The 144179-nt window shown below is 37.4% G+C and overlaps 8 protein-coding genes, 3 long non-coding RNA genes and 1 other non-coding gene across 20 annotated transcripts in view; 7 read left to right on the top strand and 5 right to left on the bottom strand.

Annotated features, from left to right (window-relative positions):
- LOC107813417 (putative E3 ubiquitin-protein ligase SINAT1) overlaps positions 1-332 on the bottom strand; it is an 8182-nt gene extending 7850 nt beyond the window's left edge. The window contains exon 1 of one of the 3 annotated variants that reach the window (XM_016638690.2): positions 1-332. This exon is cut by the window's left edge and continues 389 nt beyond it. The gene's annotated coding sequence lies outside the window, so the exon portion shown is untranslated. The other 2 variants (XM_016638691.2, XM_016638692.2) reach the window with 2 other exon arrangements.
- Positions 333-69071: 68739 nt separating this feature from the next.
- Positions 69072-72063, top strand: LOC107830678 (uncharacterized). The gene is made up of 3 exons (XR_001658182.2): positions 69072-69221; positions 70111-70880; positions 71027-72063. It is a non-coding gene; the product is annotated as an uncharacterized LOC107830678 (long non-coding RNA).
- Positions 72064-72358: 295 nt separating this feature from the next.
- Positions 72359-77009, bottom strand: LOC107830679 (uncharacterized). The gene is made up of 6 exons (XM_016658306.2): positions 76844-77009; positions 76122-76318; positions 74717-74797; positions 73524-73760; positions 73204-73281; positions 72359-72906 (listed from the first exon to the last, which is right to left on the bottom strand). Exons 1-6 carry the CDS (start codon positions 76956-76958, stop codon positions 72619-72621), a joined length of 996 nt encoding a protein of 331 aa, XP_016513792.1. The 5' UTR covers positions 76959-77009; the 3' UTR covers positions 72359-72618.
- Positions 77010-77976: 967 nt separating this feature from the next.
- Positions 77977-90886, bottom strand: LOC107830680 (histone-lysine N-methyltransferase ASHH3). 3 transcript variants are annotated; one of them, XM_016658308.2, is made up of 15 exons: positions 90732-90886; positions 89561-89669; positions 88764-88823; positions 87715-87844; positions 87394-87505; positions 84049-84148; positions 83239-83317; positions 82991-83162; positions 82797-82877; positions 82505-82682; positions 79680-79707; positions 79501-79591; positions 78909-78957; positions 78725-78806; positions 77977-78398 (listed from the first exon to the last, which is right to left on the bottom strand). In XM_016658308.2, exons 3-14 carry the CDS (start codon positions 88791-88793, stop codon positions 78729-78731), a joined length of 1128 nt encoding a protein of 375 aa, XP_016513794.1. In that variant the 5' UTR covers positions 88794-88823; positions 89561-89669; positions 90732-90886; the 3' UTR covers positions 77977-78398; positions 78725-78728. The 3 variants fall into 3 exon arrangements, with proteins under 3 accessions (XP_016513794.1, XP_016513793.1, XP_016513795.1); XM_016658307.2 differs by having other exon boundaries at positions 89598-89669; XM_016658309.2 differs by lacking the exon at positions 89561-89669 and having other exon boundaries at positions 90732-90855.
- Positions 90887-97909: 7023 nt separating this feature from the next.
- Positions 97910-104081, top strand: LOC107830682 (cysteine protease ATG4). 2 transcript variants are annotated; one of them, XM_016658311.2, is made up of 8 exons: positions 97910-98745; positions 98862-98947; positions 99419-99469; positions 99668-100047; positions 101813-101951; positions 103280-103335; positions 103421-103491; positions 103598-104081. In XM_016658311.2, exons 1-8 carry the CDS (start codon positions 98286-98288, stop codon positions 103816-103818), a joined length of 1464 nt encoding a protein of 487 aa, XP_016513797.1. In that variant the 5' UTR covers positions 97910-98285; the 3' UTR covers positions 103819-104081. The 2 variants fall into 2 exon arrangements, with proteins under 2 accessions (XP_016513797.1, XP_075078351.1); XM_075222250.1 differs by having other exon boundaries at positions 97918-98745; positions 99419-99553.
- Positions 104082-104705: 624 nt separating this feature from the next.
- LOC107830683 (inactive protein RESTRICTED TEV MOVEMENT 1) lies at positions 104706-106186 on the bottom strand. Its single transcript, XM_016658312.2, has 2 exons — positions 105916-106186; positions 104706-105114 (listed from the first exon to the last, which is right to left on the bottom strand). Exons 1-2 carry the CDS (start codon positions 106108-106110, stop codon positions 104794-104796), a joined length of 516 nt encoding a protein of 171 aa, XP_016513798.1. The 5' UTR covers positions 106111-106186; the 3' UTR covers positions 104706-104793.
- A 1160-nt stretch (positions 106187-107346) lies between these two features.
- LOC107830684 (inactive protein RESTRICTED TEV MOVEMENT 1-like) lies at positions 107347-110331 on the top strand. The gene is made up of 2 exons (XM_016658313.2): positions 107347-107630; positions 108399-110331. Exons 1-2 carry the CDS (start codon positions 107445-107447, stop codon positions 108714-108716), a joined length of 504 nt encoding a protein of 167 aa, XP_016513799.1. The 5' UTR covers positions 107347-107444; the 3' UTR covers positions 108717-110331.
- Positions 109515-112152, bottom strand: LOC107830685 (uncharacterized). Of its 3 annotated transcripts, none has more exons than XR_001658184.2 (4): positions 112028-112152; positions 110769-110880; positions 110470-110687; positions 109515-109731 (listed from the first exon to the last, which is right to left on the bottom strand). It is a non-coding gene; the product is annotated as an uncharacterized LOC107830685 (long non-coding RNA). The 3 variants fall into 3 exon arrangements; XR_001658185.2 differs by having other exon boundaries at positions 110769-110844; XR_001658186.2 differs by having other exon boundaries at positions 112023-112145.
- Positions 112153-125102: 12950 nt separating this feature from the next.
- LOC107830686 (putative ribonuclease P/MRP protein subunit POP5) lies at positions 125103-127469 on the top strand. Its single transcript, XM_016658314.2, has 4 exons — positions 125103-125257; positions 126345-126534; positions 126641-126778; positions 126943-127469. Exons 2-4 carry the CDS (start codon positions 126357-126359, stop codon positions 127089-127091), a joined length of 465 nt encoding a protein of 154 aa, XP_016513800.1. The 5' UTR covers positions 125103-125257; positions 126345-126356; the 3' UTR covers positions 127092-127469.
- Positions 127470-128233: 764 nt separating this feature from the next.
- Positions 128234-130141, top strand: LOC107830676 (uncharacterized). Its single transcript, XR_012695169.1, has 2 exons — positions 128234-128407; positions 129654-130141. It is a non-coding gene; the product is annotated as an uncharacterized LOC107830676 (long non-coding RNA).
- A 1070-nt stretch (positions 130142-131211) lies between these two features.
- Positions 131212-131284, top strand: TRNAA-AGC (transfer RNA alanine (anticodon AGC)). Its single transcript has one exon. It is a non-coding gene; the product is annotated as a tRNA-Ala (tRNA).
- Positions 131285-131392: 108 nt separating this feature from the next.
- Positions 131393-136931, top strand: LOC107830687 (formate--tetrahydrofolate ligase). Of its 2 annotated transcripts, none has more exons than XM_016658315.2 (5): positions 131393-131990; positions 132699-132848; positions 133520-134695; positions 135287-135433; positions 136391-136931. In XM_016658315.2, exons 1-5 carry the CDS (start codon positions 131835-131837, stop codon positions 136664-136666), a joined length of 1905 nt encoding a protein of 634 aa, XP_016513801.2. In that variant the 5' UTR covers positions 131393-131834; the 3' UTR covers positions 136667-136931. The 2 variants fall into 2 exon arrangements, with proteins under 2 accessions (XP_016513801.2, XP_016513802.2); XM_016658316.2 differs by having other exon boundaries at positions 131521-131990; positions 136267-136931.
- The last annotated feature ends 7248 nt before the right edge of the window (positions 136932-144179 follow it).

Here is a 144179-nt window from a genome sequence, read left to right as displayed (position 1 = left end):
ACTCCAATACTAAAATTATAAGAAAATAGTTGATACCACCTTATAATATACAATTTTTTTTGTGGCACACACCTGTGTGTGTACAAATAGACAAAAAATGAAGAGGGGTTAGGTGTTTTTGAAAGGGTCTGGTAAATTTAGTACAACACAGCAATTTTTGTGGAAAATTGTCTTAACAGATAACCATTAATGGTGGACTTTGAAGTTTGAAGTTGTGGGGTTGGCTTTTTCTGCAAAGGGGGTGGTTGGGGTCAGTTCTTTTTATTGGTTTTCTCGTAAGGATAGAAAAAAGAAAAAGGTGGCATTTCGCGTACGCAACGTTTGAAATTTTTTATTACTACTATGATTATATGATTCAAGATTTTGAAGGGTCTTATATTACTCTCTCCGCTTTTACTTGTCAGTTATAATAAAAATATATTTTTATTTTTACTCGTCACTTTATACGTATTAAGAAAATAATTTTTTGTTATACTTACAATATGTATTACTTATTTTAAATTATTTTTTCAAATTCAGTAAAATATACATCAATTAATATGAGTATCATGGTAAATTATGCACTTCATTTATTATTTTTTAAGAGTCGTGAAAAGTCAAAACGTGTCAAGTAAAAATAAACAGAGAAAATATTTTTCTTTAATATATTGTTCGTGTCAGCTTTGTTACCTTTTACTAACATAAGTATGGAAGATGTTTGTATTTATCGGATTCTTATTACTTTTCGTTCTGAATTTTGGAACTACGACTTCAAGTATTAATGACTCAGTTATAAATTTAATATTTATATATATTTCATTATTTTTTTTACAGGTTTCGACAATGATCAAAGCACCAAATATATTATTTAAACAAAAATTATTGGGTTCAGCCTAATTCGTAGTGCGGCATATGCCTTCGTCCCTGTTCTTCAGCATAAGTATTAAGTAACGTTGTCCGTTAAAACTTAGGCAGATCATAATTTCGTATAAAAGCTACCACCCTCCATCAACGTAAATACAAAATTATTTTGCTCATCAAGACTTGACAAATAAAAAAAAATCGTCTAATTTTTTTAGACTATGGTCTTCACATTTGTACACATCCATTAACTACTAACTATGCTCTTGAGTGCAAGGGTCTTATGTTATGTTTATATTATTGGTTTGTTACAGTTTGAAACATGAAAAATAATCATAGAATTTAGTGGTGGGCATTGTGCGTAAGCACTGAAGCCATGTGGAATCTGAAATCAATCAGCAATTATTAAAATAATTACAGGGATGATTACTATATAACTTTTATGATCTTGAAGATAGGCCATGCAAAGTTTTCTACTCAAAATATTTGTATACCTTTTGAGAAATAAATACTCTAAAAAGTTCATACAAAAGCTATTTACTAAATGCTTTTTTGTTCTGTGCAAAGTTTTTCTTGAAAAACTAATTTTATATCTCATATGTTTAAATTTTGATGGATAAAATTATTCCATACTTATATTGATGGAAAATAACATATATCTCGTAAAATAGTCAAAAACTCGAGATACGAAACATTACGATTATTTAAAAATATTTTTCTAGAAAACTTATGGTCATGAACCACATGTTTTCAAACTTGTGACCCCACGTGATCTATTGATTCCATTTCCAGCATATTTACTTTGAACAAGACCATACAAGGTTTTATGATCCAACAACTACCAATCTAGAGACTATCTTCGGCTGTTTAATGGTATTTAATGCTATGTTTCAATTTATTTGTCTCATTGTGCATTTCAAATAAATGTTCCCCAAAAATGAAATTTTCTTTCTTATTTTGTAATGTTATAATAGGTAAAGTTTAATTACATTAATGTAATAAAATAATATACTGTAGTAGCTTTGTGTATATTAAGTAAAATCTACAACAATTATGTAGTGACGTTATCAAAATAAATTTTCTAGGTAATTTATTATCTATCTATCTATATTTATATTCTATATATATTTATATCTATATTATATTAAAAGCACGAAGGTCCTATCAAAATATCGTTCGCCTTTTATATCCTTCAGAAATTAATTTCATATTAGACAAAATAATAATTTAATTATTTCTCTAATATCTAAGAATAGATATTTAATAATTCTCCTAATATTTAGTACTTCTTTCTATTCTTTTAGGTTCAGGAGACCTTTTTTCTCATAATTTGAAAACCTACTAAACTTTAAATTCAAAGGGAGACTTCTCTTCGTTCATTTTAGGTTTAGAAGTCGTTTTCTTTTCTATCATATTTTGGAACCTATTAAACTCTACAGGAACTGCAAGACATATCCGTAAATTATGAATTAATGTTGCAAATATGTATAAGTTGCAGATTGATGGCTTGACGCAATAGGTTAGTAGTATTTCATAAAAAATATAATTCCAGGATTTATTTTTTTAGATTAATTTACTTAGATAGCAGTTCTTTTTTAATTGCGGTTTATAATTTTCTAACACGATATTCTTCTTTTATGTTGTTGTTTAATCCATATCTATTAATAGAGTTTTAGAGAATTTTGTTGCAATAAAGGGAGCTGGAACAATGATTCCCTTATACTTTAAGATACGGATGTTGAAAAGCAAATATGGGTAGGAAGAAGCAAGCAGTTGATATAGTCCTTATGAAAAATAACTTGAAGGATTTCAAACTTTTGATACGATTCTGAACTATATTTTTTTTAACTTTTGGTAGGGTTTAGAACTACTTTAATTCGTTGGTGGCTATATATATTTAACCTTTTAGATTAGATTTCAATTACCACCCTTGATAGCCGGTCGAATGATTTATTTTTACTAAGGACAAGAGACAAGAAATTTTGATAAGAGACTAGAGATGAAAAGAAACTTGATAATTTTAATTAGTTAATTATAATTATCTTTTATAACACACAAAAACTCGTAAAATGTACATATAGATTAAAAAAAAACAATACTTTAAACACTACTGTGATGATTTATAAGAATATTCACATTATATTTGCATGAAATTTTAATACACACGAGAATTATATTACATGACGATACATTTCTTGTTGGATAAAATAATAATACACATTAATTTTCTACCTTAATTTTTTATGATAATCATTTTATTTATTTATGGTGAGGACGAGAGTAAAAGCACGAAGGGTGATTGATCACGCCCAACTCTAGTCCTAAAAAGGATAAGCGGTCGCTGCAAATATAATCCGGTCTAAAAGTCCGGAGTTGAATCGCACAGAGAATTAAGGCTTAGCTATAGTTGTTTAATATCACTAAGAAGACAAGTTTGAACAATTTTCTAAATTATAAAGATTGAAAATCATATTTCTAAGTAATTAACTAACAAATACTAGAAAGTGGTAAAATTATTAACTAACGAGAGAAAGGGTTGGAGACTAAATTAAGGAGGTCTAGAGTTATGATTTACCGAATTGTCGGAATCCTTCCCACTATGTTCCCTGCAATTTCGCCTATGTATTCTCTACTGATCATGAGCACTTTAGGTGCCGTAATTCTCTCTCGAGCAACTACAATTATTTACTAGGCATATTCTCTCGAACTACGCTAGTTGGCTTTATCTAGCCGCTTATTATGACCACGTCAAGGCTTTGTTATTTCTAAACCTACCTTTAAACCTGATGTATTGATTTCTCACATACGTTAGGAGTGACGTTGTTCAACAACCACCTAATTATGTATCCTTTCTCAAGCAACACATAATAAATAGGCACAGTCAATCGATGGCCATTCAATCAACTGAAATAAACACGTAGTTGAACAAATAGATAAATTCAAAGGCTAAATTATATTAAAACATAACAAGAATTCATCCTACAAAAGGTTCCATCAAAACCCTAGATAACAAATTAGCTATTCATAATAGTATGAATAACTACAATACTAAAATTCATAACCAATAATAGAAATAGGAAGAAGGAAATAAGAAACTTGTAGAAGAATTCCCCGCCTTGCTCCTACTGCGTTCTTGCCTCCTTAGGTCGAATCCTCAGTCTCATTAGCCTCCTTAGGTCTAAATTGTGTTAAAAATATGTCAAAAGTATGTCAAAGGTATGTCAAAGGTCTGTCCAAGGTCCTCAAAATATCATTTTTCCATGTATATATACCAAGTAGGGTCGGGCCCAAACAATTATACCTTCTCCTATGCGAAAAATGACACTTTTTCAGGTCAGGATGTCCGCGGCCGCGGATTTGGCCCAGTGTTCTGCCTCACATCCGCGGCTGCGGATACGACCGCGTTTTTCACCATGTTCTGTTTGGAATTTGGAAAAACGTAAAACATGAAAGTTGTAGCATTTGAATTAGATTTTCAGCCATATATTGTGGAGCCCAAATGGAGTTCTGAGCGAAAAGTTATGTGCATTTTACTATACAGTGCATAATATACCTACTCGATTCTTCATTCGTTCTTAACTATCATCCGTTGATCCCCGAACACGATTCCGGCTTAATTCCTTAGGATTTTACTCAGACTTCAAAACTCCAAATCATTTGAATTTATTCCATAACATCTACATAGCTCGGAATCAATCCTACAAGGCATAAAACACATAATTGGTGCAAAACACTATAAATTAAAGCTCAAACTCAATTAAAGTGCAGTAAATTAGAGTGTAATAAGCGACTAAAATACGTAATTATAGCCTATCATCAACACCCCACACTTAAACCATTGCTCGTCCTCGAGTAATCAAACTACACTTTATATAGACACGATCTTTTTAAATAATTCTCCTAACTCATCACACCAAGAATACTTAAAATAGATAAAGCACAGAAGCGTAACATTTTCACCTCAAGATTTGACTTACACGTACCATGCATTATTCACAACTCACCCACTTACTCTAACATAGAGTTCATTGACATTACCTTTCCTTCATGAATCAAGTTCCCTCACACAACAAAAGAGAGTAGTTCCACACAATAAAATTTAAGAACACTTAGGAACTCAAGATAGAAAGAATTCGCTCACTCTCAGAAATAACATTCATATGCCACAAAAGATGCACCATAGGCTTGCCCGTAGTGTACTACTTTACTAATCGAGCTCATTCAGTCTAGGATCAAGTATCACTTTATTTGGTTATAATGTAGGCTGCGGGACGGGTAGGATACATTTAGATATAAGAGTAACTACACCTCCCTAAGCACTTTAATACATATACTTTAACATTCAAACCCCATACTTATGTCAAACCAAACTCCGCCTTCATATCAATGTATATTACCCCTACCTCTTTAAGCACAATTACATCAAGAGTCACCATTTATCAAGGAATATTTTATTTTCATAACAATACAACTATTTTTTCCTTTTTTTTCTTTTTCAATTCAAGTGGCTCTTACTTTTTAAAAACAGTGCACCTTTCTCCTTATTTCATTAGTTCCACTCAAAAGCCAAACCATCCATCCCACACTTTAACTTTTACATAGTTCATAACAATTCAAGTACTCATGAGAGGTTAGAAGGTCCAAATAGATGGTTAATTCAAACAAATGGGTAAGGCTTGTAATGTGGTTGCCAAAGAAACAAGATTACAGGCTCAAATGGGTTAACTACGATATATAACAATTAGGCGGGTAAAATATATATATGGCTCAACAAAGAAACGCCTATATCACTTCCAAGACTGAACAAAACTACTATTTCGCTTTGCAAACACACGGGGCAAGTTCTAGACATCAAATGCAATGCACGGAATAACACCCAAACCTCACACACGCATGGCACATAACTCACTCAGGATTGGATTCATCAAGACACTCTAGTCAAAGCAGTTAAGCAAATTTAAAATCATACAATTTAAGATACTTATACAAGAGTCAAGAACTGAGCCTAAGCGTCACAACTAAAGTACTCACTATTCTCAAGGCATAACAAAGGCAAGAGATATTGCTTCAATTCAAAACACAACACAATAGCTCTTATTCCTAAAAAAATAAAACTAGCTACACCCGATTCAGACAAAACCCTTGGAAAAGAACCACGGCACAAAGAAAAACCAAGGGGGAATTACTACACTACCTACAAAAAAAATCTTTTTATCTTTTTTCTTTCGACTTAAATCCCTCAAGAAAAATATCTAATAGATCCATCGTCGGGAAAAGTCCAATCTTTTCTATTTTTGTAAAAAAAAAAAAAATTATTCAATTAAACTAACACAACTAAAATAGCATGGAAAGTCACCCAAACAATCTCCTCACCCTACACTTAAAATCGTGCATTGTCCCCAATGCACACCCATACATACAAGAGGGTAAAATAAACTCCCTGAAAGGACAAAGGCCGACGCACTAGCAGTTATAGGGTACTCAGACTTCTCCCAGGCCTGGTCCTTCATGTGGGTACCTCACACTTAGTTCCAACCATCTGGTTTGATGTTGCATTCTTCCAATGGCTTTGCATTCCATGCTCCTAAAAAATTAAAAATCGACACTACAAAAATAATACTATAATAAATAAATTAATAAATTAATAAATAAAGCTGGGTTGCCTCCCAACAAGCGCTTGATTTAACGTCGCGGCATGATAAAAACTACTTTTTGTCTCCACCTCGAGCTTATGAATTGAACCCCCAATTTGGCTTCAAGTTTTCGGTTATGCTCCAAGGGTGGTGGAACAAATCTAATTAGACTAAGCAACTATTGTACTATTCTACACTTCTTGGCTTTTAGATGAGGTATGTAATCCTGTCTTTCTAGCAAGAAATAATTTCAGAATGTAAACACCTTGTTCCTCATTCCTTGACTCCTCAATCGGCTTGGATGACTCTATTTCCATATCGTCATCCAAGCACAATGTGAAAAAATATTCGGAGTGAGGCCAAATGCGCACAAACACATGAGCTTCAGGACTTTCAACTTCCTCAACATCAATGATACTAGGGTCAACAAAATTTATATCCTCAAAGTCCTTAGCTGACTCTAGTCTCACTTCTTCAGCATCGATATCCTCAAATTGTAGTTGGCTAGGTGGTTGATGTTCTACTCTGACCTCCTCAATTAGCACCTCAAATTCACGCTCATCTTGGCTACTATCCACAAAATTGCCTTGCTGAGCATTAAAAGTTTCAACTAGTTGACTCACTTGTGCCTCCAAGTTGCGAATAGTAGCATCTCGCCTTTGTATGTGCAGTTGTTTCTTATTATTTTGTTCCACAAGGCACCTTAGCATCTCCTTGATCTCTTTCAGGTCATCATCCCTGGGTTCTTTGTTCCTATTAACTTCACAAAAAAAAGAAGAATCGTCAAAGTAAGGGGTTGGGGGAAGATAAGAAATATAAGCACAACCATGAAAGTGACCATCTTGACCACCACACATATCACATACATTCCACACATAAGATTGAGTTGGTGCACATAACTCCCTCTCGAGAATATTTTAAAAATTTTGCCATGGGTGGTTTTCTCCACAATATGCATAAGGAGGATTAAAAGTAGAATTACCAATATCAAAACTCTCATAATTTCAAGATGCCATATTTTTTTAAAAAAAAATTAAGAAGTAAAAATAAAAAATAAAAAAAATTCAAATACAGAAAAAAAAAAAAAAAGTTCAAACTTGAAACCTAGCAATATGTACACCTACAGCTACACTATTAGTTCCCCGACAACGGCGCCAAAATTTAATCACGCCCAACTCTAGTCCTAAAAAGGATAAGCGGTCGCTGCAAATATAATCCGGTCTAAAAGTTCGAAGTCGAATCCCACAGAGAACTAAGGCTTAGCTATAGTTGTTTAATATCACTAAGAAGACAAGTTTGAATAATTTTCTAAATTATAAAGATTGAGATTTATATTTCTAACTAATTAACTAACAAATACTAGAAAGTGGTAAAATTATCAACTAATGAGATAAAGGGTTGGAGACTAAATTAAGGAGGTCTAGAGTTATGATTTACCCAATTGTCGGAATCCTTCCTACTATGTTCCCTGCAATTTCGCTTATTTATTCTCTACTGATCATGAGCACTTTAGGTGTCGTAATTCTCTCTCGAGCAACTACAATAATTTACTAGGCATATTCTCTCGCTACAACAACGCTAAATGTTGAACGACCAAAATATCCCCAAAATATAGACGGACTTTTATAACCTTAAAAGGCTAAGTGTTATCTTTTAAAACAAACAAATAACGTACTGGATAAAATTATAATATTTAAAAATTATTCTAATATTCAGGACTTTGAATTCAACTCAAAAATTAAAATATTAAAAAGCTACGCACTGGGGTGATAGTTTTTAGAATTCAATTTAGTTAAGGACTCCTTCGTTATAGATAATTTGATCTCAACTAAAACATTTTTAATTTTAATTGCATAAGATATCAACACCAGAAAAGCTTTCTCCCCTAGCCCACGTGGCATATGCCCAAAACTGTTTGAGTCATTAATTATCAGGTAATTTAAGTCTACTTGAAAACCATTTAGGTTTGCATGTACAATTTGATTTCATCTAGAAAACACATTCCACGCAACTTTTATAAATAAACAATGACTCCCAAATTGCAGAACAAAAAATCCGTTGTGGTTTCTTCAACTATTTTGCCATTGTTTATCTTAAAAAGTAGGTATGTTTTCTTGCACTTCCCTTTTTTATTTTTATTAATTTTTAGAAATGTGTATTTCTAATTTTAGGTTATTATATTGATCAATATCAAGCAACAAGCTGTGATCAACTTTTTGAGGTATGTTTTTGTACTTCTTTTATGTGATGACCGATATGTTATTTTTAATTTTAACCTTCATTTATGTATTCCGAGATCTCGAATAGCTCCATTCAATCTTTTTCGATTTGCGTGTACAATCCGTATCTTTTTTCGAAAAATTTTATGTGAAAAAACAAAGAAAATGTGAAATTTTACGTTTAAAACTCATTTGAGTTGACTTCGGTCAATATTTTGAGCAAACGGATCCGAATCAGTATTTTGACTGTTCCAGTGGGTTTGTATCGTGATTTGGGGTTTGGGCGTATGTCCGAAATCAAATTTGGAAGTCCCTAGCTTGAATTATCGCCATTTGATGGAAATTATAAATTTAAAGGTTTAAAGAATTCTTAAATTTGGCCATAATTGGATTTTTGTTGATATCGGGTCCCGATTTGAATTCCGAGAGTTCGATCAGTTTTGTAACAATATTTATGACTTATGTATAAAATTTGAAGTTATTCCGAGGTGCGTATGCATGTTTTCCGTTAGTTTTTGAAAAACAAAAATAAAATAAAAGGTTTGATTTTATAAAGCTTGAATTTCTTAAGTTTGACCGGAGTTTGACTTTTGAGCAAATGACTCCGTAATGGAATTTTGATGATGTCAATAACTTCGTATGATGATTTTGGACTTAGAAGTGTGTCCAGATATTTATTTAGAAGTCCGTAATTGATTTTGGCTAGAAATGACGAAAGTTGGAAAATGGAAGATTTTTAGAAAATTTGACCAGGAGTTGACTTTATTGATATCGGGGTCGGAATTCAATTCTGAAAATTGAAACAACTTCATTATGTCATTTATGATTTGCATGCAAAATTTGAAGTTATTTCGGATTGATTTGATACGTTTCGGCACAAGATATAGAATTTGAAAAATTTCATAAACTCATAAGTTCGATTCGAGGTGCGATTCGCTATTTCGGTATTGTTTGATGTAATTTGAGGCCTTGACTAAGTCCATGATATGTTTTGAGACTTGTTGGTATGTCCGTACGGGGTACCGAGAGGCTCGGGTGAGTTTCAGAGTAGTTTCGGACCATTTCTAGGTCATTTTTAACTGCTGGTTTTTGGCTAAAGCATTGTGCATCGCAGAAATTTCTGATGCGCATGGCTGACTTTGGAAGCTTATATCTCGTAATCTGTAAGTAATTTGGAGATGATTCAAAAATAAAAGTTGTAGCCCTTTGAGTCCAGTTTCCAAAAATATAAATCATTTATCATTTGGACATTTGTACAGAAAGTTATGATCAATTAACTGAAGCCTGATGGTGCAATTGTTTTGCGTGGCAGTGTGCATCGCAGAAATTTCTATTGCACATGGCTGACTTTGGAAGCTTATATCTAGTAATCTATAAGGAATTTGGCAATGATCAAAAAATAAAAGTTGTATCTCTTTGTATCTAGTTTTCATAAATTTAAATCGTTTGGACATTGGAGTTGGGTACAAAAAGTTATGGTTGATACACTACATGCTATCTGGGAAGAATTTTTGAAAGAGTTTGGTGTTTTGAGCATAAGCATGTAATGATCCAAAGATCCATTTTTAGATCTAAAGATCTAAATTTGATTTCGAGACTTCCAAGAATTTGATAATGATTTATAGGAATGATCTGAAATATTTGGTCTAATTTCATCAAGTCGCGATTGGATTTTTAGCACGAAACATGAGTTAATTGTTTAAAGAGTGAAATTGGTATCATATTGAGCAAATGATCTCCGAATTGAGTTTCGATTGAACGAGTAGGTTTGTATTATTATTAGTGACTCATAGGAACAAGAATCATCGAATTCCGAGTTCGTATGATGGAGTTAAAGCCTTTTTAGTGAAATATTAAATTATTGGTGCAAGCAGGTTCTGGTGCGGACCTTTAGTGACGGGAAATGTGTTTTTATTGAGCAGTTTCATTTTCTTAGCTCATTTTAATATAAGGATGGGCGTCGGTCGGTTATTATAAAAGTAAAGTTCGGTTTATCGATTTTCGGTTTTGTAATATTAATAACCAAATCAAACCAAAGTATTTACGGTCCGGTGCGATTTTTTCAAAGTTCGGTTCGATTATTTCCAGTTTATTTTTTTGGTTATTAACGGTTGAAGATTTTTATATCTTGGATTTACTTCCAGTGGTCATAAAATGAGAGAAACTTTGTTCTAAATCAAGTCTGGCTTATATGGTTTGGACGCATTAATGTGGATTGAGTGCTTTCAGCTACTCTAATCTAGAGAATCCTGGAATAAACAAACACCAATCTAGATGTACTGGAACATAATTTTGTTGTTAATTATCGGATTCAATTCCTTTTAGAGCAGCCTACTACTACTGTTTCTAGTAGCAATATGAATAAAATAATAATTAACAAAATAACAATTAATTCACTAGCAGGATTTCACGTCCAAATAGAACACACACAGCAGCTACCGAAAATTGCTCAGAGATTAATGAAACGTCAAAATAACTTAGCAGAAAATTATAAAAATTCAAGTCCATATTCCTATTTAACAAAATAATGTAGCATAGAAAGGGATCAATAGAAGAAAGTTACATGCTGATTTTAACTTAGCAGAATAATCGACACAAGAAATTTCCACCAAAATCGAATGAGCTGAGGAATATAGGAAAGGAACTCAGAACTCAGAAGAAGTCGCAATAATCTCAGGAAGAAGGATGAGCGACGAGCTGAGGAAGAAGGCGTCACAGTCGAGCTGAGGAAGAAGGCAGCAGTCGCACAGAGGTACCCTAAATCTAATTTTTGATTTAGGTTTGGGAAATGGGAATATATCAGTAAGACTAAGTCTTAGGTAATTAGGTTTGGGTAAATTGGGTGGGCTTCAAATGGGTATTGGACTATTGGGTTTCAGCCTTCAGATGGGTAATAAGTTTTGGACTCTCAAAAGAACCCATATGTTCAAACCTATTTTTCTCAACTAATACCCAAAATTTTGGTTTTTCAGTTTAACCGAAAATCGAAATACTAAAACCGTAAACCGCACCAAAAAATCAAAATTTAATAATTTAAAAACTGTGCACCCACCGAATAACCAATTAAACCGAAACCGAAAAACTAAAATTCACGATTCGGCCGATTTTTTCGGTTCGGTCGTTATTATGCCCACTCCTATTTTAATATTTTTGGAGCTAGAAAACTCGAATTTGGGCTATTTTTGAGAGGACTTTTACCAAATGGATTGGAGTAAGTGTTTCCTACTCGGTTTTCATTATATTTCATGATTCCATGATTATTTTCATCTTTTATTAGTGAATCAATCGGAAGAAAATGGGATTTTTGCAAAATATTTCAAAAATAAAAATTTAAGATTTGGAGGTCGATTCATTATCGGAATTTGGTAAATTTGGTATGGTTGAACTCGTATCGAAATGAGTGTTCGAATTTTATAAAAATTCTATTGGGTTCCAAGAGGCGGGCCCCGCATTAACTTTTTAATGCAAAATTTTTAGTTGACGTTTTATTATCCGAAATTATTTTCGATGAATTTTAATGAAGTTATACAATCAATTTGGATAGATTTGAGCTGTCCGGAGGTCAATTCAAGCAAGAAGGCTATTTTGGAATATCGACATAACTTCAAAAAGGTAAGTATCTTGCCTAGCCTTGAGTGGGGGAATTACCCCTTATGCATCGAGTCTTTTTTGGAAATTGTGTGATTGAAAATCATGTACGCGAGGTGACGAGTACCTACTTGGTTTATATGTGCAATTTATACCGGTTAAAATTTGTAGACACCCTTATATATTAAATTAAAAAATTATTTGAACGTTGTAAATCCTTTATTTGTTATGCCTCGTTCCTTGTTTGTCGAGTTTGTATTTTATATGATAATTTATGGTGATTGCCACTTGGATTTTATATTAATTCTGTGTGTTTGTTGATTTGATATTTCTTGAAATTAATTTTATTATGGATTTTTCATATGCAAATAATTAATTAAATAAGCTTAAAAAGAGTTGTTAATATATTTATCAAAAAATTTGGATTAAAGAAAGTATTGTCCTATGCTGAGTTATTTTTCCATCTCTGTTGTTGTTTTTGAGGTTTTATATACGTTGTGTGGAACCTTGGACTAAAATTAATTGATTTTTGTTGTATCTTTAGAGTTGGTTGTGGCAGGTGGGCAAATTGTGATATGAATTGTTATATTGTGTTGTCGTTTAAACATTCTCCTTGATGTTATTTATGCTTCATACCTTGCTTGTTAATGATATACATGTGCTTGGTAAGGAAGAATGTAAAGCACGAAGGGTGATGTCGTGCCATTTGAGAGTATAAAGCACGAAGGGTGATGTCGTGCCATTTGAGAGTGTAAAGCACGAAGGGTGATGCCGTGCCATTTCAGTTATATTATCATGTGAGAAAAAGTATAAAGCGCGAAGGGTGATGCCGTGCCATTCTTAATATGCACGAAGAATAATGCCGTGTTATTTTGTTTATATTATCATGTGCGGATGAGAGTAAAAGCACGAAGGGTGATGGTGTGCCATTATTTTGATATTATCATACGTTCATGGCACGAAGGGTGTTTCCGTGCAGGCGAGGACAAGAGACATATATTATATTGTGATATTTTTTCGTTGTGTATACATTCATGCTTTTATCTTGAGCTGTTATTGTGCACCTATATTTTCTATGTGTCTTGTAGTCATTGTTGCTTCTTGTGTGCCTCCCACTTTATTTCTTTTATTGTTATTGACATTTCTCCCACATAATTGGTACTGTTATATGTATGCACGATGAGAAAGAGATAAATGCACGAAGGGTGTTGCCGTGCCAATTGATTTGATCTACATATATATATATATATATATATATATATATATATATATGATTTGATCTACATTTATATATATCGGGTGAGAATGAGACAAGTGCACGAAGGTATTACCGTGCCATTTGATGTGATATGTTGAATATATTTCTCACACCAGGAAAGTTAAATGAGGTGTCACATGGTGACTTTTACTTAAAAAAATTATATTGGAAAGATATTTATTTGAAAGAATTATATTCGTAAGATATTTATTTGAAGGAAGTATATTCGGGATATATTTAATTGTACGGATTACATTCTAAAGATTTTTATTTGGAAAACTCATAGATAAAAGATGTATATTTTGAAGGACTTGATTAATTGGATGTACTTGTGTTTATTATTCGTTTGAGCAATATTTATGGTGTTTATGTTGCCTTGTTGTTTATGTCACAAGTTGATTATTATTGCCATCACTGCTATTTATTTTTTATTATTTTTGTATGCTATATTGCACAGGTTATTTGACTAGTGAGTGTATTGACTGTACCTCATCACTACTCTACCGAGGTTAGTCTTAATACTTACTGGGTACCGACTATGGTGTACTCATACTACACTTCTACACATTTTTGTGTAGAGGCAGGTATTGGAGATATCATATTCGGGTAGAGATTAGAGTGTGATCGCAAGGATTCAAGGTAGGACTGCTTGGTCGTCGTAGTCCCTTGGAGTCTTTCCATTATATTGTACTATAAACTCTTATTCGAATAGTATTGTATATTCGATCCTTGAGATTATCGCATGTATTCAGTTAGAGTTCGTGACTCTGTATTACCAGTCTTGGGAGGTGTTATAATTGTTTCTGCTTTTGGTTTCGACACTGGTATTAAACTAGTGTTAAAAAAAGGCGACTAAGTGTCATCACGACGCCTGTGGTAGAATTTTGGGTCGTGACATTCTCCTTCTCTTTTGTGTGTTTATTTGCACCAACTTTCATATAACACATCTTACTATTGATTGTTTTAAGATAAACTATTGTATTCATTAAAATAATAAGTACAAAGTTAGTATTTTTTTACATCAAATTATTATATTAATTTATATTTATTACCTCAATTTATTATCTAACTATGATATTTATTACATTAATTATCTACTCCATGCTTCTATCTTTTCAAGTTTGACATGTTCACTAAAAGTTTTAATTGTTGCGGTCAAGACAACATAGTGATCAACTACTTTGATAGTACTTTAGTTTAATTGTTCATTTAATACAATTAGTTATCCTCTAGTTTTCTTGGATTTAATGTAGCGGTATGTTGATTGATTGATAATATAAAAAAGAAAATTGAAAAAGCTCGAAATTTGATTTCAAAAAGGAATTGTACAAATCAGAATTTCGATTTTGTGAAGGCATCATCCAAAGATTGTGCTAACTGCTATTTAAGAAAAATATATCACATATATTTTTTCTCCTAAATTCAACTGTTTCTATTTTCTCAATGCATTAATAGTATGTTATGTTGGTGATTTTGAAGAATTATGTGTTCTTTTAGATATGTTGATACTTTTCAAAGATCTGTTTTATTTCCTATGAGGATATTGACACGTTTGATATAGTTATGTTTTTAAAGTTGTGTATAAGCCAAAATCCGTTTCAGAATATTTAGCGTAATATGGCCTTAAAGAAAGTTATCGGTCGAGCTCGTTCAAGACGCAGCGAGGTCAATGACCGAGGTGCCGACATGAGTCGTGGTGAAGATATCGACGGTTATCACAATCAAGATATCAGCAAGGGTCAAGATCGAGATTGACTATTGATGATAAGACTTGCAATGGCTAATTTGTCAAGATAGGGTAATAAAAGGAAATGTTCTAATGAATATTCCCTGCATTTGTACTATTAGGGTTTCTTAGGAAAAAGGCCCCATATATATAGAAAGAAGAGGCAATGATAGGGGCATGTAATATTGACTCTCATAAGAACACTTAAAAGAAGACTCTATCTTGGGCAAAAACACAAAGGTTACCTTTACAAATATTCTTAGTGATATATTATTCCCCACCTTTCCATCAGATCCGAGGATTGTTCATGCGAATCCTGGATCTATCTATCGTTTATCATTGTCAGGCAAAATATTCATCACATCCATCCATTATTGGGTGAATCGTTTTCTTTATTTACTTAAATGTCATTTATTTGACATTTATTGTTAGCTATAATACCCTTAACGTCCTTGCTTTAAGAGTATTTTGCATTTATTGTCACCAACCATATACAAAATATGCCATATCTACTATATGTTTTTGTGCTTAATATCTAGAGTTATTATCCTTAGTTAGATTTAACTCCATACTACGTAAATTTAATAGTTTAACCGGAGATTATATTTTTGGTAAAATAATTTGGCGTCGTCTGTGGGAATTTTCTAACTAAGTCGTTTAGTTTCTTCAAGATCTACTACCGGCACTGGTAGCTGATGTAAAAAAAACGAAAAGAAGAACCTTTTTTTTTCTCTCTCTGCATGCACAGATCTAACATGGCAGGTAACAGAGAAGAAGAACGAGAATGATGAGTGACCTCCCAACCAACCTCATGGACATCATTCACGAAAGCTCTGAAGCAGTGGACGAGGACACAACGCCGAACACCTCCCCTAGCCGAGGTGGATCGCCCCTCCCAACTGCAGCATCATAAAGTCCCCCGGCAAGACAACCTCCACATCCATGGGAGAGGAGACATTGCCAGAGATAAAGAAACTCCTTGAGGCCTGACTGACTGATACACTAACCAGCGTCCTCCATAAACCCGCTCAGGACGCGGTTGTAGCAAATGCGAGAACCCGTGTTGCGCCACCAATAAACGAGCAACACGATCAGCCTCCCCCGCCCGCGATGACAGGTATCACTCACAATGTTGTTAACAATGCAGGCGATGATGCTCTCACAACCATTCTGAAAAGGATGGAAGAAATGGAAAATGAGAACAAGGCACTTCGGGGTCATATGAGAGAGAACCAAGAAAGAGTCGATAAAATACCGGGCGCTCCTAAGTTATTGCCGAAGAGATATACCGGTCGGTTCGTCAAGCAGCCATACAGTGATAGTGCTGCCCCACATTCCATACCAAAGACTTTCAAAATGCCGCCTTACCTGAAAATATACGATGGCACGACTGACCCCCGAGGATCATGTGACCCACTACGTCATCGCTGTGAAAGGCAATGACCTCGTCAAAGAACAAGTATCCTCCATTCTTCTGAAGAAATTCGGCAAAACACTCATGGGAGGGGCATTAACCTGGTACTCGTAACTGCCAGCTCGTTCCATCGAAACCTTCGAGGAAATGGACGATATGTTCGTGACGGCCCATGTCGAGGCCAAGAAGGCCGAGGCAAGAGTGAATGATATCTTTGCTATCAAACAGTCCCCAGGAGAAGGACTGAGGGACTTCCTCGCCCGCTTCAACTGAGTAAGAATGACTTTGCCCAATGTATCAGAGGGAATGGCGGTAGCCGCTTTTCAAAACGGGCTGTACAGAAATAGTTCAAGAGCAACAAGAGAATTATTAAGTCGGCTTATGAAGTACCCCCCAACAACTTGGGACGACATACTTAATGCATATTGTGCCGAAGTTCGAGCATACGAAGACGACATCAATGGGCCGACTCATCGACTTACCTTAGTACAAGCAGAACCCATAAAATATTGGAGAAGTGATATCAGAAGAGATCCAGCGGCCTCAAGGCCAAACCGGGAATGACATCTCCCATATGTCAGAACTACCGTTGTATCCTCACCTTGCCATGAAGATGGCCTGCCCCGATCAAGAACGGGGACTCACCGAAATGAAAGAGGTATGCCCCATTTACTATCTACTCACAAGTTTTGCATGTCACCTTCAGAGATCGTCTACGCCTTGGAGAAGCTCGGGCCCAAGGTTAAGTCGCCACAGAAGATGAGATCGAACCCGAATACCAGAAAATCAGATGCCCTCTGCGAGTTCCATCAAGAGTGAGGAAACAAAATCGAAGGCTGCATCGCCTTAAGATAGGGAGTCGTAAACATGCTGTGTCAGGCACACCTCAAAGAATTGCTGAGCGATCGGGGAAGGACCAACTTTTCCAGGGGACGCGAACATCAAGGGCCACCGAATCTGCCCTCGCCAGCCCACACCATCCACATGTTCATTGACGGTGGGGACGACGCTTCCGTCAATAGTGTGAAGTTCACCATGACCCACAAGCTCAAACGGTCGATCACCCATAAACTGTATGATGAACTCGAAGAAAGTATCATCTTCGATAAGTCAGATACCAACGGTTTGGCATTCCCTCACTATGATGCTTTTGTTATTACTTTACGAATTTTAAATACTGACATAAGACGAATCATGGTAGATGACGGGAGTTGCGTGTGTATTATCCATCCTCGAGTACTCACACTAATGAAACTCGAGGACAAGATAGTACCACGATGCATCACACTAACAGGCTTTAACAATGTAGTTGAACGAACATCTGACGAGATCACACTCCCCGTCCTGGCAGGTGGCGTCACTCTGGAGATTGGAGACCACGTTCCACATCATGGACCAGGATACGACATACAACGCCATAATAGGGAGACCGTGGATACACTCCATGAGAGCCATACCCTCCAGGTTGTACTAAGTCATCAAATTCCCAACTCCATGGGGCATATTCAGCATACGCGGGGAGCAACGCACATCCCAAGATTGCTACCGCATCGCCCTAGACTACACGGTTAGCCAACAAATGAGAGATAAAGAGAAACAAGCATAGCAATCAATAGGGTCAAGGTCAGTATGCGACGACATCAAGGACTTCATCAGAGACCCCGAGGTGGCCGAGGCCGCAGGGTCAACCATAGAGGACCTTGATCCCGTTAAGCTAGACGTTAATGACCACAGCAAAAAAGCTTACATCGACTGCAAACTCCAAGAACCGAGTAAGTTTCGTAAATTCCTAATTACTAACGCGGACCTGTTTGCTTTTAGCCATGCAGATATGCCAGGTATCCCAAAGGAGATCGCCACACACAAATTGAACGTCTATCAACTCTACCCCCGGTAAGGCAGGTTCGACGTAAGTTTAATTTCGCAATCAATGATGCAGTGCGTGAAAAGGTGGAGAAAATATTGGAAAATGGCTCCGTCAGAGAGTCGAAGTCCCCCCAATGGGTCGCCAACGTGGTCATGGTGAAAAAGAAGAATGGCAAGTGGCGGATGTGCGTAGATTTCATCGACCTGAACAAAGCTTGCCCCAAGGATTCGTTTCCACTACCTCATATCGACCAGCTCATCGATGTGACAACCGGACATGAGTTTCTGAGTTTCTTGGATGCCTACTCAGGCTACAACCAGATCCTTATAGAGGAAGAAGACTAGTAAAAGACCACCTTTATCACCCACCAGGGGATGTACTGCTACAAGGTCATGCCATTCGGATTGAAAAATGTGGGGGCAACTTACCAAAGGCTGGTGACGAAGATGTTCAAAGAACAACTCAGAAAAATGATGGAGGTATACATCCACGACATGCTGGTCAAATCCAAAAAGAAAAAAGATCACATTGACCATTTAAGAGAAGCCTTCGGCATACTCAGGCAATACGGAATGAAATTGAACCCCGATAAATGTGCATTCGGCATGGCCTCAGGGGAATTCTTGGGTTTCGTAGTGTTGCAGCGGGATATCAAGGTCAATCCCGATCAAATTAAGGGCATAGAAGGTATACCCGAGCGCTTGACCCCCAAAAAGAAAGTCCAGAAACTGACCGCCTATATCGTCACTCTGTCAAGGTTCATCTCGCGGTCCTCTGATAGGTGCCACAAGTTTTTCAGCATACTCAAAAGGCGAGTGGCCTCCAATGGACCCCTGAGTGCGTACAAGCACTGAAGGAGTTAAAGATGTACCTGTCCTTGCCACCGTTGCTCTAGAAACCGAAACCAGAACAGCCTCTCCTCGTCTATCTCGCCGTGTCCGATGTCACGACCCAAAATCCATAAAGGTCGTGATAGCGCCGGACTCCACTTTTAGGAAAGCCAACACTAAATAGTTAATTAAATTCTCATTTTAATATTTTTGAAACCGTAAATTTACTTCAATTTATCTAGAAAAAAATGAATTTACAGAATAAATAACAATGTTTTCTAATTCCAATAGTGAACATCCCATAAACATTCCAGAACCCGGTGTCACAAGTGCATGAGCCTTTTATAGAAATTTAAAATAACATACAATAACTGTCCGAAATGTAACTTGGATAGGAAAGAAAATACAATACTCTGAAGGAGACTCTGCTGGCTGTGGTGCGTCGCATAGAAAGCAGCTCACCTAAGTCCCCGCCATAATCGCTCCTCTACGCCCACAAGGCCGCTAAACATATGTGTACCTACACAAAAATATGCAACAAGTGTAGTATAAGTACGTAAATCAACGCATACCCAGTAAGTATCCCGCCTAACCTTGAAGAAGTAGTGACGAGGGGTCGACTTCGACACTTACTAGCGGTCCAATAATATCAGGTACAGTAAAGAAGTGAATAAATATGAGACAGAGTAAATATATGAAACAAACAAGTATAAAATACGTGGTACAATTTTCCTCTTTACAATTTACTCAAGCTCTCAACTGGCAAGTTCCCTCCGTAATCGGAGCATATATATTTAGATATAGGGGATTTCATCAAAAGGCTGTCATAATTCAAACCGGAGCATATATATAGAGATAGTGGATCTTATCAAAGAGGTTGTCATAATTCAAATCATGGAAAAACCTCAGATACACTGGCCTCTTGCCAAATATTACGCACGATTCCATGAGGATAATATATACAGGAAATGCCGAGGCGTACGACCCGATCCAACATAAAAGGTAAACTGTGCACTGTCGAGGGTCGAACGACGCGAACCATAGATGCATCTATTAACCTGCCGAGGCGAACGGCCCGCTCCCATGAGAGTGTGGTACATAAATCATGCCGAGGCGAACGACCCAATCCCATAAGAGTGGTAGAAGAAAATACCCCGCTCGCGAATCATACGTGCGACGCGGTCAAATATAAATTTAAGGAGATCTCCCCACTCGCGAATCATACTTGCAATGTGGTCAAATATAATTTAACATTAAAAATCCTATCTTTTTCTCGATTCTTTTCAAAATGAGGGAAATTCAGCTTGTAGCTTTTTAAGAAAATTATCCCGCTCACGAAACATACATGCGATGCGGTTACACATAGATTTCTTAAGCTATTATGGTATTCCTCAATCCTTTTCGAAATTTATGAAGTTCAAATGAAACCTTTTTAAATCTTAAGTTCTTCAATTTTAACTTCTTTCAAAACATTTAGTAAGCAAACTCAATCTCGCTCCCTCTCGAGGCAAACAATTAAACATAAATCAATAACAATATCAACAAGGAATGATGTGTGCCTAAAACTACCCAGACATAGGCATAACTAGTATCTACGTATGGACTCTCGTCACCTCATGCGTACGTAGCCCCCACAAATAAAAGCACACAATAATTTAGTTCACCTATGGGGTTAATTCCCTCTTACAAAGTTAGAAATGAGACTTGCCTCGCTCCGAAATTCCATAACCGGCTCCCAAAGCCTCCCTAATACCTCAAACCGATGCCCGTCGGTCCAAAGCTAGTCAAATAAGTTGCAACCCAATCAAAAAATACTCTAATATTCATAATTAAACAGTTTATAAAAATTTTCAACTTCGTTCGAAAAGTTGATAAAGCAACCCTCGGACTCACGTGCCCGGATTCCAAAATTGTTTGAAGATAACCATTACCCATAGCCTCACGAACTCAAATATATAATTCATTTCCAATTCCTTACCCAAATTCATGGTTACATTTCAAAAAATACCATTTCTAGGTTTTCTACCAAAATCCCACAATTTCTACTAATTTCCATGTCTAAATCCATATATAAACCATGTATTTAACTTGAAATAGGTGGGAATCACTTACCTTCACATAGATGATGAAGATGGAGCTCCAAAAATTGCCCCAAGACCGGCTCACATGGAGAAAATGAAGTGAAAATAAGCCAAGCCCTCATTTTTAAAGAACACACTGCCCATCCCCGTCCATCTCACCTGCGGTCAAGTAGCCGCACCTGCGGCTTCGCAGGTGCGAGAAACCTTCCGCTTCTGCGAGGCACTTTCCGCTTCTGTGCTTGTGCAGATGCGACCAAAAGCTGCGCACCTGCGGTCCTTCACTTGGCTAGCCTGCTCCGCACCTGCGACTCTAATGTCGCTTCTGCGCCCTCCGCACGTGCGGTCAAAACCTAGCAGGTGCGGGTACACAAGATATCAGCTGCCTCAACTCTTCTTCAAATTCCAAATTCGATCTGTTAACCACCCGGAATCCACCCCCCCCCCCCCCGGACCCCATCTAATCACACCAACCAGTTCCAAAACACATTACGAACTTAGTCGAGCCTTCAAATCACAAAAAACAATGTTGAATTCATGAATCGCACCCCATTCCAAGCTTAATGAACTTTAGAAATTTTAACTTTTGCATTCGATGCCGAAACATATCAAATCAGGTCCGATTGACCTCAAATTTTGCACACAAGTCATAATTGACATTATGGACCTACTCCAACTTTCGGAATCGGAATCCGACCCCGATATCAAAAAGTTCACTCCTGATCAAACTTCTCAAAACCCTTCAAATATCTAACTTTAGCCAAATGACTCCCAAATGACCTACGAACCTCCAAATCCACTTCCGGACACGCTCCCAATACCGGAATCACCATGCAGATCTATTCCAGACTCAGAATTCCAAACGGACATCGATAACATTGAAATGCACTTCAACCCAAATTTATGAAATTCTTCCAAAATGCCAATTTTCACACTAGGCGCCGAAACACTCCCGGGTCATCCAAAACCCGAGTCGGACATACGCCCAAGTTCGAATTCATCATACGAACCTGTTGGAACCTTCAAATCCCGATTCCGATATAGTTTACTCAAAAATCCAACCTTAGTCAACTTCTCCAACTTAAAGCTTCCGAATGAGAATTTTCTTTTCAAATCAACTCTGAACTTCCGAAATTTCAATTTCGACCACGCGTACCAGTCATAATACTTGAAGTGAAGTTGCCCATGGCCTCAAACTGCTGAACGGCGCTCTGGAGCTCAAAATGACCGGTCAGGTCGTTACATTCTCTCCCACTTAAACATACGTTCGTTCTCGAATGTGCTAAGAACTGCTCTGGGGTTATCCGAAATCATTGTTTAATGCCTCGTGCACTTACCCGTGCTGCCACAACTCAGTTGAGCACAATAGCTCGAGCCAATTCTGACATTCGGAATTTCTGCTAGGCTTGTTCCCATCTTACGAACACCGTATCAATCACTACACGATGCACCGATACATGATTGCATACCTTTGCTGAATTCACACTATGCACTGCATAACTCACATGACCATAATAACATCCCCTAATAACAATAGCCAAAATTCCACGAATATGATGCTCACAATGCACCTCATGACATATATAAGTCTTGTTCCAACTATTGCAATACCGCCACGACGGAAGAGATGTGTTGAAATTCATAACCAACTGCAGAGTCAACAAATCATTGAATCTCTCCCTTTGACTATAATCATCACCCTATTATGAACCAAATAATGGTATTTGCTCCTTAATATACTTCATATAATCTAATCGCACTGATCCCAGATCCAAAAATCTCGTCTCACCCAGTATAAGCTGCTCAGGCAACAAGCCACCCCAGACATGACCAAAAGTCTCATATAATGCCGCAATGTGCCACTAAGCTACAAACTCGAACGTGATACATAAGGAAAACGAATCTCTGGAAGGGACTACTCAACCCACACAACTAATTAGACAACCGAAAAGGTGTTATGAACCTTCCCTAGAAAATGGAAAACAAAACACTCGAAAATAGATATAGGGGACATTAATCAACATCCCATTGTTGCGGCGTGCAACCCGATCAAAATAATATACCCGGGGCGGCATGCCACCCGATCCAAACATAAAATCTACATAAAGAGATACTTACCGAGCTAGAATGCTCATTACTACAAAATACCTGAATATCGTCCACAAGCACGCTAAGAACATAATACCATCCCTGGGGAGACAGATAGCGCCATACGCTACAAAACTCAAGCACAACTAAGGTACAATATATGATTTGAATCTCGAGAGCCATCCTGCTCACATAACACCATCGCTATGCGGAACCTCAACACATAAAAAATTCACCAAGTCATTTCACAACTCATACGGCACAATATAGTATTACATGAAATAGCCGACGACGAAACAACATCCAACATCTGAATACTCCTCCATAAGGAGCGCTATGCTGAAATAAACACATCCGGCCTGATATAGAGCCCACATTCATATTTAAATCCATCCATAGACCTCAAGCCGATTTTGATCGCACCGTACTAGGCTAATAACCTTTCAAGGATCCATAATAACCCTTTTCCCCATAACACACAAGAACAACCATCATAACCGGAACAAATTTCCACAGTCCACAACTAAGTGAATCGAGCGCCCTCTAGGCATAAATTCTCGAATCAGCGATATTACCACAATCTTCATACTTGGTTTCAATCTTCACTCAATCAAGTGACTACACGCCACACTTATACCTTATTCCCGTGGGATACTCTCCCACGGCCTTCCGCACCAGGTAACAAGTCTGCACATCCATACCACCGACCGCACTAAAGCTGTAAAGCAAATCATGTATCCACAAATCAATACACAAGGCCTCTTACACATGACATCGACCTTAGGTGATGCCGAAAACAATACCATCTTATTTTAAACATCTAAATACTTTTTGCTGCTCATCCGAGCTCATGACATCCTTGTCAACACCGAACCGCAATCTCGAATTCTCAACTTTCGAATCCCATGCCACTTGATGCACTAAATCATGCCAATGCGCAAGAGTACAAGAATTTCATCATAACTCCTGAACCACTAATAGAGTAAAAACTTCATCATATAGAAACCTTCTACTTAACTCATTTCAAGAGAACCACTGCAACACGTGACTAAATTCTCATATCCGCAGAAAATACCAACCTCAAGTAGTGGTCTAAACCACCATAACTATTTCGGGATCCATCTACACATAATATGCCATAATACTTGAATTCCTCCAATGATATATCACAACCGGAAGATAACGTAGAACATTCCAAGCCCCTTTCATAATATGCTGCAAAAGCTCGATACTTAACCATACTACAAGCTCGAAATCCTTAGGCACTGCACTTTAACTTTTGAATCCACTAAGACCGTTATTGAGAATCACCCATTCCGACCTGGTCCCAAATATAATCAACTCCAAGGCTCTGCTAGCACATACACTCTCTCAATAAGCACCCTGCTGAATCACTTTCCTTGTAAATCACATCTACACGAAACATAAACTCTGAGCCTTCCCAAAGCCTGAACATGAATCGATAAGGCCAAATATAGCACACATTGATCAATTTCTCTGCTCGAATTACCGTTGATGTTCCCTTTCCTTAGTCGTAATAACCCATCAATATGCCGATAACCGGAAATCTCACAAGTAGACAACCATGCGATCCAACTGTAGGCGGTAGGACTCTCCCAGTTAGCTTGAAGCTACCATTGCATAACTCTAGAACCCGCTAAGATTCTTTCTTTATCGTTGACATGATCTTGCACAATCAACCCACCAAATTCCTCGAAACCTTTCTGTTAAACTCTTCATAGCCACTCTGAATCACTAGCCATATGTACATATTTGACCTCTTCCTGAATAGTCAGTAGAAATTCTTCATAGAAGCTTCATTAACACCACGCGGCCGCTAACCTTCTCACAAGAGACAACCCGCCTGTGGAAACTTCATGCCGACATCATCCAATGTCAATGCACTAGGTACAATTACTACGAATTCAGTAACCCATATGCTACTCTGCCACTCTCTCACTTTGGTCAAATTCTCTCCTTTAAGCAACTACCCGATTTCTACTTCTCAAACTTAGCCTTCTAGAAACTTAACCGCGACAAGACACTTCCCACACGTTCTTCCTCATCCTTCGCTGCCCAGTTGTTGCCTTAAATCAAAATCTACCTCTTTAGAACTTGAACCCATCGATCACTACCGACTTTAAACTTTCCGAAGATCATCTTCCTTGAGCCATCAATACTAGAAGTACCAATTTAATTCTGAAACTGCTACAGTCCGTTATCTCCAACAACCGCGTCTAAAGCACCATTTCACAGTACCCTGCCCCAAAGGCAAATTGAAGAAGGCCATAACATCGACGAACTTAACACATTCAATCAAGGACGACGACACCATACCTCGGATGAAGATTCCATAACACTAGAAAATATCAAGCCTCGTTACTTCATCAACCCAAATCTGGATATTCTTAGGCCAATTGCTTTTCCTTTGCCGGAAATAAAATACTGGATCTTTGAATCATGCACTAAGTAAACCTCCTTCCAAGTTATTCACTGCCTCGACACATAGGCAAGCATCCTACCATCACATAAATATTGTGCGAAAATAACTCCTGAGCACCATAACAACTTGTGCATAGCCTCAAAGCTCTCAGAAATATAGTTACTGAGCTGAAATGACAGAATATCCTTCCACAAGGCGACGACAATAGCCCAATCAACTACGCAGAGAGAAACATCCCACACCACATCTATAGTACCATTACAATTCCTCAATTCCCGATTTATAACCAGTGCTTCACGTCGCATAAGATTGAATGGGAAAGAAATAAAGCATAAGCCTCAAAGGAATCAAATCGCACGATGAGGAATCAATAAGGGAAGTGCTCCTAACAGTCCCATAGCCTCTCGAAGATAAGTACAGATATCTCCGTACCGATCCACAAGACTCTACTAGACTCGCTCATGACTCGTGAGACCTAAGTGAACCTAGTGCTATGATACCATGTTGTCACGACCCAAAATCCATAAAGGTCGTGATGGCGCCGGACTCCACTGTCAGGCAAGCCAACACTAAATAGTTAATTAAATTCTCATTTTAATATTTTTGAAATCATAAATTTACTTCACTTTATCTAGTAAAAAATGAATTTACAAAATAAATAACAATCTTTTCCAATTCCAATAGTGAACATCCCATAATCATCACAGAACCCGGTGTCGAAAGTGCATAAGCCTTTTATAGAAATTTAAAATAACATACAATAACTGTCTGCAATACAACTTGGAAAGGAAAGAAAATACAATACTTTGAAGGAGACTCTGCTGGCTGAGGTGTGTCGTATAGAAAGCAGCTCACCTAAGTCCCCGCCACAATCGCGCCTCTGCGCCCACAAGGCCGCTAAACATATGTGTACATGCACAAAAATGTGCAGCAAGTGTAGTATGAGTACGTAAATCAACGCGTACTGAGTAAGTATCCTGCCTAACCCCGAAGAAGTAGTGACGAGGGGTCGACTTCGACACTTACTAGTGTTCCAATAATATCAGGTACGGTAAAGAAGTAAATAAATACGAGATAGAGTAATTATATGAAACAAACAAGTATAAAATCTCTCTCTCTCTCTCTCTCTCTCTCTCTCTCTCTCTCTCTCTCTCTCTCTCTCTCTCTCTCTCTCTATATATATATATATATATATATATATATATATATATATATATATATATATATATATATATATATATATATATATATATATAGATAGATATATATGGGATTTCATCAAAGAGGTTGTCGTAATTCAAATCAGGGAAAAATCCTCAGATACACTGGCTTCTTGCCAAATATTACACATGATTCCATGAGGATAATATATATAGGAAGTGCCGAGGCATACGACCCGATCCAACATAAAAGTAAACTGTGCACTGCCAAGGGTCGAACGACGGGAACCATAGATGCATCTATTAACCTACCGAGGCGAACAGCCCGCTCCCATGAGAGTGTGGTACACAAATCCTACTGAGACGAACGGCCCGATTCCATAAGAGTGGTAGAAGGAAATACCCTGCTCGCGAATCATACGTGCGACGCGGTCAAATATAAATTTAAGGAGATCTCCCCGCTCGCGAATCATACTTGCGATGCGGTCAAATATAATTTAACATTAAAGATCCTATCTTTTTCTTGGTTCTTTTCAAAATGAGGGAAATTCAGCTTGTAGCTTTTTAAGGAAATTATCCTGCTCGCGAAACATACATGCGACGTAGTTACACATAGATTTCTTAGGACCCGTTTGGCCATGGGTTTTGCCAAAATAAATTTGAGATTTATTTGGAAAACACATGTTTGGCCATAAATTTTGCCCACATTTTGGCAAGATCCCAAATCCCAAATCCCTAAATCACCTCAATTGCTGATTTTGGGTCAAAACATGACCATTATATTTTTTAAAATTTTTAAATATTACCCCAAACTTTTATAGTTTGTAAAAGAGCCCACATTTAAATAATCACCTCAATTTCTGCTCTTGTTCCTGCTTCTTTCTTTGTATCTGCTCTCGAAAGAAACTGAGATTGATATCTACTCTGAGGAAGATGTGACTACCCACTTGCAATTTGTCTTGCAAAAACATGGTTTAGCTGACGAAAAATTTTCACCGGCAGTGCCTTTCTTGCTTAACCCCAGCTTTCACAAGATATTCGTTCATATGACCGAAAAAAATCAAGTCGAATGGTTTAACGACTTAAAGAAAAATTGAGCTAACTGTTATTTTCATTTTGTTATGTTGTACTCTAATGCATGAAACGTTGATGCTAATTATTTTAGTTGTACGTTGTGGTGTAGGCATGATTGTAATATGAGTAATGACTTCCTATGTGTAATATGAGTAATGACTTCCTATGTGTAATCTGACTAATGAAGGTTATGTATATACATGATAGCAAGTTTGTTTGTTTGGTACTATTGGGTATTTGTGATAGTTTTTGAAACTTGTGGGTATAAGTCATATTTTCAAACAAAAAGTGAAATATGTTTTGAAAAATCATGTCCAAACACATTTTCATATTCAAATCAAACTTCACCCAAATCAGAATTTTCAAAACAAATTTGGGAATCTATGGCCAAACGCTAGCTTAAGCTATTATGGTATTCCTCAGTCCTTTTTGAAATTTACGAAGTTCAAATGAAACCTTTTTAAATCTTAAGTTCTTCAATTTCAACTCGTTTCAAAACATTTAGTAAGCAAACTCAATCTCGCTCCCTCTCGAGGCAAACAATTAAACATAAATCAATAACAATATCAACAAGGCATGATGCGAGCCTAAAACTACCCAGACATAGGCATAGCTAGTAGCTACGTACGGACTCTCGTCACCTCGTGCATACGTAGCCCCCACAAATAGAAGCACACAATAATTTAGTTCACCTATGGGGTTAATTCCCTCTTACAAGGTTAGAAAGGAAACTTACCTCGCTCCGAAATTTCATAACTGGCTCCCGAAGCCTCCCTAACACCTCAAACCGATGCTCGTCGCTCCAAAGCTAGTCAAATAAGTTGCAACCCACGTGCCCGAATTCCGAAAATATTCGAAGATAACCATTACCCATAGCCTCACGAACTCAAATATATAATTCATTTCCAATTCCTTACCCAAATTCGTGGTTAAATTCCAAAAATACCAATTTCTAGGTTTTCTACCAAAACCCCATAATTTCTACTAATTTCCATGTCTAAATCCATATATAAACCATGTATTTAACTTTCAATAAGTGGGAATCACTTACCTTGACATAGATGATGAAGAAAGAGCTCCAAAAATCGCCCTAAGACCGGCTCCCATGGAGAAAATGAAGTGAAAATGAGCCATACCCTCATTTTTAAAGAACACACTGCCCATCCCCGTCCTTCGCTCCTGCGGTCAAGTAGCCGCACCTGCGGCTTCCCAGGTGCGAGAAACCTTCCGTTTTTGCGCCTGCTTCCGCTTCAGCGTGGCACTTTCCACTTCTGCGCTTGCGCAGATACGGCCAAAAGCTCTGCAGCTGCGACTCTAATGTAGCTTCTGCGCTCTCCGCACATGCGGTCAAAACCTCGCAGGTGCGGGTACACCATATATCAGCTGCCTCAAATCTTCTTCAAATTCTAAATTTGATCCGTTAACCACCCGGAATCCACCCGGGGCCCCCGGGACCCCATCCAATCACGCCAACAAGTTCCAAAACACATTACGAACTTAGTCGAGCCTTCAAATCATATCAAACAATGTTGAATTCATGAATCGCACCCCATTCCAAGCTTAATGTACTTTAGAAATTTCACCTTCTACATTCGATGCCGAAACATATCAAATCAGGTCCGATTGACCTCAAATTTTGCAAACAAGTTCTAATTGACAGTACGGACCTACTTCAACTTCCGGAATCGGAATCCGACCCCGATATCAAAAAGTCCACTCTTGGTCAAACTTCTCAAAAACCTTCAAATTTCTAACTTTAGCCAAATGACTCCAAAATGACCTATAGACCTCCAAATCCACTTCCAGACGCGCTCCCCATACCGGAATCACATGCGGAGCTATTCCCAGACTCGGAATTCCAAACGGATATCGATAACATTGAAATGTACTTCAACCCAAATTTTTGAAATTCTTCCAAAATGCCAACTTCCAAACTAGGTGCCGAAACGCTCCCGGGTCATCCAAAACCCGATCTGGACATACTCCCAAATCTGAATTCATCATACGAACCTATTGGAACCTTCAAATCCTGATTCCAAGATCGTTTACTCAAAAATCCAACCTTAGTCAACTTCTCCAACTTAAAGCTTCCAAAATGAGAATTTTCTTTTCAAATCAACTCTGAACTTCTGAAATTTCAATTCCGACCATGCGTACCAGTCATAATACCTGAAGTGAAGTTACTCATACGCGCTAGATCCCAAAATGACCGGTCGGGTCGTTACACCCGAAGTAGCTGTGAGCGCAGTCTTAGTCCAAGAAAATAAAAGTATGCAATCTCCCATCTATTACATTAGCAAGACACTAGTCGACATCGAGACGAGGTAGCCCCATCTTAAAAAGCTGGCTCTGGCCTTAGTTGTAGCTTCATGGAAGCTTAGACCGTATTTCCAATGCCACCCCATCTCGATCGTCACGGCTTTCCCCTTAAGAAGCATTTTACACAAACCCGAACCTTCTGGCATATTGGCCAAACGGGCCATCAAACTAAGGGAGCACGATATTACATATCGATAGCGATAAAGTCTCAGGTCTTCGCCGACTTTAGTACGCACATACTGCCCGAAGTCGAAAAGAAAGTCACCCACGCTTCTCCTCAAATACATGACCTATGGGTCCTATACACCAACGGAACATCTAACACGTCGGGGTCCGGTTTGGGACTCGTACTCGAAGTCCCAACAGGTGAAGTGATTCGCCAGTCCATAAGGTACCCGGACATAACTAACAACGAGGACGAATATGAGGCCGTAATTGCAGGACTAAAACTAGCACTCAAATACGGGGCAAAGTGGCTAAGGTTGCACTGCGATTCTCAGCTCGTGGTCAATCAAGTCACATGGACTTTCCAAATGAAGGAGCAAAGGTTACAAAAATACCAGACCGAAATCTACAAATAACTACCCGAGTTCGACGAATTCCAGCTCGACCACATTCCCCGAGCATAGAATATCAAGGCAGATGGCCTTGCCAAATTAGCAGCAGCCACCAAAAACATCACAAGAGGAGACCAAAATGTGATTCACCTCCTCAACTCGTCGATAGACCAAATTGAGGTAAGAACCATAAACCTAACTTGGGACTGGCGCAACCATATTATTACATATTTACAGGATGGCATACTCCCCAATGATAAAAAAAGAGGCCAAGAAGCTGCGAATGCAAGTGGCCAGGTACAACACCATTCACAACGACTTGTACAAAAGAACATATGGCGGCCCCCTAGCGAAATGCTTGGGTCCAAATCAGACGCGGCGCGCCCTTGAAGAAGTGCACGAAGGCCACTATAGAGTTCACTCCGGCAATCAAGCTTTGGTTCGGTGCCTCATATGAGCAGGATACTATTGGCCCACTATGAAAAAAGAGGCCGCAAATTTTTTGAAAAATGTGAGCAATGCCAGAAGTACGCCCAAACGATCCACCAAGAAGGCGAACACCTACACTCAGTAACTTCCCCCTAGCCGTTCATCAAATGGGGAATGGATATCGTGGGCCCCCTCCCGGCCGAACGAGGTAACGTATGATTTCTCTTGGTTTCAACTGATTATTTCTCTAAATGGGTGGAAGCAGAAGCATTCACCCAAATACGCGAACATGAAGCAATCACCTTCATATGGAAGAACATCATATGTCATTTCGGCCTCCCCAAAGAAATCAGTTGCGACAACGGACCTCAATTTGCAGGAAAGAAGGTCGCCGACATTTTTTAAAAAATGGCACATCAAGAGAATACTATCGGTGCCTTACCACCCCGCGGGTAACGGGCAAGCGGAGTCCTCCAACAAGTCAATACTGAACTGAAGAAGAAGCTTGAAGACGCCAAGGGACTGTGGCCGGAGATATTACCAGAAACACTCTGGGCCTAACGAACAATGCCAAAAACGATCACAGGGAAAACGCCATACTTGTTAGTCTATAGAACTGATGCAGTAATGCCAGTCGAGGTCGGGGAGCCTAATCTAAGATACTTCCACGAAAGCGGACCCCAGAACGATGACAATAGAAAGCAGGAACTCGACGAAGCTGGCGAATGAAGATATATGGCCTACGTAAGAATGGTCGCCCAAAAGCAACAAGCACAACACTACTATAACAAGAGGGCAAATATCATGCCACTTGAAGTCGGGGACTACGTGCTTAAAGCTAAAACACAAGCAAGCAAAGACCCACGGGAAGGCAAACTAGGAACAAACTGGGACGGCCCCTACAAAATAACGGCAGCAACAAGCAAAGGGTCATTCACACTAGAAACAATGGAAGGAAAGTGACTACCAAATAACTAGAACATAACACACCTCAAGTACAAACCATAAAAGCGCACAAACCAGAACAAAAAAAAGGAATCAGGTACGAATAACAAAACTAACTCTTCATACTCAGAATATTCTTTTTTACAAAGGCTGCACGCCTACAAAAAAGTACACAAATTCTACGGCTAAGCAAAAAAGAACAACTAATCACCGCTTGGCCCAACAACGCCACCAGCTTGATTGCCCAGACCGTCTCCACCTATCTTCTCACCATCTCCAGCAAGATATCCATCCTCACACCAGGCATCATGTTCGATCCGATCCATGCCCGCATCCTGCTAGTTATCGCCGGCTTCTGGTATAGCGGGATCATAGCCACAAGCAAACCGAGCTTTACGTGCCTTAGCACGAGCGTCCTCGAAGTCGGCTTCTAAAACAGCCCACATCCCCATCAGATCCCTCAATATATCCAGCTGAGCCTCGGCATGAATCCATTCCTCGTAAAAATCCTGCGGAACATCAGGAAAGGCAAAAGTGCGGGACAAGGACGGCTGATCCAACAACTACACCTTCTCGGCCTAGAGAACTGCAACTCAATCACTAAGGCTCGAAGCCTCTTTCTCCAACTCCCCTATCCGCTCATCTAGCCGCTCCTCCCTCAACCTGGCCATCTCCAAAGCACTCTCCCACTCAGAACAAATAATGCAGATTGCGATTGTGAAAGCCTCCGTCTTTCGCGCAGCCGACAATTGAGCCAACTCCACCTTCTCTAAGCCCACTTCCTTATCAGCAACCTCGCCACTCTGAGAGTCTACTTTGAGTTGACACTCCTCGAGCTTGGCGCGCAATGAAATCACTTGGGCTTGAAGATCGGTGTATTGAGCCTCAACCCCCTTGCTCACCTCGAGTTCTTCTTCTTTGTCCCTCAACGCCCCTTCGAGTTCGCTATATTTTCTGATGACCCTCACCAACTCGTCATCCTTCTCCTTCAGTTCGTTTCGGAGAGCCCGAAAATTATTGCTCCCTCCGAGACGCCTGCAAAGCTCGCAATGTTTATCACAGTATTCGCGATACTTCCGCTCCATCTTTTGAAAAATGACCTTATGCCTATAATAATAATAATAATAATAATAATAATAATAATAATAATAATAATAATAATAATAATAATAATAATAATAATAATAATAATAATAATAATAATAATAATAATAATAATAATAATAATAATAATAATAATAATAATAATAATAATAATAATAATAATAATAATAATAATAATAATAATAATAATAATAATAATAATAATAATAATAATAATAATAATAATAATAATAATAATAATAATAATAATAATAATAATAATAATAATAATAATAATAATAATAATAATAATAATAATAATAATAATTTAGCTTCTCAAGGGTTTTACCCTCCACATCGGAACAAAGGGGACCAAGAAAAGGGACCACGTCCTCGGTATCCACTAGCAAATCCAGGTCCAAGGGGATCACAATGATCCTCGTGGTCCCCTCCAATCTCACCTCAAGTCAGGTGAGCCCTTCCCCCATCATCCGTACCTCTTCAGCATCCATATCGGAGCCCGCGTTGTAATCTTCTTCAACCACGCTTTTCCCCTTTGTGTCAACACGGGAAGAAGGATCCTCGGCTGGTAGCGAGGCCGATGGCTCATCCTGCTGTAAGGCATCAGGGACTTTCGCCGACGGCCCCTCAAAATCTACCACTGCCTCAGGGAGAGACGTACCCTCCTCGGCCCTCGATGACGGCAGAATCATGGGCATTAACTCGGCGTCATCTCCAAGATCTATGGTCATCGTCTCTCGAATGACGAAATCTTCCATCACCGAGCTCCCCGCACAGACAGCTTTTTCTCCGATATCTACAGACCGCCTCTCATGGGGAAGCAAATTATCACTATTCGGCGACGACTCTTCTTCATTCTCCTCGACTATTAGATGATGCAGAGGAGAAGTCGAGAGTCCTGCGGTAGGCGTAGTCGATGACCGAGCAAACCTCAAGTGGCAGAAGGAACAGAAACTGCCTTCCTTTTGCGGAACACTGGAGCAGGAGCCTTCTGCCTTTTCGAAGATCCTCGGGTTGTAAAAGAAAAGTTAGAAAATTGCCACTTCCTGCAAAAAATTGTAACGAGCAGGCAACCATGAGGTCAAAACGGCGTGAACAAAAGATAACCAACATATGGATGAATACAGATAGACGAGCTCACCGGTCGCTGAAGGCGTGGGCTTGAATTTCTTGATAAAAGTCGGCCATTCACGAATCCCCACTGTGAGAGGCAAGACTTGACTGACCCAGTCATGAATGTCCGCAACCAAAGGAGATGGCGAAGTCTCAGCTGCGCGAGGAAAGACGGAATGTTAGACTATGACTAAAAATGGACAAAACAAACGCTTGGCAAGAGTTACTTACAGACATAATTCCAAGCCTTAGGGAATCCGCTCGCGTTGGCCACCACATCCGAAGGTCTTGACGAAGAAGTAGTTGAGCCAGAACTGACGATTTGCTTTGTCGTCCATCTTCACTACCAAACTTTTGCTTCCTCGGTGATGAAGGTTCATCATCGTCCCCTATAGAAACTAGGGGCGAAGAGGTGCATCAGGTGACGAAGAGAGATCTCACGGCCAGTCAATTTCGCATACTTTGTCAATATGCAGAAGAGTTTATAGATGTAAGGGGAGAGTTGGTCCAGGCAGATACCGTAGTAGCGGCAAAATTCCTCCGCCAATGGGAGAAAAGGAAAGGAATAGCCTACATAGAACGGATACGCGTAGAACGCACAGTATCCTGGGTGGTGTATTTGTGCCACGTCGTATCCCGCCGGAACCAAATCTATGTGAGTCAGAATTTTGAACTTTGCCCTAAATTCAACAAGATCGACCTCGTTCATCACCGATTCCGAGACCTCAGGGTCATCTTCAGGTAACTTTGAAAAGTCAGATCTAGTCTTTTCACTACGAGGAATTATTTCCTCCACCATAGGAAATCTATCATCCTCAAGGGCAGCATAAACATCGTCGCCGTAAGGAGGTATATGTACCGCCAAGGGGGTAGGGTTAGCCTCCATACCAGAGCCAAAGGTTGCGTTAACCATATTCTTAAAGGAAGATGTTTTAAGCACAGGAGTTGGAAGCAACAAAGATCGTCGGAATCAGGAGAATGGATATGCAACGATGAAGCAAAAATGAGACTAGGGTTCAGTATAGAGTATGGAGGAAAGAAACGGAGGGGATTCGATATTAGGAGGATGCAAAACAAACACAAATGGCCTAAATCCCTATTTATAAATGTTCAAGCACCAAGACTGAGAAATCGGGCTATCATTACCCAGCGCAGGTGTCGAAATGTCAGAGGCGCAGGAAACGACGCAAGGCATTGGGAAAACGTGTCATAATGACGCATGATGTCATGATGTCATTCTGAAATAATGCATTCCCAAAGTTTGCATCTCACGAAAAGTCATGTTGCCACCTCGCCTAAAGTGCTGCTACCCAACTTGCTCGTCTCATTTCGTCAACTACAACATACAGAGTCCGCTCATCAAGTCCGTCTGAGCTCGACCTTAATAAGCAAAAGGACTAACTGTATAGGACAAAATCCCTTTTCAGAATATTTAGCGTAATATGGCATTAAAGAAAGTTATCGGTCGAGGTCGCCCAAGACACAGCGAGGTCAATGGCTGAGGTGTCGACATGAGTTGTGGTCAAGATATCGATGGTTATCGCAATCAAGATGTCAGAAAGGGTCAAGGTCGAGATTAACTATTGATGATAAGACTTGCAATGGCTAATTTGTCAAGATAGGGTAATAAAAGGGAATGCTCTAGTGAATATTCCCTGCATTTGTACTATTAGGGTTTCTTAGGAAAAAGGCCCCATATATATAGAAAGAAGAGGCAATGATAGGGGCATGTAATATTGACTCTCATAAGAACACTTTTGAGAAGAAGACTCTCTCTTGGGCAAAAACACAAAGGTTACCTTTACAAATATTCTTGGTGATATATTATTCCCCACCTTTCCATCAGATCCGAGGATTGTTCATGCGAATCTTGGATCTATCTACCATTCATCATTGTCAGGCAAAATATTCGTCCCACCCATCCATTATTGGGTGAATCATTCTATTTATTTACTTAAATGCCATTTATGGACATTTATTGTTAGCTATAATACCCTTAACGTCCTTGCTTTAAGAGTATTTTGCATTTATTGTCACCAACCATATACGGAATCTGTCCTATCTACTATACGTTTTTGTGCTTAATAAAATCCATTAGAGGCCGTGATGGCGCGGGACACCATTGTCAGGCAAGCCAACAAAAATTACTTAATTTAGTTCTCATCTTAATATTTTAGAAATCATATTTTTCTTCAATTAAACAGTAAAAGATGGAATCAACAGTGTGAATAATAATATTTTACAATAATTTCAATACAGTGCAACCCATAATCGCTCCAAAACTCGGTGTCACAAGTGCATGAGCCTCAACTAGGAATGTAAAATAAAATACAACATCTGTCCGGAATACAAATCCATACAGAAGAAATATAAATACTCTAAAGGAGACTCTGCTAGTTGCGAACTCGTAACGTGGAATGCAGCTCACCTAAATCCCCGCAATAACCGTGCCTCTGTGCCCACAAGGCCACTAGACTTATATGTACCTGCACAAAAATGTGCATCAAGTGTAGTATGAGTACGTAAATCAACGTGTACCCAGTAAGTATCCCGCCTAACCTCGAAGAAGTAGTGACGAGGGGTCGACTTCGATACTTACTATGGGCTATAAATAAAATATCAATGATATAATTAAGCATGGATTACGTAGAATGGCTGTAAGCTCAATATCATGAAATAAGCAAACAATTCTTTTGTTCATAAGAAATTTCCAAATTTATTTTCGTCATTTAACATTTTTTGTATCTCGGGCCAATGAAAGCAATATCAATTATTATCAATTCCAAAAATATATCATGCACAAATTATGCCGAGGTCAGACGGTCCGCTCCAACATAAATATTTAAATTATGCACTACCGAGGGTAGAACGACGCGAATCATAGATGAATCTATTTAACCTGCCGAGGCGTTCGGCCCGCTCCACAAAAGAGAAAATACAATTTAAAATAACCAAATTCACAATTTATTAAGGCAACTATTCAATAAATACAAATTCTCATTTACGGTCAAGAAGAATGGAGTTTAACCTTTTAAAATCCCTTTACCAAGTTTCGATATGATTTAAGTAATTTAAATTAACAAGTAGGATGCAAGCATCACAATTATAACATGATCTGGGTCCTAGACTACCCGAACATAAACATATTAGTAGCTACGCACTAATGTATCACCCACAAATAGAAGCACATATTGAATTATTTCACCTATGGGGTTAATTTCCCGTTACAAAATTAGAAAGGAGACTCACCTCGCTCTGAAATTTCATAACCGGCTCCCAAGCCCTTCCAACAGCTCAAACTGATGCCCAATGCTCCAAAACTAGTAAATACATATGCAAACCCATAAATATATACTCTAATACTCATTATAATTCAATTTACAACAATTCCTAACTCCGCTTGAAAAGTCGATAAAAATACCCTCGGGCCCACGTGTCCGGATTCCGAAAATTTTTGAAGATAAACTTTACCCATGACACCACGAACTCAAATATATAATTTATTCCAAATTCCATGTCCAATTTCGTGGTCAAAATCCAAAAATATCCATTTCTAGGTTTTTCTACCAAAATCTCAAATTTCTACAAATTTTCAAGTCTAAATCCATATATAATCCAAGTATTTAACTTGCAATAGATGGGAATCACTTACCTTGACATAGATGACGAAAATCTCCCTTCCAAGAGCTCCCAAAATCGCCCAACCAAATGAAAAATGGGTGAAATGAACCCAAACCCCGCTTTAAAAACATTTTGCCCTGCTAGACCTTCGCACCTGCGGTCAAATAGCCGCTTCTGTAGCTCCGCACCTACGAAAATTCCATCGCAAGTGTGGCTCCAGCTAGGCCCAATAATCCCCGCATCTGCGCGTCCGCTTCTGCGGCTCTTAACGTGCAGGTGCGGTCTCGCTTCTGCGGAACTTGACCGCAGCTACGGTCCCAGCCTTCCCCAGCCAGAACCGCTTTTGCGACCCTCTTGGCCGCACCTGCGGCCAAAACCTCGCAGGTGCGGTTACACCAGGTACCAATTGCCTTAGCATTTCTTCCAAGTTCAAACTCGATCCGTTAACCATCCGGAATCCACTCGAGGCCCTCGGGACCTCAACCAAATATACCAACACGTCCCAAAACACATTACGAACTTAGTCGAGCCTCTAAATCACATCAAACAATGCTAAAAACATGAATCACCCTCCAATTCAAACTTAATGAACTTTGAAACTTCAAACTTCTACAATCGATGCCGAAACCTATCAAATCACGTCCGTTTGACCTTAAATTTTGCACACAAGTCACATTCGACATTACGGACCTATTCCAACTTCCGAAATCGTAAACCGACCTGGTCAAACTTCTTAAAATTATCCAAATTTCCAACTTTCGCCCAAATGACCCCAAAATGACCTATGGACCTCCAAATCCACTTTCGGATGCACTCCTAAGACCGGAATCAACATACAGAGCTATTCCCAGACTCGGAATCCCAAAAGGATGTCGATATCATTGAAATTCACTTCAACTCAAATTTATGAAATTCTTCCAAAATGCCAACTTCCACAATAGGCATTGAAACACTCCCGGGTCATCCAAAACTCAATCCGGGCATACGCCCAAGTCCAAAATCACCATATGAACCTGTTGGAACCTTCAAATCCCGATTCCGAGATCGTTTAGTTAAAAATCACACTTTAGTCAATTCCTCCAACTTAAAACTTCCGAAATTAGAATTTTCTTTCCAAAACAACTCCGAACTTCCCAAAATTCAATTCCGACCACGCGCACAAGTCATAATACCTGAAGTGAAACTACTCAAGGCCTCCAACTGTCGAACGGCACGTTGGAGCTCAAAACGACCGGTTGGGTCGTTACATTCTCTCCCACTTAAATATACGTTTGTCCTCGAACGTGCTAAGAACTGCTCTAGAGTTGTCTGAAATCATTGTTCAACACCTCGTGCACCTACCCGTGCTACCATAACCCAGTTGATCACATTAGCTCGAGCCAGTCTGAAGATCTTTCTCTTTATTTAGTTAAGTAAGTCTTAGAGTCAAATTCCAATATCTGGAATTCTCCACCAGGCCTATTTCTAACATACGAACACCGTATCAATCACTCCACACTGCACCAAACACGATTGTATACCCTTACTAAATTCTTACCATGCACTGCATAATTCACATGAACAAAATAACATCCTCCGATAACAATAGCCAAAATTCCACGAATCTAATGCCCACAATACACTTCATGACACGTATCAGTCCTGATCCAACTCTTGAAATGCTGCCACGACAGAAGAGATGTGCAGAAATTCATAACCAACTGCCGAGTCAACAAATCATTGGGTTTTTTCTCTTGACAAGAACCATTACCTCATTATGAACCAAATAACGATATCTGCTCTCTAATATGCTTCATATAAATCTAATCGCACTAATCCCAGGTCCAAAAATCTCGTCTCACCCAGAACAAGTCGTTCCGGCAATAAGCCACCACAAACACTACCAAAGGTCTCATATGATGCCACCATGTGCCAACAATTCACAAACTCGAATGTGGTACATAATGAAAACGAACTCTGGAAAGGACTACTCAGCCCACGTAACTAATTTAAGCAACCGAAAAGATGTTATGAACCTTACCCAGGAACTGAGAAGCAAAACACACAAGAATAGGTATAGGGAATTGTACTCAACATCACATTGTTGCGGCGTGCAACCCGATCCACACATGACACCATTGTAGCATGCAACCCGATCCAACCATGATACTCGTTGCGGCTTGCAACCCGATCCAAACAACATCTATGTGGCGGCGTGCCACCCGATCCGCACATAGTAATAAATGGGGAAATACCCATCAAGCCAGAAATATTTATACCTTACGAAATGCCTGAATATCAACCATAAGCACGCCAAGTGCATAATACAAATCTTGAGGAGACGGGTAGCGTCATACGATATAAAACTCAAGCACAACTTAGGTGCGATATATGATCTGCATCTCAAGAGTCATCCTGCTCACATAACACCACCGCTACGCGGGACCTCAACACATTGTACAATTAATCAAGCCGACTCACGACCTACATGGCATAATAGAGTATTACATGAAATAGCTGGCGACGAAATTAACATCCCACGCCCGAATACTCCTCCATAAGGAATGCTATGCTGAATGAACACACCAGGCTGGTGTAGAATACACATCCACGTCAAGACCCATCAACGGACCCCAAACTGATTATGATCATAACATGTTTGGGCAAATACCCTCTCAAGGATCCACAATGACCTTTTTCCCATGACACACAAGAACATCCGTCGAATCCAGAATAAACTTCCACAATTTACAACCAACTGAATAGAGCGCCTTTCATGCCTAAACTCTCACATTAGCGATAGTACCAAATCTCCATACTTGGTTTCAATCTTTAATCAATCAAGCGACTACATGTCACACTTATACAATCTTCCCCTGGGATACACTCCCACGGCCCTCGGCACCAGGTAACAAGTCTACACATCCATATCACCGATCACACAAATGCTGAAAAGCAAATCAAGAAGCTCCAAATCAGTACACAAAGCCTCTTACACAGGACACCTATCTCAGGTGACGCTAAGGACAATACCAGCTTACTCTAAACATCTAAATTCTTCTCTGCTTATCCGAGCTCGTGACATTCTTGTCGACGTCAACTACAACCTTGATCGTGAACTTCCAATTCCCATACCGCTCACTGCACCTAACACACCAATACACAAGAGTACAAGAATTTCATCATAACTCCCGAACCACCAATAGGATACACACTTCATCATATAGAAACTTTTTACTTAACTCATTTTAGGAGAACCATTGCCCCACGTGACTGAATTTCCATAACCACAGAACCTCGAGTGGTGGTCTAAACCACTATAATTCTTCTGAGCTCCATCTACACATAACATGCCATAATACTCAAATGCCTCTAAATAAGATCAATTACGGCGGCCGTCAAACCTCGCACGTACCGCCACAAATTACATGTATACTTAACACACTGAGGGAACTGATCATTGCCACCATCATGCCAATTCAGCCATTGCTAACCGAATCCGACTTCTTCTAATTTACTTTGGACTTCACTTAGGAATAATAATAGCTCCATTTTAAACATAACGAACCCAAATCCGCACTCATCCGAAGTGACCTTATTTCACGAGACCATGCCGTCTCAAAACCCACGAACCATCACATACTTTCCTTGTGCTCATATTCGCATCTCCAACGGGTACACTCATTCTGATAATTTCCCTATGATTCCGAAGTTATTTTCTCCCATTTTTCCACTACTACACCACATACCGAAGATAACATAGAACACTCCAAGCGCCTTTTATAATCTGCTGCAACAGCTCGATACTTAACCATACTACAGACTCGAAATCCTTAGGTACCACACTTTAACTTTTGAATCCACTAGGACCGTTGTTGAGAGTCACCCACTCTGACTTGGTCCCGAATATGATCAAACCCCAAGGCTCTTCTAGCACATGAACACCCTCTCAAAGAAGCACTCGGTTGAAATACTTTCCTTGTAAATCATATTTACACAAAGCATAAACTCTGAGTCTTCCCAAAGCCTGAACATGAATCGATAAGACCAATTGTAGCACACATTCCTCAAATCCTTGGCTCAGATCGCCACTGATGTTCTCTTTCTTTAGTTGTAATAACCCACCAATATGCCGATAACCAGAAACCTCACAAGTAGATAACCATGCAATCCAATCATAGACGGTGGGGCTCTACCACATAGCTTGAAGCTACCATTGCATAACTCTGGAACCCACCGAGACTCCTTATCCCCTATTGACATGATTTTGCACAATCAACCCGCCAAATTCCTCGAAATCCTTATGTCAAACATTTCATGAACATTCTGAATCACTAGCCATATTCACATATTCGACCTCTTACTTGATAGCCAGTAAAATCCTTCGTAAAGGCTTCGTCGACACCATGCAACCGCCACCCTGCTCACAAGAGATAACTCACATGTAGAAAGTCCATGTCGACACCTTCCAATGACGCTGCACTGAGTACCATTACTATGAAATCCTTAAACCATCCTGAGCCCGTGCTCATTCACCAGTTGTACAAGCCCGTTCACTCCCTATTGACATCAACTAAACGTGTGACGATACATTTCAATCCAAAGTCATGTTGTATCCTTCTTCATATCAAGCAACTCCTTCCTGTCGCACCCAATATTCCTCAATATAGCAGCCAATATTCTAAATTAAGCACGTAGACCTAGTCACTGTCCACCATGAATCCCAAATCACTCTAACTTCCCCCAAGGCATGTGGCTATCCCACCACAGAACCCGTATGCTGCTATACCACTCTCCCACTTTAGTCAAACATTCTCCTTTAAGCAACTACCCAACTTTTGTTTCCTTACACTTGGCCTTCTAGAAGTTTAACCACCGCAAGACACCTCACACATGTACTTCCTCACCATTCACTACCCAGTTGTTGCCTTAACTCAAAATTCATATCTATAGCACCCGAACCAACAGATCGCCGCCAACTCTAAACATCCCGAAGGTCATCCTCCTCATGCCGTCAACATTAGAAATACCTATTTAAATTCCGGACTTACTACACTACGTTGTTTCTGATAATCGCTTCTTCAGCACCATCTCACACTACTCTGCCCCGAAGGAAAATTGATGAAGACCATGACATCGGCGAACCTTAACGCGTTCAACAAGGACAACGACACCACATCAGAGATGAAAATTCCACCACGCTCGAAAATACCAAGTCTTGTTACTCCATCAACCCAAACCTGAACATTTATAGTCTAATTGCCTTTCCTTTGCCGAAAATAATATACTGAATCTCTGAATTATGCACGAGTGAACCTCCTTCCAAGTCATTCACTGCCTCGACGCATAGACAAGCATCCTACCATTACACAAACATTGTGCGATAGCAACGCATGAATCGTCATAACAATCAATGTCAAACCTCAAAACCTTAGGTAATACTAATACTGAGCTGAAACGACAGAACGACCTTCCACAAGGTGACGATAATAGCCCAAAGCAAATACGCAGGGAGAAACATCCTGCACCACATCTGTAGTATCATTTAAATTCCTCGATTCCCAATTTAAAACAAGCGCTTCACGTCGCATAAGATTGAATAGGAAGGAAATGAAGGCATAAGTCTCAAAGGAATCAAATCGAACGATGAGGAATCAAGAAGGGAAGTGCTCCTAACAGTCCTATAGCCTCTCGAAGATAAGCACAGACGTCTCCGTACCGATCCGCAAGACTCTACTAGACTCGCTCATGACTTGTGAGACCTAAGTGAACCTAGTGCTCTGATACCATGTTGTCACGACCCCAAAATCCATTAAAGGTCGTGATGGCGCGGGACACCACTATCAGGCAAGCCAACAAAAATTACTTAATTTAGTTCTCATCTTAATATTTAAGAAATCATATTTTTCTTCAATTAAACAGTAAAAGATGGAATCAACAGTGTGAATAATAATATTTTACAACAATTTCAATACAGTGCAACCCATAATTACCCCAAAATCCGGTGTCACAAGTGCATGAGCCTCAACTAGGAATGTAAAATAAAATACAACATCTGTCCAGAATACAAATTCAGACAGGAGAAATATAAATACTCTAAAGGAGACTTTGCTAGTTGCTGACTCGTAACGTGGAATGCATCTCACCTAAGTCCCCGCAATAACCGCGCCTTTGCGCCCACAAGGCCACTAGACATATATGCACCTACACAAAATGTGCAGCAAGTGTAGTATGAGTATGTAAATCAACGTATACCCAGTAAGTATCCCGCCTAACCTCGAAGAAGTAGTGACGAGGGATCGACTTCGATACTTACTATGGGCTATAAATAAAATATCAATAATATAATTAAGCAGGGATTACGTAGAACGACTGTAAGCTCAATATCATGAAATAAGCAAACAATTCTTTTGTTCATAAGAAATTTCCAAATTTATTTTCGTCATTTAACATTTTTGTATCTCGGGCCAATGAAAGCAATATCAATTATTATCAATTCCAAGAATATATCATGTGCTAATCATGCCGAGGTCAGACGGTCCGCTCCAACATAAATATTTAAATTGTGCACTGCCGAGGGTAGAACGGCGCGAACCATAGATGAATCTATTTAACCTGCTGAGACGTTCGGCCCGCTCAACAAAAGAGAAAATACAATTTAAAACAACCAAATTCAAGATTTATTAAGGCAACTATTCGAGAAATACAAATTCTCATTTACGGTCAAGAAGGATGGAGTTTAACCTTTTAAAGTCCCTTTACCAAGTTTCGATATGATTTAAGCAATTTAAAATAACAAGTAGGATGCAAGCATCGCAGTTATAACATGATCTGGGTCCTAGACTACCCGGACATAAACATATTAATAGCTACGCACGGACTCTCATCACCTCATGCGTACGTAGCCCCCACAAATAGAAGCACATATTGAATTATTTCACCTATGAGGTTAATTCCCCCTTACAAGGTTAGAAAGTAGACTTACCTCGCTCCGAAATTCCATAACCGGCTCCCAAGCCCTTCCAACAACTAAAATCGATGCCCAACACTCAAAAACTAGTCAATAAATGTGCAAACCCATAATTATATACTATAATACTCATTATAATTCAATTTACAACAATTCCTAACTTCGCTTGAAAAGTCGATAAAAATTACCCTCGGACCCACGTGCCCGAATTCCGAAAATTTTCGAAGATAAGCTTTACCCATGACACCACGAACTCAAATATATAATTTATTTCAAATTCCATGTTCAATTTCGTGGTCAAAATCTAAAAATATCTATTTCTAGGTTTTCTACCCAAATCCCAAATTTTTACAAATTTTCAAGTCTAAATCCATATATAATCCAAGTATTTAACTTGCAATAGGTGGGAATCACTTACCTTGACATAGATGACGAAAATTTCCCTTCCAAGAGCTCTAAAAATTGTCCAACCAAATGAAAATAGGTGAAATGAACCCAAACCCCGCTTTAAAAATATTCTGCCCAGCCCGACCTTCGCACCTGCGGTCAAAAAGCCGCTTTTGCGGCTCCGCACCTGCAGAAATTCCATCGCAGGTGCAGCTCTAGCTTGGCCCAACAATCCCCGCATATGCGCGTCCGCTTCTGCAGCTCTTAATGCGCGGGTGCGGTCCCGCTTCTGCGGAACTTGACCGCATCTGCGGAACTTGACCGCATCTGCGGTCCCAGCCTTCCCCTGCCAGAACCGCTTCTGCGACCCTCTTAGCCGCTCCTGCGGCCAAAACCTCGCAGGTGCGGTTATACCAGGTACCGCCTGCCTTAGCATTTCTTCCAAGCCCAAACTCGATCTATTAACCATCCGGAATCCACCCGAGGCCCTCGGGACGTCAACCAAATATACCAAAACGTCCCAAAATACATTACGAACTTAGCCGAGCCTTTAAATCACATTAAACAACGCTAAAAATACGAATCTCCCACCAATTCAAACTTAATGAACTTTGAAACTTTAAACTTCTACAATCAATGCCGAAACCTATCAAATCATGTCCGTTTAACTTTAAATTTCTCACACAAGTCACATTCGATATTACGGGCCTATTCCAACTTCCAACCCCGATATCGAAAAGTCCACTCCCGGTCAAACTTCTTAAAATTATCCAAATTTCCAACTTTCGCCCAAATGACCCCAAAATGACCTACGGACCTCCAAATCCACTTCCGGACGCGCTCCTAATACTGGAATCATCATATAGAGCTATTCCCAGACTAGGAATCCCAAACGGATGTCGATATCATTAAAATGCACTTCGACTCAAATTTATAAAATTCTTCCAAAATGCCAACTTCCACAATAGGTGCCGAAACATTTCCGGGTCATCCAAAACTCGATCCAGACATACGTCTAAGTCCAAAATTACCATACGAACCTGTCGGAACCTTCAAATCCCGATTCTGAGGTCGTTTACTTAAAAATCACACTTTAGTCAATTCCTCCAACTTAAAGCTTCTGAAATTAGAATTTTCTTTCTAAATCAACTCCGAACTTCCCGAAATTCAATTCCGACCACGCGCACAAGTCATATTACCTGAAATGAAACTACTCAAGGCCTCAAACCGCCGAACGACACACTGGAGCTCAAAACGTCCGGTTGGGTCGTTACACTTAATATCTAGTGTTATTATCCTTAGTTAGATTTAAACCCATACTACGTAAATTTAATAGTTTAACCGGAGATTAAATTTTTTAGTCAAACAAGTTGGTCTTTGATGTGTTAATGAAAAATGTTTTGTACTCTTTGGATATCATCTTTATGTGTTTCAATGACAGGGTTTCAAATTTACTTTGACTTTGATGATCAAGCAAAAAGTCGTTAATTCTATCCATATCGCTCAAGGATAACAAGATGTTAATCTTTTGGTTTCGCCTATTTTTTAATTTAATTATTTATTTATATGAACGTGTTGACAATTCAGGCTAATTGAGTTTGATATTGTGTTCTGAATGAGATCACGAAAAACTGTACTACATGAAATTAGAAGACTTATCTTGCTTTGACTTTTAAATAAGATTGTCAAATTAGACTACCAATATTATAATTTTTCCTAATATTTAGATTTTAGAATCAACTAAAATTTTGTCTTTAAGGAAACTTGGATACGATTTAACTACTCAAAATTATTTCTTATAAGGATTCATATCTCATTCACATTTGACAAAAAAAATTGCAATGGAATTGGAACTCTTATTCACAAGTTTAAGTTTAAATCCTTTTGATGACCGACTGTCACGACCCGAAATTCTCACCTCCGGACCGTGATGGCGCCTAACATTTCACTTGCTAGGCAAGCCAACGTTAGAATAACATTATCCATTTTTAAAATAATTTTTAAATTTATTAATAACAAGGAAGCAAATGCGGAAGTAATTTTGAAATAATCCGTAATAATAACGGTGTCTAAATACCATCTCAGAATTGGTGTCACAAATGCACGAGCTTCTAGAATAAATACAAATAAAGGTCTGAATAAAATAAAGTTGTCTGAAAATAAACACACAGCTAAAGTACAATAGACGGGGACTTCAAAATTGTGAACGCATGCAGTTATACCTCAAGTCTCCTATGATAGCTGAAATCCGAGCAAGTCTATGGTACGCCGCTGGGACCAACTCCAAAATCTGCACAAGAAGTGCAGAGTGTAGTATCAGTACAACCGACCCCATGTACTGGTAAGTGCTGAGCCTAACCTCGACGAAGTAGTGACGAGGCTAAGGCGGGTCACTTACATTACCTGTACGTAATATTAGATACAACAACAATAATAGAAATAAATCAAGTAACCCATTTATAATAATTGAAGCCAATTCAGGAGTATTAACCAATTATCATTTCCATCAATTCAGTTGCAGCGTGCAACCCGCTCTCACAATATATTCACATTCAATTTTGTTGTAGCGTGCAACCCGCTCTCACAATATATTCACATTCAATTAAGTCTGTTGCGGCATGCAACCCGATCCTCCAATATGGACTTTTAATAAGTCTGTTGCGGCGTGCAACCCGACTTTTAATAAGTCTGTTGCGACGTGCAACCCGATCCTCCAATATTGACTTTTAATAAGTCTGTTGCGACGTGCAACCCGATCCTCCAATATATTCATTATAATCAATCCTGTTGCGGCTGCAACCCGCTCCTCCAACATATTCATTTACCAATCAATTCTTATAGAAGAAATTCCCAATAAATATAATAATTAATATAAAATTACGAGACAACAAGCATACAATAATTATGGTTTAATTATGAAGCAAACAATGACAAATAGCAAATTATTATGGGAATCAAGGAGCAAATAGGCAGTTTAATATTTATTATGCTAAATGTCAAATAACAATTAAGGCACATAATTCAAATAGCATGTAACAATTAATGCAGGAATTCAAAAATTTATATTTGCAAAGAATAAGAGAGAAACAATTATTATAATAATTAATTTATGATAAAAAACAATTTAAGATTTTTCAAGTATGCAGGCAAACAATTAATTTGACGACGTATAGACACTCGTCACATTGCCTATACATCGTTTACATGCAATTCACATAACAAATAATTTAAGGGTTCTATTCCCTCAAGTCAAGGTTAACCCCGACACTTACCTCGCTTTGCAAATTCCAATCAATTATTCAACCACAGCTTTTCCTTTTAAATTTGCCTCCAAAAGCTTCAAATCTATTCACAAACAATTCAATATATTCAATACTCATAGGAATTAATTCCATATGAATTTATAAATTTTCCGGATAAAAATCCAAAATTCATTAAAATATTCGGCAGTGGGACCCACGTCTCAAATCCTGAAAAACTCACTAAATCCGAACACCCATTCCGATACGAGTTCAACCATACCAAATTTGTCCAATTCCGATATCAAATGGACCTTCAAATCTTAATTTTTCTTTTTTGGAAAGTTTTACAAAAATTCCAATTTCTTCCATCTAAATCGGAAATAAATAATGAATATAGATATGGATTTGTGAAATACAATCACTATATGATAAAGAACACTTACCCAGTCCGAAATCGTGAAAAACTCCTTTGAAATCGCCCCTAAGCCGAGTTATAATTGAGGTTTTGTGAAAAATGAGAAAAAATCCCGTTTTTGGTTCTGTTTTAAGTCACAGGGGTCAGGCCTTCTTCGCGTTCACGAAGGGCCTGTCGCGTTCGCGATGAGTAGCAGCCTGTGGCTTTCGCGTTCGCGAAGGTCCCCCCCTCCCCCCGGGCCTTCGCGTTCGCGAGGAATAGCTCGCATTCGCGCTGAAGGAATGATTGACCCTCCCCCAGGTGTGCCTAACACTACGCGTTCGCGAGGAGATGGTCGCGTTCGTGAAGGGTAATGCCCCCATCGCTTCGCGTTCACGACCAAGCCTTCACGTTCGCGAACAAGAAAGATCCAGCTACCCAGTTTACTCTTCGCGTACGTGAGAGTACCTTTGCGAACGCGAAGAAGAACATGCTAGAACACCTGCTGCAGCAAAATACCAGATTTTCAAAGTTAAAAATCATCTCGTAGCCTATCCGAAACTCACCCGAGCACTCGGGGCTCCAAACCAAACATGCACACAAGTCCTAAAACATCATACGAACTTGCTCGCGTGATCGAATCGCCAAAATAATACCTAGAACTACGAATCGGACACCAAATCAAAGGAAGTTTTCAAGAAAACTTTAAAACTTATATTTTTACAATCGGACGTCCGAATCACGCCAAATCAACTCCGATTCTCACCAAATTTGGCAGACAAGTCATAAATATTATAGGGGACCTATACCAGGCTCCGGAACCAAAATAGGGACCCGAGGTCAATAAATCCAACATCAGTAATTTCTTAGAAATCATTAAGCTTTCAAGCTTTTAATTTTTCATCAAAACTCCATATCTCGAGTTAGGACCTCTGAATTCGATTCCGGGAATACACCCAAGTCCCAAATCACGATACGGACCTACTGGAATTTTCAAAATACTGATCCGGATCCGTTTGCTCAAAATATTGACCAAAGTCAACTTAATTGAGTTTTAAAGCTCTATTTCCCATTTTAATCCATTTTTCACATAAAAACTTTCGGAAAATTGAACGGACTGTGCACGTAAGTCGAGGAATGATAAATGGTGCTTTTCAAGGTCTCTGAATACAGAATTACTTATTAAATTTAAAGATGACATTTTGGGTCATCACATTCTCCATCTTTAAAACAAACGTTCGTCCTCGAACGGAGTTAGAAAAAGTACCTGAGCTGGAGAAAAGGTGTGGATATTTACTCCGCATGTCCGACTTGAGCTCCTAGTTAGATACCTCTACCGACTGACCTCTCCATTGCACCCGAACTGAAGGATAACTCTTTGACCTCAACTGTCGGACCTGCCGAGCTAGAATAGCCACCGGCTCCTCCTCGTAAGTCAAATCTTTGTCCAATTGGACTAAGTTGAAATCTAACACATGGGACGGATCACCATGATATTTTCGGAGCATAGACACATGGAACACCGGATGAACCGCTGATAAACTAGGTGGTAATGCAAGCCTGTAGGCTACTTTACCCACCCTTTCAAGAATTTCAAAGGGTCCAATATACCTAGGGCTTAACTTGCCCTTCTTTTCGAACCTCATTACACCTTTCATAGGAGAAACCCGGAGCAATATTCGTTCTCCAACCATGAATGCAATATCACGAACTTTACGGTCGGTATAACTCTTTTACCTAGACTGAGCTGTGCGAAGTCGATCCTGAATAATCTTGACCTTATCCAAGGCATCCTGTACCAAATCGGTACCCAACAACCGAGCCTCTCCCGGTTCAAACCAACCAACTGGCGATCGGCATTGCCTTCCATATAATGCTTCATATGGAGCCATCTGAATGCTCGACTGGTAGCTATTATTATAAGCAAACTCCGCAAGTGGTAAGAAATGATCCCAAGAATCTCCAAAGTCTACAACACAAGCGCGAAGCAAATCTTCTAATATCTGAATAGTGCACTCTGACTGTCCGTCTGTGTGTGGATGAAATGATGTACTCAACTCCACCCGCGTGCCTAACTCACGCTGTACAGCCCTTCAAAAATGTGAGGTAAACTGCGTACCTCGGTCTGAAATAATAGACACGGGCACACCGTGAAGGCGGACAATCTCACGAATGTAAATTTCAGCTAACCTCTCTAAAGAATAGGTAACTGCCACTGGAATGAAATGGGCTGACTTGGTCAACCTGCCCACAATGACCCAAACTACATCAAATTTTCTCTGAGTCTGTGGGAGCCCAACAACAAAATCCATTGTGATACGCACCCACTTCCACTCAGGAATTTCTAACTTCTGAAACAAACCACCAGGTCTCTGATGCTCGTACTTAACTTATTGATAATTCAGACACCGAGCTACATGTGCAACTACATCCTTTTTCATTCTCCTCCACCAATAATGTTGCCGCAAATCTTGATACATTTTTGTAGTACCTGGATGAATAGAATACCTGGAACTGTGTGCCTCTTCAAGAATTAATTCACGAAGCCCATCCACATTAGGCACACAAATACGGCCCTGCATTCGCAGAACACCATCTTCCCCTATAGCAACCTCTTTGGCATCACCGTACCACACCGTGTCCTTAAGGACAAGTAAATGAGGATCATCATACTGCCTCTCTCTGATGCGCTCATATAAAGAAGACCAAGCGACTGTGCAAGCTAGAACTCGGCTGGGTTCTGAAACATCTAACCTCACGAACTGATTAGCCAAAGTCTGAACATCTGCAGCTAATGGTCTCTCACCAACCGGAATATATGCAAGACTGCCCATACTCACAACCTTTCTACTCAAAGCATCGGCCACCACATTGGCCTTTCCGGAGTGATACAAAATGGTGATATCATAGTCTTTCAACAACTCCAACCATCTTCTCTGCCTCAAATTAAGATCTTTTTGTTTGAACAGATACTGAAGGCTACGATGATCAGTAAATACCTCACACGAGACACCGTAGAGGTAATGCCTCCAAATCTTCAGCGCATGAATAATGGCTGCCAATTCTAAGTCATGAACAGGATAATTCTTCTCGTGAACTTTCAACTACCGCGACGCATATGCAATTATCTTGCCATCTTGCATTAATACTGCACCAAGCCCAATGTGAGATGTGTCACAATATACCATATACGATCCTGAACCTGTGGGTAATACCAATACTGGTGCCGTACTCAAAGCGGTCTTGAGCTTCTGAAATCTCAACTCACACTCGTCTGACCATCTGAATAGAACACCCTTCTGGGTTAGTCTGGTCAAGGTGCTTGATATAGATAAAAATCCTTCCACAAACGGACGATAATAACCTGCCAAACCTAGGAAACTCCGGATCTTTGTAACCGAAGTAGGTCTAGGCCAATTCTGAATAGCCTCAATCTTCTTAGGATCCACCTTTATACCTTCTGCCGATACAACATGTCCCAAAAAGGCAACTGAGTCTAACCAAAACTCGCATTTTGAAAATTTGGCATATAACTGATTATTCTTCAAGGTATGAAGCACACTTCGAAGATGCTTCTCATGCTCCTCCCGACTGCTGGAGTAAATCAAGATATCATCAATGAATAAAACCATAAAATAATCCAAATAAGGCTTGAACACCCGATTCATCAAATCCATAAATGTTACTGGAGCATTTGTCAGCCCAAATGACATCACTAGGAACTCGTAATGCCCATACTGAGTCCGAAAAGCTGTCTTAGGGACATCAGAAGCCCTAATCTTCAACTGATGATAACCAGATCTCAAATCAATCTTCGAAAATACCTTGGCACCCTGAAGCTGATCAAATGAATCATTAATTCTTGGCAGCAGATATTTGTTTTTGATAGTGGCCTTGTTCAACTGCCGATAATCTATACACATCCGCATCGAGCCATCTTTCTTCTTTACAAATAATACTGGTGCACCCTAGGGCGAGACACTGGGTCTAATGAATCCCTGATCAAGCAAGGCTTGTAACTGCTCTTTCAATTCTTTCAACTCTGGCGGGGCCATACGGTATGGTGGAATAGAAATGGGCTGAGTGCCCGGAGCCAAATCAATACAGAAGTCAATATCTCTGTCGGGTGGCATCCCTGGCAGATCTGCAGGAAATACTTCTGAAAATTCACGAACAACTGGTACTGAGTCCATAGAAGGGACATCTGCACTGGGATCGCGAATATAAGCCAAATAGGCTAGACACCATTTCTCTACCATACACTTAGCTTTCATATAAGAAATAACCCTGTTGGCAAAATGGCCAGGAGTTCCTTTCCACTCTAATCGAGGTAACCCCGACATATCTAGGGTCACTGTCTTGGCATGACAATCCAATATAACATGATAAGGAGACAGCCAATCCATACCCAAGATGACATCAAAATCTACCATATCAAGAAGTAGAAGATCCACACTAGTTTCAAGATTACCAATAGTAACCACACACGAACGGTAGACATGATCTACTATCACAGAGTCTCCCACCGGTGTAGATACACACACAGAAGCACTCAGAGAATCACAAGGCACAACCAGATATGAAGCAAAATAGGAGGACACATAGAAATAAGTAGATCCTGGATCAAATAGAACTGAAGCATCTCTATGGCAAATTGGAATAATACCTGTGATCACAGCATCAGATGACTCGGCCTCAGGCCTAGCTGGAAAAACATAAAATCGGGGCTGGGCCCCACCACTCTGAACTGCATCTCTGGGACGGCCTCTAACTAGCCGGCCTCCCCCTCTAACGGTCTGACCTCCACCTCTAATGGCCTAACCTCTACCTCTAACTGCCTGCCCCTACCTCTAGCTAGCTGAGCAGGCGGTGAAGCAACAAGTGCCGGTATGATGGCACAAGAATCTTGCCGAGATCTGTTACTCGCCAATCTAGGGCAATAACTCCTGATGTGACCAATGTTCCTACACTCATAACACCCATCCTGATGTCGTGGCTGCTGAAGCTGAAGCTGACCCAGATGGGCCGGATAACCACTGTAGTAACTCTGGAGTGGTGGTGCACTAATAGGAGCTGAATGTGCACTGAATACTGGCTGCCCAGAGTAAGGCATGATAGGACCGTGACTCCCTGAAGCACCGGGAGATACACGAAGTGCTGAATGAAATGGTGTGGGAGGATGACCCCTACCAAAATTACCCTTGCCTCCAGTAGAGGCACCAATGTAACCACCAAATTGACGAGGCCTCTTATCAGACCTCTGCTATCTTTCCTGTGCAATAATCTCGATCCTCCTTACGACATTAGCAGCCGCCTGAAAAGAAATCTCACCTCCGGTCTCCTTGGCCATCTGAAGTCTGATAGGGTGTGTGAGTCCCTCAATGAACCTCTTCACTCTCTCTCCCTTCGTAGGTAGTAAAAGGAGAGCATGACGGGCCAAATCTACAAAACGGGACTCATACTGAGTAACAGTCATACTGCCCTACTGTAGACGCTCAAATTGCTTGCGGAATTCCTCTCTTAGTGTGATAGGGAGGAACTTCTCCAGAAATAGCTGAGAGAACTGCTCCCAGGTAAGTACAGGTGATCCGACCGGTCGGGTCAATGTGTAATCTCTTCACCACCTCTTGGCGGAACACATCATCTAGAATACAGCAAAATCAACCCCATTGGTCTCAACTATACCCATGTTCCGCAGCACCTCATGGCATCGTTCAAGATAATCCTGTGGGTCCTCAGAAGATATACCACTGAAGTGAACTGGAAAGATCTTAATGAACTTATCCAGTCTCAATAAGGCCTCAAAAGACATGGCAGGCCTATCACCGGTCTGTGTCGCAACAACTGGCTGAACTACCCCAACTGGCAGGGCTGCTGGAGCGTGATTCTAGGGAGCCATCGGGGCGGGAGTAGTGGGAGTTTGTGCTCCTCCCCCAGCCTGTGAGATGGCTGGTGCCACTGGAAATGTACCATTCTGGGCCACACCCTCCATAAGACTCACCAATCGGACTAGAGCGTCCTGAAGCACTGGAGTGGCTATGAATCCTTCCGGGACCTGAACTGGTCCAATTGGTACATTCTGAACTGGGACCTCCTCCTAAAGGTCTACTTGAGGTTCTACAATAGGTGCAGCTGCTCAAGCTCTGGACTGAGCTTTATCTCGGCCTTTGCCTCAGCCTCTAGCACGACCTCCGCCTCGACCTCTACCCCTGGCCATAGTTGCCACCGAGGGTTCTGGTCCCTGTCCATCGGTAGAAGTATTACGTGTTCTCACCATCTGCGAGAGAATAAGAGTAGAATGGTTCAATCATCAATGATAGAATAAAATCGCACGACAGAATAAGAAAGAAGTGATATTGTTCCTAAACTTCATAGCCTCTGAGAGATAAGTACACACGTCTCTGTACCGATCCTTCAGACTCTACTAAGCTTGCTCGTGACTCGTGAGACCTATGTAACCTAGTGCTCTGATACCAACTGTCACGACCCGAAATTCCCACCTCCGGACCGTGATGGTACCTAACATTTCACTTGCTAGGCAAGCCAACGTTAGAATAACATTATCCATTTTTAAAATAATTTTAAATTTATTAATAACAAGGAAGCAAATGCGAAAGCAATTTTGAAATAATCCATAATAATAACGGTGTCTAAATACCATCCCAGAATTAGTGTCACAAGTGCACGAGCTTCTAGAATAAATACAAATAAAGGTCTGAATAAAATAAAGCTGTCTGAAAATAAACACACAGCTAAAGTACAATAGATGGGGACTTCAGAACTGCAAACGCCATGCAGTTACACCTCAAGTCTCCTCTGATAGCTGAAATCCGAGCAAGTCTATGGTACGCCGCAGGGACCAACTCCAAAATCTGGACAAGAAGTGCAGAATATAGTATCAGTACAACCGACCCCATGTACTGGGTCGATTTTTAGATTTTGATAAAGATTGAGGCTTTATGATCCGGAATAGTTTATTATGAGTTATATTTATGCTTTGAAGTTATTTTGGTCAGATTTGAACCGTCTGGAGGTCATTTCACCTGATAAGTTCATTTTAGAGTATCGGTATGTCTTCTTTGAGGTAAGTATCTCTCCTAACCTTGTGAGGGGGGACTACCCCTTAGAATTTGAGTCTTCTATGCTAATTGTAGTCCATGTACGTGAGGTGACCAGTAGGTGCTCAAACTTATTTGTGAAAAATTGGCCCTTTAGGGTTCTTAGGTCCTTGTATTGACTGATTATGCAGTTGTTATGTTATGAATACGTCTCTTAATTACTAGTTTCACCTCTACCTGCTTTAATTAAAATTAATTGCTTCATGATCCACTCTTATTGCTTATTTGATTCATCTGTGCCTTAACTAAAATTGTTATCTCTTTTATTGCCATTTTATCCTTTCCTAACAGCTTATCTTTAAACTCCTTCCGTAAAACGTCGTGACGGCACCTAGTCTCTATGACTAGGTAAGCCTAAACAAATGCGGAAATAATAAAATGAAAGTAAAACTTAACAGCTATCTGCAACAGATAACCAAATAACTGGTAGCAATGTCGCTCGGCATTTACAATAACCAACACTCCAGCAGTACACAATATTCCCAAAACCCTGAAGATCATAAGTCACAAGCTACAGAAAGAAACTAGTATCTCTATACGCCAGAGTCTAACCAAAAAAAGTACGGAAGGTAAATGACATATGAGAGAATAGAGGGGGACTTCGAGGTTTGCGGACACGGCAGATGTACCTTGAACTCTCCGTACAACAGCAAGCACTCTCAGCTAGTAGCGAGGCTGATAAGAAGCACCTGGATCTGCACACAAAACATGTGCAGAAGAGTAGGATGAGTACACCACAATGGTACCCGGTAAGTGCCAAGCCTAACCTCGGTCGAGTAGTGACGAGGTCAGGTCAGGTCCACTAGTAAATAATAAATAAGGTAGGAGAATATACAGTATAATAACATACTATAATTTAACAAAAGGAACGACAGCAATGCATCAGTATAACACACATGAGTAAACATCAGGGGATTTCCCGAGGTACCGCCTCGTAGTCTCAAAAGTAAATATACAAGGAGAACTTCCGAGGTACCGTCTTGTAGTCTCAAAAGTAAATGTGCAGGGAGAACTCCCGAGAAACCGTCTCGTAGTCTCAAAAGTAAATATACAGGGAGAACTCTCGAGGTACCGCCTCGTAGTTTGAAAGGTAAATGTGCAGGGAGAACTCCCAGGGAACCACCTCGTAGTCTCAAAAGTAAATATACAGGGAGAACTCCCGAGGCACCGCCTCGTAGTCTCAAAAGTAAATGTGCAGGGAGAACTCCCAGGGAACCACCTTGTAGTCTCAAAAATACAGGGAGAACTCCCGAGGTACCGCCTCGTAGTCTCAAAAGTAAATGTGCAGGGAGAACTCCCGGGGAACCACCTCGTAGTCTCAAAAGTAAATATACAGGGAGAACTCCCGAGGTACCGCCTTGTAGTCTCAAAAGTAAATGTGCAGGGAGAACTCCCGAGGAACCGCCTCATAGTCTCAAAAGTAAACACACAACTCAAAACGACAAATACAATAGTTAACAACAAGATTTCTACAGTTATACTGATAAATAACAAGGAAAAGCAGGAAATCAACTAGGCATGCTTCACAAAGTTCAAATAAGCAGTTAAAGCACGTAGACATGCGATATTAGACTAAACAGGATAACTACACATATTGGAATAACTTAATTAAGAATGAAAACAGACTAATACTAATTTAAACAGTATAACTCAAATTAAAGGAAAAACAGGTTGCTACCCAGTAAAATAAATCGGGTATTACAACAAATAGCCTGTGTACGTACTCGTCACCTCACGTACACGACGCTCACATATCACAACAGTACCAAATCCTAAGGGAATTTCCCCCACACAAGGTTAGACAAGCTACTTACCTCGAACAAAGCTCAATCAATCGGTAACAATGCCTTTTCCATGAATATCCGACTCGAACGGCCCAAATCTAGCCAAAATCAATTACATACCATAAATACAACTATAAGAAACTAATCTAATTAATGAAATCAAAGCTAAAGCAAGAAATTAGAAAATCGCCCCAAAAAGTCGACTCGGGTCCACGTCTAGGAATTTGGTAAAAGTTACAAAATATGAACACCCATTCACTCACGAGTTCACTCGTACCAAAATTATCCAAATCCGATATCAAAATCCCAATCAAAACTCAAAAACTTTGTTGAAGAGCTTCTCTCAATTTTTTCAAATTTCTCAACCAAATTCCTTAATTAAATGATGAAATCAACTATATATTAGATGAATATAATCATAAACGAGTTAAGAATCATAATCCCAAAGTTCTCTCTAAAAAATCCTTGAATTATCGCCTCAATCCGAGCTCTCACAGACCCAAAATGAAAATGAGATAAAACCCTCGAACTTAGCTTTTTATGTCCAGCGATTTCGCATATGCGGGCCTATAATAGCACCTAAGATGTCGCACCTGTGAAAATTCCATCGCAGGTGTGGACTTAACTTAAGTCCCCTGGGTCCGCACCTGCGAGAGAAGCGCCACACCTGCGGATGCGCTCCTGCGACCAAGGAGCCACACCTGCGGCCCTCACCGCTCCTGCGCACTATCCCACCACAGAAGCAAGGCCACTTCTGCACAAATAGATCCACACCTGTGAACCCAACCTGGGATTCCCAAATCCGCATCTGCGCTCCTCATCCTGCACGTGCGAGTCCGCACCTGCAGTCTCCCCACCGCAGGTGCGAAACACCAGAAACCAGAAAACTTTAGCAATTTCCATACGTCCAAATTCAATCCGTTAAGCATCCGAAATGCACCCGAGGGCCCCGGGACCTCAACCAAACATACCAACAAGTCCTAAAACACCATACTAACTTAGTCAAGCCCTCAAATCGAGTCAAACAATGTTAAAACACGAATCACCCTCTGATTCAAACTTAATGAACTTAAAACTTTAAATTTCTGCAACCGATGCCGAAACCTATCAAATCACGTCCGATTGACCTCAAATTTTGCACACAAGTCATAATTGACATTACGGACCTACTCCAACTTCCGTAATCGGAATCCGACCTTGATATCAAAAAGTCCACTACCAGTCAAAATCTCCAAACATTCGACTTTCGCCAATTCAAGCCAAAATCAGCTACAGACCTTCAAAACACAATCCGGACATGCCCCTAAGTCCAACATCACCCAATGGAGCTAACGGACCTGACGAAACTCCATTCTGGAGTCGTCTTCACACAGTCCCGATTACGGTCAAAATTCTAAGACTTAAACTTTTGTTTAGGGACAAAGTGTCCCAATTCACTTCAAAACCACAATAACAACCTCTCGGCAAGTCACGTAAGTAGAAAAAGATTCAGGGAAAGCAGTAAACAAGGAATATGGGCTATAACTCTCAAAATGACCATCCGGGTTGTTACATCCTCTCCCTCTTAAAACAATCGTTCTTCCTCGAACGAGTATAGATACATACCTGAAGTGGTGAAAGAGATGAGGATAACTGTTGTGCATATCATGCTCGGTCTCCCAAATCGCCTCCTCAACCGGCTGACCTCTCTACTGAACCTTCACCAAAGCAATGTTCTTTGACCTCAGCTTTCAAACATGCATGTCCAAAATAGCCACTGGCTCCTCAACATAAGATAGATCCTTGTCCAACTGGACTAAGCTGAAATCCAGCACATGAGACGGATCACTGTGATACTTCCGGAGCATAGAAACATGGAATACCGAATGAACTCCTTCTAGACTGGGAGGTAAGGCAAGCTCATAAGCAACCTCCCAAACACGCCGCAACACCTCAAAGGGACCAATGAACCTTGGGTTCAGCTTGCCTTTCTTCCCGAAGTCGATCGTGAATCACATTAACCTTCTCCGGAGCATCCTGGACCAAGTCTGTACCCAATAACCTAGCCTAACCCGGCTCGAACCAAACCACTGGGGATCGACACCGCCTACCATACAAAGCCTCATACGGTGCCATCTAGATGCTTGACTGATAACTGTTGTTGTAGGCACACTCCCCAAGTGGCAAGAACTGATCCCAAGTACCTCCAAAATATATCACACACGCACGGAGCATATCCTCTAATATCTGAATAGTGCGCTCGGATTGTCCGTCCGTCTAAGGGTGAAATGTTGTGCTCAGCTCCACTCGAGTACCCAACTCATATTATACGACCCTCTAGAACCGTGATGTAAATTGCGTACCCCGGTCAGAGATGATAGATATCGGTACGTCATGAAGCCTGACGATCTCGTGGATATAAATTCGAGCCAGCTGCTCGAAAGAATAGGTAGTCATCACACGAAGGAAATAAGCTGGCTTGGTCAGCCTATCTACAATCACCCAAACTGCATCAGACTTCTGTTGAGCCCGTGCAAGTCCAACCACGAAATCCATAGTGATCCACTCCCGTTTCCACTCCAGAATCTCTAACTTCTGAAGCAACCCACCTTGTCGTTTATGCTCATACTTCACCTGCTCGCAATTTAGACACTGAGTTACATACTCCACTATGTCCTTCTTCATCATTCTCCACCAGTAATGCTGCCTCAAGTCCTGGTACATCTTCGCGGCACCCCGATGAATGGAGTACCGCAATCTATGAGCCTCCTGGAGAATCAACTCACGCAAACCATCTACAAGGGGCACACATAGCCTACCCTGTATCCTCAATGCACCATCTTCCCCAATAGTGACCTCTTTAGCATCACCGTGTTGGACCGCGTCCTTATGGACAAGAAGATGGGGGTCAACATACTAGCGCTCCCTGATACTATCATAAAGAGAAGACCGAGAGACCACACAAGCCAATACTTGGCTCAGAAATATCCAATCTCACAAACTGACTGGCTAAAGCCTGAACATCCAACGCCAATGGCCTCTCTGCTGCTGGTAGATATGCTAAACTCCCCAAGCTCTCTGCCCGGTGACTCAAAGCATCAACCACCACATTGGCCTTCCCCGGATGGTACAAAATGGTGATATCATAGTCCTTAAGTAGCTCCAACCACTTCCGATGATGCAAGTTAAGATCTTTTTGCTTGAACAGATGCTGCAAACTCCGATGATCGTTGTAAATCTCACAAGGGACACCGTACAAATAGTGTCGCCAAATCTTCAAGGCATGAACAATAGCTACTAACTCAAGGTCGTGGACAGGATAGTTCTTTTCATGCACCTTTAGCTGTCTGGACGCGTAGGCAATCACACTATCGTCCTGCATCAACACCGCACCGAGACCAATCTGCGATGCATCATAATATACAATATAAGATCCTGAACCTGTAGGCAATACCAATACTGGGGCTGTAGTCAAAATTATCTTGAGCTTCTGAAAGCTTTTCTCACACTCCTCTATCCATATGAACAGAGCACCCCTATGGGTCAACCTGGCCATATGTGCTGCAATAGATGAGAAACCATCTACAAATCGATGGTAATACCCTGCCAAACCAAGAAAACTCTGGATCTCTATAGCTGAGGACGGTTTGGGCCAACTCTGCATTGCTTCAATCTTCTTTGGATCCACCTGGATCCCATCACTCGATACTACATGACCCAAGAATGCCATTGGGTCTAGCCAAAACTCTCACTTTGAAAATTTTTCATATAACTTATTTTCTCTCAAGGTCTGAAGCACAGTCCTCAGGTACTGCTCATGATCCTCCCGAGACTGGGAGTACACCAGAATGTCATCAATAAACACAATGACGAATGAGTCAAGTGCATAAAAGTTGCTGGGGCATTGGTCAACCCAAAAGGACATCACAAGGAACTCGTAGTGACTATATCGAGTCATGAAAACAGTCTTCGGGATATCTGGCTCTCGAATCTTCAACTGATGATAAATCATCAATACGATGCAATGGATGCATGTTCTTTACTGTAACTTTTTTTAGATGGCGATAATCAATGCACATACGCATAGAACCATCCTTCTTCTTCTTCAAAAACAAGACATGAGCACCCCAAGGTGACACACTGGACCAAATGAAGCCCTTATCAAGCACCTCTTGTAGCTGCTCCTTCAACTACTTCAACTTAGGAAATTCATACGATATGGAGGAATAGAGACGGGCTGAGTGTCCGGCAACAAATAAATACCAAACTCAATATCTCTGTCGGGCGGCATGCTCGGAAGATCAGCTCAAAACACATCTGGAAAATCCCTCACTACTGGGACTGACTCAATTGTAGGGGTATCAATACTGACATCTATCATATAAGCTAGATATGCGTCACACCCCTTCTCAACCATTCGTTGAGATTTAAGAAATGAAATAACTCTGTTGGGAGTATACTCTAAGGTACCTCTCCACTCTAACTGTGGTAATCCTGGCATAGCCAACGTCACAGTCTTAGCGTGATAATCAAGAATAGCATAATGGGGCGACAACCAGTCCATGCCCAAGATAACATCAAAGTCTACCATAATGAGCAATAATAAACTGGCACTAGTCTCAAAACCACTAAGAGCAATCAAACATGATTGATACACGCAGTCCATAGCAAGAGAATCTTCCACGTGAGTAGACACATAAACAGGGAAACTTAAGGAATCCCGAGATACGCCCAAATACGGGGAAAAATAAGAGGACACATAGGAATATGTAGATCCTGGATCAAATAAGACTGACGCATCTCTATGACAGACCGGAACAATACTTGTAATTACAGAGTCAGAAGCAACTGCCTCTATACGAGCAGGAAGAGCATAATATCTGGCCTGGCCTCCCCCTCTAGGGCGACCTCGACCTCCCCGACCTCCACCTCGAGCTGGCTGAGCAGGTGGGGAAGTAGCTGGTGTGTCACGCCCCAAAACACGGTAGGTGAAAGCCTGTGGAGGTGCACCCCTCCTAAGTCCAAGCAATCCCTCGCCATATGGAGAGTGTTGCCACACTCAAAATAAGCTCTCGGAGAGCGTGGCTGTTGTGATTGGCTCGGGCCAGGTTTGCTAGACTGACCGCTAAAAACACCCCGTGTAGGAGGCACACTAGACACTGGCGGTGCATAATAAGGCTCCTGGGGCCTAGAAGGGACCGGAACACCATTGGCGGTGGAAGAGCTGAATGAACAGGGCAACTCACATAACCCTTACCATGGAGAACTGCAGTTGGGGCACAAGTACCTTTGTAAGTGCCAACTCTCGAGACCTCTTGGCCTCCTTCTCCTCTCTATCCCAAGCGAGAATGCCCTCCAATCTCCTAGAAATACTCACAACCTATTGGTAAGGAATATCCATCTCCAGCTCCCTGACCATACTAATCCTGATACTGGGGTGGAGTCCCTCAATAAACCGACAAATATTCTCTCGAACTGTGGCAACCAAGGCTGGTGCATGTCGGGCCAAATCACTAAAACGAATTGCATACTCTGACATAATCATAGCACCCTGGCGCAACTACGCGCGCCATGCGTCTCTAAGACTTTGGGGAACATACTCCCTCAAGAACATGTCCGAGAACTGAGTCTATGTAAGTGAAGCTGCCTCAGCCGGACTACTCAACTCATAAGCCATTAATAGGCTACTCCTCTCAGCTGGAATGTATAGTTAGAGTCTTGTGGATCGGTACGGAGACATCTGTACTTATCTTCGAGAGGCTACGGAAATATTATATTAGGACAGTTTTACTTCCTTCATTCCTATCGTGTGAGTTCATTGATCTCGAAGTTTGAATTTTTATCATTCCATTCTCTCATAGATGGTGAGGACACGAGCTACAATTACTGATGACGTTACCCCCAGAGCAGATGTCGCTAGGGGTAGAGGCAGAGGCTGATGAGGAGCACGTGTTGTAGCTAGGGCACCTACCAGAGCAACAGTTGAGGAGCTGCCAGTAGTTCCAGGGGGGAAGGTACCAGAGGCGCATGTTGTTACCCCCGAACTTCAGGAGACCTTAGCACAGTTCCTGAGCATGTTTGGTATATTGGCGCAGACGGGTCCATGAGAGAGAGGACATGCGAGGTCAGTAGAGAGAGGACAGAGAGGCTAGGAGGCCTCGTAGACCGGAGAGATCTACTGGTCCTTATTTTGGAGGCAGGGTACGACATGGTATAGGTTTTGTAGGTCAGCCAGTTCAGTTGCACTTCAGGCTTCGCACTGTGTTTCAGGTACTTATGGGTCACAGAGTACCCGTACCGCATAGTTCCCACAGCCACATCAGCAAAGGGGTTTCTTTGAGTGTGGAGATACCATCCACATGGTGAGAGATTGTCCCGGACTTCGGAAAGATGTGTCACAAGGGGGTATTCAGGCGAGTAGAGGGTACCCAAGAGGGGGAGGTCCGGACCGTTGATGTGTTTCATATAGTAGGCTTGAGGTCGCTGCACCAGATGATGTCATACGGGTATGTTTTTGATTTGTTACAGAGGGGCACCATTCGTATTTTGTTTTGGTTCTGCTTATCGGGGTGAGTTCCCTTATTTGTTGCTTTATTTATGGGTGAGTTTCATGATTAGTACTCTACTTATATGTTTACCCCTGTTGGGAGATTCTATGAGTGGTAGTCCGTATCTATCGTTTGTTTTTATTCATTATTGAGAGTTACGAGACTAGAAGTGAATTCATGTTGTCCATTATGGTAGGTTTTGATGTGATTCCTAAGTAATTTGGTTACAATTTGTAATTTAGATGATCTACCGGAGTGAGAGTTCAGTAAGTGTTGTGATTTTACTGGCAGGATTGAGTTAATAGAAGGTTTCAATTGGTATGATGTGTATTCGACCTGTGATTCAGAGTTGAGGGTGAGACCCTCGCGATTCCATGTGATTTGATATATTTGAGCAGGGTTGTATGCCGCGGTGGAAGTTATATCAGAATGATATCCTTGTGATTTGTTCATGTACTTTAATTTTTCCTTTCAAAATTGATTCGTAGGATGGTACTGATAGAGAGTTGTTCATGTCGGGGTTGTTTGATATTTCTCTTATGTGTTTCTCCTTACATGTTCAGTCATTTTCGTTCTGTGCTTCCTGAGTTTTAGCTTGAGGTGTGTGTGCCCGGAGGCGTTAGTTGTGACTTGTTGATCCGGGCGTACAGTTATGAGGTCTTCATGTTTCTTCCATCATTGTCAACATTGTGGAAGTTTGAAACATGGTTCTAACAGATATGAGGCTAATTGTTGGTGCTGGATTTGATTAAGGGCAGCTATTATGATTAGAACTGTTATTATGGACCTATGTGTGATGTGTCATATTGTGTGGTTGTACTCTGTGGGTGTAGGAATAAGTGGTTGCATCTAGTTGGGACTGATACCGAGTGTGTATTTAGAATCGGGTCTTTTGAAGACGAGCAGATAGTGGAAAATGTTGACTCTAAGGCTTATTGATGTTGGTGGAATGGATAAATTATAGTTGCGATGGTGTCGTCGGGCTTATATGGATTGGGGTGACATAGGGTCACCCGCGTGTATGTTGGATGTGTGCATTCAGTGATTCGACGGCTTCGAGGCAATACTTCGCACGTTCGAGGATGAACGTTTGTTTAAGAGGGGGGATGTAACGACCCGGCCAGTCGTTTTGAGAATTAAGTCTCGTTCGACAGCATAAGGTCTTGAACAACTTCGTATTATATGTATTGACTTGCGTGCGTGGTCGAGTTCAGTTACCGAATGAATCAGAGTCAAATCGGAAGAAGGATTATAGTTTTGGAAGCTTAAGCGGTAAGAGTTGACTGGAATTTGACTTTTGTGTAAACGGCTCCAGAATGGGTTTTGGATGATTTCAACAGCTTCGTATGTGATTTTGGACTTAGGTGTGCGTCCGGATTTGGAGGTCCGTAGGGTGATTTGAAGCATTTCGGCGAAAGTTGAAAAACTTGAAGTTTGGAAGGTGGAGAGGTTTGACCAATAATTGACTTTGGTGATATCGAGGTCAAAATGCGATTCCGAGAGTTAGAACAGCTCTGTTATGTCATTTGGGACTTGCCTGCAAAATTTGACGTCATTCCAGGTTGAGTTGATAGGTTTCGGCACGAGTTTTAGAAGTTGGAAGATTTGAAAGTTCATAAGTTTGATTCTTGGTGCGATTCGTAGTTTCAACGTTGTTTGATGTGATTTGAGACTTCAAGCAAATCCGTGTTAGGTTATGGAACTTGTTGGTATGCTTGGACAGGGTCCCGGGGGGTCCGGGTGTGTTTCGGACGAGTTTCGGATGGTTTTCATAGTTTTTGACATGTCTATTTCTGGTGTCTCGCACCTGCGAAATCCTGGAGCGCAAGTGTGGATCCACTTCTACGTGAGCATGGTCGCTTCTGCGATCGTTGAGGCCTGGGAGCTCGCTCGCTTCTGCGGAAGCTGGCACGCAGGTGCGAAGACCGCTTCTGCGAAGGAGTTCGCTTCTGCGCTCCTGTCATCGCTTTTGCGGCATCGCTGGTGCGGCTATATTGTCCGCATATGCGGACCTGGGCCTGGTAAGTTAAATTCACAGATGCGAACGTCTGCCCATAAATGTGCTTATTTGTCCGCATATGCGGAAGTCCTGGGCAGAGAGTTTATATTCGAGGGTTTTGCCATTTTTTCCATATTTTGAGTTTTAGACCTCAGTTTTGGGAGTTTCTGTATGGGGTTTTCGAGCAAATCGATTGGGTACGTGTTCTTCACCTATAATTTATTATATTTCATGATTTCATCATTTAATTTGTATTTTGAGTTGAGAAAAATAGAGGTTCTTTAAGAAAATTTTCAAAATGAAAAATCAAGATTTGAGGGACGGTTTGGTATCGTAATTTGATAATTTTAGTATGGTTGAACTCGTATCGGAATGTGTGTTCATGTTTTGTGAAATTTGTCGGGTTCCAAGGTGCGGAGCCCCGGGGGTCGACCTTTGGGTCGATTTTTAGATTTTGATAAAGATTGAGGCTTTATGATCCATAATAATTTCTTATGAGTTTTATTTGTGCTTTGAAGTTATTTTGGTTAGATTTGAGCTATCCGAAGGCCATTTCACCCGAGAAGTTCATTTTAGAGTATCAGTCTGTCTTCTTTGAGTCTTCTATGCTAATTATAGTCCGTGTACATGAGATGACGAGTACGTGCTCGGACTTATTTGTGGAAAATTGACCTTTTAGGGTTCTTAGGTCCTTGTATTCACTGATTATGCAGTTGTTATGTTATGAATACGTCTCTTAATTACTAGTTTCACCTCTACCTGCTTTAATTAGAATTAATTGTTTCATGACCCACTCTTGTTGTGTATTTGATTCATCCGTGCCTTAGCTGAAATTGTTATCTCTTCTATTGCCATCACGATACCCAACGGAGAAAAAATTGGGTCATGACATAAAGTTATTGGGGAAAGTTAATAACTATAATGTTTGGATTCTACAAACACAAGTATACAAAAGTAAAATGTGAGATTAAAACTTTTAGTGGATAAAATTATAATTATAATTAAATATGTTTAAAGATTGAGATGAGATAATATGAAGAATTTGAATCAACAAGAAAAGAAGATGTTATTTTAATATTAAAAAATGAGTAAATTTTTGCAATAACTGATTAACAAGAGATTCAATTCATTTTTTTCATTCTCAATTCACCTTTAAGTAAAATTATTTTGCAATTTGACTAAACTCTTAGCATAATTGCTTTAACTACTAGAATCAAATAATCACTACCTTCGTCAAACACACACACATAGTCGATAATTTTCTTTAAATGTGCTCATTGAGATTGGACACCCGCGTAACGCGCGTACCATAAGAGTAATTAAAAAAAAGAGATGATGATAATGTTACAAATATAATTTTAAAATCTAAGCTATACGTACCAGGGCCAAACTCGCATGTTAAAAAGCATATTGCATTATATATCTCGTGTCAGGGTTAGAGAGAAGAAGGTTAAATACAAAAATGACGATCGTAGGAGTCGTTTTAGAATATATTAATGATACCCATAATCTTACTAAGATTGGCATAGATGAATGTAATTTAATTGAAGAAATGTAAACTTACCAAAAGAGACTAATCTTATATAAAAAGATAAGTTTTACTATATGGTTAGGATGGAGAGGGAAAGGTTAAATATGAAGAAAATAAAATATCGATAAAGTCATAATTGCAATTTTATAATCTAAGTTATAAGTAAGCACAATCTTATTAAGATAGAGAATGAACATAACTTAATTGACGCGAAGTGGGGATTAGAGAGAGAGGAAGGTTAAATACAAATAGAGGTCATAAGCATAGTTTAAAATCTAAATTATACTTAAACATAATTTTACTATTGTAGAAACAAGTCAATGTAATGTAATTGACGAAATGTAATGTAATCTCTTACACTAAGGTTAATTAGAGGCAACAACAATAACAACAACTCCCACCTTACCCCTATCCTGGGGTAGAGAGGCTGTTTCCGATAGACCATCGGCTCCCTCCCTCCAAGAACTCCCACCTTGCTCTTGGGGTGACTCGAACTCACAACCTCTTGGTTGGAAGTGGAGGGTGCTCACCACTAGAGCAACTCACTCTTGTTACTAAGGTTAATTAGAGAGATACAAGTTAAATACAAAAAGATGAAATTTTAATTTAATTGAAAAAATGTAAACTTATTAAAAGAGGCCACACTCACATAAAAATAGGGAGCAATGTATCTCATTAGACTTTTACATGTAATTTTAAAATTTAAAAGGATTAGGATTCTAAATGAAAATTTTAAAATTTAAGTTATAGTTAAACATAATTTTATTAAAATAGAGGGAGATGAATGTAATTTAATTAGTGAAACTAAACCGACCAAAGGGGCCAAATCACGTATAAAAATGTACTTTCTTACTAGGATTAGGGTTATAGGGAGCTCAATTCACCTTCAGCCGCCGTCAAACGGCGTTCTCGCCGGCGGCGGCGACATTGCCAAGAACGTGTTTTGGATCAGATCTGAATTTATCTCAAGCTGCTTAACAAATGGTACAAGAACTTTTCATTTTTAAATTTATAAAGCTTCAATCTCTGTATTTGTTTTATTTGTTAATGAGTAATGTCTTAAATTTGTACTCCCACCGTCCTAATATGTGTGATGATGTTGGATTAGACACGGAATTTAAGAAATAAGACTTTTTAAACTTGTGTTTTAAAATAAACCATATATGTGACGGTAGAAGTTTAAAGTAAAATTGTTTCTACAGAAATGTTTGATAGATTAAGTGAAAGAGCATAACATAAATTGAGACGAGAGAGTATAATTTCTCAGTTACTATTTGTTAAGGAGCTTTTTGAAGCTTGATCAAATAAGAAATACGGGGGGTAGGATTTTTATTTATTTATTTATTTAGGATTGATTTTAGAACGATCTCAAATGCTAATAATTACAACAACAAATCTCACAAGTGTGGATTGGGGAGAGTAACGTGTACGCATATCTTTACCTCTACCTTATGAAGGTGGGGAGCCTGTTTTCGGTAGACTCTCGGCTCAAGAACAAATGCTAATAATTGGATTCTAAATTTAATTTTTGTTTATATAAATGAATATTTTAACATTGTTTGAACAAAAACTACTAGGCTCGGCCTAATCCATCTTCGGGCTTCTAGCTTCGCCCCTCGGTAGCTTACTATAGCATAACCATTTTATGTTTGATACCGTATCATTTTAGACCTCTGAGTAGCTCTATGTTGCACGATCTCTTTGGAAATGTAATCTTTATAATGAAGATCAATTTAATCTGCTAAAATTTGATCTTTGAGGGGCATGAGTTATGATAATAAACTTATTTTTTTCTGTTTAGCGTTAACAACTTATGCTGGCCTATGTCTTAATTCTGAATCTTTCTATTTTCTTTATTTTTGCACCAAAACAGGCATGCTAATTCTGTTGGAGTATTCTTGTCATTTCACTAGTAACTTCAAAAATTATAAGATTAATTAGTCTTTTCCAGCATATTACAGTGTCCTACTTTGGTTGCTTGCTGTAATTTTTATTTTACTTGCAAATTACAATGTACTTATCTTAAAGAACAGTGTTTTGCTTTATATATCAAGCAAGCCATGTTAAGATAAAAGATCAAACTGTATTTTGAGATACAACTTTTTAAAAGTTCCTGGGCCACTATTTCTTTTTGAGAATGGTAACAAATTTTATTCACCGGCACAAAGATTATGCTGGCAACAGTATTTATAGGGTACTAATACTATCCGTGTGAACTTTACAAGGCTTCCAAAAATTGTAGAATAGATTCTTCATCTCCTACTGAAAACTCTTTACACCAAAAGTAAAAATTTAAAATACAATTCATTTTAACTACTTGTATGGAGCTACTCCTGTCTTCAAAACATGTGTTATTTCTTTCCTTCCATATGGTCCACCAAATGCAAGCTGGGATAATCCTCCACCATTTTTTCTGAACGACCATTTTACCAGCATAGTTCCAAGCTTTCCGTAGATCACATGTGTTTCCCGGCATTATCCATTTCAAATTTACCAGGGCCAAAAATAGATTCCATAGTTGGGAAGTGAAAGCACAATGGAGAAAGAGATGAGATGGCTATTGTTTTCAGATTCAGCTTTGCAGAGGAAGCATCTGGAGGTTAATTGCATACCCCTTCTCTGAAGCTTTGATGCTATCAAATGGTAATGTGTACTTGGTTTTGGTAGGAAATGAGTTGACTAAACTTGGCATCATTATTATGTACTAGATAAGTTCAACCATTCAACCAAGCTTTGTGTTTGGCCGTTTACGCGTATTTGACAAAAATGTCAATGATCTCTGTATGCAGGACTTTCCTTGTCTATTACTTGCATACACCAAAACTAGATAGAGGAAGAAGATGCTAATGGAACTCTTGACTTGCAAGACCAAATAGAAATCATTTGCTCGTTTGAAGGAATTGGTGCTATACCTCGCCTAAAACTTTGGTCTGCAAAGTTGCTACTACAAACTAAAGAGCTTGTTGTCTTATACCAGATCGTGCTGACAGTGAGACATGTTTCAGTTATTTGTATGACTAAAGCGTGATCAAGAAGCTACTTGTCGTATCTCACAACAACCAGTCTTCGAAAATTGATGAAATAGTGGTTTGGAAGGTGAGGTAGAAAAAGCTTATGAAGCCATTTAGCTGAATGTTCAAATCAATCGGTGACCACTTGGACTTGGCAAGGCAACTCTAACCAAGAACATGTATAAATTGCAAGTACATAACTATTCACGATGTTGTTTGAGCATGGTATCGGTTTCCCCAGTACATAAGAGAAATTCGTCACTTTAAAATTTAATTGAAGGAAATAACTTAATTTTTGACAAATTTCTTTTCTCACATACTTGTGAAATGCAACACCATGCTCAAATATTGAGTGAAAAGTTATGCGTCTGTAATTATATATTTTCTTGGCTAGAGTTGTCTTGCCAAGTCAAGTATCCAATTGATTTGAACCTTTGGGTCGGTGGCTTCATGATCTTCTTATGCCTCAGCTTCATAATCTACCACTATTTCATCAATTCTCGGAGAGTGTGCTCTTAACATACAATCCAGACCATTTCCCCTTAGAAGCTAAATGTTGACATTGATATGGTTGTTTCGTCGTTGATATTTGATGATTTGCACTTGAAAATGAACAAGAGGGAGGAAATTACTTAACATTTTAAGTTTGTATGGAAATTGTTGGCACTATTGTAGGATTGGCGAAAAAGAATATTTGGATTTAAGTTGCATGTCTGGGAATTTGGATATTGTATGACCTGAGTGTAACTGTATTTTTTCAGTTTCTTCGCTATCACAGCTTCAAACTGACATGAAAAAGAGCCAAACTTATGAGAGCAAGGGTGTCATTCTAAGGATAATGGTTTAAACTACAATATTGATTGCTAGTACAAACAATAAAGCAAGAGTAGCGTTTTTTAATTGAAAAAATGGACGCATTAGTATTTGCGAATTTATAAGCGCGAGAATAAATTTAACAAATCTTTGTCTCAACACCAGGCAAAAGGGGATATTACCATTTGCGAATTTACCAACACAATTAGCTTACAAACTTTCGTTCAGCCCATCTTAAAAGTTCTCCAACAATTTTTCCTTACAAGTTGAATTCAAAAGTTTAAGAAGGAATGGATCTGAATAGAGTTAAAACATCAATAAAATTTCACTAGTATATACTAGGAAGAAATCATCTGTGCGACAATGGCAATTGGAGAACACCAAGAGAATAGAGATGATAAAGATACTAATCTGGACGCTCCTATAATCTACAATCAAAAGTTAGAATTAGGTCTACAAAATAAGTAAACCTTCATGGGGTGCAAAAATATATGGACAGCCATTTTCATATACTTAGTTAGATGTGCATGACCACAAAAACTAGCAAAACAAACTTCTTAACTTGCACTCCTCAGACGGGCAGAAGTCCGAGTCACCCTCGTACTTTGAGATGATCCAGGCTTGAGAGTATCAGAATCAGTACCTCCACAGGTCCTTGGCCTGTTTCTCGTTAAGGGGGTATCAGCATCGGTCCCTCCACAGGTCCTCCGCCTCTTTCTCATTAAGGGTTCACCAGGCTGCTGACTTTCAGGAGGAGCAGATGCATCCTCTCCTTCGTCTACAACTTCTGCTTTTGCAATGTTATAATGCCATTCTGTTCCACACCCTGGACAAACTTTTTCAGCCTGAAAATAATGGGTTCAACGATGGTTTAGTTCATCAAGCTCGCTTTCATAGATGAGACTTTTTTTTTTATAACCAAGAAATCCTCGAGGGCCAGATGGCGCACTGTTTGGAACTAGGTGGATAATGGGCCCTCTCCTACACTTAAATGCAGACTTTTGGTCCATCGTAAGGTTCGACCCTGTGACGTGCGTCTAACCCACACATCACGCGTTCCACTCTTACCACTGAACCAAAAGCCTTGAGGGCAAAATAGCTATAGAAGTTATTCCAAGGGGAATAATAGGAAAGAATAATACCTTGCGTTGGGAGAACTTCATTCGCAGGCAGTACTGATGGGTGCGAACATTACAGCCTTCATTTTGGCAAAGCTCAGCCTGGTCAAATAATCATATCACCATGAATTGGATGATCTAGCAGCCATATAGTTATCATAGACACATAGGCATCTTTCTTAGGGAATGGATGTTTGTAGTGACATTATCAAACCAAATTGCAGTAAGGGAAGATGAATTGAGTATTCAGCTAAAATGGCAGTAAAAGTGCTCCAATTTGAAAGGAGAAAGTTGTTTAACAGAGATCATGGAGATCAAACGAAGAAATTAAGAGAGGAGCAAACCTTCACTGCAGCTTCATTGCAAACTTCACATGGAGGAACCTCGTTACTGCGAAACCAACTTCTAAGATCAAGAAAGGAACGCACTCCTAGTCCTATCTTAACATCTGTTAGAGAAAGCCACTGATCCTTCACAAGTTCCTCAAGGGTCTTTTCCTTTTGAGACATCGAGAAATTCCTAAACGCTGCAGGAATTTGCACTGAACCTCCCTGAGACTGGGAATCTGTTCCAGCCAGGAACTGTTGATCAAATAAATTTCCAGCAAAGAAATTAGTGGTACAGCAAGGATACAAATCGGAGCTATGTAAAGTACAAAGAGCTCTGATCTAATAGCAACCAAATTTACTAAGTTTATACGAGAATATTTTTTAACTCAGAAGTCACAACCATATCCTGCCATCCCGCCATTTTTAGTTGACATTCTACGAAAAGGCACTTCATATGTGTTACATCCTGGTCAATGAGCAAGCGTAAAAGCCTTGGTCCTGATGAGACATGGGTTTAAGTCCCATTCCATATCCTCTAACTGATTGAACAAAAGTGTCCACTCTTATCATCAAACAAGAGAAGTAAACAAACAAACAGGAGGTTTTGGTATTCACAATAAATAGTTACCATTCAGTCTTTGTTGACTGTAAGTACATATTGGTCATGCGACTCTAAGTCAAAAATAAAAAGCCTCATTATTAAGAAGCAGATAACCTCTGAACGAGTAAGAAAATGATTTGCGGCCATAAGTTGATACTAGCAACCATTCCCCGAATACTTTATTTTACACTGTTTTCCAGATAGAAACTTACTAAATATGAATATAGAGGCAACAGAAAGCAAGGAAATCAACATGAATATAAAGCAAAGATCATCCGAGGCCATAACTATCTGCCTCCTTAGGGCTTTATCTTTTTATGTTGCTGTTATTTGACCTGTAAATGTTGCATTATCTATATATAGAAACTGTATGTGTGTCTGTGCTTGTGAAAATAAGACTTGACTAGTTACAAGTATGAACAGGTCTAGCTATATCAACCTTGACTAGAGAAGGGAAGTTGTCAATAGTGAAGAACAATTTATCTTCTAAACCATAATTTCACATTTAGCTAATAACTCACAGGAAGATAGCAGCAAGATAAATACTATAAACGATGAAACTGATAGTAGCCACATACATTCATTTATTGTTAGGAAGTAAGAAAACCTGATTTTCAAGCCGTATGTTCAGTGCATCAATGGTTGAAATACAACCCAAAGCCGCCACATCTTGAACAATTGCTTCAATCTGCAATTATACGATGACCACATAAATCTTCTTTTTTTCTTTTTTAAATTCTAATGTCAAAAAGAAAAAGGGAAAATCTTAATCTCATAATGACATTACTAATAAGCAATGTTCAAGATCTTCTATAATTGTATTTATTTTCTCTAAGAAACACTAACCAGTCTTAGCTAAGAACATAATACAATGGAAGTCAATGATTAGGATTAAAGCTAGGTTACTATACAGATACATTAAGTCCAATATTTGACAGGATTCTTTAATTATAGTTAGAGAATTTTATGTCCGTGTTGGGATAAGTGTGAAATTTAGAGATCTTTAATTGTAGGAAACCCCTAAGTTACCTTAAAATACAATTTACTCAATATTTGAATGAAAAGGGCCGAGCAGAATGGATGCAGATGAGTGGAAGATTCATATAGCATGACCAATTAGTTTAGGATTGAGGCCCAGTTGATTGATTGAGAAAACATCAATTACTGGAACCATCTAAGTTAGTTATTCAATTCTTCCCCTTAAAACGTTTAGTGTAAATTTGTTTGAGAAAAGGGACGCAAGATTAAAACGAAGTAAATGAAGACCACCATACCTCTTCCACTACCAACATTTTGAGCTGGTATGAAGTAAATGAACAACTAACTTCAACTTCTCAATTTAAATGGGACTCCTGAATATTATTTTGTACATAACTAACAGAGCCTAATACTATGCTTGACTGAAGGAAGATATGAGTTTCATGTTTCTACTGTTACCTGAACAAAAGGCTAGTGTCAGTTGCTCTATTCCCATTAGCAATTCATTACTATCTTAATCACAAAGATCAATGTTTTAGGAGGCTAATAACATGTAGATCTTCTTCCTTTTCCGTCATCTTTGAGGTAAGTTAAGGAGATAAAGCTATTCCCAGCCCTTGCAAAAATGGTCAATTGGAAATACAAATACATAAGTCTCAGAGTTCAAATGAGAAAAGTAACACTCAGCAGCTTTGTTTTATATTCAATGCAACCTAATTGGTCCTTATCGGAAACATCCTCTCTGCCTCTTCCAAGGTAGGCGTAAGGCCTACGTACACACTACCCTGCCCAGACCCCACTTGTGGAAACTCACCGGGGTTTTTTTTTTTGTTGTTGTTGCAACCTAATTGGTTCTTGTTCTCTAGTCCATATACTAATGAAGGTTTTTTTTCCACAGTTTTTTCCCTTTCGAAAAGCTAGAAAAATTCCTCGACAAAATTTATAAAATACTTCATTATATGGACACGGGGAGGCTATGTAAACGGATAAGGACATTCTCAACACAGTTCAAAATAAAGGGAAGAGAAGCTCACAACGCCTTTATAGAAAGCTATCTGAGGAACTGAATATTTAGTTCCAAGTTTGGATTGCTCATCTGAAACATTGTTAACAACACCATAATACACCTTCCCATCATACTGGTTTCTACATGCCCGTAACTCAAACTGCACATAAGCGAGCTCCTCGTTTATCTTTCTCAGGTATTCATTAAACATTGACTGATGATTAGCTGAAACATGCACATATAAAATCAGTATCAGAAACCAACCTTTTTTCTCCCGCACATTTACTAGAAAAGAAAGAGTATTTTTTATCTATTCCAATTAATTTAACATCACTAATCAAAGAACTAATCAAATTAATAGTACTACTTATCACCAAAGAAACAGAAAGCATAAAAACATAATAAAATCAGAATCATTAAACAATTTGTTACTGTAACAATAAAATTTACCCCTTTTTGCAAAGCATCAAAATGGAAAATTTGGTAATAATTTAGCTTTCATAATGATATAACAATCCTTTAACAATTTTTAAAAAGAAACTTGAATAAGATTTCTAATTGGGTTTTTGAGATTGATAACAATCCCTTGACAATTAAAACTGAAATTTTCATAACAAAAAAAAATCCCATAAAAACATGAAAATCACTAATATTGTAATTGGATCAAAGGAGTTTAACTAAAAACCCATAAACTGATGCGAAAAAAAGAGTTTTAAATGAAAAATAAACTGAAGTAGAAAAAAAAAAAACCTGCGGATTTGCCAGTGACTTTGAAGAAAAGAGATTTGAAATCATTTTCTTTGAGAGGGCCGCGATATAAAAGAGCTTGAATTAGTGTATGCTGCCGCCATGAAAGCGTCGGCATTGAAGAGGAATTTGAATTTGCAGTAAAGAAAAGAGAATTTTATAAAACCCTTGATACTGTATATATATATATATATATATATATATATATATATATATATATATATATATATATATATATATAAGTAGAAAATGCTGGCGGGAAAAGTGTCAATTGTGCACAAAAATGTATCAATTGGTTGTTGTTTTTTTTTGTTTTTTTTTTTGCGCTATACAACAAACTTGTTTTTAGATTTATTATCCTATATTTTTTATATATGAGAGAGATTTATTTTTATTCGTAAGATATCTATCTTTTACACATAACAGATCTAAAAATATTATTTTCTTAAATTTAAAATTGTAAAAAGCATGATGTACAAATAACACATAAAAAAAAATGCTCCCAGCTAGTGCGAGTTAAAATAAGTTGAATTAATGAACAGGTTAATTTATAATCTCAGAAAATTTACTTGGTTCAAATATGGGTGAGTCAATTTGGGCTATACACGTGTCATGACCCAACTCGTCCACCTCATAACTAATCCCTCATTTGTTTGTTGTTTGTTCCCACTATATTAAACTACTAAAATCTTTTTTCTTTTGCACACTATAACTATGAAACAAATCTAACAATAAAAAAAAAATAAAAAAAAAAAAGCTAGTTCTTCAAATTCTTGTGAGTGAATTTGGACTACATTGGCTGCCTAGTCCAAACCTTTAGATGGACTAAATTGGACTAATTTCTCTTGTGGTTACCAGTTTCGAAATTATTGAAACTCAGCTCTTCGGATAGTTATTACAAATCAGTTCAATAGACAACAATATACCTAAGAAAAGATGTCATGTATAACACGCGCACACACATCACAGATTTGGAAATAGGAGTTGTAAATAAACTATGTAACTAAAAATTAGTTCACAATGTTAATTTTGACCTGTTTAGAAATCAAAGCATACAAGTAAAAGAAAATTGTGAAAGCAAATCCTCTTTTGAAGGCCAAAGTAGAAACAGAATGTGAAAAAGATCAAGAAAAAATGAACAGAAACAAACACATTTGACCATATCCAAATTCAGCAAACTTTACACAATACACGAGCAATCAAGGTACAAAAATAGAGAGCTAACGAATTTCTCTCTTCTCTCTAGTTATTGAATTATGAACCACATAGTCAACTTGTTTATCGGAGATATCCGATACAATTGGAACGGGGTGACCTATTGTTACATTTGTTATGTTTATACATGGGAAAGAATCATCAGAACTTCCATCACCAGTTAAAGGAGAGTACTAACATCAGCAGACTTATATCAACAAATGAAATTGGGAGAGGAAACATGCTACATTTGGTACAACAGAAACAAAGCTAGCGGGCCATTGCAATTTTGGATGTTGAACAACATATCGCATCTCTGCTGCAGATGTTGAATCATGTATATCTTTATCCTGACAGCTAAGACCTACAAAACAATTGTTCCGCAATGAACTCCTTAGAAACAACAAACAATAGTACTATGTCTAAATCCCAAACAAGTTGGAGTCGGCTATATGAATCCTCAGCGATCATATCTCTCCATGCAAGCTCATATCATGCCAATATTATACAAAATAGAAATGAAGAGTAGAAGTTTTCTATATTTTCTACTGGTATATAATCTCTGACGACTTCTTAGAATATTATCCCTAATTAAAATTCAACCTTTAAACCTGAACTGGGTGCATGGATCCATTCTGCAATAGTATACAAATAATAGATTGAACCTTAAATAAAAAGTTGGACAAATACCTGATTACACAAGAAAGTTACAAAATTCCCAATCTTCTGTTGACATGTCAACGTACTCGACACTACCGTCTTCAAACATGATCTGTTAGGTTGGATTGGGGCGGATGAGGGAAGAACAAAAGTGAATAATCAGCCAAATCACGGGTGTCCGAGTTCCACAAGAAAAAATTCAAAGCTTCCTTACCAAATGTTTTTTGGTGATGCTGTCAAACTGTTTTATAATTCCAAAGGACCTGAGAAAAACAAGGTATTCAAGACCCACAGTAAGTCAGTAGGACTGGAAAAGGTAAAACATGAACAAATAAATGAGAAGAAACCGAAGATTAAATTGGCAACCAGTGGAAGAGTATCCACGGAAAAACTTCCTAGCTTCTAGGTTTAGAGGATACTGTCTTTATCAAGTTAACAAGATTGCAACCACTTTCATACTTGGCTACCACACACACATAAAGTTAGTAGACAATTCCTAATGCAAAACAATGTTTAATACAAACCTGAGGATTACATAAGAAAAGCTATAAAAGAGACCTCAAAAAAGATTCCATGAAAAATGAAACCATGGATACCACATGTGAAACAAATTTCTAATTACTTCTCTGAATAGAGATGCAGGTTTCATGAAAATATCTCAGCATTAATAACTAAAATCTGAAGTTTGAATAGACTTCCTAGAAAGAAACTAAAATATTTCATAGTATACTACAGTATCTAATCATTGAAAAAAGATAGAAAAGATAGAAAAGATAGTGAATTTTACGAATACTAATGAGACATACCTTTGATCACAAGAGCGAATTATTCTTATAAGATGACCTACGCAGTTACGAGGACGCTGGATTCTCTGAGCAGAATCACAATTCCAACTTCCTAAACAGGATGAGATCCAAGTTAAATCAAAGAGACACTAACTTTCCTAACACAGATATCATGGAAGTCAAATGACTACTTAACCTACCTTTTGGAGGAACTCCAGTTTGACAACCCTGGTATAAAAGTAAATAAAAGGTTAATAAGTCCAATATCGGGGGAAACAGATAATGTATTATAGGAATCTGAAAGATAATAGAATAGCGTTCGAAATCGCTTCTTCGAGAAACAAAGTGTATGCAACTATTCGGTCTGTATCCATCAATGGAACCAAACCAAAGGCAGTAAAATGGGAGAAATATGAAGGAAATAGTCAGACATAATTAACAACATATAGGTACCCATAACTTGGTCTTTAAAGGAAGTGCAAACGAGATAACAAAACTTCCTTTTTTTTAAAAGCATAACTTAAGCTGGGAGATATTCTCTGTGGTATCCTATTGTTTTCTCTGCTTTTCCTCTTTGCACATATCAAAGTCATCTGCCTTCACTTCGAATGAAAATTAAACAAGGGAAAGGCATTTCAAAACCCTCGTTCTTCCTCAATAACATCAACCTTTTGAGAAAAAAATATAGAAGAGGTAACAAATCTGAGAAAAGAAAAAATAATAAGAAAACAAAGCAGAAAAGAGAGAATAATAAGAAGAAAGAGTTGGCCTTACTCAAATATTAGAGTGCTTTGCAGCTCCTTCAAACTATTTACGTGTATACATTTACGAAGCAAGAACCAAAACAAATTATCAAAACATCATTAACACTACTCTTATCAATTTCTGGGAAGAACTAGCTAGTTAGGTTAGAGTTCAAAGATTGCAAAACGCCAAACCACATCCTAATTAGTGAAGAAAATATTTTGACCCACCTCAGAATGATATCCTGTTATTATCCAAGACAGGCATCTAACACACTTAGTAGGCTCATAGATCTGGGATTACCATGACACTAGCCTCTGCCAAACACAAACACTAAGTCAGTCATCCGTCATGCATGCTTTTCCAGCTATCTTCATCTTACAAGAATCCTAACAGGTTATTAACTCATAACCAGAGGCGGGCCCAGGATTTATAGACAGTGGGTGCACCCGATCTTAATCTATATAGTTGGCTGTCGCCATAATGCATTTGATTAGTTGTTCGGTTCTGCGTTAATTTAGCGCAGTTCCTGACTGAATATATATTAACTTAGTTATATTTATTCAACTTATATATACAAATCGATCATCCAATTAATTAAATAGATTTAACTTTGATTTAATCAAATATTTTTACTTCCAGATGAGAATTGTATGTTTTACCAGCATTTTATAAATTATAGAGAATCACATCCATTCTAACGATAATACATATAAAAAACAAGATAGGTAAACTTAAATATTAAAATCCTGAAAAATAATGTAAATGGATTAGAAATTAATAAGATAGAAAAAAATTAAAGGAAAAGAAAAAAGGAGCAAAAGAAGAATGAAAAATGATAGCTAAGGACACTACCGGTAAGAACGGTAAGAAACAACGTGAGGGAAAAGGTGGAAAATAGTAAAAATAAGGAAATGACTCAGGAATTAAGGAAGTGCCATTTGCCATACTCAGTTTTTGCTAGAGTAAACTAAACGGTAAGAAACAACGTGAGGGAAAAGGTGGAAAATAGTAAAAATAAGGAAATGACTCAGGAATTAAGGAAGTGCCATTTGCCATACTCAGTTTTTGCTAGAGTAAACTATCTTTGAATTCAAAAGAAGAAACAAAAAAGAACAGTTGCATGAATGGGTTTCAAATCCAAGACGCCAATCAAGGGAAGGCGCTTGAGCAGGCTTCTCGACCAACGGTCCCGTCCAAGTTTTTGTAAATAAGGGGGCAACTAAATTATTTAAGGGGTCCTCAATGTATATACAAATATATATATATATATATATATATATATATATATATATATATATATATATATATATGACATATTGATGGGTTTTTGTCGAGGCTAACGGGTTCCGGTGACCCCTCTATAATCAACCTGGGTCCGCCTCTGCTCATAACACACTTCATGTACCATCATGCAACCCTTGCACTTTTACTTCAGATGAAGTCTATTTCGCCCTCACATCCTCGTGTTACCTTTCTTTATATATTCTTCTTTGATAACCGTGGTGACCGTGCCAGCTTGCGCGCACCTTGACTAATTCCACGGGATACCTGCTACCTCCCACCAACAACATGCAGTTAGTGTTTTTTTGTCTCCGCTGCGATTTGAACATGAGACCTCATGGTTCTTAACCCACTTCATTAACTACTAGGCTACACCCTTGGGTGCCCCTTTCTTCATATTTCAACTACAACAAAGTAGCTTATGATCATCATTTAAACCTCTAGTCCACTAAGGGTTTGAGATAATTTTATGTTTTTCTGCAAACATATAAATACAGGTCACAGCCAAATAATGAAAGCAGAAAACCTCAGACCTTGGCAGTTGGCTATCTTATACAAATTATCTTCTTTACTGTATTAAGTTTCCAACAAATGCAAGAAATTTCATTTAGATAGATCATGTCATTTCGCATGGAAAAGTGATCTTCCAACTTCTTTCCAGGGAAAAGCAGCATGGTTCTTCCACAGGGTGGCCCTGCCCAATTGGGAAAAGGAATGAAGGGAACTACTTTTAGACGGTAATTTCAAGCATCTTGTCCTCTTTACGACTCCCTCTAACAAAATTCAGAAAGGAGCAGAAATATGTATGGCTCGATAAAACTGAAGGTCATAATTTGCTATCAATTTCATTTTCGCAAACCACCAGGACAATTATGGACAAGCACTAACGAATTTGGTCATAAATCTAGTAAATAAACGTCCAAGCGAAAAGAATGAATCGACCCGACACACACACTGCTCTTATATCTCAGATCATAGACAGAGTAGAGATACACACATGTTTTACAGATAGCAATGCTTTCACTTTGGGAGAGGACGCAGCAACTTGACATGCCACTAACTTTAATGCAGCATCTGAAGAGGAAAGTTTTCGTTTGTTAGGTTTAATTCCCAGCTTTCGCCTACATTTTACAGCACCACAGTGGCAATCTTGATCTGCGCCAAATTGAACAAACCTGCTACACTTGTTAGACTGAGCAAGGGCAAATGCACACTCGGAGATAACACACTGCTGACCGAAAATGCTAGGATGGCAGAAAACAATCAAAATAAAAATTCAATGTCCATACTGATAATCGTAGGTCAGATGCTCGCCCTTTTTAATGTCACGTGTCGCAAATATGCCAATTCTTGTCTCACCATCCATCAACCTGAAAATATGATTCAGTATGAAAACAAATAATTCCCACAATAGGCTGGTATCCCTGAGAAGAGGGTTTGAGAGAGCTACAAATGATTAGTAAATATTAAGCCGTTTATATACCATTTCTGCATCTCAGTATTTGGACAACAGCTATGATTAATGTATCTGGATTTGTTGCCCTTGTAAGTGGCATCAATCACCATATCCCGATTGATCTCACACAAGTAAAAATTTGTTTCCCCACTGTGCTTCATTTTCCAAAGTCTCTCTTCACATGTTTTGTCATCAATAACTGCAGTTGTAACAGCTCAGAATGTGCAAAACATGAAATACTCCTCGTAATAAGCAAGAAACTGAAAGAACTTCACCTTCTCCAACATATTCTATAACAAACTCTTTTCTCTTGATATCTTCACCTGCCTCAATCCCACTGCCACATTTCTCAGTCTGCATTTTATGTGTCAACAAAGCTTGACTATCATAGATGATTATTGGTTGGTTTTCAGAAGAACGAAAGTTGGAAGAGTATGAAATAAGCAACAATAATTTAATTCTACACCAGATATGTGAGAAAATGAAATGCAAAAATAGATATGGCAAATGGTACCACCCTGCATTTTTTGAGGCATTTGGAAGCTGGTACCATTTGGCAAATTTTATGTTTGTTTAGGTACTAATTGATTACTTTTTTTTACTGTATCATTTATTGATTGATTACTTTTTATGAATCCATCATTATATAATGAGCTTGACTTACTTCAGTCGGCTTGTAAACTCTGGTCCTCTTTTTAAATGAGTAAGCTTAGCAAACAATGATGTGAACGGAAAAACAACAAACAAAAGAGAACCTAAAAGAAAAGATGAACATGAAAGGAAAATTCAAAAACCTATGTTATGACCAAAGCACTAAGATACCAATCATAACTACTCAATCAAAGTATGTACAACCTCTTAAAAGTGGAAAAATAAGAAACATCAGGTTCTAAGCTTCTTTGGTGTCAATTGTCTGAAAACTGAAAATGCTCTATATGGGAAAGGAATTGTCTACACTCCTGGTAACAAAAAGACTAATAAAGACAAGGTCACAAATGATATAAATGATGACTCAATGCTGTCAAAATGCACGCAATAACTAACATATGTCCAAATATCCCAGTGTTCAAAGTTTATGTGCATACCATAACTATTTTCATCTTCTTCACAGGACGTTGATGGAATGGTTTGTTCAGACAAGCACTCCCACATTTACACCCTGAGGAGCAGCTAGACCACAAAATGCTGCAAGAAAAAGCAAAGTGAAATAACTAACAACCCACGACTTTACAGATGGTTTAAATGTCAAGATGCTGAAAGTAGTATCTCTTTTGCGCCTCAGGTGCTACTTCATAGGATTAAGGTTTGCATAAAAGTTATCCAACATAATCCCAAATTATGTAAACCCTGGATTGGATGATTCTGGATAAATCATCCAAAGAAGTCTCGCCACTTTATTTACAGGAGGGGGTAACTATAACTTTTCGCTGGATAAGCACTTATTTTTTTTTATGACCGAGAAATCCGTCTGGGGCCGATCCTTTGGACCAACCGCAGCCTTCGAAACTCGGTGGATAATGGGTCCGCCCCTCTACCCTTCTCCACTTAAATACCAGGCTTTGCTTTGCATGGTGTGGGGGCTTGAACCTGTGACCTAAGACACAAATCCACCACCCTTTGCCACTTGAGCTAGGCCCTGGGGGTACTGGATAAGCACCTATTATGATATATAACATATTAAGGCACCATCTTCTTATTTCATCTCTTCTATTTTTTATTTTTTATTGAGAAGGTAACATTCATCTCTTCCTTTTTTTTCACGCCCAATCAAGCCTAGGCTTCCTGTCACATCCCCTTTCATCAAAGTCCAGCTTTCCTCCCACCTTAACCCGTATGCCAGGAACCTTGCTATTCTCACTCTTACAACATAGTCACGAGCTGCCTCCCTACCCATTTAGAAACCCCATCCTACAAGCACCACACTTGAGGATTAACCAACCCCCACCCCATGCGAGCCCTCTCATATCCCTTTCAGTCCCTCCTTCCCTCCCGTATGAAGACTCAACCCACACTCAACTTCCCCTTCTCTATTTTCCCTTCCCCTTCCTTATTCATCCTTCCATGTGAATTTAATATTTATCGCCTTTCTTTTCTTTATCTTTTCTGGGACAAGCTTTTTTTTTCTTTTTTCTTACGCAATTTTAGTTTGTTTTTTCTCAGATTGATGGATGATGATTCTGTGGCATGAAAAAATTAAGTTGGACTAAATTATAACTTCTAGAGTTTTTAAAAAATATTTAAATAACAAAAAGCAAAAGATGATGTCAAGGGCCTAATTGGGAAGTAGCAATAAAAGGCCATCCCATTGCAAGTCAAAAACTCCATTGGACAATGATGAGATATCTGGTCATTAATCAGGACACACCAAACATGTGACGTGACATATAATCCAACCCATAATCTCCTCATACCATCCTACCCAAAGAGAAGGCATATCCCATTCAATTACCAAACAGCTCCTTAGTGCAGTGACTACCTTCTCCTACAATGAAACTAATACCACTAGTCATTCCATCAATTATTCACCGATAAAAAAGAGTAAAGAGCTTTGGTGTAGTGGTAAGAGTGCAGCACCTGGTGCGTGGATTAAGCACATGTCAAGGGGTCGAACTTTGCTGCAGACAAAAGTCTAGATTTTAAGTGGAAAAAGGTAGAGCGGCGGGCCCATTATGAACTGAGTTTTGAACCGTGCACCAGTGGTCCTTAGTGGTTTCTTGGTTATCAGAAAAACGTTGAGTAAATTCATCTAACCCTCTTATACATCCACCAATGGTCAAATACATCTCACCATCAAACTAATAATTGCTAAGAATATATAAGACTACTTTTTTTTCTGATAAGGTAAAATTTTATTCAAAAGCAGTATCAAGAAGATACTGTGGCAAATACAAAGAGCTAGACTTGACACATTAAATCCCTATAAAATCTAACAAGTCGAGCATATCCTGGAAATGTAAAAATAAAATTTCACTCTTCCAGTAATACATATTAAGAATACATCTATATTTCACTACTTGAAGTTGCTCCTTATTGCCCTCAGAACATCTCCTATTCCTCTCAGTCCAGATGGTCCATGCTATGCATAATGGAATGGTCAACCAGATCTTCTTCTGAAATTTACCTGCATATATTGACTTCCGGCATCCTAACAGACTTCTGAGATTTCCAAGAATAGCACATTGCACACCATAAATTTCCATAAAAATGGTCCAAATCTGCCAGGTGTAACTGCAGTGCATAAAGAGATGATCAACAAATTCGCAAGAGTTTTCACATAGATAGCATCTGCTATAAAGCTTAAAGCCTCTTTTCCTCAAATTCTCCTGTGTCAAGCATGCTTCATGGACCACCAACCAACCAAAACAAGCCACTTTGGTTGGTGCAAAGTCTCCTAAATCAGCTTCCAAGGCCACATAGATCCCAGTTCAGTGTCTTCTTAAATGAGTTTTCTATAATAAGAATTGATGATTAAAACTCCTTTCTATTTAGAATTCCAGCACAATACATCTACCATCCCCTGATTTATCTTCACATAATGCATCTTTTGCAAGAAAAAGGTCCCCTTCATGCATTTCCGGTCAAAGAAAATCCTCCTGAACTTGAAGTTTGAAAATTCCAGCCATCTTCACTAAAGACATCAGCCATTAATACATTAGTATTATTCACCACACTGTGAAGGCAAGGAAATTGCTCTTTTAGCAGTCCAATACCATCGCAATTGTCTTTCCACATCCTAACACTTTGCCCATTTCCAACTATAATGCTAACATCTTGCTGAAATCTCCCCAGAAACTGACTATCTGTTTCCACACAGGAACTCCATAGGGTGTTTTCATTGCCTTAGGAGTCCAAACCCCTTTCTTCCATATTTGATCTCAATGACAGATTTCCAAGGTGCTGCCTTGCCATCATTGAATTTCCATAGCCATTTGCGCAGCAAACTTTAGTTATGAACTTCTAATTTTCTAACTCTAAAGCTTCCATCTTCCTTGTGTCTAATTATTGGGCTCCACTTAATCAATGAAACTTCTTTCTCTGAATTTATAAGTAAAATGTCAAAGCTAGATTACCCACATGGATGGAACCAAACAACCTAGTGACCTACCACCCTTTTCCTTTTCCTTTTCTTTTTTTATTTTTGGTGCTGTAGAAATTACAAACAAAAAGTGCAGACATATCAAATCCAGTGCAAGAATATCAGCAGAACGTGTTACTTGCATATTAGGCCACGAGTACTTAGATATAGAGTCTATTAACTTTATCTAGAAAGGAAGAGGAATGCATGCAGTGCAGAAAATTGTCAGCTAGAACCATGTAAGAACTCCCAATCAACAAATTTATGCAGGTCATGGGGATGTAATTTCCAAAAAATATATTTAAGTCTATCAAAGCTCGGACTGCTAAATGAATTTTAATTGAGTCATCCTTACCCACACAGACAATCCCTGCCACACACGTCCGAAGATCCTGCTGTTGAACTGCAGGAACAAAATATGCCATCATCTTCCAGCCGCCGCTTAACCTTCTTGGTGAGGTATATATCTTACAAATAGTTAATACTGACACAACTAAAAACAGAGAAATGTTGAAGGAAGCTATACAAAGATAAGAAACAATGCACATCAAACAGAAGACCAAGGCAATTATCTTATCAATCAGTGTATAGAATTAAGAGATGTTTAATTAGAATACTATCAAACTTTTAAAGAGCATCTAATAGATCTACCATAATTAATTCTATTGAAGGATACTACGCTTTATATAGGTAAAGGGTGTGGGTTGCCATTTATTCAACCAATCTGGAAGTTCAAAGTCAACAGGATCTCCAATTTCACTTGTCAATTTGTTGAATACATGCCCAATCCCACCATGGACAGCACTCTGTGCAGAAAGGAAAATAAATTGCATATTAACAAGATGCTGATATAGCAAACATAAACACACACACACACACACAACAGACTTCATAAGAGAAGCTCCGTAACAATAATATAAGAATAACATATCAGAATTCTAATAGGCTTTTTAGCTGACGCGTTTCTTTCCATTACGCTACTCTGCTTTTATCCTTGCTAAACTACAAAATGCTAATTTTTCAAGTAAAGGAATAATCCAGGAAAAAGAAAAACGAAAACAGCAACTATACAGTGGATACTTCTAGTTAGGCTGTGCTACTAAGGGACAACATTTGTGTCCAAAAAACTCTCCTTATAAGGGACAACATTTGTGTCCAACAGCAAATGACTTGTGCAGACAGGGACAGTAGACAGCAAGATGAAAGAGTCTATGCTGGGTCAGACGCAAGAATATATAATGGTCTGATATATTACTTTAGAAGGGATCCTTATCAAAGGAATAAGCTTAAAAGGATTATCCCATTTAAAACCAAAGCAGTAGTTTTATATAGCAAAAAGGACTATTCCATTTCACATATACAAAGGTGCTGGCGCGCTGCTATGTAACTTAAACTTAGAACCCGCAAAGTGCTAACCCCCTTTTATGTGAGAAAATTTTACTTGAATAGACTCTTTCCTTTGCTTTAGATATATTAGAAGAGAATTTTATTTACAGTAAAGTGCTGATTTGCCCCCTTTCTGAATCAATTAAGGAAGCTATTAGTACCTACATCTTCCCAATAAATAGGAAAAGAAATACAGGGTCATGAATAAACATGCGGAAATACTCAAAGGTCAAAATAACCTGCAGACCCCATTTACGTGGGGTAACTCTTTTGCAAGAAAAATGGACGTAAATGTTATGCTGAATAAAGAAATAAGATAGAAGAAAAAAGAATCTTGACCTTCTTCATAGCAGGCATGGGTTCAATCATTCAGTAGCAGCAAAAATCAGTTGCTATAGCCTATAAGGGCAAAAACAAATGAATCAGTTAGGAAGCAAGGAAGCCAATATAAAGTGTAGAAAATGCTATATCAAAAATCTCTTACTGAAAGTATGGCTAAAATCCAAGCTCACAAACCAAAGCATATACTATTACATATTGATGGTAATCATGCTCTTTGCTATGCGTGTTTCCAATTTGTGGTGCTAGTATGATTGAGTTTTCCTAAGATTTGAACTATTAGCTTTTATTGCACAAATCCACAAAAAATGATATCTCAGAACCATGAGTAACCTTAAATGAAATTAAGATAACTGTGTAATGCATTTGCAGTTTGGATTGCTGCAGACCTGAAGCAAGGTGGACTTAATCAAATGGATAAAAGATTATGAGGTTATCAGCAACATTCATGATTCATGTACTGGATAAAAAGATTAAGGACTTCATACTTTAGCCAAAAAGAAAAAAGAAAAAAATTCAGGAGTTGAAGTGTTTCTTCAAGTAGGTAGTATATTAATGAAGCGTGCAATATTGCCCTCAACGTATTCCAAACTCTATTTTACGTCCTATTCCCGTGTGATAGAAAATCCTCGACGCATTCCAAACTCTCTTTCGCATCCTTTTCTCACATGATAGAAAATCCAAAGACCAGCTTAAATTTTGTCACAGTGTCTCAAATTTGACAATATTTTGAAATAACCAGTTCTCCAAGCTGCAACATATTTACCAAACATTCTTAAAAAAAAAAACATATTTACCAAAAGTATCTGCACACTAAGTATTTCTTCAGGATACCTAAGAAAAGCTGATCTTAGAAAATGATCGTTTAGCCAATTATTGATCTTCCAAGTTATGTTACCCTTGCACCTAGCATCCAGAAATGACCATTGGGTCAGTTTTAATATCACAAAGAATAAATACATGGCTAGTTACTATAATAAAAAACAATGTTTAGAAATGTAAAATAACGAAAAGAAAAAAAAAAAAAGAGAAGAAAAGGAGAGAGAACAGTCAAAACATTGTAAAATTTTTGGGAAATAGGCAAGCAGAGAGTTCAATTTATTATTATCAATTTTAAGTTCACGCAACAAGCAGAGGCGGAGCCACGATCTCAGCTTTATGAGTTATAAATTTCAGAACGAAGACTTCAAGTGCTAATAATTGGGTTGTAAATTTAATTTTACAAATACAACAGAGGTTACTGGGTTCGACCGAGCATGCATACATGCTTATTATTGTCATTTAGATAGAAAACACTAATGAATTACTTCTTCCATCCCAATTTGTCAATCCCTTTTCACTTATTAAAGGTTAATTTTGACCAAAAATGAATCGGGCATATTAATACAATTCTGTAAAAATACTACAACATTTAATTATATAGAAATCAAGCTAGAGTACATCAGAACCAAATGTAAACAAATTTAAAGAGAAGTAATTTGAACCAAAACTCGGGATATGACAATTACTTTGAAACTCGTAGAGCAGTAATTTGAACCAAATTAAAAAAATTGTAGTGAGTTTTAAAACATCAGAACCAAATGTAAACAAGATTAAAAAAATCAAAATTTAACAGAAAATTTGGGAAAAGAAAAAATATTTAAAGAAACAACTAAAACCCATCTTGAGGAATTGCAAGCAAAACCAACTCTCAACACTAAATCCAACTTAAAACAACGCAAAAACAGAAAATATTAAAATCTTAACAACTGACAACAGTAGAACTCAAGAAAATTACTAGTACATTTTACTCAGAAAATAGAAAAACCTAAGTGAATTTTCAAAACCCAATTCAGAAAACTGAAAAAGGGCAACATTTTTACCCTAATATATAAACAAAAAGAAGGCTCAGTGTTTTTGCTAGCAAAGCTAAATGAGACGAACTAACAGAAGAAGTAGAAAAATAAATAAGAGAACAGAAAAACAAACCGTTTCCGGTGGAAAATGGTGGTCGGCAGCGATTACCGGAGAAGCAAGTGTTCGTCGCAGGGAATAGAGAGAGAGAGACGCTTCAAAAACAAAAAAAAACAAAATGTGCAATTTTTTAAATAAAATGCATTTATAAAAAATATAATGGATTTTATAGAAAGTGACATTTATAGAAAGTCGCATGCAATGCGGTTTTATTGACCGATTTATAATTGGCATAAACTGAACAGTAAGGTGCTTTGTATTTGTAATTGGCAATTATGAAATGCTAAACGATTTATAAGTAGCAATTACACATACCATATGTATGTCGCAAACCGAATGCAATTTATATCGCAATTACCAAATGCAATATATAAGTGACAATTACTAAATGCTATTTATAAGTCATGTAGTCTATTGTACTAAGATTACGCTCACCGTTCAGAAATGCGACTTATGTCCAACAGCGAAATGGGATGAACAAATTAAGGAGTTGTTTGGTACAATGATGGGATATCACATGTGATTAGTTATCACATTTTCTATATGGGATAACTAATCCCACTATTTTAGTATAAAAGTTATCATTGTATTAGCTAACACTACAAACCAAACATAGGATAAAGTTTATTCCAAACTTGATCCTGAGATTATTATCCATATCCCATATACCAAACAACCCTAAGAGTTATTTTACCCCGGGCCTTATCTGCCATCTGAACGGATATTCCGTAAAAAAATATCGGGATTTTCTTCTATCCACTAAGATGGGCCGAACAAATTAAGAAAATAATAAGCAATGGTCTTTATGTTAAAGTTTGAGGTACGCTTACAGTACTAGCTTACCTTAAGTATGTAACAACAACAACAATAAATTCAGCTTATTTCTATAAGTAGGATAGGGAGAGGATAGTGTTCACGCAAATCTTACCCCTACCTGGTAAAGATAGAGGTTATTTTCGGTAGACTATCGGCTCAAAACAAGGTAAAGAGAGAGAAAGAAAATTAAGAACAAGAAGAGGAGGAAAAGAAGAAAGATATAAAAAAGAATAATTAACATCAACAGTAACAAAAAGAAAGTAAGACAACTCAAACGAACGAAACAACATCACATAAATAAACCTCTAAGCTAGCGTTTGGCCATAAATTTTTAAATTTGTTCTGAAAAATCTGATTTGGGTGAAGTTTGTTTTGAAGATAAAAATGTGTTTGGACATCAGTTTTCAAAACATATTTCCCAAATTTATTTTGGAAAAAAATGAAACATGACTTATACCCAGAAGTTTTAAAAACTATTACAAATACCCATCAATGTCATTATCAATAACATTCATTATATTATCGCAAACCATAGTACTGAACATAAATAAATTCGATACAAAATTATTATTTTTATAATGAACTACACGAGACACTATCAGGTGACCGAGAAGACGAAGCAACATTGTTACAAATTAATAAATAGTGGGCTCTTTTATAAACTATAAAAGTTTGGGACAATTTTAGAAAAATATAATAGTGATATTTTGGCTCAAAATAAGCTATTGAGCTGGTTTTGGGATTTGGAATTTTACCAAAATGCAGGCAAAATCTATGAACATGTGTTTGCCAAATAAAGCCCAAATTTATTTTGACAAAATCTATGGCCAAACGGGTCCTAAGTGTATGTACTAAATGTTGCGAAAGCCAAATGTATATAGTGTGAATGAGTCACAACTACTGTACCAAAAATTACGACAACCACTAAATAATAAACAAGACAATAAGACAACAATAAAAGAACACCAGAATTTACGAGGTTCGGCCAATTTTGTCTACTTCATCGGGCACAATCAATATTTTATTCCACTCCAAAATTATAAGTGAAATAATACTAAAGAGAGAAGATACAAATGCCTTAAGAAGATAAAAAGGCAAATGAGAGGTGTGTGTAAATCCTAATTACTGGCCTCCTTTTATAGGGTGAAATTCCCATTCAAAATTGTCATCCACCGATGTGGGACTTTTGACAATTTCAACAAATCTCCACCTTGGCAAAATTTCACATCTTCAATTTTCTCTCAATAACAAATTTTGGTTGTGTCTTCATCTTCAATCTTTAGTGTTCAACAATGTTGATCAAATCCAAACAATGTTGAAACTTGACCGCAGTCACCACTTTTGTCAGCATATCAGCAGGGTTCTCCGTAGTATGAATTTTCTTCACCGTGACTCCACCTTCTTCTATGATTTCTCGTACGAAATGATACCGAACATCAATGTGCTTCGTCCTTGCATGATAAACTTGGTTCTTCGCTAATTGAATAGCACTTTGACTATCACAAAAAATTGTAATATTTTTTTGTTCAATACCAAGCTCCTTTAGCAACCCCTGAAGCCAAATTGCCTCCTTCACAGCCTCTGTAATAGCCATGTACTCTGCCTCTGTTGTAGACAAAGCAACTGTTGACTGCAAAGTAGACTTCCAACTAACTAGTGCCTTTGCAAAAGTAAACACATAACCAGTAGTTGACCTTCGTTTGTCCAAATCACCCGCAAAATCTGAGTCATAATATCCAACTACAGACCAATTGCCTTCCTGCTCAAAAACTAACCCAACATCTACAGTACTATGAATATACCGTAGAATCCATTTCACAGCTTGCCAATGCTCCTTTCCTGGATTATGCATATATCTGCTAATAACTCCAACGGCTTGTGAAATGTCAGGTCTCGTACAAACCATTGCATACATCAAGCTACCAACAACATTTGCGTATGGTACCCTTGACATATACTCCTGTTCAGTTTCATCCTTTGGCGACATAGTAGTACTTAGCTTAAAATGGGGAGCAAGTGGCGTACTAATTGGCTTAGTCTTCTTATCTATGCCAAAATGCTGTAGTACTCTCTTCAAATATTCTTTCTGAGATAAACAGAGTTTCTTTAAACATCTATCTCTTATTATCTCCATGCCAAGAATTTTCTTTGCCTCACCCATATCCTTCATCTCGAGCTCCTCATTCAGTTGAATCTTCAACTTATCAATTTCTTCCGAATTCTTGGAAGTTATCAACATATCATCAACATATAGGAGAAGATATACAAAGGAACCATCATTAAGTTTGCGCAAATACACACAATGATCGTATTTTCTTCTCTTGTACCCTTGCCGCAACATGAACTTGTCAAATCGCTTGTACCATTGTCTAGAAGATTATTTCAATTCGTACAACGATTTTTCAAGTTTGCATACCATATTTTCTTTTCCAGCAACTTTGAATCCTTCTGGCTGATTCATGTAGATTTTCTCCTCCAAGTTTCCATGTAAAAATGCAGTTTTTACATCCATCTGAACCAGTTCCAAATTCAACTGTGCTACCAAAGCCAACATAATTCTAATGGAGGAATATTTTACAACTGGAGAAAATACTTCATTGTAATCAATTCCCTCCTTCTGAGCATATCCTTTGGCCACCAATCTTACTTTGTAGCGAACATCTTCTTGGTTAGGAAATCCTTCTTTCTTTGCAAATACCCATTTGCACCCAATTGTTTTCTTTCCCTTCGGGAGATTGGCCAATTTCCATGTATGATTCTGATGAAGGGACTGCATTTCTTCATTCATGGCAATCCTCCACTTATCTTCTTCTGAACTTTGGATTGCGTCTTTATAAGTGGTAGGAACACCATCAACTACAATTGAGGTTGCACAAGCAACCGTCTCTATGAGACGAACAGGTTTCGTTATTGTCCTTTTTGGCCTGCTGGTTGCTATTGATTCAAGTTGTTGTCGAGGTTCCTGAGTTGGAATCTCCCTCTCTACTGGCTCTTCTTCCAGAGGGTAATCTTCATGAGTTTCCTCCTCTGCTTCTTGTGTAGGAAAAATAAATTTTCCCTCAAACTCCACCTACTTTGATACACCACCAGTTTATTTGACATCTTCAACTGTCACCTTATCTGTTATGGCAGATTCATCAAAGGTAACATCTCTGCTGAATATAATATTCCTTGTCTCTGGACACTATAAGCGGTATCCTTTGACTCCAGAAGTAATCCCCATAAATATAGCCTTCTTTGCTCTTGGATCCAATTTTGACTCTTTCACATGATAGTATGCAATTGAGCCAAATACGTGCAAAGAGTCATAATCTACAGCAGGTTTTTCATACCATTTTTCAAATGGTGTCTTGCCATCAATAGCAGTAGATAATAGACGATTAATGAGGTGGCATGCATATATAATTGTCTCAGCCCAAAATTCTTTGCCCAGGCCAGCATTGGACAACATACACCGTACCTTCTCCAGTAAAGTCCGGTTCATACATTCTGCCACTCCATTCTGTTGTGGTGTATGTATGACAGTGAAGTGTCAGACGATGCCATTATTTTCACATACCTTATTGAAATGATCATTTTGTATTCACCTCCATTGTCTGTGCGAATACACTTGATCCTCCTGCCTGTTTGATTCTCCACCATCGTCTTCCATTTGAGAAAAATTCCCAACACTTCATCTTTCCTCTTCATTGTATACACCCACACTCTTCGGGAAAAATCATCAACAAAGGTTACAAAATAGTGCTTCCCACCCAATGAATGTGTTTTGGAAGAACCCCAAACATCAGAGTGTACATAATCCAAAATGCCTTTAGTATTATGGATCGCTGTACCAAATTTAACCCTTGTTTGTTTCCCTTTAACACAATGCTCGCAAAACTCCAAGTTGCAAGTCTTTACGCCTTTTAACAATCCTTGATTAGATAAAGCTTTCAAGGATTTCCCTCCAGCATGTCCCAAGCGCATGTGCCATAGCCCGGTTGCTTCTGCCTCTTTGTCATCACTGGATGTCACTGTTGCTGTCCCAATAACTGTACTACCACGATAGCGGTACATGTTATTGTTCTTCCGATTGGCCTTCATTACCACTAGTGCACCGGAGCATATTCTCATCACTCCATTTTCTGCAATGATTTTGAACCCTTTTGATTCTAGGGCTCCCACAGAGATGAGATTCTTCTTCAAACCCGGTACATATCGAACATCTGTTAATGTTCTGATCATTCCATCATGGCTCCTTAATCTTATTGAACCAGTGCCATATGAGGTAAGATGGCTGTTATCCGCTGTGTGGATGACTCCATATTCTCCTTCTTGAAAATTCACGAATCAGTCCTTGTTAGGACATATATGATAGTTACAAGCCGAGTCCATCAACTATATGTCTGATGATGTTGATAACTCTGTTGTAACTAATGAGAAGTCTGAATCATCACAATCAGCTACATTTGAATCCATAATGGCCTTTCCATTGTTGTGTCTGGCCTTATTCTTCAACTTCAGACAGTATTTCTTCCAGTGCTCCTTTTCTCGACAAAAGACACATTCATCTTTGCTGGGTCTAGATCTCGACTTGGATCTTCCCTTCTTAGTCCTCGTTTGATTTTGAGGACGACCCCTCACAATTAGTGCTTCTCCTTTTCCGCCCTTCTGTTTTTCTCCCTTTCTTTGTTCATAGCTGTACAAAGCCGAACAAACTTCTCTGAGAGAAATTTCGTCATTTTCATGGAGTAGAGTAGTTTCAAGGTGCTCGTACTCATTAGGAAGTGACCCTAACAACATCAAGGCCAAGTCACCATCATCAAAAATTGCATCCATATTTTGTAAATCTGTGACTAACTTATTGAAACTGGTGATATGTTCATTCATTGTGGTACCAGGAACATAGGTGAAGCGAAACAGTCTCTTCTTCATGTATAATTTATTTTGATTGTTTTTCTTCAAAAATTTATCCTCCAGTGCTTTTCATAATTTACTTGCAGAAGTTTCCTTTATGTATGGATATTTCTGCTCTCTAACAAGGTAGGATCGAATGGTACCGCAAGCAACACGATTGATAATTTTCCAATCTTCTTCTCCAATAACATCTGGCTTCTTTTCTTTAATGGCAAGATCTAGCCCTCGTTGAAAAAGAACATCTAGAACCTCGCCTTGCCACATCCCAAAATGTCCTGACCCGTCAAAAATTTCTACCGCAAATTTCGCATTTGACACAATTCTTGTCATAAGCGAAGATGCCAATGATGACGTATTATTGACACTTGATGTAGATTCTTCTTGTTTATTGTCTTTCATTTTGACATAAATATTATTTAGTAGCTGACGACACAAATCAAGATTATTTCCTTTCTGGTGTGGAAGATCAGACTAAGCTGCAATCACATAGCATACTCAGACAGAACCTTGACTCAGTTACCAAGATAGATCTTTTATGATGTGGAAGATCAGACTATGCTGCAACCACATAGCATACTTAGACAGTAACCTGGCTTTGATACCAATTGTTGCGGAAGCCAAATGTATGTAGTGTGAATGAGTCACAACTACTATACCAAAAATTATGATAACCACTAAATAATAAACAAGACAATAAGACAACAATAAAAGAACACCAGAATTTACGAGGTTCGGCCAATTTTGTCTACTTTCTCGGACACAATCAATATTTTATTCCACTCCAAAATTATAAGTGAAATAATACCAAAGAGAGAAGATACAAATGCCTTAAGAAGATAAAAAGGCAAATGAGAGGTGTGTGTAAATCCTAAACATTTGGCCTCCTTTTATAGGGTGAAATTCCCATTCAAAATTATCATCCACCGATGTGGGACTTTTGACAAGTTCAACACTAAATAGTTTTTTTTGGTTTCTGATTTAATAATTTTTTCATTGTTCGATTTGACAAAAAATATGATTCAACCTTAAACACCAAAAAAGTTTCATCGAATCCTATAAAATACAAAACAAAAACTATACTAAATACCCAAAAAGCTAAAATTATACCTCAAAAAGCTGCACCAAACTCTAAAAAATAGGTCTAAAATAGTAAAAATTTCAAAAATTGTACGTCTAAATAGTTCTAGCTAATTTAACCCCCCTTCCCCTCACCCCATAGTTTTCATCAAAACTAACAAAGAAAGTTTGTTAAATATTTGATGGAGATGGAAAACTTAATGGATCAAAATTGCTTAGTGCATACTTAAGAGACTACTTTTAACTTACCCTCAAACATAAGGACTATTTTTATCATTTTATCTTAATTTCTTCTTACTGCACTAATGTACATATATTATAGCGCTATGTACAAATTAATTACAACGCATACCTCTCTGGAATATAAATTTTTAATATATAACTTTTTTCTTTTCCTCAAATTTGTTCTTTCCTCATCCAAGACTATTTCGTAACGCCACCTTCTCCAAAGTTTTGACCTCACCACACTAAATTTCCTCCAAATTCCCAATCATTGGCACCCAAAATCCAATAAACTCACAATCTTTTCTTCAAATTTCAATCCCAACAACCCCAAAAATCTCTCAAAAATAGCCAAATAATTTGCCAATTCTATATATTCGTACCATGTAAAATCCTAAATCCAATAAAGTCACAATTTTTTCTCCAAATCTCAAAACCCCAGATAAAATTCTCTATCTTAAAACCATCAAACTTGTCAAAAACAGCCAAAAATTGCCAGTTTTGCCAAGTTTTAGCTCTATATGCACCATGTGTCATGAATCAAAAATATAATCTTTGATGCCTAAAAAAACCCAAATTAGTAAAAGTTCCTCTGATTCAGATTCCCCAAGAAAAAATCTTGGTTCTTTAATTTCTTCAGAACCAGAACCAGGACCAAGCAGTAACATAAAAACTTCTGTTTGGTCTGGTTTTTTGGTTTCTCCTTTTTCAATATTTGATACTGAGCCAAAAGGGTGTTTAAAAAAAGGTGACTTAAGTTCAAAGAAGTATTATAATGGTATTGGTATTAATTGGACTAGTGCTGTGAAAAGAATGATGAATAGTGGCTCAATGAGGAGGATTTTTGGGATTAATAAAACTGGGATTCCCAATGGTTCTAAAAGTGATATTTGGCTTTTAGGTGTTTGTTATAAAGTTGTTCAAGATGATGATCCATCAATTGAACCAACTCAAAGTGAAGGTTTTTCAGCTTTTGTTGATGATTTCTCATCTAGGATTCTTGTTACATATCGAAAAGGTAGTTAAAGTTTTAATCTTTTTTTTTTTTACTCTTGTTGTGTTTGATCTGATTAGAAGTTGATTTGGTGTGTTAAAGATTGTGAATTTTGGTTATCTGGTTGAATGTAATTGCAGGGTTTCCTCCTATTGGAGATTCTAAGTATACCAGTGATGTTAATTGGGGTTGCATGCTTAGGAGCAGTCAGATGCTTGTTGCTCAGGTTTATTACACTGGCAAAATTCCTTGTCTTTCTTGCTTTAAGTTAGCTAAAATCTTTATAATCTTGCTTTGGCACAATGGTAAAAGTTGCCGCTGTGTGACCACTAGCCTGTTGAAAAATGCAAGGCAAGGCAGCGTAGCCGTACATAAGACCCGGTGTGGTGTCCCTTCCCCGTACCCCGCGCATAGCAGGAGCTTAGCGAACCATGCTGCCCTTTTTGAAGGGAGCCTTGAAGCAACGGTAAAGTTGTGTTCGTGTGACCTATAGGTCATGCGTTCGACCCGTGGTATCAACCACTAAAGTTTGTGGTAGCATCACACCCTTTGGAGTGTGGCCTTTCCACGTACCTTGCGGAATGTGGGATGCTTCATGCACCGGGCGGCCATTTTTATCTCTTGTTTTTTTTTTCTTTTGAATTTCCAATGCTTACTCTATCTGCTGTAGTGATGTTGATGATTCCTGTATTTATAGGCTCTACTTCTTCATCGATTAGGAAGATCTTGGAGAAAATCTTTGGACAAGGTACTCGAAAGTCAAAACACTGCAGTACTTTCAGTTGTTAAAATGCTCAATTTCCAATTTAAAACCACGATATTTCACAATCAGGTTCTCATCTCCTATCTCTTATGCATAAGAAAAAAGAAAAGAAAAAGATCAGGTTCTCATCTCATACATATATTGTTTTAGCATGAGAATTTATCATGTTATCTCGTTGTGCAGCCGCATGACCAAAAGTATGTTGATATATTGCACCTTTTTGGCGATTCGGAGGAGTCAGCTTGCTCTATCCACAACCTCCTTCAAGCCGGGAAGACATATGGCCTTTCTCCTGGATCATGGGTGGGCCCATATGCAATGTGTCGCACTTGGGAAACATTAGCACGCAGCAAGAGAGAAGAAACGGGGAATGCTGACATGTCTTCTCTCATGTCTTTCTATGTTGTATCTGGGGATGAAGATGGAGAAAGAGGCGGAGCGCCCGTGCTCTGTGTTGAGGACATTGTCAGGCATTGTTCTGACTTGTCAAACGGCGAAGTTGACTGGATACCTGTTCTTTTCTTAGTTCCGTTGGTTCTTGGACTTGACAAAATCAATTCAAGGTTTCCTTTCATTTCTCTTATTTTTATTTATCTGCACTGGTAGTGTTGTATGATGCAAAACTCTTGCCTATTTATTATCTAGTATATCTCTCTGCATTACCGTAATAAATAACTTAAAAGAATTTGCCAAGTAAAAGAAGATTGTGGTTGAATGATAATTTGTTTGTGTCGTAAAACAAGTGGTGCTTTGTTGGGGATCTGTAAGCACTTTAGTTCTATAATTACTATTTCATTGCCGGTTTTGCTTTATTTCATTAATCGAAACTGTTGCAGAGGTAACTGATACTTCGTGGCTATAACGACTACTTCGCAAAGGGAAAGTGCTAGTAAAGATCTTTATTTTACGGAATGAGTGTCTAAAGTGTCTAAAGTTTTTCATTATTTTACGGAATGAAGAGCCACTCATACCATTTAGGATTTAGATCTCATTAACCTTGGACGAGTTTTTAGCATTTGTTGCAAAAGACTTGTCTTGGGGGAATCAGGCATCTTCTTTTCTAGGCCAGAAGACTTTTCTTGGGGAAACCAGCATCTTCTTTAAGAGGAGCCATGGTAGATACCTTGATTAGTAGTGTAAAAAACCCCAGTAAACACTAACATAAGGAACACACATAAACATAATAATAAAATAAATAAATTTCTGGATCATGCTTCATAATCTCAAAAACAAGACTAATAAAAATACCACAAACTCTTTTGAAGACTATCTAATCACATAGCTTGATCTAACTATTATTTCAATGGAACAAGTGCGGATACAAGATGGACACGATATCGTATGTGATTCAAGGTCTCATACTAATGTTTCCTGCCATGCAACACTTTCGGGTTGTCCTCTTGAAGTAAGAACATGAAATAGAAGAATGGCACTACCAGATATAATCTTTCCTTTTCTTGCGCTATAAACTAGCTGAAAGATACTTGTAATTAACAAATTAACGACAGCATGAGAAATTCCATATTCTAAGTGACTATAAATCATGGCTGCTTCAGAAAGTATAGCCAGCCCCAAGTCCGGAAAAATAAGAAGAGTTGCGATAGGTTGATGAGTCCTCTTCACTGTATAAGGTGGAATGCGTGCTAGTGACCCATAAGTTGACCCTAACTAATTTGAGATTGAGGCTTAGATGCTCAATTGATGTTTGATTAGCCATGATTTCTTTTTTTCCTAATGGTTTATTTATGATCTTTCTTATATTTATCATAGCTCAAAGATTTCCTGGCTACTGGCCTATACACTCATTTAATTGAATTTACATGATTAGTAGTAGATCATTCGACGTTTATGCTTATCACCGTGGACAAGGTGATGAGAATTCCATGAGTTAGTAGTAGGGCATATATTTTTGTGACCATTAAATTTGACTTGGCAAACAAGGCGTTCACACTTGTTTCCGTGATCCTAAATGTCGATATTCATAATACTACTCAATTCAGGAAAGTACAGTTAGCAGCTAGATTTATTTGCAAAAGTAAGTTGTCATCTGGTGGTTTAAGAAGTAACATTTGCAAAATATATTTCCTTATTGAAAATGGAATATAGATTGGTCTTTGATGTCTGTACTCGCACAAAACACGTTATGGCTATCTCGTGTTTTCTTTATTTCCATGTTGATTTATGGCACGTCAGGCACTGCGAGAAGGCCATATCTAACGGAAATTAAAATTGTAAACTGCATTGATATTTGACGGACGATTTACTGTTTCTACTATAAAAACCGGAGCATTCTCTTTACTGAATCTCCATTATCTTCTTCTACGTTAGGTATCTTCCTTTACTGGCAGCTACATTCAGTTTTCCTCAAAGCCTTGGGATCCTAGGTGGCAGACCTGGAGCCTCGACTTACATTGTCGGCGTGCAAGATGATCAAGCCTTTTATCTTGATCCACATGAAGTTCAGCCAGTAATTGTTTCTTTCCTTTTTATCGTATTTATGCCATTTCACATATTCTAGTTGGAATTTCTATAATTTATTACTACTTAAAATCTAGGATAAAGAGACGATCCTCAAAATCAAACTTTTCATGTTTAAATGTTATAGATGGAAATCAGCTTATCTCCGTGCTGGCTGACGACTTCAACAATCTATGGAGTAATAATTACCACCATCAAGAATGTCATGATTGTTTGGTCTTTGTTACCTTTTTTATGCTTATTAAGATTTGAAGTTTTTTCCATTTAATTCACTAGTGTAGAGAAAATTGGTGGATTTAATGAAGGAGATATGGTTTTCTAGCTAGCATTATAGGTCGGCTTTTGCCCAGAATCCTTCGTTTTTTGTATTAGGAAAGATGTCATCCAATACATTCGAAAACAGCAGCACTCAGTATGGGATAGTATAAGAAGCACTCAAATGAAAAATATCATTCGGCTTTTTAAAGTTGATTTAAGAGATCTTACTGTTTGCTGAAACCTGAAAGCATACCGTTCTTTTAAAGCTTTTCTTGACTCCTACTTAGAAAAAACTTCTATGCGGTTTTGAGTAGAATATTCTCTAACAGATCCTCGCTGCTTTAGAGGACTTTCTTAGAATCTTCTACAGGTTAAAATATTAGCCTTAATGCTGGAGCAGGAGAGCTGCTATATAACAAACAATCACCAAATTACATCTTTCTGTCCTCCACGTCCTAGGTTCTTGACATCATGGGTTTTTTCCCCCAAAGTTCCATTTTCTGCTGCCTCAACATCTCCGCATTAACCAAGATCAATATTTGATTATCGTCATCTGAAATGCTAGTGCGGTTGATTAATCGTCATCTGCAATGGCTGTGAACAGCTTTGCTAGTCAATTTCCCCTTTTGGAGAACCTTCTATGTAATTTCATAAATTTCGGTTTGGGACATTATTTTCGGTGGATTTCTAAAATGTTCCAGCATATTCATTTCAGTGGTTTTGATCCATCAGACTCCTCTAGTTTCACTTTCCGGCAACACCAAAAATGCAAATCAAAAAAATTAATTGGTCCCTGTATGAGCTTTCCCATTTAGTTTTTTTTTTTTTTTTTGCGGCGAGTGGGACGGGTAAGGAATCGCATCTCTATTAGACGAGTATTTTCTTGATTGGCTCTTCTGCTTTCCTACCTATTTTACTTGTTAACTGTCTTTATGGTGCTTGTAATCTTGTTTGTCCGGTGATTTTAATATTTGAAGTTTTTGTGGATTTATCTGTCTGATGAGCAGGTTGTTCACTGGATGTCCGCTGTAACGTTCTCATTATATGTCTGATGTGCAGGTTGTTGATATTAAAACGGACAAGTTAGATATTGATACTTCATCTTATCACTGCAAGTAAGCTAATACTCATTCTAGTTTCTCATCTGATATTTCCATTTCTAGTTTTAATCACATTATAAGCTTTTGACTTCGATTGCAGTACTCTAAGGCATTTCCCTCTGGATTCAATTGATCCATCCTTGGCAATTGGATTTTATTGTAGAGATAAAAGTACGTCTGCGTGTTTCTCCAATTGTTCCAGAAATCGTTGCACTTGTTTTACCATGGCTAAGATGAGTCGCTTCTTGACCCCTAACTTCTGTATACTTTTCTGTAGGTGATTTTGATGATTTCTGTATACGAGCATCTAAGTTAGTGGATCAATCAAATGGTGCTCCATTGTTTACTATAACTGAAACCCGTAGCTCCCCAACAGCAGTTGAGTATAACGACAGGGTGACTAGTAATTCTGGGGTTCCGGAACTGGATTCCTTCGATGCTGTGGGCCCAGGTGAATCGGATGGTGGTAGACCTGAAGATGAGTGGCAACTACTTTGATGTGAGAACACTTCCAGGATTAAAAAGTTGTAAATAATTTCGTAGGCGGTCTGCTTGATTTCGTCCGTGGCCTTAATGTGTTGCAACTTGTTTGGTGCACGATTTCGGCTAAATTACTGCTGTAAGATAGACATACTTGTAGGATCCTCCTTTTGCCTTGCAATTTGATGTTGTCTATAAATTATCCAAAAGTGGGATGGTGTATGGTTCAATTGATTTTTTTTTTTCTAGTCCAAATGCAGAAGATTGAATAGTTGTTCCCCTAATCTTCCCTTTTGTGTTGCTATTTTTTTTTTAATTTTCTGGTCTTATTTTTGGGTGTTATTCTTACCTTTTTCTGTCCTGAATTAGGGGCTTGCTTAGTTTTAAATTACTTCACTTGGTTTTGTTGAAGTTTGAAGTTGTTCATTAGTTTACATGTAAGTTATAGGTAGGCACATGAGCAAGTCTTTCTTCAAGGTTTTATTCAAGGTTTCTAAATTTGAGAAATAAATCTTGGTAAAGCTTCAAATCAAAAAAGAAAGAAAAAATCTTATTACCATCAAATGTATATTTTGTTTGCTTTAGATATCCAAAGGGCAGCCCGATGCGTTAAGTTCCCGCTATGAGTGGGGTTCGGGGAAGGGTCGGACTATAAAAATTTATCGTACGCATCCTTATCCTGCAAGAGGTTGTTTTTACGGCTCAAATCCGTGACCTTCTGGTCACATGGCAATAACTTTAACTTTACCAGTTTGCTTTGGGTATCCAATACTTGAAATTCACTGACTCAACTAATTTGCATTTACGCCACTAAGTCTACTTAGGGATTAAAGTGCCTCTCTATCGAGAGATTTTCTCTTTTTAGAGTTTTGACCCGAGACATCTGATTCTTTTCTCAATGAACCTTGACAAATCTTTATATTATTCATATTATTATGAGTACATGTGTTGCTTTGAGATTGAAACTAGTAGATATTTTTACAATTTGTACACTTAGCAATCAATTACATCTATTTTATCATAATCAATGTCTTTGCTAATTGAGATTGGATTGATGTAAACTCCAAAGCTTTCAAGTAGACCATTACAAATTGTGCCATGAAATCCATTGAGCCAACCATAATTTCCAACATTTATGTTGAATTCTGTATCTTCGCTTCCCATATAATTAGGTTTATTTTTTGGAAAAGGTCCATATGAGTTTTTGTTGGTCACAAATGTGATGAATTTCAAAACTCTATCTGTTCCATTTGCCCCAAGTCCATGCCTACCATTTACTCCAATCAGAAATTCAGAGGGATAATCTAGCTTGATCTGCAAATTTTTTGAAAAAAAATGTTAAAGATAAGAAATGTTGACATGACAAGATAAACGGGACCAGACGTGTTACGGTAGTAAAGTAAAATCATCTTTCTCCTCTCGAGAGTCGAGACACTAACAATTATGCCTTGACCTCAAGGAAATCAGGATCTCTTATATAAATCCTCATTGATCATGTCGCTTCCTTACTGGCAGAAGTAGAATTATGTATATCTTTTATGAAGAGTCTCCTAATTTTTCTAGAAAAACTTGATTCGTTTACCAAAATGACTTTGATTCATAAGTTGTGTACTTATTTAGGAGTTTTTACGACCCAAACATAGATAATGAAATCATAAAATACAATAGTCCAATTTTTTTTAGTGTCAATTTAAATCTAATATAGATGGTGACTTGTGATTGTGGATAGTAGAGATTTTAATAGATGTTGAAATTCAAGAGGGTATTATCAACAATAATACAATATATTCTTCAAATGTACACTAAAAAATGTCTAGATATGCCTTCAACATCATAATTGTTGTTACTTGATATTAGTGGTTATCTAGTTTACAATTATATACAATCAAATCTCTTTATAATAACCTCGTTGTTTTGATATTTTTTGGGTGTTACAGTTAAGTATTGTTATATAAAACATATATTATAACATAATATGAAAAAATAATTTCAAAGCAAAATCCGACTGTTATATTGACGTATTGTTATATAAGATGACTCTTATAGAGAAGTCTGAGCGTAAAAACGAGTTTTTCTTTAAAAATTCATAAAACAAAATATAAAAATGGAACTTACCATTTCCAGATGTTCGATAAGATCACCACGTCTGCCTGATAAAGAAAAGTTTCCATCTTTGATATATAAAAATTGGAGATGACTAATTGTTCTTCCATAGGAAATGAAAATCATTGCAATATCACCTTGATCAACATCATCCCATTTTGCTCCTTTCAATTTACTATTTGCCACAGTTTCAATTTTGAATGCCATATTATATATATGCCTTTTACAGAAGTAATTTACTGAAGAGAAAATAATTTTCTTGGCCCCAAAAAAATAACCAAAGAAAGACAATTAAGTTGTGAATTAATCTTTAGGTGACCTTATTATACTACTTTTTTCCATTAATTTATGCCTTTCTTGAACGTGAATTTGAGATTTGGAATTTACTTCAACGAGGTGAATTAGTTCTTTTCCTTTTTATGAAGAAATGTTTAATGTTGTTTATTATAAAAACATTCCTTCGCAGGTTAGAATAATGTACAATTGTTATTACTTGATATTCTTTTCTTGTTGTTGAGATACATAATAGTGACCCCTTATTGTGCAATTATTTTTATGTTTCTAATTCAGAATAAACTACAAAGCTTCTTTTAGCATTATTTCTCCGTCGCAAAATACTTGTCACGTCTGACTTCTCGAGATTCAAATATATGAACTTTTATCAATATTTTTTTTTTACCATATTGATACGAGAAGAATTGCAAATTATAGTATTTTATGTATAATTTTTGAATATCTAAATTTTAATTTTATAATATTAAATTAATCTAATCTAATTTAACTTTACAATATCTTTTTGTATTTTTCATCACAGTAGTTGTATATACAAGATTAGAGGAGCAAATGGCTCAAAATAGAAAAGAGAATATACAAATTAGAATTCTTGATTGATAGGAAATCAGGATCACAATAAAAGCAATAAATACAAAATATTGCAATATCTTTGGTATAATAGCTGGTGATTAGCATTGCTACCTTTTTTTTTTTGTAAGTAAAGTATATTATTTACCAAAGGAAATATGTACAAGTATAATCAGAATTGCTACCTTTCTTTCTTTCTTTCTTTCTTTCTTTGTTTAAATGTTTTTTAGTAGGCGTTTGGACATAAAAATTGTAATTTTTGAAAAAAAATAGTATTTAGAATTTAAAATTATGTTTGAACTTAAAAAATATTGGAATCTTGTGAGTGAAAAAACAAATTTTTGAAAATTTTTAAAAACTCATTTTCTTGATGGACAAACAAATTTTTGATTTTTATTGACAAAGGGGTCCTCATTTACTTTTTGTCCTCCTTTTTTCCACCTTAGTTTTCCTTTTTCTATTGCCGAGGAAAGTGGGTAGTATTTCAAATTTGAAAAGTGACATTTAAAATTTGAAAAGTTCCCAAAAGTCATAGCATGTTAAAAACACTTTTTTACAATATCAATACATATACTTTATATTAACAATATAAATACACAAGGTTCTTTGAACATATATTTTATCTTTCCCTTCCACAAACAATATTTTCTACCACTAATTAAACATAAGAAATCATAATCATGATTAAGGTTTGCCCATTTATTGGATTGAATGGTGAAATATGGGATGATGAGGAAGATAAAGTTGCCAAGATTTTTATATCTCATGGTAGAAGAGTGAACTTCATTCAGTTTCTGTACATCAAAAATGGATCCTTTGTCTTGTCCAATAAACATGGTGGTGATGGAGGCTTAAGATTTGATACAGTGAGTTTTTAAGTTTATTATTATATTTTATATGTTCTCAATTTTTATATGAAGAGGTTGTGAGTTCGAGTCATCCAAGAGAAATGCGGTGAGTTTTTGGAGAGAGGGAACCGAGGGTTTACCGGAAATGGCCTCTCTAACATACGGTAGGGCTAAGATTTGCGTACACATTATCCTTTTTAGACCCCACTAATAAAATTACACTGGGTTGTTCTTGTTGTTGTATTTTCTTTCCTTATATTTTCACGAATTTTGAGTCGTGAAAGCAAGTCACTGATGATATCTACATCACATCTCTTATGTACGGCCCTTTTCGGGATCCTATGTTGGATGTCTTATGCACAGGCTGCCCTATATCAAATATTTCCTGAACCTATTTCTGAAAATTTTACACATTAATATGTCTCACAACTACAATTTGAGAATTTGATGTGTTTCGTACGACAGAAGACATTTTTCCGAAGTATTGTGTGAAAAGATTCTTAGAAAATATTGTGTGAAAGTGCAATTGTTTGGTGGAAATCTACATTTTTAACTGTTTTTATTTTCGTAAATTTTGGTTTAGTTTTTAAAATTTAAAGTCTCCTCTAAAAAAAATAAGTTTTCATTTTTTGAAAGTTTCTAAAATCCAAACGGATAAGTTAAGGAAAAGCGAAAATCTAGATTTTTTTTTCAAATACATGTCATAGCCTCGTAAGTGACCTGATTGTATACATATTTTTATATCGTCAGTGTATATAACTTAAACTCATGATTTTTTTATTGCAGATTAAACTTGATTATCCCTCCGAGTTTCTCACTTGGATACGTGGTTACTATGTGGATTTTCGTCCTATAGTTATTCAACCTGCTACTTATGTGACATCAATCACATTTGGTACAAACAAAGCTACTTATGGACCTTTTGGAAGCCATGAAAGTTGTGATATTGAGTTTGATTTCAAGTTTGGAACAGATGCATCTTTTGGTGGATTTCATGGCACAACTCATATTCATTATCTTGAAAGTATCGGTGTTTATATCAAACCAATTACTTGCCCTACAATAGTAGAGAACAGGGAAGCAGATAACAGTAATGTTTCATGAATTTATGAAATTCGAATTTAGTGAGAATTGAGTAGTAACTCACTGATAAGGCCGTTCACTGATATAAACTAATGTTTTCTTTATCTTTCTCTTAGACGTTCCTCTACCTTAAAAAGGGACTTAAATAGGAGGGCATGTACGTTAGTAAGTAGTCGAGCGGTTTCTCTATCTTCTGTGATGGAGTGTGGTTCTAGTTTATAGCATGTTATGTGCTCCCTCTTCTCCGTATGAGTGCTATTATTATTATTATTAATGCTATTATTATTATTCTAGTATTTCCTTAATCATCAATTTTTGTACTAATGTTGTTTCTTATATTCCTTTATTTTCTTCTTCCTTTTGTGTAGAAAACAGTATCTTTACTAAGGTACTGGGTTTTAAATTTTCACTAGATCTTTATGTTTTCTTTATCTTTCTCTTAGACGTTCCTCTACCTTAAAAGGAACTTAGATAGGAGGCCATGGATGTTGGTAAGTAGTCGAGCGTATTTCTCTCTCTTTTATTGTTATGTGCTCCCTCTTCTCCTTATCAATGCTATTATTATTATTCTAGTATTTCCTTATTCATCAATTTTTGTACTAATGTTGTTTCTTATATTCCTTTATTTTCTTCTTCCTTTTGTGGCAAGGATCTATAGAAAACATTATCTTTGCTAAGGTATGTGTCCACCCCACCATCTACCCCACTTGTGGGATTATATGTTGTTATTGTTGACAAATATGTTTATGTTTTTGCACATTTATTCAACTAGGACTAAGGGATAGCAAATATGCATTTCACTGTTTTTTGCTAAACATATCTCCAAAATGAATGAATGCTTTGATTACAGTTTAAAACCCAATGACACGTTATGCACGGTAAAAAGTCTAACACTGTGCTGCTCCAAACTTTTGTAAGTCTATAACATTGAAAATAGAGGTAACTTTGCTAGCTTCTCTGCCTTCTCTTTGATTTTCTTCATCTTTATATATGATCTTCACAGCATTTGTTCTATACTCGTCTGTCACAAAATTCACTGCAATGCAAAAGGGTAAAAAAATAATTTCAGATGACCACGTCAAAAGGCTGGCTCCCATAGGTTAAATCATCTTGACAATTGATACATATAGGTTAAAAAAAAACAAGAAAAGCTGTAATGCAATGCTTTAAAATGTTACGCGATGTTTTTTTCTCAGTTTATTTTCCTTTCTGGAAAACTGCAGGAAATGCCCTAATCAAGAACGATAGAAGGTCTACTAGTAATTAATTGCATCGTTGAGTAAATCAAGCTCAATCATAATCACTGCAAGACGAGTTGAGAGCGAGGCTTGAAACCACTATACATATTAGAAGACTAACTTGACAATGGAATGCTTGGAAATTGAATATCACAGGGTAATTCAATGAATGTAAAAGACGATTCACTTGGATCACAGTATCACAATTCACTTTAAAGGGGGAGCACCAAGGACTTCAGAAATGAGTTGTGTGCTTTTAAATCTTCAGAGACATATCACTTATGCATAAATGTTCAAGATATTGCAAATTTGATAAAAGGTTTTCAACTTCTTCCTCGTTATCATCTAAACCAGTAAGATCAAGAAATAATAAATCAAATAAAAGCACTTCTTGAATGGAAGAATTTGTATCCCAATCAGAGTTGTAAAACAAGCTTTTAACTTGGTTCTTGATGGGCAAAATATATATAATAGTCCATAGAATCAGGAAAAGGCTTAGGACAAAAGGACTAGAAAATTCACGCAAGAATACTTACTTTATGAGTCGGGGGTACTTGCATTCAATCCTTGATGGAAATTTACAACGGATTCAATGGTGGCATGAGTGAACTGCGCCATAAGTACCTCCATCTACGTGAGAGAACACTTGTTCTTGCTGCATCTTTTAGGGGTAACCAACAAAGAATCTGAATGAGCGCATCATCGTCCAACTTGTTGATAGATTCACCTTCTGAATAGATTTTTTCTTCACGAACTGAAAAATAATAGATGAATCATTTAGGGGTAAATAATAAAGGAACAAGCGTTTTACCATCCTACTTATTGAGAGATTCACCTTCTATATTGATCTCTTTTCCGAAAATTGAAACAGTAGTAGATGACATTGCCGTTTCCTTTGTCATCTTTGGGATCTGAGAAGCAACACAACAGGTGTTACTTTGGTTAACCTAATGCAGAATCAGCAATAGACTCAGAATTTGCTCAAGCAGATATGAAGCTAACAGCAAATGGAAAGAGTTTTCAATGCAAGTAGAAGGAAAGGTGTGCTAATCAAGTATCAGATTCTTTTCTTTCTTTTTTTCCTTTTTTTGATAAGAAGAAACTCCCGAGGGCCAATGGTGCACGGTCAGAAACTTGATGGATAATGAGTCGGCCCCTCTATCCTTCACCACTTAAATATCTGACTTTAGTCTACGGCAAGGTTTGAATCAGTGACGTGCGCCGAGGCAGATTTAAGATTTGGACTTTATGGGTTCAACTTCCAATATTCTTAGCATCGAGCTCATTGTATTTTTAAAGTTATGAGTTCATATCTACTAGTTTTTGTAATTTTAGTGAATCTTTACACATAAATTTATGTTCCTCGTCGAACGTACTGGGTTCAGTTGAACTCGACACTCCTATGTTGCATCCGCTCCTGGACGAGCGCCTAACCCACACATCACAAGTTGCTCTTATAACTAAACCTGTTTATTTTGGTAATCAATTTCAAGAATTTGATCATCATCTTGAGTTAAAGATACAAAAAGAGGAGCAATTCAAGTTCCCATTAAACTTCAACAAGGGAAACTGGGAAACTACTTCTCCCAATAGTAATACTGGGAGTTAAATCTTCTAATACGAAGTGTATCACTTCATGATAATAAAACATACTATAATTATTATTAAGTTCAAACATTTTTCATTTCTCTACCTAAAATTTCAACTCGAAATTTAGCTCAAGTACGTAGCAAAAATTGTAATGCATATAACCAGGTCACCAAAAAAAATTGATTCTATAGAAAATCAATTGTTTTTTCTTCTTACCCATATCATTTTTTAATGAATCAAAACACAAAACAATTTTTGTTCCACAAGAATCTTAATATCAATACTCCCAAAACCAAATCCAAACACTCACCAAGAAAATCCCCAAAACAGAACTAAACTCCCAAAAAAAAAAAACGTGAAACATAAAATGAAAACTTTATTCGTAGAAACAAGCAGCCAGTTTATATATATATATGTGTGTGTGTGTGTGTGTGTGTGATTTTTCCCTTTTAATTCTCAAGAATTGCAAAGCATTGAAGCACAAATAAAAAAATTGAACCTGACCGGGAAATTGGCCGGCGAGATGGTGACGGGCGGTGGCACACGGCAGCTGCGGCGGAGAGAGAGAGAGAGAAATTTTGTTTCAGTGACCCAAATGTCCACTTTTGTAAGTGTGTCCTCACTGCCAAAAAGGGTTCTTTAAAGCATTTAACATGCTACGATACTGGTCAAAGAATTAGATTAATTACCATTTTAAATTTGTTAATAATTAATGTTTATCCTAATATATTTTATATACTTACTTTATAAATTATATGATTGGGTAAATATTTTTAATATATTAATGCAAAAATAAGTAAGTTAGTTATTGTTTTTAACAAATTATTATTAATAATGGTTATATAAATATTATGTAATCTATGTAAATAATTTGATAGTGTAGATATTTTTTCTTCATAAGTGCATAGAACTTTTAAAATCATTGAAAAATAATGAGACATTAAATGCAAATTAAAGTTTTTATATGTTTTTATTATTTAACTTGAAATAAAGATTTGAATTTGAAATAAGATTTGAGTGAATATGTCAAGTGAACTATTTTATGGATTTCATCATAAAATTGTAAATTTTTGTTCAAATGAAATTTATATTCAAACTCAATTTTAACTTTCAAATACTTTCTTTCAACTTCAACTACACATTTTTAACTTTAACCAAATACTAAAACAAACCTTTGAAATTTGAAAATAAAGATGAATCTCACATGTTATAGTGTAAAAGATATATCATATACTATAGGCCAAATATGTGTACGATCCCTTAAACTTTGCTCCAGTTTTCATTTTGACACTTTAACTTAGCGTTTTTTCTATTGAATACTTTAATATTATATAAAGTGGATCTATTAAACACTTTACTCATAATCAGTAAAAACAATAAGGTGCGTGTACTTCACACATGAATGACTTAGCAAAATGACAAATAAGAGGGAGACACGTGGCATTTGGGCCCAAATAGTCAAAAAGAAGTTTTGAAAACAAAAAAGATTTATTTTATACATAAATTCCCCCAACAATTCCATCGTCTTCTCCGCATTTCCCCACCGGTTCTATTACCTTCCACCAATAGCCGCCATGGACACTATCTTCTCCAGTTAAACCGAGAAGCAAAATGATCATACTGTTAATCTAATATTCCTAAAACTTCAATCTAAAAGAAACTTCCAAGCATTCAAACATGGCGTCTAAAGAATCCGAGATCCAATCTATTGAACGAATTTCAAGAGGAAGAAGACATCAATTAAAGTAAAATTTCTCCAAAAAAGAAGCCGCAAAGTTCGAGCAAAAAATACCACCATCAAGAGGCGACTGCAACTGCTGCCACCACTGTTGTCTCGGGATTTACGGTGCAGTTCATTTTGACTGTCTCAGGCCATCTGCTCACAATTTAACTAATGAATTTCACGGTGCAGTTTATTTTTTTCATTAAAACTACTGAAATGGGCATTTAATCTGTAGTCGTCGCTGCTGAATTTTATAGTATTTTTTGTGGCGTGAAGGAGTTTTCTGGTCGGTGTGAGGAAATGATAAAGGGGATGGTGGCTCGGAGAGGAGGAGGAAGAAGAATGTAAAACTATGCTTTTCTTAAATAAAACAAAAGAAAAAAAATATGATTATGGTATTACTTCACACGTCTAAAGAGAGGTGAGACACACTCTTTTTGCCACATCATCAGACGTGTTCAATAGGCATAATTTATATAACGTTGAAGTGTTTGATAGGTACAAGCTTTAGTTAAGGTGTTAAAATGAAAACTAGAGTCAAGTTTAAGGGGATGTCTAGGTATTTGGCCTATACTATATTATAAGCGTGAAGACTTTTAGGTGAAGTTGTTTTACCAAAATATCCTTTAAACATTAAGTGACGATTTTATCCTTAGAGCAAAAAAAGGGAGAGATGATTATTATATTTCATGAGTTTTGTAGGCTGAATTTGTAAGTTTAATTATCTTAATTAGTCTTAATTATTTGTTTCTCATCTTCCACGGATCAGATGATCATTTTTATTACATCTATTTTGTAAGTTTAATTATTTTCATTATTCAGTCTTGATTGTTTGATTCTTTGTCTTCCAAAGTTACAATGTAAAAAAATGTAAAGGTATTGTTGTATATGGGTAGAACCGGACTCTATGCTTGATCGAGGCATCTGGAATAATAGATCGAGGCTCGGTACCTGCGTAAGAAATTGAAGTTACAAATATGACTAAGCTCGATATCGAGAATCGAAGTTCGAACAAGATCATCTGATTTGCCCTCAAATTTATCGAGGGTACGACCGACCCCGCTTCTAACGACCTCGAAGAAAAGCTTTGCTAACTCACACGATAAGTATCTGTGATTCTCGCCACTCACCAATCATTATGGCGAAAATTACAGGATTAAGTCAAAAAGGGAGCCAACAGTCTACATAGTTTCCTATAAAATAATATCTTAAAGGTTTATCTCCTTGTATATATAAGAAAGGAATGAAGTAAGTCTAGGACACATTGTAACATACTTAAGAGTACAAGATACCATTTTTCAAGCTTTGTTCATATTATTCTAGTTTCAATAATATCACATCTAAATTCGAAGAAAATTAACCTTGGGAGGCTTAAGTTGTTCAATTTGCATGGTTTATATTTATTTATCTACTTATTCTTCCATATTAAATTTGATTTCTCGCTTTGTATCAAATTATATCACGTATTCTTAAAATCGCGTATAAATTCAATTGTTATCTGATTTTTTGGGTAAACAGTTTGGCGCCCACCGTGGGGTTGAGGATAATAGTGGTTATTTGATACAAATCTTCATAACACACACTACTTTACACTTGCTATTTGAAGTATCTTTGATCTCAGGAATGACAAACTCTCAACTGGCACCTCTACATATCGACAACGAGGCTGGTCATCAAGGTGAGAATAAAAATATGGCGCCCGTTAATGCAGGGCCACCCGCTGATATCGTTGGGATTCAGACTGCAGATCTAATCGATGTAAATTCACATGTGGCCATCGATGCGAATTTGCGGACCGACCCTGAAAATAGCGTCTGTGGTGGAGCTCGATCTGCAGCTCGAAACACACAGAATATTGAAGAAGACGGGATTAGTCTACGCATAATCTTCGAAATGCTACAAGCTCAACAAATGGCGATAGCTCAGTTGTAAAGTCAAACCCAGGCACCGAGCAGCGTTGAACCCAGTCCACCCAAAGAAGTCACCCGCAGAACGGAACCGGCCTTGGAAAGGTCGAATGAATAAGAATCGGGGACTAACCCCGAAATTATAAAAATGTTCGAGGAGCTGACAAAGAGGATAAAGTCAGGGAAAAAGAGGATCGAAGTGAACGATAAAAGGGTCGAAACCTATAATTCTAGGGTAGATCAAATCCCAGGAGCACCCCCGATATTGAAGGGACTGGATTCCAAGAAGTTCGTGCAAAAACCTTTTCCCCTGAGTGCGGCCCCAAAACCGATCCTCAAGAAATTTTGCGTGCCCGAAATACCTAAGTACAATGGAACAATCGATCCAAACGAGCATGTGACCTCTTATACATGTGCCATCAAAGGGAATGACTTAGAAGACGACGAAATCGAATTTGTTTTGCTGAAAAAATTTGGGGAGACTCTGTCGAAGGGAGTCATGATATGGTATCATAATTTACCTCATAATTCTATTGACTCATTTGTTATGCTTGCAGACTCTTTCGTAAAAGTACATGCCGGTGCCATCAAGGTCAATACCAGGAAATCGGACCTTTTCAAAGTCAAACAGAAGGATAACGAGAAGTTCAGAGAGTTTGTGTCCCGTTTTCAAATGGAACAAATGGATATGCCGCCAGTCACTGATGATTGGGATGTTCAGGCTTTCACTGAGGGACTCAATATTCGAAGCTCGATGACTTCGAAGCAATTAAAGCAAAGCCTGATAGAATACCCTATCGTTACATAGACCGATGTACACAATCGGTATCAATCAAAAATAAGAGTCGGAGATGATCAACTTGGTGCACCTTTGAAATCTATATATCATGCCAGGACTCTTGATAGACCCAAAAGCGACATCGATCGTGAACCAGGATCAAACGGGAATCGATATCGGCCCTATAATGGAGATCAAAGGAGCAGTGGGTTGGGGCAGAACCCCGTGAGGAACTATAGGAGAAGTGATCGAGGTCGAAGAAATCGGGGGCTCATGACCAAAAATGGCTTCGACGGGACCATTAGGCCTAAAGAAGCACCAAGGCTATCAGAGTACAACTTTAATGTCAATGCTGCCGCCATCGTATCTGCTATCGGGCGCATCAGTGATACCAAATGGCCCCGACCTCTACAATCCGATCCAGCTCAAAGGGACCCTAACCAGATATGCAAATATCATAGCACTCACGGTCATAGAACGGAAGATTATCGACAACTGAGGGAAGAAGTAGTCCGTTTATTCAACAATTGGCACCTTCGAGAATTTTTTAGCGATCAAGCCAAGAGCCACTTTAGAAACAAGAATTCTAACAAACCAACAGGACAAGAAGATACCGAACCTCAACACGTCATAAATATGATCATCGGTGGAGTTGACATACCACAAGGGCCAATGTTGAAACGCACCAGAATCTCCGTCACCAGGGAGAAACAAACTCGAGACTACATACCTGAAGGAGCCTTATCCTTCAACGACAATGACACAAAAGGGATCATACAACCTCACAATGACGCACTAGTAATATTTGTACTCGTAAATAAAACTAGAATCAAACGTTTGTTAATTGATCCAGGTAGCTCGACCAATATTATTTGGCCGAAGGTCGTAGAATAGCTCGCTCTACAGGACAGGATCATGCCAGCAGTCCGAGTCATAAACGGGTTCAACATGGCATGTGAAACCACCAAAGGGGAGATAATGTTACCGGTCAACATCGTCGAAATCGTACGAGAAGCCAAGTTTTATGTAACTGAAAGGGATATGAGGTACAACGCCTTTCTCGGAAGGCCATGGATCCACAACATTAGAGCAATACCCTCAACTCTTCTCCAAGTGTTAAAATTCCCAATCCCAGGGGGGATCAAGGCAATCTATAGGGAACAACCAGCCACTAAAGAGATGTTTGACATCAAAGAAGTAATTCCGATATCAACACTCGCAACACCGAAGGAACCGAATTTTGGCACCGATCAAAAGCCAGATGGCAATTACCGATTCCAGTGACGATCCGATCGGATAAGAAAAAGACTTAAGAAGACTATGATTACGGGGTTACCCAATCTTTTATAATCCCGATGACTCTGACGCAACCAAATCAACGGTCGAAGAGCTGGAGCAGGTTGTATTAATCGAGCATTTGCCCGATCGGAAGGTATACCTGGGTACGAGATTAACTCTCGAGTTCAAAATTTTTTTTATTCAATTTCTTATAGTTAACATAGATTGTTTTACTTTGTCCCATCTTGATATGACAGGGATCCCACCAGAAATAACCACTCACAGACAAAGCATGGACCCGAAAATTACTCCGATGAAGTAGAAGAGGAGGCCCCAGTCCGAGGTCAAACATGCTTTCATCAAGGACGAGGTATCTAAACTCCTAAAAATAGGGTCCATTCGAGAGGTTAGATACCCGGATTGGTTAGCAAACGTAGTGGTAGTCCCTAAAAAGGGGAATAAACTAAAAATGTATGTAGATTACAAAGATTTGAATAAGGCATTCCCCAAATACTCTTTTCCTTTTCCCAACATCGATCGTATGATCGATGCCACGACCGACCATGAGATCCTCAGTTTTCTCGATGCCTATTTCGGGTACAACCATATAAGGATGGACCCGGGTGATCAGGAAAAAACCTCCTTCATCACTAAAAACGGCACATACTATTATAATGTAATGCCGTTTGGATTAAAAATGCCGGTGCCACATACCAACACCTAGTAAATCGGATGTTTGAAGAACAAATAGAAAAATCGATGGAAGTTTACATTGACGATATGTTGGTTAAATCCCTGCGAGCAGTGGACCTTTTAAAGCATTTTCAAGAAACCTTCAGTATATTAAAAAAGTACAACATGAAGCTGAATCCGGAAAAATACGCATTCGGAGTCGGGTCAGGTAAATTTTCTCGGGTTCATGGTATCCAACCGAGAAATCGAGATCAACCCTGATAAGATCAAAGCTATCGAAGATATCACGATAGTGGACAATTTGAAGGTCGTGCAAAGACTAACCGGGCGCATCGCCGCCCTGAGGCGATTCATCTCGAGGTCCTCCGATAAGGGTCATCGATTTTTCTCATTGCTGAAAAAGAAAAACAATTTCGCATGGACCCCGGAATGCACACGTGCCTTGGAAGAACTTAACCGATATTTATTGAGACCACCGTTGCTTCACACCCCGATGGCATAAAGCTTATTTGCCATTGCCCGAATTTAAAGGCTAAGTCCGTTCCGAATTAATAATACTCGATGGCATAAAGCTTATTTGGCATTGCCTGAATTTAAAGGCTAAGTCTGTTCCGAGTTAATAATACTCGAGGGCATAAAGCTTATTTGGCATTGCCCGAATTTAAAGGCTAAGGTCGTTCTGAGTTAATAATACTCGAGGGTATAAAGCTTATTTGGCATTGCCCGAATTTAAAGGCTAAGGTCGTTCCGAGTTAATAATACTCGAGGGCATAAAACTTATTTGGCATTGTCCGAATTTAAAGGCTAAGGCCACTCCGAGTAAATAATACTCGAGGGCATAAAGCTTATTTGGCATTGCCCGAATTTAAAGGCTAAGGTCGCTCCTAGTAAATAATACTCAAGGGCATAAAGCTTATTTGGCATTGCCCGAATTCAATGGCTAAGGATGTTCCAAGTTAATAAAACTCGAGGGTATAAAGCTTATTTGGCATGCCCGAACTCAACGGTTAAGGCCGTTCCGAGTTAATAAAATTCGAGGGTATGAAACTTATTTGGCATTACCCGAATTTAAAGGCTAAGTCCAGTCCGAGTTAATAAAACTCGAGGGCATGAAGCTTATTCGGCATTGTCTGAATTTAAAGGCTAAGGCCAGTCCGAGTTAATAAAACTCGAGAGCATGGAGCTTATTTGACATTGCCCAATTTTAAAGGCTAAGGCGAGTCCGAGTTAAAGAAACTCGAGGGCATGAAGCCTATTTAGCCTTAACCCAAAAAGGTAAAAAAGGCAAGGTTTGTTCAAACCTTCGAACACAACCTATTTATTTCATGTTAAGGAATCTCGACCTTTGAAAATAGATAATAAAGCAAGAAAGAAATTTGGAAGCTATGAAAGAGACCTTATATATATATATATATATCAAAGCTTTTACAAAGGCTGAATAGGCTCGCTACATGTCATATATAAAGGCCAACTTGCCTCAACAAAAGAAACAATACAAAAATTTGAACAGCCTAATCTTCACCGGGGGCTGCATCATCGCCTTCGGAGTCTCCTTCACCACCAGATTCGCCCGATTATTTAGACGCATCGGAATCCTCCTCGAGAAATGCTAGCCTTCAAGCATTGGCTTCGCATGTCTTGGCGTTCTCAATTTCGTTCAATATGTCGAAATTCTGAGCATGGACTCCCTCGAGGGTCTTCCTTCAGGATTCCCATCACGCATGCTTCACCATACTTTTTGCTTGCTCCTATATAGCCTCGGCATCAACTTTGAGCTGGGCTACCCTTTTATTAGCTTTGTTTCGGGCTGCAATGACTTCTAACTTGGCAGCCTGGAACTTCTTGGCCAGATTCTCTTGGCTAGAAACAACTAAACTGAGATGAGATTGGAGTTCCTCGATCGTTGTGGCATGTGCTGAATTCTTCTCCTTTGCAGCCCGAAGTTGAACCTCAACAGAAGCCAATTGTGCCCGGGCAGTTTCTTTTTCCGAGGCCATACGATCCATATTTTTCTTCCATTTTTAGGCCTCAGCCTTCACCACGTCCACCTCTGCCTGAAGCTTCCCGACCTGGTAATGTCTCTTTTGAGCTTGTAGTTTTTGGTCGTTAGCCAAAGTATTTGAATCATCATCTCTAAGATTGAATATTCGTATTACCTGCTCAAGCAAACCGGCATGCTCATTCCGAACCGCTTCTAAATCGGCCTGAAGCTTCTCACTAAGTAGCTTATAAGTATCCTTCTTCTTGGAAAGCTCCTGAGTCTCGGCCTCGTGGCGCTTGAACTCTTCCCGGTATCGGAGAAAGGCCTCATAATGAAGCATCGAGGCATGCAAACACAAAGGAAGATGTTAGGATTATTCACTATTGAATCTAAGTATATAACAAAGGGATATGCGAAATTATCCGATTCAGTGCCTGTTGAGCTTCGTTGAAAAGGAAGGCGCCTCTACCTCATTCATTTTGATTTGATCTTCAGCGGTCACCAAGCACCAAAGGTAACTAGCAATTTCTATCGGAGCGGAAAGAACCCGGGCGTCCTCCGGGATAGACATATAAATTGCTCGCCTCCGAGTAGGATCAACACTTGGGGCAGGGAACTGATTCACTAAATTCGGGCTCGATGAGGATCCGTCAGCTCCTGGGGACGGTATCTTCCTTGGTACCGGTAGGTCACTCAAACCGGTAACATCCTCCGAAGCAGTGGAATCTAGGCCATCGAAAAAATTATGAAAAGAATCGGCTACTCCTTAGGCCCCTTCGCTGAGGTTACCTTTCAACGCCTGAGCCTCGTTTATCATAAAAATTGTAAAGGCAACCCAGAAAGGTCAATCACCCCAAGCTCCTCTTTGGGTGCGTTATCTTCTGACCGGGATGTACCGGTCACATTTTCTTTCTAGACCGCACCGGCTCGGGCCAAATCGGTCTCAACCCTCTCGAAAACTTCGACCGTTGTTTCTTCTACAGCCTCCATGGCTCGAGGCATTTTGAAGCCGCTTCTCACAGGTGCTGGTTTTCTTAGATTTTTGCGCTAGTCGCTTCCTCGGTCTTTTCCTTTCGGGGACAGAGGGACTCAGAGCTTTTCTTTTCTTCTTCTCTTTACCATGTTTCGGAATAGGGGATCAACATGTATATCATCGTCAGCTGTGGGAGGCCTCATCTCGACGTCCTTTCCTAAACCTACAAAATGAAAATATAACGGATCAAAGATTGATGATGAAAAAATGGGATCAGATGCATTATTAGGGAAAACCCCTTACCATGATTACGGGCCTCCCATCGGCCCTTCGAGAGCTCACGCCATAAATGCTCGGAGTAAGGTTTTTGTGTCGCGAAGCCCTCGACCCACTATTTAAGTTTAGGAATGGGGTTCGGTATTTGGGCGACAACTGCATTACATAACATCAATGAGAAATCAACTGAATGAAAAGTAATAAAAAGAATACCAAAGGCAGAGCTAAACTTACGTTTCATGTTCCATTTATCGAAAAATAGCATATTCGCATCCGGGATTAAGTCCGAGGTCCTCACTCAGACAAATCGACCTAACCAGCCCCGGTCTCGATCCTCGTCGATACTAGAGAATAAGGTCTTGGTGGCTCGGTGTACGAGCTTAATTAACCCTCCTCGGTAATGTTGAGGGCTCTACAAGCGCATGATATGGTCGATGGTGAATGGGCATCCCTTGACCTTGCTCACAAAGAATCGAAGCAGAATAACGATCCTCCAAAATGAAGGATGTATCTACCCGAGCATCACATCATACCTTTTGAAAAAGGCTATGATAACCGGGTCCAAGGGACCCAACGTGAAAGGGTAAGTATAAATGATTAAGAAACCCTCCACGTGGGTGGTGATTAATTCTTCAGAGGTAGGAACCATTACGAGTTTGTCTACCCAGTTGCAGTCCTCTTTGACTTTTTCGAGAATGCTTTCCATGATCGTACATATGTACCTCGAGAGCGGTTCGCATCGACCCGGTACCATGGGAGTATTCTAAACTTTGAAATCGGCCATAGTAGGGCACCTAGTAGGGATGTATGATCTGAGAGGGGGTTCCTCAATAGCAACGTGAGGAGCGTTTTCAGAAGAATGTGCTTCTTTTTTAGGAACAGACTTTGAAGTTTTTGCAATTTTTATAAAAAAATGAATGAAAATAGATTGTTGATAAGGGGAAGCTTTGAGGTTGGCAATGAGAAAACCAGAAGATAAAGAAGATGAAGTTCTTAGAACAAAAGAAGGATGTGAGCGTAAAAGTTCTAACAAACGGATTAAAGGGTATTTATAGGTTCCTCAAGCGACGGCTCATCTCCCGAGGTAGCCGACCGTCGACTGACATACATTTAATGCCTCGAAGGCCGGACTGACGGGACGTTTCCACTATTCTTATCACCTACATCATGTACCCGACGTCATGATTTATCGAAGTAAGGACCGAGTGTTCATATCGTTTTTAATCACTTATTCTCCGAAAAATGAGGGGACTATCTGTATACGGGTAGAACCGGGCTCTATGCTTAATCGAGGCATCTGGAACAATAGATTGAGGCTCGGCACCTGCATACGAAATCAAAGTTATAAATATGACCAAGCTCGATATCGAGGATCGAAGTTCGAACAAGATCATTTGATTTGCCCTCGAATTTATCGGGGGTACGACCGACCCCGCTTCTAACTACCTCGAAGAAAAGTTTTGCCAACTCACACGATAAGTATCCGTGATTCTCGCCACTGACCAATCATTATGGCGAAAATTACGAGATTAAGTAAAAAAGGTAGCCAACGGTCTACATAGTTTCCTATAAAATAATGTCTTAAAGGTTTATCTCCCTGTATATATAAGAAAGGAATGAAGTAAGTCTATAACACATTGTAACATACTTAAGAGTACAAGATGCCATTTTTTTCAACTTTGTTCATATTATTCTGGCTTCAATAATATCACATCTAAATTCGAAAGAAATTAAACTTGGGAGGCTTAAGTTGTTCAATCTGCATGATTTGTATTTATTTTTCTACTTATTCTTTCATATTAAATTTGATTTCTCGCTTTGTATCAAATTAGATCACGTATCCTTTAAATCACGTATAAATTCAGTTGTTATCCGATTTTTAGGGCAAACAATTATTGAAATAAATAACATTGATAAATTGAGTATGTTGCACTACTCCTCGAGGTTGAAGTCCTCCATTTTTTCATGATAAAAAAAGATGGTCTTACTGGGCATCAGTTGGAATAGAAGTATATTGTTTCATCAATTAGAATTTGCTTATCGGGTAAGGTTCATATGGCATTACCACTGATTTTCTCACGTATATTTTGTTTGATAGGACACGAACAAGCTTTTGATCATATCATTCTTGTGCCTTACCACATATTTTTCCATTTACTAAAGCCCATTTCATCCTTTGTTTTATTCTTTCGACTCTTAATATTATATATGTTTTTGGAGATCAATTAGAGCATTTCTTTACGAAACTCTGTCAAACTGTTTATTTTTTATTGATCTATAGCATTAGATATTTCTGGGAGTCAGATCTAAAGTTGTGTGTTTTTAGTAAAAATTTGAATCTTTTTGTTTGCCTTTTATTGTTGCCTTAGTAAGATTTTTTATTTAGACTTGTGTATCATTTTTACATATTTTTATGATATTTTCATTTGACTAGAAATATGCAAGTTAATTAATCAAAAATGTGGTATTCATTCCTTTTTAGTGAAATTCAATAATATGCTAATAATACAATAAGATATCTAAGAACATGGGTATGCTTTATACCTTTGTTGAATTAGCAAGTTAGCTATATAACTTCATCATTCACCATTTTTATCTTTTTCAGAAACTTTATTTTTTTTATTTATTTTTATCGTTTGAGTCAAATAATCATCAAAGATACTTATCTGGTTTTAAATAGTTTACACTCATTGATAATGGGGTACACGCACAACGCGTCTCTAAGTAGCACCAACAGTATTGGAATTTTTTTTTTGACCAGGGAACTTTCATTTAAATTTAAAAATTTATCTCATCCAAGAACTTTCATTTAAATCTAGAAAAAAAAGTTCTTTGTTTTTAAGTAGGAGCCCCACTGTTTTGTAAGAATGTATTTAAGTGCACATTATCTAACTCGCATGTTAATTTGTTCGTCATAACTGATTATTGGATATTGCAAGTTTATCACATTATACAAAGGGGGGTTTGGTGAGTTATGCATATGCATGAATCATGATTTGTCAAATATTCTGTTGCAAATTACGCTTTAATCTTTATCATCTACAACACTTTCTTTCCCTATTTCCCTTTTAGCAATTTTCTTTTCAAATTTCTCTGTGTGTTGCCTCTACCGAGTATTTAACCACAATATTATCTATTATTTATTTATTATCTATATGTTATTACTATTATACATATGAGAAGCCTGATCAATGTAAAAAGTTTGAATCATCAAATGTCCATTACAAATTGAATGACGTTTTATCTTTTAAAAATAAATATCTTCCATATAAAATATGTCTTGAAAATTTTAGCTTCATAACTAAATATAATCTTCTTCTAATTAAATGTGTTTTACAATCTTTTGGTATCAAAAAGCTTCGAGGTATCAGATCAAAACAATATTCTCGTCCAGCTTAATACGAGCTAATTACATTCTTTCTTAAATTTGATAAAATTTTCTCTTCAAATATTCTTCCTTTATAGAGTTAGTTAAATACGAACTCACTAATAATTTTTACAAAAACTCACTCTTTTTTTTACTTTTTAAAAATTTATAAGTCAAAATTTCTAATAATATTTATATGATTATTTAAATATTTTTAATCAATAATTCATATGGATCACACGTTCAACACGCGTGTCTAGAGTCTAGTTAAGGAATAAGAAGGTGCACTGTATCGATAAATCTCATACAAATAAAAAATTAGAGTACTAAACTCATACTATATATTTTTCGATTTTGAGATATTATTTTATCAATGATTTTTATAAGTAAATATTATTATCTAAGTTTTATATTGAACTTTGTACTATGTTGAAAAATATTTTAGGAGCCTACTATTTATATTTTTATATTAATGTTTGACTAGGCTTGAAAGTATATTTAAATCGATTAAATGTGTCTTTCATGCGCAAGAAAAAAATTGAGCAAACAGACCAAAAGAAAAAGAAAAATATTTATTTCTTAACCTTTTCCCTTTTACAAAATCCGTCCCTCTCCCCGTCAATAAACCAAAATCCTCCTTTGCTGCCCCTCCGCCAAACTCCGCCGTTACTGTCGCCATCGCCGTCACCGGCGCACCTTAACCGCCGTGACTCTGCTGCCTTCGCCGTCTCCCCTGTATCTTCCACCACTAAATTTCAGTAAGTTGCTCAATTTCCAGAAATAATTGTTTTTTACATACTTAATTTTCGGTTAGATTAAAGCACTGGTGAAAATTATGTAGTCTTCCTTGCAAAAATCTAGCTCCCAAACTTCCACTCTGGCCATTTTGAGTCTGCACAGTAAAAGTTTTGCGAAAAATAAAATAGAAGAAACAATTTTGGCTTTAAAATTTGTTAAAACGGGTTTGGGCTAAATATTTGCACTTGAATGAGCTTCAATACAGATTTTTTGATTTTTATGATTGAGCATATTCAGAAAATGGGGTGTGAAAAGGTTCAACTTCCAATGCTGCACTTTTATCTTGTTATGTTATTTTGTGATAATATTGTTGAAAGTTTATATTTTGCTCTAGATTACCCTAGTTATTACTCCCTATGTAAAACAATAAACTTTCAAAGGGGCATTGTTATGCCAAATAACAATTAATTTCCCTGTTTGGGTGATGTGAAATGCACTTATGAAATTTCAAAGGAGTGTAGGAGTAAGTTCAAAAGATTTGAACATATAAAATCTAATGATGGTTTCACATACTTTGATCATATAAAATCTAATAATGTTTTCAGATAAAATAAACAATTGACATATTAAATCCCCGTCTCTTCAAATTGTTAGATACTCTAATACCAAGCAAAGTCTTTTGGGATGTCCAAATTGTTGCTGATGTCCCCTTGGTTTGTAAAACTTTGAAGTTATAAGCGATCTCTAAAGGTTAGACATTTTATTTAAAAACGGAGGTGCAGCTGTTAGTAACTAGTAAATACAGCCTCCCATGTCATGTGTTTTGACTGTGATTATATTCAATTTAAGACCTGTGAATTCACTTGATGCCTTCATAAATGGGGTTGATTTGGAATTGCATATATAGTTTGTTGAAGCCACTGATCCTGCTTCCCTATGTTTCATTCAAAAAAAGATGATATACATGGTCTGTTTTTCCTTAGGCAATTTTATAAAGTTACATATTCTTTAGCCAAGCTATTTTATTTGCTGATTTGTCTTGGTAGTTTCTATCATTTCAGTACTTAATCTGGCATATATTATGTTATTAAAATTGTTGCTCATTAGGTAAAAAGGATCATGGTGGGATTTAAGAATAGATATATGGTGATGGAAGTTTTTTTGGATCCAAATAAAGATACTGGAGTAGATGAGCCCATCATAATCACTCAATTTAACTTGACCAAAGCCATCAAGGATGTTATTCTGACAAACTTTGGTGAATGTGGCCTCGCCTCATCCACGAATTCATTTCAAGGTTAGTTGATTAGTTTTAGCTTCTTCTTTTTTTCTTAGCATGGAGTTTTCCTGCTTTCCTCTTCTTGGAAGTTTGGTGCAGTTTCAGAAGTTCATATTTTGTGCAGTGAAGTATGTGAATCCAATTACAAAACTTTGTATCATACGAGCATCAAGAGAGGAGTATCAAAGAGTTTGGGCTGCAATAACGATGGTCCGGAGTGTAGGGAGTTGCCCCGTGGTGTTCAACCTACTAGACCTAAGTGGTGAGTTCTAGTGTTAAAAAGGTTCTTAAGTGGAATGCAATGCTCTCTTTGAAGTCATTTTAACATTGTTCTCTGAATGGCACATAGCCTTGCATTCTTGTATTCATTGATAGTTCTACGTTGCAGCAAATATAACACGGTACTTTTACATTTTCTCCTCCCAGGTAGCATCAGGGCATGTAGAGCTGCAGCATTGAAATGCGATGAATTGAAATTTCAGCAATACCAGTCGTTGGCCGGAGCTCGCGTTACACCAGAGATTCAGCAGCAAATGCAGAACTATCTAGACAAGATCAAAGTTTTGGAACACTAATATAAAGAAGTGGACCTTGGTCCTAACTCAAGCTCAAAAACTAGCTCCTTCCCTCTCTTGAATTGCAAACACCTGTCGAGATTCCCTAGGGCATCGACTGCATCCCCTTTCCGACATCAGATTTACCAGCAAAAGCCTACAATGCCTCGCAATGCCTCATTAACATATGTGACATGTGCTTGTGCGAAAGTAAAGCACGTTAGCTGGTTAAAATTTGTGTTCTCAATTGTCAACTGTACATTTGCCTTTAGAACTTGATTAAATTGAAGGTACATGAAGATAAATTTGGGATTTACCATGTTTCATTGCCTGGCTTGCTTGCCAAAATTTATTCCAATTTTCTTTATATAGGAAAAGCAGGGAGCAGTTAACCGCCAATTGGAGGTAGAATATACTCTTTCTTTTGTTTTTTTCTTTAGCTTTTGTTGGGTTACTTTCTCGAGTTATAAGACTGTTGAGTATACTGATAATAATGCCATCTACACCATGGCTTCTTTCAATTATAATAATTTTAAAATTATATAATATGCTTATAAATTAGGCTGCAAAGTTACATAATGAATGTGTAAGGTAATAGAAAAGACACGAGAAGGTAAGATAGTTGTGAGGTAATGAAATTTTAAGGATTAGCTAGTTTTATTTATCATTAATAACTCAATCAACGAATCCTTGCAAGGTTATGAGGACTAAAAGTGTAAAATTGCATATTATAGGAGAATCAACATAATTTTGCCAGTGAGGTTGTTGGGGCAAGTGGATAAATATAGGAATAGGAATAAGGATAACTTTGTCCATATATTAATTATTACTATGTAGGCATTTGGACATAAAAATTATAATTTTTGAAAAAAAAATAATATTTGGAGTTAAGTTGAAATATGGTATTTGTAATTTAAAATTATGTTTGAACCTGAATTCAGTTGAATAAATGTTGCAGTTTTGTGAGTGGAAAATTTTTTTTTTAAAAAAATTGCAAAATTTCATAATGAAACAAATTTTTAAGGAATTTTCTTTTTTGGACAATCGGGGCCATGAAGAACATAAGTGTGTGTATGATTTTCATTGTATAGGGGCCTTAAAAAATGATAACTAAAATACTAGCACTAGTTAAAATTAAATGATATTATAAAAAAAAATTATTGTTAAAAATACCTCGCCTGAAAAATATACGAGGTGCTTTAAAATAATATTTACCCTCACCGGCGACCCAAAGCCCTCCGCCAGACTCCACCGTCACCGCAACGGGGAGTCCACCTTCCCCGCCGTGCCGCTGCTGCCTGCGCGGTGGCCCGTGTCTTTTCCACCACCAAATTACAGTAAGTCGCTCGAGTTCCAGCAATAATTGTTTTTTACATACTTAATTTTCTGTTAAATTAAAAGCATTGGTGAAAATTACTAGTCTTCCTTGCAAAATCTAGCTTTGTCCCAAAACTTCCACTCTCTGGTCATTTTGAGTTTGTTCAGTAAAAAATTTGGCTTTAAAATTTCAGTAACCGTTAAAACGTGATCGTATAAAGTTTTTGTTCTTGAATGAGCTTCAATGCAGATTTTTGATTTTTATGATCGAGTATATTCACAAAATATGGTGTTAAAAGATGATAAATATTGCTATTTTATCTTGTTATGATTATTTTTGTAGCTTGAATTGACATAAGAATGAGGTCCATATTCGAGGACACATGTAAATGGATGATGTATATTTGTGATCTTAGTAATATTGTTGAGGGTTTATATTTTGCTTTAGGTTGTCATTATTATTAACTTTTTTCCGCTCGAATAACCTGAACCTAACGGCTTGTTTGGATGGTTGGTACCTATTGTATTGCATCGTGTTGTTACTTTAAATACAATGTTTGTTTTGATTGTTACTTAAATTTTATTATATCATATCGTTAAATCCGTCGTTACGTAATAACGAAAAATGACACTTTATGGAATGACCGATTCAGTGTGGTCGCATCGTTACCTTATTTTTTCTTTTATCTTGCCCTTCCTTATTATGAAATAATCTTATTAACTTTTACCCTACCTTTTTATATAATAATTCTATCTCATATATTACTTTTTCTTTATTATATTACAAGTTTATTCTACATATAACATGTTGGTGCATGACATCATGAAACGCCGGCAATCAATACAGTCTATCCAAACATTATATACATCAAAACGATACAGTACAATACGATAAATTATGAAATGATACATAACAACCATCCAAACAAGCTGTAAGCTAAAATATACCAAATGAATCAAATGTATACCCTATATGTACATAGCAAAGCGTCTATATATGTTCAAAGCAATGTGGCTCCTGGAACTTCCAAAAGGGTAAATTTTATAAATGGTAAAGACAATACTAAGAAAGTGCATCTAAATTTACATATTGTGCAACTCCCCGATCATATCTAACAAGGAATACTTAAGAGGAGTGCAATGTTCTCTTTTGAGATCTTTTTAACATTGTTCTCTCAATGGCGCGTAGCTTTATGTTCTTGTATTCGTTGATAGGTCTACATTGCAGCAAATATAACGCAGTACTTTTACATTTTCTCCTCTCAGGTAGTATCAAGGCATGTAGGGCTGCAGCATTGAAATGTGAGCAGTACCAGTTGTTGGCCGGAGCTCGCCTTACACCAGAGTTTCAGCAGCAAATGCAGAACTATCTAGAGAATATCAAAGTTTTGGAACACTAGTGTAAAGAAATAGACCTTTTGCATAACTCAACCTCAAAAGCTAGCTCCTTCCCTCTCTTGAATTGCAAACACCTATCGAGACTCCAAAGAACATCGACTGCATCCTCTCTTGGATAGCATATTTTACCCGCGAAAGCCTACAGTGCCTTACAATGAGCCAATGCTCAAGTGTTTTCTCCAGCCATTGTCCAACAACCTGGTTATTTCATTAAATTATGTGACACATGCTTGCGCGAAAGAATACCTACTAACATTAGATTCTCTTTTTGTTAACTTTGACATGATGCCATTTAATACTTGCCTGTAGTATCGTTGTGATAATGACAATGCTCTCATTTTATCATTCTTAAAGTACTATTGGAAAAATAGCAGTGTCGCAGAGCTAAGAACTCTTGTTTGTATCATAGGAAATGAATGAAGAAGAGCCAAAGCTAAAGAGGTGAAAATTAGTGAGGGATTTGCTTTTATTTTCCATTGTTTTATTAGTAATTTGAAGAGTATTTGATAGCTCAAAGAAATTTATTTGCTATATATTTATCTATAAACAAACAGAATTGCTGGCTATTCAGACAAGATGCTAAGCCAGTGAAGGTATGTTTAAAATTGGTTCATTAAGGATCAAAGCAAGCTATTGCCTATTAACCACAAAGAAAGCTGCTAAAAATATCCGAAAGAGATTGAATCAATTGGCTCTAGAACTCCATATGAGATTGAATCTACAGTACTTAAGAGTGAAAAATAATTTGTATCCAATTCAAAACACTACAGACCTGGAGCAATTAGATTTAAAATTTTGATCTGTAATATGAGAGACTTTTTAATCTGTAAAAATCTTTTAACCGTGATTTTTCAAATATTATCCAGCCCGAATAGGATTTTAAGACTCGCTTAAATATAAATTCAAGTTGAACCATACAAACATGAAGCTTAGCTTGACTCATTTTGAATCTCACTCTTTGAGAGCCTTATTAGGTCTTTGGATAATATTTGGTTAAAGTTAGAAAAAAAAAATCTGAAAAAAGATTATTTAGAAGTTGAAGTTGACATGAATAACTTCATTTAAAAGGTTGAAGATTTGTTAATAAAATTTATTATTTTACTTGAAATAGTTTTCTAACAAGTTTTTCAATATTGTTACTGTACGTTCGACATCGATTACACCAACTCTCATACAAGCTCCCGGCGGTTCATTCATTTGACCATAAATCAAGGCTACTTTTGATTTTGCACTATTTTCTTTAATCACTCCAGATATGAAGTTTAAAGAAAAATAATTATTGATAAAAGAACTTCAATTTATTTGCTTAATAGACAGGCAAATTGAAAAAAAATCATAACAATATTTATTTAACAATAAAATACTTCGAAAAGTACACATATGGCAAAAAGATTTTATTAAAAAAGGAATAAGTCGATTAACACAAGGGGATGTAGCTCAGATGGTAGAGCGCTCGCTTAGCATGCGAGAGGTACGGGGATCGATACCCCGCATCTCCACTTTTTGAATTATCTAACCTAACGTTTTTATATCTATATTTTTTCCTCTTTTAAAGATGGTGTAGATTATATTTTTCTTTAAATTGATTTTATCCGGTCAGATAAAATGGAATGGACGGTATATAGAAAGGGTAAAAAAAGGGGTCTGCATTTAGGAGTAGGAATCCGCGTGTTCATTTTTTTTCCTCCAATTGTTGGGCTTAAATTGAGCGAACTCAAGTCCGCCACAAAAATCTAAGTAAGATTGGCACAAAGTTCAATGCATCACACGTTAGATAAGAAATTACCAAGAAATAATCCCCACCCACCCACCTACTCCATTACCCCATCAAAATCTTCAAAATAGTGATAATAATAATCTAATACAAGGGTGGATATATCTTCAACAAAGACAAGAACTCTGTTTTTTCACTGACACCCTATTGCCAATAATTGACTTAGAATCGTCTTTCTTTATATCTGAACATTTATCTGATCCAAAAGTACAATCTTGAATATACCCAAATAAAGGAAAACTCAAGATCTTAAGTTTTTTAAAGTATAAGAAATCATGGGAAAAACAACAAGGAAACTGGAAGTGGTTTCTCCTGTACCAGCAGATATAGATATTGCTAATTCTGTTGAACCTCTTCATATTTCTGAGATTGCTCAAGAACTCAATCTTAATCCCCAGCATTATGATTTATATGGCAAGTATAAAGCAAAGGTAATACCTCTTTTCATAGGTTATTATTGTATGCAGATTCATGTGTTAAGATATGTTTTACTTCTGTTTGGTTTTTGTTAGTACCCTATTGTTTTTGTAGATTTTGGTTTACTTTGGTATCATGTTTATATGTGTAATAGTTGGCATTCGGTTTTTATTAAAGCCTAATGAAAGAAAACTCAGAGTTGAGATTACAAAAGATTTCAATTGCTGATACTATGGTTTCATGTGAGCCTCATTAATTGTACAATTGTAAATTATTTTTTTGTTTCTGTTATGTTATACTTTTCTGCATTAAGTGCTTTGTGAGATTTTGCTTGGTCTGGGGATGCATGGATGTGGTTCCTTTTGTGTTTTGGATAGAAAATGAAGTTGATTACTGCAGCACTGCTATGTAGTCTATTACCTGACTTCTTAGCCAATGTAAAAAAGAAAGATTTAGGGGTATTCATATGCTATAAAAATACTTTTTTTGTCACCTATTCATAAAAAAAATACTATCTTTCTTTGCTGAATGATTATTACATGTGGGGTACTTCGATTTTGCAGTTTCTCAGGGTTGAATTTCTTAGAATGAGGTCTTTTAGTTGAAAACAAGTATGCATAAGAGGATATGAATGTGACATCTGCTTTTGTGTATTGCTATTAATATGTTGGCTTTTCTTTTATGGTTGGTGAGTTGATATGCTGTACTTGTTGTGATTCCAGGTGCTGTTGTCAGTGCTTGATGAGGTTGGAGGAAGTGAGGACGGGTATTATGTGGTGGTTGGAGGGATAACTCCAACCCCTCTTGGAGAAGGGAAGTCCACTACCACGGTCGGTCTTTGCCAGGCTTTAGGAGCTTTCCTTGATAAAAAGGTAACTTGAATTCTCTATAGGATGTCTGTCTCATAAAATTAGAGAAATGAATGGTTCTCTGTATCTTATATGTGAAGAAATATGGTATATTATTTGGTTTTGCTGGATATCAGAGAAAAGTTGAAAAATATTCATGTTATGGCTTTTTTCTTCTAGCTGATGACAAATTTTGAGAAGTTGGATAGATAAAACAGGTGTTTTTCATTTGAGGTATCAGAATCAAGATTTAGATTCCGTTATTCGAGTCAGAGTCTTCATTTTTGAAGATATCCTTTTTGGCTTGTATATTGGTGCTACTTGGCCCTCTCCTTATAATGCGATTAAAAGAGAATTCTTGACAGAGGAAAGTTTTGGTTCTTTTTTGCTGAATCTCTCCCTCCTGAATTTCGCTCATTTCTTCCTTTTTTATCCTAATTTTCTTAGAGACTGTAACACCCCATCTAGCTTTCAAGTCAATCTGGTATACTTGAAGGATTATATTTGCAAGTAAAGTTAAATCAGTAACTTATAGCTGACTAAATGATGTCCATGCATTTTTATTTTTTTATAATAATGCACTATGATTGGTTTTATGTTATCCTGATAAGAAGTCATTATCAATGTCAGCGTTTGCATCCTAGATATGCTGTCTATTTTTTTCTATGACCAGTTTCCTTTCCTGGTGCTCTCAGGTTGTCACGTGTGTCCGCCAACCATCACAAGGACCAACATTCGGAATCAAGGGTGGTGCTGCCGGAGGTGGTTACAGTCAAGTGATACCAATGGATGAGTTCAATCTTCACTTAACAGGAGATATTCATGCAATTACAGCAGCAAATAACCTTATGGCTGCTGCCATTGATACGCGAATCTTCCACGAATCTTCGCAGTCTGATAAGGCTCTCTTTAACCGGTTATGCCCGCTGAATAAAGAAGGTAAACGGAAGTTCTGTGACATAATGTTTAGGCGTTTGAAGAAACTTGGTATTGACAAGACGGCCCCTGAAGACCTTACTCCTGAAGAGATCAATAAATTTGCTAGGCTAGATATAGATCCCGCTTCCATCACATGGAGAAGAGTTATGGATGTCAATGATAGGTTTTTGAGAAAAATTACCGTAGGTCAGGGCCCCGAAGAGAAGGGGATGGTGCGGGAGACAGGATTTGATATTTCAGTTGCCAGTGAAATAATGGCAGTTCTAGCCCTCACGACATCACTAACTGATATGCGAGAGAGGCTGGGGAAAATGGTAGTCGGGAATAGCAAGGCTGGTGATCCAGTTACGGCTGATGATCTTGGGGTTGGAGGCGCTTTGACCGTCTTGATGAAAGATGCCATTAACCCTACTCTTATGCAGACTCTTGAGGGCACTCCTGTTCTTGTTCATGCTGGTCCTTTCGCAAATATTGCGCATGGAAATTCATCTATTGTTGCTGACAAGATTGCATTAAAGCTCGTCGGACCTGGTGGCTTTGTGGTTACAGAGGCTGGCTTTGGTTCTGATATTGGGACAGAGAAGTTTATGAACATCAAATGTCGATATAGTGGCTTGAAACCTCAGTGCGCTGTTATTGTGGCCACTGTAAGAGCCCTTAAAATGCATGGTGGAGGACCTGACGTCACAGCTGGAAGGCCTCTTGACCGTGCCTATGTAACTGAGAATGTTGCACTAGTGGAAGCCGGTTGTGTGAATCTGGCCAGGCACATTTCAAATACAAAAGCTTATGGTGCAAATGTTGTGGTTGCCGTCAATGCGTTCGCAACTGACACTGAAGCAGAACTAAATGCAGTTAAAAATGCTGCATTTGCTGCAGGAGCATTTGATGCAGTAATTTGTACTCATCATGCTCATGGTGGCAAAGGAGCGGTAAGTCTTTTGTGCAATCATTGCACTTCTATGGAAAAATAAAATGATGTTTTGAGTAGAAGGTTGAGTACCAAACAAAATACACATGCTAAAAAACTCTAAATTTTCAGTTAAGAGAAGCATATATCCAAATTGACAATATAAGTTTCTGCAGAATATTTGGTTCGGGATTAACTAAATATCCTAACGATTCCATTATAGAGCCAACAGCGCATACATGATTGGCTGTCAGTTAATTGGTCCTTGGCGTGAAGCTAATTTGTTTTAGTCATAATGGTTGACATAATTATTTGTTATTTAGTTTTGCTTTTCTGGTTGTCTGCTGTTTACCAGTTTAGAAGTATTAATCAATTGCACATTTTTTATTAGTTTGGATCTAGTTTACTAATTTGTAGCTCTTGCACTTTGACATGAATTTATGTGATGTAATGGTCGTATGACAGTATGATAACCTCTAAGTTGTTTTTTCCTCCATCCTTATTTTGGACAAAAACATGAAAGAAACATGTAAATTTGTTGTGTTGACCCTTTTGCTATGGGGTTTACTAGTTGATAATATGAAACACTGATAAGCTGGAATTGTTTATTCAGGTGGATCTTGGAATTGCGGTTCAGAAGGCCTGTGAGAATGCAACACAACCTCTAAAGTTCCTGTACCCGCTAGATATAGGTATAAAAGATAAAATAGCGGCAATAGCAAAATCATATGGTGCTGATGGAGTAGAGTACTCTGAACAGGTAGGCTTTTCTATTGCTCATACCTATTACTGCACTTTCTTTCTGATTTTATCTGTGTTTCTCTCACCAGACGTTAACAAATTCAGAAAAGCATTTTTGGTGTTTAATATCTTTAGTAGTTCTCTTTGATGTGAAAGTTAGTTTACATTCCATATATGCTTTGCTTTGTTAGGCCTGTTATCTTTGACTTGTCTGAATAGATTGCACTGCAGAGCGATTTTGCATCATGGTAAAAATCAAGGATAAGAGTGGGTGACTTTTCTTTACTTTCTTTTTGAATATAGATTAACAGTGAATTGATTATTGATTTTAGTTCAGATGCAGAAAAGTTTTCTATAGTAGTAGATTAGTTGCAGATATGAGTAAATATTGGCGACATTATCAGGATATATGATACATATAAAGACATAACATGGAGATCAACATAACATGACTTGTTAGACTGCGAATCAAGCCTTTTCTCGTGGCTTGATTAACACTCTAACCTTATCTTGCCTTTGTTTGCTTCTGTTTTTTCCTTTTATAACCCTTTATGATTAGCATAGTTATGCTGCTATATCTGTCTTCGCTCTAAACCCAGTTGTGCTGCTCTTTTTGTCATATCTTTTTAACAGGACTTTTGTCTAGGCACGAGCTCTTGTATGGGATGATAGTTTCTCTCTTATATATACACACACACACACATACATTTGGTGAAGTTCGCTGTAATTCTTCTTATATTGTTGTGACCTTTAAATCTTCTGTTGTTTTCCCATAAATATCATTATACAACCATTTAATCGTGAGAACTCCCTATATGCCGCATTTAATAATATAATTTTTCAATAATCCAGGACTTGAAGTTTTTCCTTGTAATTTCCTGGTAGAAGACTTTGATATCGTTGAAAGCATTTACAAACATCGGAATTCTTTTGGTCTTTATCATTAACACAAGGAGTTTGATATCTGTGCTATTAGGCTGAGAAACAGATTGAGATGTACAGCAAACAAGGATTTTCAAATCTGCCAATTTGCATGGCTAAAACACAATATTCATTCTCGCATGAAGCTGCAAAGAAGGGCGCTCCAAGTGGATTCATCCTGCCCATCAGAGATGTTAGGGGAAGCATTGGCGCGGGATTCATTTATCCACTAGTTGGCACGATGAGCACAATGCCCGGTCTGCCTACGAGGCCTTGTTTCTACGAGATTGACATTGATACCTCTACTGGAAAGGTAATTGGTCTTTCTTGAGAATCTTGGTAGGTTGCACTGTGTTTTAGCAGAAGTGAAGAGTTTGTCTGCAGATAATGTTACTGCTCCGAGCCACTTGTGTGTTTCTTATTGTGTACACTAATGTAACAGAATAATTGTTTTTCTGCACCCTGACATTGATTGAATAAACCTGGATATTGAGTTTAGTATATCCACAGCCATTTGTAAGTCGGACAAAATTAGAATATGTTTTGAATCTTGCACAAAGATTACAAATTTGTGTTCAAAGAACATTATTTTGCAATGTTTTTGTCATTTCTGTTAATGTGCTCATCTTTTAAAAACTTGAGTTTTCTACCTGGATGATCTCTTTACAAAATATATTCTCATAGCTAATCATACTTCTTGTTTATTGCAATAATAGCAAATTTTATTACACATGTAGCATTATGTATAACTTTAAATTATGGGTTGTATGATCACTTTCTTATCAAGTGTTAGTGAAATGCGTCAATCTCTTTATTCTTCCATATTCATATGTCAAGATTTATTAAATTCTTATATCTTTTTCGAATTTGAAATGGTATTTTGATAATTTAAATTAAATAGAACATATCATTATATAGGTTCATATTTATTTTTATGTTTAATTATTAAATTCGGTTAACCTTGAAAGTATACATTAACGTAAAATTATTGTCAAACGATTAAAACATAACTATCATGTATTATTAAGAAAATTCTTCTATAAGAATATTTTAATAGATCATATATTTGTTAATTTTTTTAATTTTTACTAAACATATATTTACTTATAAAAAATTTAACAAAGTAAGATTGAAGTAATATTCATATAACAAAAAAAAAAACCAAACCCCCCAAAAAATCCGACAAAATCGAACAAATTCAAACTAATATAGTTGGTTTGGTTTAGTTTAGATAAAAATCGAACCAACGCGGTTCATGTACACCCCTATATATATTTCATGTATATATTTATTATTATTATTATTATTATTATTACACTTCATTATTATTATTATTATTATTATTATTATTAATACACAATCAATATATACAATGGTTGAGGAATTTATGTTAAAATATATAAATATATACGTGAATTTTACTTTGTATATTATCTGGTGTAATTTATACATGGTTTACATCATATATAAGTTATTTAATGTAATTTATTCATAGTTTATTATAATCTATACATGACTTATACAATGTATATTATCACAATTATGAGACTATATTCTAGGCTTCCATAGGTATATTATTTATACATGTTATATTCCAGATTTGTTAGTTTCATTTTTTTTTTTGTAAATGAGAATAACCAAATAATGTAATGTGAGTAATAATTAAGTACAAAGTCTTTTTGAATAGTGTAACTTAATTAACCTTTTTTAAGGAAATAAAATGCTTTGGATGCGTGATTTTGGGTCCAAGTTAAAGCTATCTGCTAGGGAATAAATTATTTAATTGCCATGTATGTAAAATACACTGCTAGGTTTGTGAAAACATTTCTTAAATTTTGCCCACTTATGTTTTTTACTCTTTAAACTTTGGGCTATTTGATTTTGGCCCAAGTTAGTCCTATTCTTGGGCTGGTGTGAGATCTAACTAGCAGCCCATAGGGGGCAAGTTGGGGGCGAAGATAGCTACTTTTAAGCCAGCTATTTAAAATATATTCATAACTTATAATATATTTAAAGATTAATCAATTCACCCAAACTTCAGGACTAAGTCTCTTGGATTTGGAAATTCAGGACTTAGTGTCCTAAATTTTTGAGCTAGTTTGAAATTCAGGACTAGTGTCCTGAATTTCTGAACTACTAATTTAAAATTCAGGACATAAGATTCGAACTTCTGGACACAATTTTCGAACTTTAGGACACAATGTCCTGAAGTGTTCTGAATTTCTGAACTACTAATTTAAAATTCAGGACATAAGATTCGAACTTTTGGACAGAGTTTTTGAACACACGATATCCTGAACTTTAAACTTTGAGGTTTAAACTCTAGGACGTCGTGTCCTGATGTTTGAGCAAAATCGGCTAATATTTAAATACATTGTAAGCTGTGAATATATTTTAAACAATATGCTTAAAAGTTGACACCTGGTATCATTTCCACGCAAGTTGGGGGTGTACCAAGTGAATTAGCTGGGTCGTTGGCAGGATTCTCTTTGGGCTTCTATTTATATATGTAAATTTAGCCCATTTGGTGCAGCCTTTTACAGCTCGATCCGGCCCATATAATTATAAGCGTACTGTTTGGTTGCACGAGTGTAATTACACAGTTAAATTAAATTTTAAATAAAATAATTATCAAAACTTAAAAGTTAATTTAATAAATATATGCCTATAAATGTTTTTATATAAGTATAAATGATATTAGATTTGGTATTTAAGATGCATACTTTTTCTTGAATATAAATTAATTAGTAATTATATATTTATAACTAATATTGTACAAATAATTGGTATATATTTTTCAAATTAATAATATTTAGTTTAATAAATTATAAAAACTAAAAATATACGTCTTGTAAGAACATCATGGAATGCATATTTGATAAAATAAATTAATATTTTTAAATATATTGTCATAACATTATTTAAATTTTTGACAAAACTAATCTATCAATTCTAACTAAAAAATGAACAACATGCAATTTGAAATAACAAGCCAATACTACTTAAACAAGTAAAGTGGAACCATAAATATAACACAAATTCAAAATTCAAAAAAAAAAAAAGTTTAACGGATGTCAAATTCCAACATAGTAAAAATAAGTTTCAATACAACTTAAGAATAGGAAACATAATAAGTTTTTAACCTCATTCAACAACGAAGTTCTACTTTAATGACATCACTCATTATGTGCCAAGTTTGCTAATGACTCATTATTTCTAATATTATGAGGTGTAGTTTCAAAAACTAGAATAATAACGCAGTTATGCTAAATGAAAAAAATAAAACAAATAAGAAATAAAATATACAAGCAATTACATGAAATCATAAGAAGTAAAGGTAGCGAAACAAAAGATAAATAATGTACAAAAAAAATATATTTAAAAATTTTAAAAAAAATTAAAATAATGGAAATAAAAAGTTATAAAGAAAACAAATTAAAATAAAAACATAAAGAAACGAAAATAAAAAGTAACCTTGTAATTATACAGTGTAATTACTACCAATTCTCCCCCTTCCCCCCTCCCCCTTCCCTTGAGAATTGGAGAGTGTAACTACAACTCTCCAATTATACCCCCAATTCCATGTTGACCAAGTAAGTAATTACTTGGCCAGACAAATATGCTAAACTGTGTAATTACACCCAATTACAACAAAATCTAATTCCTAGGTGGCTTTCCAAACATGCTCTTAATGACTCAAATATGAATCTCTTTCCATTTGAAGTGTTTTTAAATTTTAAAGTACTACTCCCTCCTGTTTATAATAAGTGACCGTTTTACCTTTTTATTTTGGTCCAAAATAAGTGTTCATTTACATAATCAATAAGTAATTAATTTATTTTTCTAAAATTTGTCCTTATTTACATATTCTATTGTGTCAATGTAACAATTAATTAGTGTTAATTTAATGAATACAACTTTTTTCTTTAGGAGTTCGTATTTTCTTAATGAATATATCAAATATAAAATACTCACTTATTGTGGAGCGAAGAGAGTATTACAATCACCGTCATTGGGGTAGTAAAGAACCTTTGAATCAACAAGACATGTGGAAACTGAACCCGTACAAACTTCAAGATTCAAAAACCCTGAAATAGATGGAGAGACAGTACTCTCTCCGGTCAACAATAAGTAATTTTTTGGATGTGTTTACGCAGATTAAAAAATTTATCTTTTAACATTAATTAACAATGAAATTGACCATATTAACCTTTACTATCTCTTCACATAAACACCCCTAACACATACTCTAATATTATTTACTCCAAGGGCAATGTAGAAAAAAAATAATTAATTTATTCTTAAAATCTGAAAAAATCACTTATTTTGGACAAAAAATGACCAAAAAATCAATTATTGTGGATCAGAGGGAGTAAGTGGATTAAAAAAAAAAATAGAAAATGATAATCTTTTTATTTTTTGGATTAATTGAAACTTATAGTTTGCCATAATTATAGAAGCCATAGCTCTAGGATCTGGTTCTTTTATTTACACCAACCTTACTGTACAGACAGAAAACTACTAGTATAAATTACTAGGTTATTGTAAGTGGTCCAATATAAGGTATATAGCGCAGTTAATTAATCTTAAGATCTATGATTATGCCATTACATAGAATTGGGCATGAGAAGTGGTTAAAGTGCCAGTGTCACATGATATTTTAATTTAAAGTCTCAATATTTTGTTAAGTAATTCTCAACTGCTAACTGTGCTTATCATCCGTAAATGCTTGCCATTTTTGAAGCTAAGATGTAGGCTAATGAGAAATGATTTTTTTTTTTTTTGCCAAGGTATTAATTGCACTGCAAGTTATACAATACCTATAAAGTATTAACATATTCTCTCTCTCGTCTCCCTCCTATTATTGGCTTTATTTTTTAGAAAATTTTAGCGTTCTCGCATCGACCTAATAAATATATGACATGTGTCTTCACATACAATGACGGAACTAATATTTTTATTAAGGGTGTCAAATATAAAAAGTAAACACACGAGCATAATAAGAAGAGTCAAGACTTGCTGTGACACATAAAAATAAAATTTCGACCTAACTAAATAGTGTAATTTTCTGACGAACGAATGTCCCTTCGCATAAGGTGGCTCCTCCACTTTTCACATATACTGTTATTTGTTATCTTTAAACTACAGTAAGTTAATACACATTCTCATATCAATTTATGACGTAAGTACAATAAGTTAAACTAGTTTGATATAAACACCACTTACAAATAAGTTTTTGCCACATTAACGTGAAGCATAACATATTCTCTCTCTCTAATATTATTAGCTTTATTTCTTAAAAAGCTCAAATAATGAGAACAAAGTTCATTAGTTACGTAAACTCCACCTTGGGCTTGCAAAAAAGCAATTATCTTCTGTCAAATCGGCTTTTTGCCTACAATTATGAAAATCTGTTTACCTCAATTATTAGAAATAGATATTCTGCCTAGTCTTGTCAATTCAGAACTTTTAGTCTTTGGCTATCGATTTGCCACTTTGCCACCCATTTGTACCGAGGAGCCTAACACATTGAATAGGGTTTGGTTGATTTCATCTTCAATACTATTTGGTACTATTATTTGTCTTGATAATATGACTAGTCCTTGATTTCATTTAATATTGAATTTGAGGTGTTAGTACTTTTTTTTTGATAATTACACTATTAAAATACAATTTAAAACCATGCCGACAAAGCAAAGGAAAGAGAGAAGCTCAGTATAATATTTATTTTACTAAGTGGAATCAAAATATAAAAAGAAATGAATATATAAAGAAGTAAAAAGATTTCAATATATAATATATATTGATAAATTTTATTTTCTTATGTACATATTATTATTATGTCTATGGCTAGGATGTGCCACTTTGCTATCCTACTGTCCCTATTGAAGAATGGCAGCTTCAATATTTGACATTTGTTCTGACCATAGCATAAACTAGTCTTTGATTTCACCGTCACTTGAATTTGAGGTGGCATTGGAACTAATACTAAAAAGAAATTCCTTCTTTATTTTTCATTTAATTTTAGACCTTTTTGTTTTCTAGAATACATTTATTTTTGCATATTACTAACTTTAGAGTCAAACGGTTTTTGTTTATTTCGGTAAATATTTAAAGAAAAAAAAGTCAAACTATACCGATTAATGCATGGAAACAAATTACTGTTACGATCCGAAATTCTCACATTTGAGACCGTGATGACGCCTAACATTTCACTTGCTAGGCAAGCCAACGTTAGAATAATTTTAACTATTTTTTAACAATTTAATTTAATTAATAATAAAAAAACCAATAACTGGAATAAAATCTAAAATAAAGTGAGTAAACCATAATAATAGCGACGTCTAAATACCATCCCATAACTGGTGTCACAAGTGTACGGGCTATTAGAATAATACAAATAAGGGTTTGAAAATAAAATTGTCTGACAGAAATACACAGCTAAAATAAAGTAGATGGAGACTTCAGAGCTGGAACCTCCGCCTCCAAAATCCACCTGAGATTCTACAACATGTGCTGCTGCTCGAGCTCTAGATTGAGCTCTGCTTCTACCTCGACCTCTGACGCGACCTCGACCTCTGCCCCTAGTCGTAGCTGTCACTGGGGGCTCTGGCTCCTGTCCGGCTGTAGACGCAATGCGTGTTCTCGCCATCTGCGAGAGGACAAGAATAGAAGAGTTCAATCATCAATGATAGAATAAAATCGCACGACAGAGTAGAATAGAAGTGAAATTGTTCCTAAACTCCATAGCCTGTGGAAGATAAGTACAGATATCTCCGTACCGAACCTTCAGACTCTACTAAGCTTGTTCGTGACTCGTGAGACCTATGTAATCTAATGCTCTGATACCAACATGTCACGACCCGAAATTCCCACCTTCGGGACCGTGATGGCGCCCAACATTTCACTTGCTAGGCAAACTAACGTTTGAATAATTTTAACTATTTTTTAACAATTTAATTTAATTAATAATAAAGAAACTAATAACTGGAATAAAATCTGAAATAAAGTGAGTAAACCATAATAATAGCGATGTCTAAATACCATTCCAAAACTGGTGTCACAAGTGCACGAGCTACTAGAATAATACAAATAAGGGTTTGAATGAAAATAAAGCTGTCTGACACAAATACACAGCTAAAATAAAGTAGATGGGGACTTCAGAGTTGCGAACGCCGTGCAGCTGTACCTCGAGCCTAACCTCGACGAAGTAGTGACGAGTCTAAGGCAAGTCACTTACATTAACATGTACGCAATAATAATAATAACAAAAATATAGGAGAACAAGAATAGACATTAAACCGGTAAATCATATCAACAATCAAGCCAACTCGGCAGTCATAACCAATTATTACTTAAATCACTTTCCGTTGCGGCGTGCAACCCGATCCCACAATATATTCATATTCAATTCCGTTGCTGTGTGCAACCCGATCCCACAATATATTCATATTCAATTCCGATCCCACAATATATTCATTTTTATTTAATTCCGTTGCGGCGTGCAACCCGCTCCTCCAATATATTCACTTTCAATCAATTCTGTTGCGGCGTGCAACCCGCTCCTCCAATATATTCACTTTCACTCAATTCTGTTGCGGCGTGTAACCCACTTCTCCAATATATTCACTTTCATTTTTGTTGTGGCGTGCAACCCGCTCCTAAATAATATAATTTACCAATTCTTATAAAAGAAATTATTCTAATAAATACAACAATTAATATAAAATTGTAAGATAACAAGCATATAATAATTATAATTTATTTAGAAACAAGTAATGACAAGTAGCAGTTAATTGTGAAAATTAAGGAGGAAATATGCAATTTAATATTTAGTATGTTAA

The sequence above is a fragment of the Nicotiana tabacum genome, chromosome 9 (assembly GCF_000715075.1).
Source record: "Nicotiana tabacum cultivar K326 chromosome 9, ASM71507v2, whole genome shotgun sequence".
Classification (NCBI taxonomy): domain Eukaryota; kingdom Viridiplantae; phylum Streptophyta; class Magnoliopsida; order Solanales; family Solanaceae; genus Nicotiana; species Nicotiana tabacum.
The sequence above is the reverse complement of the archived record's forward strand: the minus strand, read 5'-3'. Positions and strand labels throughout refer to the sequence as shown.

Bases quoted from the DNA above. Each gene is read 5' to 3' on its own strand.
- LOC107830679 (XM_016658306.2), bottom strand. From the start codon at position 76,958: ATGCCGACGCTTTCATGGCGGCAGCATACACTAATTCAAGCTCTTTTA. The intron at 74,798-76,121 runs GTGAGCTTCTCT...GTATAATTGCAG, and splicing joins TAGCTTTCTATAAAGGCGTT to ATTGAAGCAATTGTTCAAGA. The intron at 73,282-73,523 runs GTTTGCTCCTCT...TTATTTGACCAG, and splicing joins GCAATGAAGCTGCAGTGAAG to GCTGAGCTTTGCCAAAATGA.
- LOC107830680 (XM_016658308.2), bottom strand. From the start codon at position 88,793: ATGATTGAACCCATGCCTGCTATGAAGAAG. The intron at 83,318-84,048 runs GTATGCACATAA...CATAAAATGCAG, and splicing joins AGAAGATGAAAATAGTTATG to ACTGAGAAATGTGGCAGTGG. The intron at 82,683-82,796 runs GTATGGACATTG...CAAGTGTAGCAG, and splicing joins CATCTGACCTACGATTATCA to GTTTGTTCAATTTGGCGCAG.
- LOC107830682 (XM_075222250.1), top strand. From the start codon at position 98,286: ATGCCTAAAAAAACCCAAATTAGTAAAAGTTCCTCTGATTCAGATTCC. The intron at 98,746-98,861 runs GTAGTTAAAGTT...ATGTAATTGCAG, and splicing joins TCTTGTTACATATCGAAAAG to GGTTTCCTCCTATTGGAGAT. The intron at 99,554-99,667 runs GTTCTCATCTCC...CTCGTTGTGCAG, and splicing joins CCACGATATTTCACAATCAG to CCGCATGACCAAAAGTATGT.
- LOC107830683 (XM_016658312.2), bottom strand. From the start codon at position 106,110: ATGGCATTCAAAATTGAAACTGTGGCAAATAGTAAATTGAAAGGAGCA. The intron at 105,115-105,915 runs GTAAGTTCCATT...AAAAATTTGCAG, and splicing joins TTATCGAACATCTGGAAATG to ATCAAGCTAGATTATCCCTC.
- LOC107830684 (XM_016658313.2), top strand. From the start codon at position 107,445: ATGATTAAGGTTTGCCCATTTATTGGATTGAATGGTGAAATATGGGAT. The intron at 107,631-108,398 runs GTGAGTTTTTAA...TTTTTATTGCAG, and splicing joins GAGGCTTAAGATTTGATACA to ATTAAACTTGATTATCCCTC.
- LOC107830686 (XM_016658314.2), top strand. From the start codon at position 126,357: ATGGTGGGATTTAAGAATAGATATATGGTGATGGAAGTTTTTTTGGAT. The intron at 126,535-126,640 runs GTTAGTTGATTA...TATTTTGTGCAG, and splicing joins ATCCACGAATTCATTTCAAG to TGAAGTATGTGAATCCAATT. The intron at 126,779-126,942 runs GTGAGTTCTAGT...TTCTCCTCCCAG, and splicing joins CAACCTACTAGACCTAAGTG to GTAGCATCAGGGCATGTAGA.
- LOC107830687 (XM_016658315.2), top strand. From the start codon at position 131,835: ATGGGAAAAACAACAAGGAAACTGGAAGTGGTTTCTCCTGTACCAGCA. The intron at 134,696-135,286 runs GTAAGTCTTTTG...TTGTTTATTCAG, and splicing joins CTCATGGTGGCAAAGGAGCG to GTGGATCTTGGAATTGCGGT. The intron at 135,434-136,390 runs GTAGGCTTTTCT...CTGTGCTATTAG, and splicing joins GAGTAGAGTACTCTGAACAG to GCTGAGAAACAGATTGAGAT.